At 41.6% G+C, this 121,896-nt stretch overlaps 1 protein-coding gene across 5 annotated transcripts; it reads left to right on the forward strand.

The window, feature by feature from the left end:
* The first annotated feature begins 48,625 nt into the window (after positions 1-48,625).
* Positions 48,626-121,655, forward strand: arhgef39 (Rho guanine nucleotide exchange factor (GEF) 39). 5 transcript variants are annotated; one of them, XM_060843223.1, is made up of 13 exons: positions 48,626-48,681; positions 67,617-67,928; positions 86,782-86,978; positions 87,086-87,180; positions 91,929-92,049; positions 93,248-93,366; positions 107,436-107,506; positions 107,982-108,110; positions 110,715-110,944; positions 112,796-112,884; positions 117,645-117,777; positions 117,919-118,022; positions 120,291-121,655. In XM_060843223.1, the coding sequence occupies exons 3-13, from the start codon at positions 86,814-86,816 to the stop codon at positions 120,346-120,348; spliced, it is 1,314 nt and encodes a 437-aa protein (XP_060699206.1). In that variant the 5' UTR covers positions 48,626-48,681; positions 67,617-67,928; positions 86,782-86,813; the 3' UTR covers positions 120,349-121,655. The 5 variants fall into 5 exon arrangements, with proteins under 5 accessions (XP_060699206.1, XP_060699203.1, XP_060699204.1 ...); XM_060843220.1 differs by lacking the exon at positions 67,617-67,928 and adding an exon at positions 56,404-56,497 and having other exon boundaries at positions 48,639-48,681; XM_060843221.1 differs by lacking the exons at positions 48,626-48,681; positions 67,617-67,928 and adding an exon at positions 56,560-56,642.
* Positions 121,656-121,896: the final 241 nt, after the last annotated feature.

Raw genomic sequence — 121,896 nt, forward strand, 5'->3', positions numbered from 1 at the left:
AGGTTCCTCAGTTTATTACAGTTCCAGGAAGGATACCCCAAAATGTCAAGCTTCTAGGTGAAGAGGGATGAGCCAACTCCCCTTCTTTATTCACCCACCCTCTCAGTTAGTTGCAATAAGGTTAACTTACAAAGTGTCCCTTGCTTGTGGATATCTTTCTCCCACATCAAATGAACTTAAGTTTTAAAAGGAATCAACTAATCCAGGTGTTCTTGAGTGCCATTTTTGTTACTAAATGTGAATAAAAAACACTGAAATCAAAAGTGAGTCTGAGAAAAAAAGTTGAACTCTGTGTTGTTCATGAAGAGCAGCTACTATGATATTGATAGTCAAGGGGTCGATTTTGTGAGTTGTGCCTTTTCAGGATGATTGAAATGATGAGATCCTGTTTTCTTTTGACTGGCTTGCTGGCTATCTGGCTTCTAACACTCAGAGTGACGTTTTCTTTACCTGAAATGCAGGGGTGCCTAATGGATGGTTCTTCAACACCAGGCACAGTGCAACAGCTGCAGGACTACAGCAATTGCATGGTAAACCCTCTGCATCAGACAAGCCAGTGTTTGGCTGCTCCTAGGACAGGAGTCTGCTGGGTGTGTAAAGGGATTTACCTTTAGTTACCCGAGTCATTGAATCCCAGTATCAATGTCAAGGTGAATGGGGGAAAAGGGAACCTTGACCTCACACCAAGAGCTCCTTCCGCACACGGAGACAGGGCAGTGTCAGTAGGCACCCAGACATAAATGGAAAGTACATTAAACAGTGGAATGATTTGGAACTGTAAAAATAGAATCTAAGAGGATTGAGTTGTTACTATCACAAAGCCTCATTATTTTTATATAAATCAGACAAACACATAATTAATATTTGATTATCAAGTTACACATTAGCTAAAGATGTCTCTATATTTCTCTAAATTTGCTATCCCATTGATAATTAATAATTTAAGATTGTGTTCATAAACTTTCCTCTACCTTCTGGACATGATTAGAACAAGATGTATTCTATACTCAAGGAATAATGTCAAAGATCATTTTTAAAATTTGATTATGATTTTATTTGAATACTCAGCTTGCTCAGCTCTTTCTTGTAGTTTACTTTGATTCTGGTCTTTTGTGCAACTCTAACTTTCTTTACTTTATTATTCATCTGTTGAGCCCTGAAGATCTAGATTTCTCTCTCTTCACTTTTCTGCATCTCTACGTCTCCTCCATTACTTTAAAGACCACCTTGATGCCAGTTCCAATTTTTCCTTAATTTTAACGAATAAAGCTTGAAGTGTCTTGAAATGTTTTACTACTTCAAGATACTTGCTATACTTGTTGCTGTCCTGATGAATGGACTAATAGATCTGTCAGGCCCCAACTGATGGTACTATTGGACAAGTCAGATCCCAGAATGAAACTATCTTGATAGATAATAAAGGTTTTTCAGTGAGTTATTCAATATGGTAGTTAGCTACAGAGTCATTCACACTGAAGATTTTGTTTAACAACGAAACAAAAGCTTATTACACAAAGAAAGAGTAAAAAGTATCAAGTTATCTAAATACGGACGATAGTTAGAATGATCATAAATTGCACACATAACAAAGTGTCAATCTGTTTCCCAATAGCCCATCAGTCTTAAGCTTCTGCTTAGCTGATTCCATGCAGTTTTTTTGCTATTGTCTGAGGAGATGATTGAATGAGATCTTTCCAAGTGTGCTGACATGAACTTTTCACAAATCTGAGAGCCTAAACCTCCTCACATTTGATAACCTTCAGATATGTAACAGACTCACCTGGTTTAGAATCTTTACAAGCTAAACCCTTGTGCTGAGCTAAGTATTATGCTGGACTGTCCTGGACTCTTCCAGGAAAGAAACAGAACAAAACTTCCTTTTTTTTCTGGGCTGAATTATAAATAAAACTTGCTTAATCTTAGTTTCTTCTGAGCTGAAAACAAAGTTAATGAGTTTAAATATTTCGCCCATGTATTATACATAATGTAAATAGTATAAATATATTTCTATTAACACTGCAGGGGTCTGCATTCACCTGCTCTATGACAAATGCTCCATTTTGTCACTGTCCTGAAAGACACTCTGACCTTTCCTTTTATTGGAACCCCTTGCCACAAGTAACCAAGACGTGGAGGTACCAGGATTGGACTGGGGTGGACAGGGTCAGAAGTCACATGACACCAGGTTATAGTCCGACAGGTTTACTTGAAATCATAAGTGTTTGGAGTGCTGCTCCTTCATCAGCTGAAGTGAGCAGTGCTCTGAAAGCTTGTGATTTCAAATAAACCTGTTGGACTTTAACCTGGTTTTGTGTGACTTCTGAACAAGTAACCAAGACCTATCTTCCTCTATTTTGAAATTTAGATTCAAAAATACGACTAATACATATGCATTTCAGTATGCAACAAACATTTTTCCTGAAATACTAGATATCTGCAGTCAACGTTATAAAACATGTTAAGTATTTATTTCTAAAATCTTTTGCAAAAAAGGTATGACCCCCAAGACCCCTCATCAAGCTTCAGATAGTTACACTACCATTCTATTCAATGGTGCTCAATAGTGCTGATTCAAGCAGAACTTGCAGATTGGTAGCAAGCCACCTTATTGGCTGATGAAAAGCCCATTTTGGGTGCTCCTCAGAAAGCCACCTGCCTCTAAAAGGTTGCCATTGACTCCAGGACCTTAACTAGACCAGAAAATAAATACGATAGATTCCATTTACAGATCACAGTCCAGCCATTTTGCAGCAAGTAACTAACAATTTGGCTCACCAAGGCTGCTCACTGTGGTGTAAGGGTGTGAAAGAGTTAATGCTGAAGATAGCCTGAAGCACCATCTCCAATGACAATGTTATATACACTCAGGAGGAACACCACTTGGGGTCTGGAAGGAGTAAGACCTAGTATCCACTCCTCATAGTCTCTGTAACAATATCTATCAATTTATTGAGACTTGTATCTAGATGTTATCATACTTAGGTTATTTCTTGTTAGTCAAGAGCATCTTCTTATTACATTACCAAATGGTTCTCCTCCATCACACTACAGTGTGAAGGCCCTGTTAATTCCTCCCAGGAAAGCGAATGAGAGCAACCAGCCTACCAGATAACAAGATGAGCATTGACGAGGATACTTCTCGCAATGTCAACCATTTAGAGGGCACAGGTCAGGAGTGTGATGGAACATTCTTGTCTTGCCTCGATGAGTATGGCTCCAAAAATGCATGATTAGCACCACCTCGACATTCACTCCCTTCACCCCAGATCCAAGGTGGCCTCATTACATTGCAACAATACATTAAGGCTTCTGAAACAGCCCCTTCCAAACCCATGCCCTATACCATTAAGAAGGTCAAGGTCAGCATCCTGACTTGGAACTCTCTCACCATTTTGTCACTGTTGCTGGGTCCGAATTCTGGAACTCTCTTCCTAGCAGCACAGTGGCTATTCCTGCACATGAAGATCTGCATCACTTCAGGAAGATAGCTCAGCTTCTCCAGGGCAAATACAGATGGGCAATCAAAGCTAGTCCAGCAGTGATGCCCACAGGAATGAATAGAAATGAAACCAAGTCATGTGTTCCACTGGTCTCCTCGCCCAAATTAAGGAAGAACGTGGGTAAATCCCCTTCAGGATTTCCATGCAGAAACATTTGCCAACCAATGACCATTCACAAATAATATATTCTCAGGGAATTCTAATAAAATATAATAAAAATAAAAGTGGATGTAAAATCGCAGTAAATGTCCATAAAGACAGAAAAGAATTCTATTAAAAATGATGCATACATTCTGTAGCTGATATTTTTATTCATATGCTTACGGCAGAGTTTTTTAATCAAATAGTATGATGTTCAACTGACAACTGCAGGCAGAGTCTTTCCAAGCCCAGAGCAGTGAGGGCTACAGTGGGAAATGTTGGGGGTATTGCGGGAGATGGGAGCGAGGCCTTTCTCAATATTGTTACTGACAAATTGCATTTGCCAAATAAGTCCTGAACTTCAAGATGAGGTTCTCGTCAGTGAGCGATGCAAGGCCTATTAACCAGATTTATCACTCATGCTCACCTCATCCCTAGCTAAACCCATCTCATTCTTATGCAAGCTCCTAATCTCCCAACTACTAGATAGAAACGAGATGCTGAGAATTTGCTACTTGGCCTCCCAACTTGTATTTATATGCACTTAGTATGAGAGCCCACTGCTAAATCTGGCCTGAAACTATGGCTGCCACTGCCTTGTCCTCTTTAAGTAGACCTAGTTGGGGGGGGGAGGGGAGGTAATTGTGATCCATTATTATTACCAATTTATACTCATAAAGATGGAATGTCCTGACTCCAAATATGACTGCCACACCTTCCTTCTCTAATTAGGTACATTAGCCAAAGTTCTGGGATGCATATAGAATATTGGGTGCTCCTGCCTGGAGTACACAATTTTCCCCTCTAAGGTGTATACCCACCTGGGAGAAACATGTAAGGGCTATGTCCAGATTCTTTGAGTGTTCCTTATTGGGCATCCCTGATGTGAGTATGTCATCTAGATAAATGGCGACTGGGATAGAGCTTGTAAAATGTTCTCCATTGTCCATTAAAAATTGCACAGGCTGATGATACCCCCAAACATCAGTCTTGTATATTGGTACAAAACCTTATGGGTATTAATTGTAGCATACTTATCTAACCAGAATTGCAGGTACATGTGGCTCATGCCCAACTTCATGAAGGACACCCTCCCTGCCAGCATTGCATAGAAATCTTATATACGAGGGATTGGGTATTTACCCTGATGAGAAAAACAGATTGCCATTTATTTATAATCTCCACAAAGGCAAACCGATCTGTTGGGCTTCTCGATCAGTATGACCGGTGCTTCCCATTCCACAAACCGGACTTGATTTGATGATTTCTTCGCTTTTCGGCTTTCTGATTTACACATCTTTTTTGCCTTACAGGCAAACATCACTGGGAGGGGTTTGCAGAATCCTGGTCAACATGCAAGGTGGGCCTGACTCTTCTGTTAGTCCCTAGATCTTCCTGAAAAACCTCTGGGTATTTAATTAGGACTTCATTTTCTAATTGAAAAATGTTGAGCCAATCAAGGTGAATTTTTCTCAACCAATTTCGCCCCACCAGCTTGAGTCTGAGTCTTTTAATTTTTATTGGTCAATGCATTGAGTGTAGGAGTTGGGAGGTCATGTTGCAGCTGTACAGGACACTGGTTGGACCACTATTTGAATACTGCGTGCAATTCTGGTTTCCCTGCTATAGGAAGAATGTTGTGGAACTTGAAAACGTTCAGAAAAGATTTACAAGGATGTTGCCAGGGTTGAAGGGTTTCAGCTATAGGGAGAGGCTGAATAGGTTGGGGCTATTTTTCCGAAGAGTTTGAGGCTGAGGTTTGTAAAGTCATGCGGGGCATAGATAGGGTAAATATACAAGGTATTTTCCCAGGGGTGAGAGAGTCCAGAACTAGAAAGCATAGATTTAAAGTGAGAGTGGAAAGATTTAGAAGTGACCTAAGGGGCAACTTTTTCATGCAGAGGGTGGTGTGTGAATGGAATGAGCTGCCAGAGGAAGTGGTGGAGGCTGGTACAATTACAGTATTTAAAAGGCATTTGGATGGAAACATGAACAGGAAGCGTTTAGAGGGATATGGGTCAAGTGCTGGTGAATAGGACTAGATTAATTTAGGATATCTGGTTGGCATGGACTAGTTCGACTGAAGGGTCTACTTTCATGCTGTGTATCTCTATGACTCTACAATCAATGGTAACCGAACCAACTGCTTCTCAGAATATACCAGAACCGAAGTTGAATTCTTAATCTGTAAAGACTCCCCAGTATAAGTTCTCAGTCTAGCTGAGGTCTTGGGTTGGAGACCAGAGTGAACTTTGTTAAAGACTGGTTCTGCAATTTCTGATACAGCCACACTAGTATTGACCTCCGTTAGAATCTGGATTATTTAACCAGATGTTTATTTTGATTGATTCTGATTTGGATGTTGCAAAGGAATTGAACTGTTCCCAACCCAAGTATAGGTGGACTTTCCAGGGTACGCAATCTCCTGGATACCTGCCTATGAGTTCTCTTATTCAGTTTAGCTCGAGCAGGATCCTTTTGCTGTCTCGAATCCAGCAGCAACTACAAAGGCCTGCCAGCCTGGATCCTGAAGAAAATTTAAACCATTTGACTGAGGCTTGACTTTGTTTTGGTGTTTGGCTGTGAACTGACTTGGAGTACCTCTGTTCAGGAGATATCCTGAGTGATGCTATGCAATTGCCTGCATTCAAGTGAAGTTCCCCAAGCTCAGTCAGACTGGCCAAGGTGCCCACTTCCATCAGAGTACCCTGTAACTCACATGCTCCACTTGCTGCATTTTCCAGTGACAAAGCTAGTTGTAATGTCTGTTTGAAATCCAGTTGGGCTTCAGCTAGTAGACATTTTTGCATAGTTACATCATTAATCCCACATACCATCTGGTCTCTCAGTATCTCATTAAAGGATAAACTAAAGTCACAAGCCTCTGCCAGCCATCTGGACATAGCCAAACATCCCTCCCCTGGTTCTCGAATTACCAAGTAAAACCAATAGTGTTTCAGAGTTAGAGGAGGCTTATTGTAATAAGCCTTATATTCCTTACATTCATAATACTACATAATATTCCTCCACTAAATCTGTCCACTCTTGAAAGGCTTTAGTACCTGGTGCCTCAGAGAAAGTTAGGCTCCTTATAGCTGATAAAACTGCGGCTCCAAAGGCCATCAGGAGAATTACTCGTTGTTTTTCATCTCCCCTAATGTCATTTGTCCTGGAAAATTGCCGCATTCTTTCTGCAAACTGGGCCTGGTCTTCGACGTTAGGATCAAATGAATCAATCTACCCAAATAACAACATGATGCCAAAAATGCTTACCCCAACTCAAACTCAACTGCTGCAAGTGAATTTCTTCAGGAGCGTGCTCTTTTCTCATTGCCACTGAAGTAATTCCAGAGGGGTTGGTATCCTGTCACCAGGTCACCCTTTATTTCCACATGGAAATATAAATCATCCAGCTTCCTAAGAGCCAGCTCTCAGTGAACGGAACCCCATCATTGCTGTTTATATCTGTCAGCCAGGACTCCCTTATTTGTGCTAGATTAACAGCCCCAAACAGGGAATTCATACTCTGCTAGGTCCATCTGGATGACCTCATTACTATCACGACAGTTTCTCACTCTCTTGTTCATAGCCCCAAACTGAAAACCAGTCACATGCTTATTGGTAGGTAGCAGGCCCTGGTCATCAGTAACTGGCCATTAGTGCACAGACCAATGGTTGGATCTCCATTTGTATGCACACTTAGATTCTGCTCAGTTGCACCTTCGCTTACTACTGCTGGAATAATATAGCTGTGCAAGCAGTGCTTACAACGAGAACCAAGATACTTGCTTTTAAAAAGATGCAGCAGTCCTTGTCTATTTTGTGAACAGTCACTTTCCCATTTCAGTCCACAATCAAGAATACAGGAAAAAAAATGGTCTTTACACTGATATATTTGGGCACCATAGCTTAATGAAAATCAGCACACGTATCGGGTTCTGGGTATAGAGAATAAATTAACCCTTTCTGTCTCATGAGTTTGTGCATGCTCTGACCAGATGTAGAAAAAAGTAAGATGGCTGAATTTGTGAAGGAAATTTCATGAGGCATGCCATCATGCATAGCTCTCACTTGCTGTCTACAAGGGTAAGGTGACTTATAAAACTTTTTGTGGATGCGTTGGTGATTATTTTCCAGATTTCAATAGATTTGGGATCAGTTCCTGCAGATTGGAGGGTGGCTAATGTTGTACCACTTTTTAAGAAAGGTGGGAGAGAGAAAACAGGAAATTATAGACCAGTTAGTCTGTCCTCAGTGGTGGGAAAGATGCTGGAGTCTATTATAAAGGATGAAATTATGACACATCTGGATAGTAGTAACAGGATAGGTCAGAGTCAGCATGGATTTATGAAGGGGAAATCATGCTTGACTAATCTTCTGGAATTTTTTGAGGATGTAACTCTGAAGATGGACGAGGGAGATCCAGTAGATGTAGTGTACCTGGACTTTCAGAAAGCTTTTGATAAAGTCCCACATAGGTTAGTGAGCAAAATTAGCAAAATTTGCCCCCTAGTATTGGGGGCAAAGTACTAACTTGGATTGAAAGTTGGTTGGCTGATAGGAAACAAAGAGTAGTGATAAACGGCTCCATTTCGGAATGGCATGCAGTGACCAGTGACCAGTGGGGTACCGCAGGGATCAGTACTGGGACCACAGGTTTTTACAATATATGTTAATGATATAGAAGATGGTATTAGCAATAACATTAGCAAATTTCCTGATGATCCTAAGCTGGGTGGCAGTGTGAAATGTGATGAGGATGTTAGGAGATTACAGGTTGACCTGGACAAGTTAGGTGAGTGGTCAGATGCATGGCAGATGCAGTTTAATGTGGATAAATGTATGGTTATCCACTTTGGTGGCAAGAACAGGAAGGCAGATTACTATCTAAATGGAATCAATTTAGGTAAAGGGGCAGTACAGAGAGATCTGGGTGTTCTTGTACACCAGTCAATGAAGGTAAGCATGCAGGTACAGCAGGTAGTGAAGAAGGCTAATAGCATGCTGGCCTTCATAACAAGAGGGATTGAGTATAGAAGCAAACAGGTTCTTCTGCAGCTGTACAGGGCCCTGGTGAGACCACACCTGGAGTACTGTGTGCAGTTCTGGTCTCCAAATTTGAGGAAAGACATTCTGGCTATTGAGGGAGTAGGTTCACGAGGTCAATTCCTGGAATGGCGGGATTACCTTACACTGAAAGACTGGAGTGACTGGGCTTGTATATCCTTGAGTTTAGAAGACTGAGAGGGGATCTGATTGAGACATATAAGGTTATTAAAGGATTTGACACTCTGGAGGCAGGAAACATGTTTCCACTGATGGGTGAGTGCCGAACCAGAGGACACAGCTTAAAAATACGGGGTAGACCATTTAGGACAGCGATGAGGAGAAACTTCTTCACCCAGAGAGTGGTGGCTGTGGGGAATGCTCTGTCCCAGAGGGCAGTGGAGGCCCAGTCTCTGGATTCATTTAAGAAAGAGTTAGATAGAGCTCTCAAGGATTGTGGAATCAAGATAAGGCAGGAACAGGATACTGATTAAGGATGATCAGCCATGATCATATTGAATGGTGGTGCAGGCTCGAAGGGCAGAATGGCCTACTCCTGCACCTATTGTCTATTGTCTATTATCACTATATTTTTCATGTAAAAGTACACATGGCAATAAATTTCTATTCTATTCAATTCTACTCTATTTTATTCTATTCTAAATGGTGAATCTCCTGCTGGCTAATGTCGATAATAGTCAGAGTGGAAAACCCAAGTCAGTTTGCTCAACCCCTGCACCAAGAAAGTAATCAGCCAGTTGTTGAGGTTAAACAAGGTGTGCCGCACTGTGCTAGAGTGCATTGCTTGCTCATTAGACACTGAAAATGATAGTATCACCGATAATGTGTTTGTGAAGTTGGAAAAAAGAGACAATTGACATTTCATGACAATAATTATTGGCCTCACTGCAATTGCAGAATGCTAAAATCCCTGCCTCTACTTTGCATCACTGTGGCACTATTCTGTATCTTCGTGTTCATTTTAAGGTCACACAGACATGACCTTTTACTAGTGGCAGTAAAAACCATGCTGTCCACGATTGTCCGATTTGCACTGCCTGTAAATGCTGGAAGCATGTGATCAGATCTACAGCACAAACTGTGTGCTTCTGTCTCTGATGCTCTAAATTGTTCGGCTTAAATGAGACTTTACTCTGGAAAAGAGGTGCCACATCAAAAAGTAATCAAAATGATAAACCAGCAAATAAAGCAACCTCCATTGACATAAATAATTGAAGAACTCTTTCACACTTTTGGGAATCTTATGAAAATTATAAATGCACCTGGCAGCATAACACTATCTGGTTACCTTAAAAATTTATATTATGCAAAAAATAAATCTATTCCATCTAAAATTGGATGAAGAATTATTCAATTGAAAAGCAATAAAAGCAGCAACTCCATGTAATATTAATTGTGCAGTGTTTATATCATTGTGGCTGCAAACACGGTGTACATCTAGCTTTTATTCTCTAAGTACTTCACTTTAAATTACAGCAGATTATCACTTAATTTGTGTAATAATAAAACACTGACAGAACTAATTGTTGCAGTCAAGATGTGACTGAATAAAATTCATTATTTCAAACATAAACATTCTCCTCCTTTCAGGATCGAAAATGTGACCACTTCTCAATATAACAAGGTGAAAGTGGCATTTATCTGTTTTTCAAGATCTCAAATATTCCAAAGCAGTTTACAATGGAAGGGTAGTCTCTTTTGTACTGCAATAAATGCAGCAATTGTCCAAAGCAAGGTTAAAAAAAACGTTGTCATAATGACCAGATATTCTGTTTTCAAATGATAAATATTGGCCAGAAAACTAAAGAGATTTTCCTTTCTGTTCTCCAACATATTGCATATGGTATCTTTCAAGCCCACCTGAGAGAACAGATGGGCCTCAATTTTACATCTTATCCAAAATACAGTGTTGCTGTGTAAAGGTTTTGGGACCTTGGAGCAATTTTGCAATGATCTCATGGTGCAGCTCCCCACTGGGTATAAATAGCACAGGAGCAGTGTTGATTAGGTTTGAAGAGAGAAGCATATGCAGAGAAATTCTTTCAATAATGTGACAGTCAGGTTAGAGCCTCAGGTTACAATGTATAAGAATATTTAGTCTTAACATGCAATAGGCAATGTATATCTGGAGACAAATTCTTCTCCTGTCCTTCTCCTTGACCAGTCTGAATTGAACCTAAATTCGTGGTTGTAGAGCATTAAAATACGCAACAAAAGATACCACCAGATCCCCCCACTCAGGGAAATGATAACAAAACCATGCGTATGATGATGACAAAGAGGAAAACATTTTGTGATCCCTAATGCTGCTGGTGTCATATTTGAACTATAGTTGCTGTGTATATTATTTATCTGATTTATCCCTGCACATGGAAAGATGTCTCTAGTTCTGAATACAAACATTTTATCCATCTGATTTAAAGTAGCTCCAAAGTTTCAACATACGCGCAGACTTTGCAGGAGCAGAATCCTGGATCTTTTCTAGAATTTTGTCTCTATTGAGTTGATCACTTGACTCACGCGCTCTATTCACAAAGGCAAACACCATTGAACAAAGATCATCCAACAGACAAACGTATTTGGACAAGCTTATAGTGAGGTGTCACATGCAATGGCTAGGCTCATAAGACTGTAGAAGTAGGAATAGCAACAGGCTATTTGGCATGTTACGCCTACTCTGCCTTTCAACAGGACCATGGCTGATCTGACATTCCTCATGTCCACTTTCCTACCTTTTTATTGTACCACTTGATTCCCCTACTGATCAAGAATCTACATCAGCCTAAAATATACACCAAGATTCTGCCCCCATTGCTCTCTGTGGCAAGGAGTTCCAAAGACTCCCAACCCTCTGGGAGAAGGAACTCCTTCTCGTCTCAGGTTTAAATTGGCACTCTGATCCTCCATTTTCCCATGAGGAAAAACATCCTCTCAGCACTTACTCTATCAAACCCCTTAACAATTCTGTAAGTTTTGATGAGATCACCTCTCATTCCTCTCAACTCCCGTGAGTAGAGTCTCAACCTCTCATAAGACAATCCCTTCATACCGGTTAGAACTTCTTTGAATTACCTCCAACAAAATATGTCTTTCACAAATAAGGAAACCAAAACTGCTCACAGTACTCCAGATATGGTCTCAGCAGCACCTTGTACAGTTGCAGTAAGACCCCCTATTCTTATACAGCAACTCCCTTGAAATAACAGACAATATTCCATTAGCCTTCCTGATTACCTGCTGCCCCCGTGTGCTAGCTTTCTGTGTTTTGTGCACAGGTACCCCCAAGTCCCTTTGTGTTGAAGCTTTCTGCACTTTCTTTCCATCTAAATAATATTTCTTTGTTTTGGTCTCCCTTCTAAAATGAACAACTTCACATTTCCCCACCATTCTATTATTCCCCATTCGATGTCAAAGCTTAAATGACAGCTTTGGGCTCTCGCGGAATTGCCTGTACAGAATGGACTACAAGAAGAAACTTTCATGTGGTAAATGTGTGCTCTCAATTCACATTGTTCTTGAGTTTATGACTTTGTACATAGCTGGAGGCTGAAGTGTATGACAGATAGCAAAGCTGCAGGTGTGAAGCAGATAACAGGTAACAAAGAAGTAAATATTGGAAGGTGTCAGACCTTTGGAGATTGCAGAACAGCAAAGAGCATGCAGCATACACAATATTACAACAATATTGTATGATATTAATGATCACGATAGCAACACATTTCAAACAAAAGTGCATCAAAGTCCACCATCATCCGGTCCAAAAATAACTATTTACCATGGTTCACTTTTTCTGATCTTGAGCCATATTGTAAAAAAAAATCCAGTTGAGCTTTGGCCTTGCTAGTTCATAGGTTCAACTTTGTTAACCAGCCTTTGTTGTGAAAGCTTGTTAAACACTTTGTTAGAATGCTTAAAGAGAACATGCACTGTATTTCCTTATTCAGCCTTCTTATTACTTTGTGGTTGCTGATGGTGATGAATTGGTAATGTCACTGAAACAGGCTAATTCTTTGGAGACATGGGTTCAAATAACAAAATCTTGAATGTAAGGCTAGTCTCAGTCATGTCACCATGACAACTATAATTGATTATTGTTAAAAAAAACCATCTGGTTCTGTAAAGTCCTTTCTAGATCACTAATGAAAACCCTCCATCTTTAACTAGTTTGGCTGAGCCCACATGTGATTTCAGGCTCACAGCAATGTGTTGATAATTTTTCCCACTCTGGTTGATTGCTACACCAATGATCTTCCATTTTTAACAAAAGCTGCAAAATTCTTCTGATGCACTTACAATAACGGTAAAATCAAGTGTTAATTTTAGACTTCTGTCATCTAATTTGAATACCTGGGACCTTTCATGGACTTAAATGTTTTCAGAAGGAAAAATACTGATTTAAGATGGCTACCAGTGGCCACCAGACCAAGTTGGGCAATGGTCACGAAGCCATCAAGAAACATTAATCTGTTTAAGTGAAATTAACATCATTATTAAGAAGGAATTTAAACATATATCTGTACCTCCTGGTTGACTTACATCTTTCTCAAAGTTTCACAGTTTGGGATGAAAGTTACCTGCAAGTTATTCAGCTTGAAAAATGCAATAAAGCCAAACATGGGTTAATATAGGGAAACTGTGTTTCAGATATCAGCTTTTGGAAAGAGAAAGAAGCAAATGGATTTGTAACAGCTGATTGAAAAGGCTTTCTCTCTCTCTCTCTCTCTGCGTTTATTCTCCGCATCTCAGAAGACAGTACCTGGTACCTCTACTGCTGAGGAAATAAGACATCAGTTAAACAATCGTGGTCTCAGAGTAAGACCTCTCACCTTAAGGATTCTGAAGACATTTTTAACTACCTATTTTTGACTTTCCTTCTTGTATTAAACACACTTCCCTAATACCTGCATTTGTATGTGTTTAATTAAAAAATGCTTCATTATTTTTCACGGAGCTAGTAAATAATAAAATTATCCTTTGACGCAAAAATTCCTTGAAATTAGCTCCTTTGTTTTAACCAGGACTAAATTTTAATTGAAGTGTGATATCGCCACATGCTCTCGAATGCTGTGTGACCTTCCCATTAATAGACTTAGCAATGTTCACAAGCACAAAATTGCATTTCTTTCCCTAACTTTTAATATTCATTAATCCGGAGGGAGAAGCTTGAGATATGGGCAGATGATCCATAATACGTTGTCTGATAGTGCAAGGCTGTCCAGTTTTCCCAAAACATGAGCCAAGAGAAGAAAATTGGGCCCGAAAGAAAATGAATGGAAATTTCCTCAGATATTCTCCTGCTCTGACGCTGTAACAAAATAGGCAGAAAAACTCAGCCGGAGTTATGGTGAAGTTATGGTGTTTGAACAGGAACAGCTTCAAGCAAGTTTCAAATCCTACACTCAGTTATCTGATGCGTAACACTCAATGGCTGTGACACATAATGAATATTACCCTTCCTTTCTTGCAAGAAATTGTGGATTGTAAATTAAAGTTGGGAATATTAGTAAATAAATGCCTCTTATGTTTATGTGACAATTTTTCAACTGGACACAGGCTTAACCTGCTTTGATGGAACTTCAGCTCATTTTGATGTTGTGCCATTACAGTAATTTTTTGAGGGATGGTATTACTGTGCAGTAATTTATATCACTTGCAGAGATATTTAAAGAATTATTAAGTAAAATAGTTGCAGGTATAGATGATGCAGAAAAGAAAATGGTCTCTCTGCAAGAATATCAGTCAGATTCCTGAGCAAGTCAAATATGGATTGCGTGGGCTGAATTTGAATAGTGTGGGTTTTAAGGTTGGCTGATTATCATGAAAGTTTGATTGGCTTGAGAGAAATTTGATCAGCTCAAAGATTTTCTTTATTAATTACTCCACCTCCAGTGAAATTGAGTGGATTGGGATATCCATGATTAGCCAGACTGGAAATGGCCTGAGGAGGAATGGGCCTTTGTAGTTTCATATTTACATTCTTATGTTCTTCGTACATTTCTCACTTGAGAAATTAGGAGTAAAAGAACACCTTTCAAACTGAGCAAACAATATCTAGGCCCTACTTATAATTGCAGAGGCTGGGCACCTTTGTTACCTTAGGGAACCCCAAACACTGCTGGAAGTTACTGAACTTTCAGTACCTGTAGCATTGCCACCTTCACAGCCCACATACTGGCCGCCGTACTAGAATATGCATGTTCTGTACTTGCAAACCCTTTATTATTTATTCCACTAAGAAAGACAAGCTCCCAATGTAACAGGAGAGGGAAAATTTCAAACAACTGGATTATACAGTTATTATGGGCACAGCATAGCTCATTGTGAGCACTTCGAATAATCATTAGGTTAGATACCATTTTAAATATCAAAATTTCAATAACGATTCAAGTGTTTATTAATTGACTGGACGAGTAACAAACAGAAACAAAGCACCAATAATCAGTAAACTTCTCACTAATGAGCCGTCAGAAAAGTCAACAGCTATCACACATTGTTCAATGATGGGAGCTTAAAAGAAGGGAAAACAACATGTATTTTACACTGGAATGACTGATGCTAAAATATTACATCCCTACTGTATTTTAGAAAGCAAATCAATGTCAGCTATTGTCCTTGGATAATTCTAATGTCTTAAATAAGGACAAACCAAATTTACGTTCTCCTGGAAGAGCAATATCTAAACTCAATACCAAATGGCAATTTGGCCTGAGTTTGTCTCCTTCACATGACTATTAATACCTGGCTTCTTTAAAATTGTGACCTGGCAAAAGGCTTTTTGAGCCCAAGTCTGGCCACAGGATTAATCAATTCAAATTATTAGACCATTCAATTTGTTTTTTACTACTGAGTTCCCACTTTGCTGTCTTATTTGCATTGCTTAATTCAATAGACAGATAAATCAATTTGATATTTGAACATAAAAGATGACTTTGATTTATCAGTAGTCTTTTCAATATCCCCGATTGTTCCTTATGTGTACACAAATTTACAAACGTGTTTGTTTTGTTTGTGCATGCCACTGACAATTAGATCAGCATTTATTGTCCATCCTTACTCATCCTTGCAAAGGTGATGAAGAGCAGCCTTCTTGAACTGTTGCAGTCCACGGAGCATAGATACACCCATGATGGGTTAGTTAGGGACTTCCAGGATTTGTATCCAGTGATGCTGAAGAATTGGTGTATATTTGTAAGTCAAGATGATGTATCACTTGGAGGGGTACTCATGGATAATGGTGATCTCATTATTAGCTGGACATACTCTAGATGGAAGAGATTGTAGGTATGGAAGTTGCTGTCAAATGAGCCTTGGTATGTTATTGCATTGCATTTTATAGATACAGTCCAATGATGTGCGGGTCAGGTAAATTGGCTATGCTAAATTGCCCGTAGTGTTAGATAAGGGGTAAATGTAGGGGTGTGGGTGGGTTGCGCTTCGGCGGGTCAGAGTGGACTTGTTGGGCCGAAGGGCCTGTTTCCATACTGTAAGTAATCCAATCTAATCTAATTTATGACACACACTGTTTACCCTTCACATGAAGTGAATGGATCTTTAATGTGGTGGAATGGGATGTCAATGGATGGTGTAGAGTTGTTTGAACATTGTTGGAGCTACACTTCTTCAATCAAGTGGAAAGTATTCCCATCACACTCGTGACCTGTGCCTTATAGATATCGACAGGCTCTGGATAGATGACTGGACAGACCCACTTCAAGATCACAACAAATCGCAGAGCCCAGGCCAAACAGTGAACACTGCTATCAAGTCCAGCAATTGTGGCCCATCTCTAATTGTCCTGGAGAAGGACAGTCCCTCTAAGTCTCAGTCGCTACTTGTTCATTGAAAATACAGTTGCCCTCTTTCATTCAAAACAACACATGCTGCTAATTTTACATCCGACATGTGCATGTGCCTTGCATGACATTGTTTGAAAACAAAGGACCTCTAATAAGCCTATGTGGTCAGGTTAAGTTTCATTCATGTGTTGGTGAAATGTTCACCAATTTGTTCCCCAATAACTACATCCACAACTGTAACTGGAAGTGAACACTGATTTTGTGTTTGCAATTTAATGGTCTCACAAACACTCGGTTTGCCTGAGGGTACTAGTTTTTATGGATTTCAACCACCACAGGTATCCAGTACATAGAGAATACTTGATAGAAACCGATGAGCCTTTGGTCTTTCAGACTTGTATGGATATCACGCAGAACTCATTTCAAGGTTATTTGTTCCCTTTTTGCCACAATCTTGCAGTTTAGTCATATTTTAACAATGACATTAGAGAAACAAAATGCACTTGTATTGCACTTTCATGACCACTGAACATTTCAAAATGATGTAAAGCCAAATAAGCTGAATCCATTGCTGAGGACATAATAGCAGGACATTTAGAGAATCATAACACAATGAAGTAGGCTTAACCTGGTTTTACCAAGGAAAATTATGTTTGACAAATTTCTATTTGTAATAAATAAGGTGGATGCAAAGAAACCTCTAGATGTACTGTATTCAGATTTCTAAAAGGTATTCAGTACATTGGCACAGAAAATATTGCCACATAATCTAGTCACAGCAATGCAACAAGACTACACCACTAGCTACTTGATGAAGGAGCAGCACTCCAAAAGCTTATACTTCCAAATAAACTGTTGGACTATGACCTGGTGTTGTGTGATTTTTAACTACATGAAATAAGAAAGGGTCATGGTAATAAGGGTCAGATGTTAGCTTGGACAGAGGATTAGTTAATCAATAAGAAATGGAAAGTCAGGATAAGTGAATCATTTCCATTACAGTAGATTTGACGGGTCAAATGGCCCTCTGCTGTTATCTTTTCATACACTTTTCTGAAGTGTAGCCACGATTGAAATGTAGACAGCCTAACCGCCCATTTGCATACAGTAAATGCCAATTAATGGCAATGTGACAGTGACTAGACAATCATTTTTTTTGTTATGTTGAAAATAATAATTCCTCTTCAAAATAATGCCTTTTCTTTTACAGCCAATTACACAGGCAGGTGAGGCCAGAATTTAATGTCTGACTGAAATTGTAGAGCCTCCAACAGTGCAGCACTCCCTCAGTACCACTGTGGAGTGTCAGTGTTGATTTTTGAGCTCCAGCCTTGGCGTGAGTCTTGAAACCAGAGCTTGTGAGTCAGAAATAAACATTTTTAAAAATGCTGGGGAAACTCAACAGGTCTAGCATATCTATAGAGAGAAACAGAGTTATTGATTGGAGTCCTGTACATCTTTCCTTCAGAATTCTGTGATTCATAGACAAACGTGCTATCAACTGAGTGACAGTATACAAGAACAGATATTTCCAGTTGGAGATGAGCATCTTCAATGGTTCGATATAAATGATATCATTTTAATGAATTCTCAATCTTTTCATATTCTTCAATTAGAAGGCAACACTTTTCTGAAGCCAGAACACTGTACATAGCATTGACTTCTGAATATTTTACACATAGCAAAGCCTATTACATCTTGCAGACTTGAAAGTTCATACTCAGCTCCTGTATTTCTGCTCAATGAGAGGTGACAATCCATTCAAGGAGTTGTGAACCAGATGCTGACTCTCAGAAGTATCATTTGCCTTTGAAAATTCCTCATGGAAAGTACAACTGTTAATACATTTATGCAAACATCAACACTTGCTTAAAGAAAACTTTGAAAATTCAATCAGCCGTTCCTTTTGAAGGTTTTTGATTAAAGTAACAAAGCCCTCAAATCCTCACGAGGTGAAGACGCTACACTTATAGCATTCAAGATCTGTTGACACACAAATTATGGTGTTGAAAAATGTCACTAATTCCTATGTTGAGAATGCATAGATGTAGCTTTCAGCTGTTATAGAGTAAATCAATCCTGTCAATGCTCATGCTCTTCACCTGGCCTTGAAATGAAAATATCAAGGTATTGAAAAATATCGAAGATTATCAATTGTGGAATGATGCAATTGTATGTAATTTACTTTGGTCAAAACCTGACGTAGGCCATTAGAAATTTCAGTTATTGAGGAAAAAAATATTATTTAAAAAATTCATAAAGTTTTTTGGTGATTTGTGAAGAAATAATAGGTAATACAGGGCCATCTAGTGGCATTAAAATCATAGTTACAGGTACATTTGACAGGTATGTATGGAGATTTTACCTCTGGAATTTGCAGAGGAAAATTTTCCATTGATTTCAATAGAACACATGGTAAAAGGAAGAATTTTACAATATTATGTCGATGTGTGATCATCATAACTGGAGCAGATAAGAGCTTAGAAACAGAAAGTCTGGCTATACCAGTGAATAGTCAGTTTGGTCAAACTGTGACATGGTGGCACAGTGGTTAGCACTGCTACCTCACAGCACCAGAGACCTGGGTTCAATTCCCACCTCAGGCAACTGTCTGTGTGGAGTTTGCACATTCTCCCCATGTCTGGGTGGGTTTCGTCTGGGTGCTCCGGTTTCCTCCCACAGTCCAAAAAAAAAATGTGCAGGTTAGGTGAATTGGCCATGCTAAATTGCTCGTAGTGTTAGGTGAAGGAGTAAATATAGGGGTCTGGGTGGGTTGCTCTTTGGAGGGTTGGTGTGGACTTGTTGGGCCAAAGGGCCTGTTTCCACACTGTAAGTAATCTAATTTAAAAAAATTACAAGATTTGTTCTTTAGGGATACACCTGCAATTTCTATGACAAAAAAATTGAAGAATTAAAGAAGGCAAGTTTAGAATAATTGTGCTTTTTTTGTAAAATGTAATTTCTGTTTTGAATATTTTCAAACTCAACATTGCACAAATAAGGAATCTTACATGTGAGAACTAGTAACACATGTACAGAATGTTCCCAATGAAAAGTTTTGTAAGGGAACTTGTGCATTAATTTTCCTCCATTTGAATTTACATCACAAATGCATACTTCATTATGTAAGCACTTCCAACTCCACATTCTCAAATACCAAGAAAAACACTGACAGCAGATTCATGAGTCATAAACCTGACTCTATGCATGTATTGCCATTTATTAACTTCCTCTGTGTCAAAATCCTGAAAGTTTCTACCCAATATTACAGCAGGAGTCCATTCACCATGTGAAATCATGCAATCTCTATAGTGTGGAAAACGGCTATTTGGTTTATCAAGTCCACACTGACCTTCTGAACAGCATCTCACACAGACCCATTCCCATCTCAGTAACCCTGCATTTCCCGTGGATAATCCACCTATCCTCACATCCCCTGGACTCTATGGGCAATTTAGCACAGCCAATCCACCTAGATTTTTAGATTGTGGGAGGAAACCAATAGACACCCAAGGGTGGAATTGAACCTGGGTCCCTGGTGCTGTAAGGCGACAGTGCTAACCACTGAGCCACTGCAGCTGGAACTGCAGTGATTCAAAAAGGCAGCTCACCCACCTCCTTGAAGTCGATTAGGGATTGACAATAAATACTAATCTACATATACTGAAAATCGATCTAATCCTTATTTAAAAGGAAGAATACCAATGAGGAAGCAGCTTAAGTGTCATAAGACCATAAGATATCGGAACAGAATTAGGCCATTCAGCCCATCAAGTCTGCTCCGCCAATTGATCATGGCTGATATATTTCTCAACACCATTCCCCTGCCTTCTTTCCATAACCCTTCAACAATGTCAAGAAAAGATTATAATTTGTGTCATATTTTCAATTTACTGCTCACGAGCAGGAACTATGATTCAATAAGGAGTACTATTCCATTGGTTTATACTGTCCAAAGATCACAAGAAATCTCCTTAAATTAGGACAAAAACAGATATTCAGTAAACTCCCATTCGCATTTCCCATTGATTCTCATTGGGTGACATTTTATTGGCCGGGTGAAAGTGTTAAGTACTTCTGATTGGAAAGAAATCTTTTTAAAATAAAGAAATCAGTATGCCAAAAGAGAAAATGCTGTAAAATCTCAGCAGGTCTGGCAGCATCTGTAAGGAGAGAAAAGAGCTGACATTTCGAGTCTAACTGACCCTTTGTCAGAGCTTTGACAAAGGGTCAGTTAGACTCGAAACATCAGCTCTTTTCTCTCCTTACAGATGCTGCCAGACCTGCTGAGATTTTCCAGCATTTTCTCTTTTGGTTTCAGATTCCAGCATCCGCAGTATTTTGCTTTTATCCATGAAATCAGTAAGCATTGACTAGATTGGGTTTTGCAAGTGGATATTTAATTGGTTAAATGGATATTTTTACTGCTGGTGGCCAGTAGTTTAAAACAAAAATGATAAGAAAGTCCGGGTGATTTTGATATGGGGAAAGTCACTCAGTTGTGTGTGATAACACTTCTGACTGGGAGAGCAAAAGAGAAATAAAGGAAGCAATCAACGTGGACTCTTGTGGCACAGTGGTAATGTCCCTGCCTTTGGAAAGGAGGAAGGGTCACTTGACCTGAAATGGTAACTCTGATTTCTCTCCACAGAAGCTGCCAGACCTGTTGAGACTTTCCAGCAATTTCTGTTCTTGTTTCTGATTTACAGCATCCACAATTCTTCTAGTTTTTATTTGAGAAAGGAGGTCTGGGTTCAAGTCTCAATTACTCCAGAGGTATCAAGTAACATTACTGAACACATTGATTCAAGATAAATATTGAGAAAAGAGAGAAATTAATGATAGAAGCAGGTGGCTCACAATCATCCCTATTATTTACCCATTGATTCACAAGAAGATAGGATGCACACCTGGACTTTTGGTCTTCTTCTTAATATAAAAGCCTAGCTGGCCTCCTCCTTAACTCCTTTCACCCTGCTTCCTGTAAAAACACCATCCTGTATTCCCAATTCCTCTCCTCCACCGCATCTGTTCCCAGGATGACCAAATCCACGGTAGAAAATCCCAGGTGGCCTCCTTCTTAAAGCGAAGCCACTTTCTTCAAATTACAAAACCTGGTAATTTCACCAGTTTCCTCATCTCCCATCTCCCCACCTCATCCCAGATCCAACCCTCCAACTCGGCACCGCCTTCTTGAACTGTCCTCCCTGTCCATCTTCCTTCCCACCTATCTGTTTCACCCTCTGCTCCATCACCCCCCAACCTGCATCTACCTATTGCTTTCCCAGCTACCTTCCACCCAGTCCCATGCCCGTGCTATTTATATCCCAGCCCCCTCCCACCCCCCAACATTTTCGATGAATGGCTTATGTCTGAAATGTTGACTTTCCTGCTCCTTGGATGCTGCCTGACCTGCTGTGCTTTTCCAGCGCCACACTTTTTGACTCTGATCTCCAGCATCTGCAGTCCTCACTTTCTCCCAAATTACAAGACCTCCCCTTGAGCGAATGAGAGCAGCTGGAGCAGTCCTCCCTTTCTCGGACAACTTATCCTCAAACAATCCCACTAAATTAGTGAACATTATGAAGGAGTTGCACCATCCCACACCGAGATATTGTTCAAACCAAGGTTACAGTCAATTATTGCAAACAGAGGGATAGGACTCAGGCTGGGGATAAATTCTTGCTTGCTATACCTAGAGCCACAGGGACCCGTGAGGGGTGGATGGGGCAGTACATTGTGGCATTTACACAACATGGTTACTGGAAAAAAGGTTTAAGACACAGAGTCTTTAATTGTAGTACATAGCTGAGAATCTCATTGAACAACCTGTAGCCTAGGCTGGAGTTGGTCAAAAATAATAAAATTTGAGATTAAAATAAGCAAGAAGGTTCTAAACTTGAAAATAATAACTATGCTCATTAGAGGGTAATAAAGAATGAACTTGGCACAGGGGTCTTGGGAAGAATTTTGTCATTTAAATCTTAATTAGAGCGATTTTAAATTGTCCAATTATCTGCAGTTCATTGCTAAAACTGATCACACAGATAATATTGAGTAAAACCAAGTTGCATTGGGCTGTTTAGAGCTAATAGTGTTTAGATATGTTGCATGTACATAGAGTCTAATCTGGATCCCATTCTTGTAGTGGGAAGCTACAGTTGTAGAGAACCCCTTTATTGTCCAATCATTCTGATTAAGTAAATGGAAAATCCAAGGCTTTTTGCACACCACAATCAGTGAGTGCACTTCAAAGTTAGAACAGTGTGCTCGCAGAATTGAGCCACGTAGCAATACCTACATGGGTTGACTGATTAGTTATGAATTGTAACAATAATCAGCTGTTCTCTGATGCCCTTTCTCAAGATTAAAGAGAAATCAAAGAAAAAAGAAACAATATTGTGGGCCCTGGACGTCCGCCTAGGCTTCAGGTTGTTCAATGAGATCCTCAGCTACATACTACAATTAAAGACTCTGTGTCTTAAATCTTTTTTCCAGTAACCATGTTGTGTAAGTGCCACAATGTACTGCCCCATCTACCCCTCACGGGTCCCTGTGGCTCTAGGTATAGCAAGCAAGAATTTATCCCCAGCCTGAGTCCTATCCCTATGTTTGCAATAATTGACTGTAACCTTGGTTCGAACAATATCTCGGTGTGTGGGATGGTGCAACTCCTTCATAATGTTCACTAATTTAGTGAGATTGTTTGTGGATAAGGTGTCTGAGAAAAATAACAGTGGATTTGTTAATGACAAAGTTAACTCTGTTCGTCATTTCATAGAAGGTGGATAGTTGTAGCATTTTCTGTTTTTACTCAAATAGATCGCTCATTTAAAGCAAACAGACATTTAAACTTGTGACCTCACTTCCAACAGTTACAAATATAAATAAATAAATAAAGTTCTGTGCCTTATTACGCAATTAGGAACAACAGAAAACATAGAAAATGTGGCAAACATACAGTATACTCATTGCCTATTCATATTAGAACTGCATACAATAGGTTAGCATTAAAAACATTGAATACACACAGAGACAAACACAGACACAAAGCTAACAGTGTCATATATACGAGAATACAAATTAGAAGCAGGCCATTCAGCCCTTTGAACTTGTTCTACTATTTGATGAGATTATGGCTGATCCACTAGCTGTCTGAACAAAATTTACTGCTCCTCGGATGCTGCCTGAACTGCTGTGCTCTTCCAGCACCACTAATCCAGAAAATGTTCCTTCTTAATCCTGAACCTTTTCAATCAAAACTCTATTAAAAATTTTACCTAATAATTGAATGGTTTTAATTAACCTCTCTTTCTAACCAAACTGATCAGGGATGTTATTAAACACTTCTGGAGCAGGTGCTCCAAGGGTATGAATATTACCACTGTGTCACAAGAGAACCCTTCATGGAACATGAAATAGCCTTGCGAGAGGCCGGTATCCTGTCACCAAGTCATCCTTTATTTACATGTGCATAGTACTTGACACTGATCCAGTTCCCTTAGAGCCAGCTGTCAGAGTGAGCAGGACCTCTGACACTTCTCTTTAGATCTGTCAGCCAGGGCTCCCTGATGGAACCAGGTTAAGAGCCCCAATCGGGGAACACCTCCTCCAGAATTTCCATCTGGCTGACCTCATTACAATCATGACAGAAGGTGGCACGAATTTGCATGTCATCCTTGCAGAGATTAGGCCATGCTAATCTCTGCATTGTTCTCATTTTAATATTTGTACTGCTGAAGCAAGCACAAATTCTTTAATGCAAGCAACTACATTAGGAGGATTAGAAACTAAGGTTAATGCACAAAAATAGATAACCTTTGTAATATAAGTGCAGTTTCAGAAGCCTAGCCAGCTGACTGGGGTTCAAGAGAACTAGCAGGTATGATTTTCTTTGAACCTGGCAATGAACAACAATGCTGACAATTTTCGCAGCCTCCAACTACTTACTCGAGAGATGACATTAGCCTGTGTGCCATGATCAGGGAAGTAGAATTTAGTAAGCAAGATACTTGAATAGGGATTTTTTTTTTAAATTTGGCAATCTGATAGGACAATAATAAGTCAACTGTATTCCAGACTTTCTTAGAGAGGGGGTGGTGCCCAGAGGATTGGAGCAAAACAAATCCCCTGTGTTTTTGTGAAGTGAGAGGCCAGACAGCTGGAGGGAAGACTTTAGATATCAAGATGAGATTCTTGCTAGTGAGGGGCGAGAGGCATATTAACATGGATTATTGCATACTATCATGGAATTCCCACAGTGCAGAAAGAGGCTATTCGGCCTATCGACCCTCCGAATGGTATCCCACCCAGACCCAACATCCCACCCCATCCCCGTATTTACCAAGACTAACCCACACATCCCAAGACGCTACGGGGAATTTTTGTAGCGTGGCCAATCCCTGCACAACTTCGGGCTGTGGAAGGTACCTGGCAGAAACCCAAGCAGACACAGGGAGAATGTGCAGACTCCAAACAGAGAGTTGCCCGAGGCAGGAATCGAACCTGAGTCCCTGGCGCTGTGAGGCAGCAGGGCTAATCACTGTGCTGCCCGAGGAAGAGTGTGGCCAGAACAGAAGGAAAGGAGGACCATACATTCGCTGGGAATCGAATCCGGGCCTCCCGTGTGGCAGGTGAGAATTCTACCACTGAACCACCAATCACCTCACGATTACTTCACCTTGCCTCACTAACATTCATGCTCCTATACTTCCATCCATTGGAATAGAGTGCCGGGAAATTGGATTAGCTTTGGATAAGTGGGGCAATAAAAGGGGCACGGTTGGTAGTTCACAAGGCAAGTTTGGGTTGACTGTGTGAGAAAGCTCACTAGAACCTGAGTGGAGGAACCATCCCTGAAAGTCAAACCACCTGACACTTAGCCCAATTCTGCTGAGACTCAACCCAATAATTTGAGATAAAATTAGTTGCTACTAGTTGTTAAAGGCAAACTGAATTTGATTGACTTCATCAAATTCATTGACATATTATCAGAGGGTTAACAATGTGGATATGGCCCTTCGCAAGGTATTTAACACGGAGCTAAACAGTACACTTGAAATAAAAGTAAAGCTGATAGGAATAAAGAGAGAATGGTAGCATGGTTACAAAACCAACTCAGGAATAGAAAATAGGGAGCAGCATTGAATGGCTTGTTGTCCAGGTGGGAGGAAGGTATACAGTCAGTGTTTGCTAAGTAACAATGCAGGAGTTTTCAGGTAAGTAGTCAAAACACTGCTGCTTTTGATTATTGTAAATAAACCTTGTTTGGTATAGAAAGCATAATTTCAAAGTTTACAGATGACATAAAACACATAAAAGCATAAAAACGTTGAAATGATCATATTCAGATTTCAAGAAAATGTGGTTAGATTTGTGAAGGGGGACAGACATTTGAAGAAATGAAATGTAGAAAGTTTGCTGACAACACTACCATTGTAGGATGAATCTCAAAGAATGATGAGACAGAGTACAGGAATGAGATTGAGTGTTTCACGGCATGGTGTAAAATGTCAGCAAAATGAGTGAGCTGCTCTTCAAGAAGTGCAATGGAGGGCACACCCCTAGCTGTATCACTGATACTGAGGTGGAAATGGGCGAGACCATCAAGTTACTAGGAGGGATCACTGCCAATCTGTCCTGGTCCACCCGCATCAACACAACGGTCAAGAAAGCACAGCAGCCTCTCTACTTCCTTAAGAGGCTAAGAAAATTCGGCACATCCACAAGGACTCTTACCAATTTTTATAGATACACCACAGAACACATCCTATCTGAATGAATCACAGTGTGGTATGCCAACTGCTCTGCCCAGGAACTTACAGAGAGTAGTGAACACAGCCCAGTCCATCACATAAACCAGCCTCCCATCCACTGACACCATCTATATTTCCCGATCCCTCGGAAAATGCAACCAAAATAATCAAAGGCCCCTCCCACCCCAGTTGTACTCTTCTCCACCCTCTTCCATTTGACAGAAGATATAAATGTTTGAATACACGTACAGTTTAAGAACAGCTTCTTCCCTGCTGTTACCAAACTTTCTTGAATGTTAATTCTGATCTCTCTCTTTGCTTCTCTACAGCTGTCAGACTGTATTCTGCACTCTCCTCTGCTACACTGATGCACTTTGTATGGTACGATCTTCCTGTATAGCACACAAAACAACACTTTTCACTGTATCCCGGTAAGTGACAATAAATTAATCAATCAAAACTGATCAGAAGAATGGGGAGAGTCGGTGTAAGATAAAATATATAATTTTAAGGGAGGTGAAGTGACAGGAAGACCTGAGGATATTGTATGCAAATTTTTGAAGGTGTCAGAACAAGTTGAGGAGGCTGTTTAAAAATCTTTGGAATCACTGGATTTGTTACCAGAGGAGTAGGCTATAAAAGCACAGAAGTTATGCTGAGTCTTCATAAAACAACATTTATGCCACCACTGAAGTGTTGTGTTAAATTGTAGTCATCTCATCTCGGGAAAGGACAGTAAGCCCTTGGAGCAGGTATTTTGGAGATTTATGACAATGGTTCCAGGGTTCAGGGATTTCAGTCTCGTGGAGAAGCAGGAACGGTTCTCCTTGGAGCAGAGAAAAGTTAAGAGGATATTTGATAGAGGTGTTCAAAAGCATAAACAGTTTTCAACGAGTAAATAAAAGTAAACTGTTTTCAGTGACAGAAGATGTGGTGACAAGGGAACGCTGTTTCAGGTGATTGGCCAAAGTACCAGAGGCACCATTGGGAAACATTGTTTTTAAAAAATGCATTAAGTTGTTGTGATCTAAAATAGAGTGCCTGCAAGGAGGCTGAAAGCAGCTCCAACAGTGATGTAAAAAAACCGAATTGAATAAATCCTTGAAAGGAAATAATGAAAGGGCTATGGGAAACGTGTAGGAGAGTAGTATTAATTAGATAGGGATATCAATGAGGAGCATTGATGTGAATGGGCTCTTTTGCAATGTACATTTGGACAATTGTAATATTTTTATAACTGGTTTCTGCCGAGAACTGTTTAATAAGCTCCTGAACTAAGCATCTTCTACAATAATCTTCCATCAGTGTTGTTTACGTTTGAACAGTGTGATTGAGAGCAGTAACTTGTTTGTTCCTATTTTTTGTGTCAATCAGTCGTCAAAAGCTCTGGAACAGGGTAAACCAAAGAGAAAAAACCAGATCAGATGCCACTGAGTGCAGTTGTAAAGAAACTTTCAAGTAAGAGTTTAAAAGTCATTCACACAATGTCTGGGTTTCTTTGGCAGAATTTACGAATGGATAGTTCCTGTGAAGATTACAATGTGGAAACAGGTCCTTCAGCCCAACAAGTCCACACCGACCCGCCGAAGAGCAACCCACCCAGACCCATTCCCCTACATTTACCCCTTTACCTAACACTACGGACAATATAGTATGGCCAATTCACCTAACCTGTACATTTTCAGACTGTGGGAGGAAACCAGAGCACCCGGAGGAAACCCACGCATACACGGGGAGAATGTGCAAACTCCACACAGACAGTTGACTGAGGCAGGAATTGAACTCAGGTCTCTGGCGCTGTGAGGCAGCAGTGCTAACCACTGTGCCACCATGCCGCCCAAAGGATAGAGTTTTGTCAGATTGTGGGCTACACATTAATTGTAAGGCCCACCTCAACTAAAAATTGACTCTTGAAAAACCCAATCTAAATGTTTACTCATCTTGATGACTAACATTAACTATTCTAGGTACAATCATGTTTTTTAAGGTTTTAAGACTTTGTAACATTAAGCAGAAAAGAGATGATACTTGATTTGACCAGGTTTGACTAGGCACAGTTCTCTTGTCTGTTCACCGAAGTCCTTGTTCTGTTTTCAATCTTCCTTCCCGAATGAACCACTAAAACCCAAGCCTTAATAACACTTACTAGCCACTATACCTGCATGGTCAAATGTGCTGAGGTCTAATTGGCTATTCAGAGTATGAACAGTGTGAAAGTCTTTGTAGTGCAATGGTAGTGTCCCTACCCCTGAGCCAAGAGGCCTGAGTTCAAGACAACTTTCTCTAGAGGTGTGTAATAACATCTCTGAACAGGTTAATTAGCGAAATAGCTGCATGAACATTTCAAATAATATTTGGCTAAACAATATTTGCCTTACTCCTGATTACTTTTAAAGAAATCAATGGACTTTTCAATGGTATCACTTCCTATTGTTTCCTGGATCATTAGTTCATATGCCAATCATTTAATAAGATTGTCCCCCTTATAACAGCTTGTCTCACTTAGCTTAACAATTTCACAGATCCTTCTTCAGATAAGGTGGCACTAATAACAATTAATTCATCCGCTTAGAATATGTCATATCATTTCCCTAAATATCCCAAATGATAAGTTTACAATTCTCTAAAGTCTATCAATATTATTTAGGGCAGCACAGTGGCTAGCACTGCTGCCTCACATCACCAGGGTCCCAGGTTCAATTCCAGCCTCAGATGATTATCTATGTGGAGTTTGCACATTCTCCCTGTGTCTGTGGGGGTTTCCTCCCACAGTTCAAAGATGTGCAGGTCACGTGAATTGTCCATGCTAAATTGCCCATAGTGTTAGGTGCATTAGTCAGAGGGAAATGGGTCTGGGTGGGTTACTCTTCAGAGGGTCAGTGTGGACTGGTTGGGCTGAAAAGTCTGTTTCCACACTGTAGGGAAAAAGAAAAGGGAAAAAAACTAACTATGTGACTCCACAATACCTGCTATTACCGAAAACAAATGAAAATTCAATAATACCATACAAATCAACACACAGAAGCTATCACATACTTTAAATTACAAAACATGGCTGTGTCTTTGAATAAAAGTTGTGTCCACTTCAAAGATATTTTTACATGTGGAAGCCTACATTTGCATTAGGCGAAAGTGAGGTCTGCAGATGCTGAAGATTAGAGTCAAGACTGTGGTGCTGGAAAAGCACAGCAGGTGAGGCACACATCCAAGGAGCAGGAGAATCGGAGTTTTGGGCAAAAGCCCTTCATCAGGAATATGATTTGGAGATGCCGATGTTGGACTGGTGTGTACAAACTTAAAAATCAAACAACACCAAGTTATAGTACAACAGGTTTATTTGGAAGCACTAGCTTTCGGAGTGCTGCTCCTTCAGGTGGTTGTCAACCCTCGAAGGAGCAGTGCTCCAAAAGCTAGTGCTTCCAAATAAACCTGTTGGACTTTAACCTGGTGTTGTCTGATTTTTAACTTTGTCAATCAGGAATATGTTAGTATTAGTCTGAGCCATAAAATAACTATGTAACCAATGCCTTTACTTTTTGTTTAACCGTTGCACTTCTTCACAACTAACCACAACTAAACATATAACGTAATCCCTCCTTTGCTTAGTCATGTCAAAATGATTAACTATTGAAAAACAAGCTAACTCTGCAGTTTGACCGAGCGACAGTACAGTAGTGACAATACCATGGCTTGAAGAGGTGATTTTGTCCTTGCTTTTTTGTGTGAAGAGAGGTTGAGAAGGAGGTACGGGGGTGGTTTGCTCGAAGCCAATAAACAGCTTGTGAGGCCTTGGTTGTTTTTTTACAATTGGAACAAAAGAAGCAACCTCAATGGGAGGGGTCAAGCTCCCACAGAACCAGGATTTTAGTTTGAGTTTTCAGTAACAGCCGCAGGGAACTTGAAGCTGGATGTGGAAGCTCTTATTTCTCTCTCTGTTACAGCTAAAAGCTAGGGTTCTCTTCCTGTTGCTAGAATTGCATGTGAGATAATCTGTTTCACTGAATTTACCTTTACCGAGGGTGAGTTATGAGGTGTTACCTTTTTTTGGAACAGTCAATGAGTACTTCATTATTTTGTTAAGTATTTTGATAAAGTTAAAGTTAAGCAGATTCTTTTCTTTTTGTCTGTATTTTAACAATAATGTATGAATAAAGTGTGGAGAAAGTGAGGACTGCAGATGCTGGAGATCAGAGTCAAGAGTGTGGTGCTGGATAAGCACAGCAGGTCAGGCTATACTAGATTATAGTCCAACAGGTTTATTTGGAAGCACTAGTTTTTGGAGCACTGCTCCTTCGTCAGATGGTTGTCACCAAATGGCTTCCAAATAAACGTATTGGATTATAACTTGGTATTGTTTGATTTTTAACTTTGTCAATCATGAATATGCTTGTATTAGTGTGAGCCATAAAGTAACTAGGTTATAGTCCAATAGGTTTATTTGGGAGCATCCAGGTAGCAGGAGAATCGATGTTTCAGGCTTTCCTGATGAAAGGCTGATGTACGAAACGTTGACTCTCCTGCTCCTCAGATGCTGCCTGACCTGTTGGGATTTTCCAACACCACACTCTCGAATATGAATTAAAGTGTGGTTTGCTTCCAGTCTGATTGTTCAATCCATCAATTGCATCCTGAGCACAATGCCTGGCACTTGCCTTTAAAATAAGAAAAGGTTAGAGTCTAGGCCAACTCATTGACATGCTTTGAGGGGGTTTAGACTGATCCATTACACAGTAACATAATTCCAAGTCAGGATGATGCGTGATCTGCAGCAGACCTGCAGCTGGTAGAGTTCCAATGTAACTGCTGCTGCTATTCTTCGAAGTTGTGGAGGTCAAAGTGCAGCAGTAAGAAACCTTGCATCGTGCATCCTATAGATGTGCTGCCACTGGCTGCTAGTGCTAGAGAGAGTAATTGTCTTAAGGTTGTGAATGCTCTACCATAACAAATGGATTGCATTGTCCTGGAAATCATCTTAATTGTTATTTAAGTTGCACTCTTCCAGGTTAGTGAAGAGGATTCCATCTCACTCCTGATTTGTGTTTTATATGTGGTGGACAAGCTCTGAGGAGTCAGGCAGAAATTCACACCCTCTTACCTACTTTGTATGTGGATTGTTAGTTTGGTTTCTGAACAATGATAACTCCCGGTATATTATGGCAAGATATTCAGCAACGACAATGCCGTTGAATGTTAAAGGGAAGTGGGTGGATTTTTGTTTTTCTTGTTGGATATGGCCATTGCTGATGTCACAGCTGGGAGGAGGAGGTACACACTGGTCTTCAAATCCTCACTACTCTTCCAGGCGCACCATTACAATCAAGGTGTTGATTTAATAATCAGAATGACCAATTGCTTCCTTTTTATGCTCCCATCCAAAGTTAAACAGATTTTCACCAGCTCCTTCCTTGAAAATAAAATAATTGCTTAGCAATACAGCACTTCAGCATTGCTAAAAGAAAGGCAAGAAGTTGAAGTGTTTCATCTTGCAAGAAAGAATAACCTTAATAAAGGTGCATGGTGGCTTAGTGGCTCTGTGGTTAGCACTGCTGCCTTACAGCACTAGGGTCCCAGGTTCAATTCTAGCCTCAGGTAACTATCTGTGTGGAGTTTGCACATTCTCCCTGTGTGTGTGGGTTTCCTCCCACAGTCCAAAGATGTGCAGGTCAGGTGAATTGGCCATGCTAAATAGTGTTAGGTGCATCATTCAGGTGGAAATGGCTCTGGGTGGGTTGTGCTTCAAATGGTTGGTGTGGACTGGTTGGGCTGCTTCCACACTGTAGGAAATCTAATCTAAAAGCAACCCCATTTTATTTTTTAAAAAATTTTTTTTCCTGTTTATATATTTTTTTATTTCCCCCACATTACCGCCTAACTGCGGTAGTGCTTATTATTTTTTTTCCCCAGCACCCATAGTGCGTGTGTGCAGGTGTGAGACACAAAGTGCACAAATCTTTATTCAATTTCCACCACCAGGAAAAATAGGAAAGCACCCGAGTGGCCAGTGAGAAGCAATGCCCTTCACATCAAAGAGGGCAATGCTGTGTGATCAAACAGTGAAGGGGAGGGCAGGGACTAAATCAAATTAGCGTTGGATCAAAATAGTGTTGGAGCAACCCCATTTTATGAGAAGAGGGTACTGCTTGCTAATGGTGGTCCAACCATCAGGATGCTGTAGTTAATTAGCTGTCTCCATGACCCCATTTTTATGAAAATTTTGCAATGCATGCACAAATTTGTTTTGTCTGTATAAAACATAACAATGCAAAATAAACCATTTATTATAAACGTATGTCTTTTTCCTAATGGGAGAGCTGCATGCCAACAAATAAATGGATTGATACAACTGCCAAAGAAGGACTCATTTTGCACTGAAAAGGGATTTTATTTAGGTGAAGGTGTAGGCTGTGTCTGATTCCCTGGCAGATGGCAATGAGATGGTGTCAGTCTCCATGGTCTTATCAGTCATAAGACAGCATGAACTTTATTGAATTTATGCTGAACAGGGGTATTGAGCAAGTGAACCAAAGTCACCTCTGCAGAAGGAATCTCCAATGTCTCATTAGCCATCCTGACCCCAAACTTCACAGGTTGCTTGCATTATGTGCACTGACCAGTATCACCCGTTGAGTAGACCCTGAGCTTGTGATGGTCATTTCTGTTCACTAAAAAGGTGGTGTTCTCAAAAGGGGCACAAATAATGACAGCGCAAATAAAATTGTGCAGTACCCAGTAAAATGCTGTAGCAGGATAAATGTGACAAAAACCACCAAAAATTGTAAACAGGCTTCAGCAATATTTTACAGTTTACATTGTTAAGATAATGAGCTACAGTTTATTAAAATTCTTCTCATTGTTTGCAAAACCCTCTATCTCTATTTCTCTAACCTCAAACTCTACAACCTTCAGGTCACTGTATCCTTACCTTATCGCCTCTTGTATATTTGAATCATTTCACCACTGCCCTCACCTGACTAAGCTCTAAGCTAATTTCCTTCTGAGATCTCTTTGCCTCTGTTAACTTGTACATCCCCTGTTAAGATACTCATTAAGACCTACTTTCAAACAAATTTATGGTTATCTGTTTGAATATCTTCTTGAGCTGAATTTTGTTTGGTAAGGCTGGAATATTTTACTATGTTTAGAATGCTACATAAATCAAAGTTGTTAGTTGATGCTCGATCCTGATTGTTCATTGCCTCAGGATATCAACAAGTTCCAAGAGCAAATATTTTAAAGTCTATTGCTATAATGAGAATACAATGGTATTGATATTGTGATATTCTGAATAGTCTATTAACACTGCAACATGAAAACTAAATTCCCTATTCAAATCTACACGTAGTATGTAAATGATTGAAAATTCAATGAACTTCAAATATGACCAATGCACATTAACAAAATGCAGGGTGCTGAACAGCATAATTTCTATTCTGCCAGTTGAGGAGTTCTGTAATCATTTGTATGCTAAGATGATCATAATTGTACAAATCTTCCATTTTTTATTTTGTTTTAATGATTATCCATAACGATGTCACGAATTATGATTACTTGATTTATTTATATTCTCACTACAATTTAGTACATGAATATTTTCAATAAACCAATTATTTACCTAAAGGAACAATACTATGATGCGATGCTGCTATGAAGAGAGACAGTCTTCAAATCCTCCATCAAGTGTTCTTGTAAATTGCAGTTTGTCCACATGAATTCATACTTTTTTTCCTTTCTTACTGCATTTGGGTCAAAATAAATTCTTTGCTGAATATCAAATGGAAGTCTAGCTCCCTCAATAATGAAGTCAGTAAATACACCACATTATGTCAGGCTGAGCCAAACAGCAGAACACTGTAGATTTGATATGCAGATAGCATTAAGTTCACTGACCTCAGTCAGACTTATGTAGCTCCAGTTGGCTTCAAGTTTCCTGAGATGGTGGAGCAGTAAGATTGGTGACAACACAATTTTTAAAATATTTCATTTTCAAATATAAATTACAATCTAGCTAATTCAAGCACCGGAACACAAGCAGAAGCATGCATTGTTTCAACTCACTCTGTGGTTTCACTTTTGATATTAAGATGAATGGGGACCTATCGAATAAGTCATTCAAAGCCTGTGACAAGATCAATGAATCAAGCCATTCCTATCAATTTAATTTGGTCAGTTTGACATTGGACACAGAGAGACTGAAGGATAACTTTGAACTTTACAGTAAATGGCATTTGTACTTGTGTGGCCAAACATCCTCGATAACTGACAATCTGTGAATGGCTACTCATCTAATTTAATCATGAGAGATACCATTCCCTAATGCAATCTTCTTTCATTATATCTTCAAAGGATGGAGAATGAAATGTCTGTCTTACTTGTATTAGCTTTACCCCAGCAGAGAGAGAGTGAGCTAAATTTTAGCCTATTCCTCATGTGTCAATTTTGTATTTTGGTAGTATGGGAGGAAAAGAAATTTTGAGCTTTCAATATTTTGAGGAAGACCAGTAATGCTATTGTTGATACACAGTTTTTAATAAGTACTGGTCACTGATATGCATGTAATTATATAGTGACATTTCTTAGATAGCCACATGAAAAATTAACACTGGACTAGGGTTGGGGTGGGGCAGGACTGGGAGGTCGTGAGAGGTGGCTGGAAAGATAATATTTGCAAACGTTTTTAAAACTGGAAGGAGAGTTACATTAAAGTAGGCATTAAGGTAAATAGCTTTCAGGAGGCAATGGTGGGAGGTTAGCAGTGTTATCTTTGGGACAATCTATCACAGTAGTGGAGGTGGTGGATGTATTAGAATGTCTGAAAGTGGTTAAATCGCCTGGTTCTGACCGGGTATATCCAAGCACATTGCAAGAGGCTGGAGACAAAATTGTGGGGGCCCTGGATGATATTTTTGCATCATCGTTAGCCACTGGTTAAGGTCCCAGAAGACTGGAGGGTAGCGAATGTTGTGCTCTATTCAAGAAGGGCTACAAAGAAAAGTCTGGGAACCACAGACCAGTAAGCTTAACATCTGTATTGGATGTTACTTGTGAAGATTCTGAGGGGTAAGATACATGTGCATTTGAAAAGAGAGGGTTTGATTATATTATTACAGTGTGGAAACAGGCCCTTCAGCCCAACAAGTCCACGCCGACCCTCTGAAGCGCAACCCACCCAGACTCATTCCCCTACATTTACCCCTTCACCTAACACTACAGGCAATTTAGCATGGCCAATTCACTTAACCTGCACATCTTTGGACTGTGGGAGGAAACCCACGCAGACACGGGGTGAATGTAAAAACTCCACACAGACTGTTGCCTGAGGCAGGAACTGAACCCAGGTCTCTGGTGCTGTGAGGCAGCAGTGCTAACCACTGTGCTACAGTGCCGCCCCAAATTAGGGGTAATCAACATGGCTTCTTAAGTGGGAGATCATGCCTCACAAATTTGTTAGAGTTCTTTGATGAAGTGATTAGGAAAGTTGACGAGGGCAGGGTGGTAGACATATGTCTACATGGATTTCAGTAAGGCCTTTGATAAGGTTCAACGTGGTCGGCTGTTCTGGAAGGTTAGATCACATTGAATCCAGGACGAGCTGGGCAAATTGGATATAAAATTGGTTTGATGGTAGGAAGCAGAGGGGAATAGTGGAAGGATGCTTGTCGGACTGAAGGCCTGTGACTAGTGGAGTGCCTCAGGGATTGGTGCTGGGCCCATTACTGTTTTCTATCTATATCAATGATTTGGATGAGAATGCACACGACATGATTAGTAAGTTTGCAGATGATACTAAAATAGGCGGTATAATGGACAGTGAGAACAGTTATCAGAAATTGCAGCAGGACTTTGATCAGTTGGGGAAGTGAACCAAGAAATGGCAAATGGAATTTAATATAGATAAATGTGAGGTCTTGCAGTTAGAAAGTCAAATCAAGCTAAGAGTTTCATGGTGAATGGTAGGGCCTTAAGGAGTGTAGTGGCACAGAGGGACCTTGGAGTTCAGGTGCCCGGTTCTCTGAAAGTGGAGGGTAGTGAAGAAGGCTTCATCAGTCAAGGCATTGAGTATAGAAGTTATGTTGCAGTTGTAAAGGATGCTGGTGAGACCACACTTGGAGTATTGTATTCAGTTTTGACACCTTGTTTGGGAAGGATGTTATTAAACTGGGAAGAGTGCATAAGAAATTTACAAGGATGTTGCCAGGACTGAGATATAGGGAGAGCGTAGGAGACCGAGGGGTGACCTTATAGAAGTGTATAGGATCATGAGAGGCACAGGCAGGGTGAATGTACTCAGTCTTTTTCCCAGGGATGGGGAGGTGAGAACTAGAGGGCATTAGTTTTAATTGGAGGGGAAAGAATAAGAGGGAACTTTTTTACACAGAGGTTGGTACGCATATGGAATGAGCTGCCAATGGAAGTGGTTGAGGCAGGTACATTAACAACATTTAAATGGCATTTGGACAAATACATGAATAGGAAAGGTTTAGAAGTTTATGGGCCGAGTGCGGAGAAGTGGGGTTAGTGTGGATGGACATTTTGGTCGGCATGGACCAGTTTGGGCCAAAGGGCTTGTCTCTATGCTATAGGACTCTATAACTCTGAAAGGGTGAAGATGCAAATAATGGACAGCAATGGGAGAGGGGAAGACTGTAGCACAGGATGACATAAAGAACTTAAAGAAATAATGAATTCAAGGTTGAATTTCAGACCAAGGATACATTTTAAGTGTTGAGCATTGGAGAATGGAGACCCATGTTACCACTGGGGAAGAAATGGGGAAAGATTGGGGAAAGTAACTGTCTGAATTTTGGACAAGTTGTAGGTGATGTTGTAAGACATGAATGATTACTTGACGAAAAGGTTTATAGGGGTTTCAGTAGTAGATTCAATAAGGTACGGAATTGAGGTGGATAATGTTGTGGAGGTGGAAGAAAGCAGTCTCTTCAATGCATAAAATAATCAAGGCAGGATTGCAAACTGTTTGGGCTCAAACAGAGGACATGCTTAGGTTGGAGATTGGCATCAGTGACTAATTTCTAACAGGGACTGATGGCTTCAGCATTTCCAATGTGCTGAAGGAACAGCATTCGCCCATGGTTAGACAAGCAGTGTGCGAGCAAATGGGCAATCAGAATTTTACCAATTCAGTACCCTCAGGGAAAGATCCAGTTAACAAAAAAAGACACTTCAAAACAAATGTACTGGTTAAGCTGGTCCTCTGTTTTAGACAAGACCAGTTGGACCACGGAGTCACATTTTGCTGTTTTACTAACTTTTCCTTTTGGGTAGCCATTCCTCTCGGTTGGAAAGTTGCATTCACCATTTAAGGTGAGAGGTGGAGTCTGAAGTAGAGAAACTATTAGAATCTATAATAAAGGATAAGGTGACTGACCATCTTGGATGTTTCAAAGACAGCATACATTTATAAAGGATGGGTGATGCCTGACAAACCAGATTACATTTTTTGAAGAAATAACTAGGATGGTGGGGAGGAAATATCCATGGATATTATATAGGCTTGCAGTACACGTTCAACAGACTACTTCATAAAATGAAGGCCATGGAATCAAATGCAAATGACTGACCAGGTTAGGAAATGAGCTGTGAGTAAGATGGAGTTGAAATAATGTACAGATATTCTAATTGCCAGGATGTAACTAGTTGTTCTCATGTGGAACTGTGTTGGAGACATTCTACTTGGTATATTTATTAATAACTGAGAGAAGGAGATAGAAAGCCATGTATCTAAATTAGCTGATAGGTAGGTATAAGCTGTGTAGATAGTAGTGTAAAATTGGGGAGAGTTTAATTGAATGACTGGGAAAAATTGTGACAAATGGATTTCAATAAAATGCAAGGTCATTCAGTACAGACTGGAGAATAGATAGATAGAACACTTTTAAATGGTCAAAAGCTAGAATTATTGGAGTTCCTCAGAAGCCAAGGAGTCCATAAAGTATTCCAATAAATAATCAATTGGTTTAGATTAGATTAGATTCCCTACAGTGTGGAAACAGGCCCTTCGGCCCACCAAGTCCACACCGACCCTCCAAAGAGTAACCCATCCAGACCCATTTCCCTCTGACTAATTCCCGCCTCAGGCGACTGTGTGGAGTTTGCACATTCTCCCAGTGTCTGCGTGGGTTTCCTCCGGGTGCTCCGGTTTCCTCCCACAATCCAAAGATGTGCAGGTCAGGTGAATTGGCCATGCTAAATTGCCCATAGTGTTAGGTAAGGGGCAAATGTAGAGGTATGGGTGTTGGGCTGAAGGGCCTGTTTCCACACTGTAAGTAATCTAACACTATGGGCAATTTAGCATGGCCAATTCACCTGACCTGCACATGTTTGGACTCTGGGAGGAAGCCGAGCACCCAGAGGAAACCCACACAGACACAGGGAGAATGTGCAAACTCCACACAGTCAGTATATTTGGTGAACTGAAGCACAAAATGATACAAGATCTGCTAGAGCTACACTGAAGTCTAAATATAAATATTGTCTTCAGTTTTAGGTACTCTGTCGTAGCGAGCAAGTAATTGCTTTGGAAAGAATGCTTTGTAGATTTATCCAGAATGGCACCTGGGTACCAAGGGTTAAATTACAAGGAGAAATTACACAATCTGGGGTTAACTTACTTGGAATTGAGGAGGACAGGGGGTGATTTGTTATTGTTATAGGGTCAAAATAAAGCTGTTTTCATGGTTTTGAAGCTAGGAATAGAGAACATACTTTAATATTTTAAAAATGGATCTTTCAGGAAAATGGTTAGGAGACACTTATTACCTTTAATAGTGGTAGATATTTGAAACTCGCTTCTAAAAACAGCAATTAATGCTTGGTTAATTGTTAATTTTGATCGACTTTTGGTGAGCTTATTGGGCAAAGGGAGTGAGTAACAGCTCCCAGGGCAGCACAATTTTGTTAAATTGCAGAATAGACATAAGGGGCTAAGCAGTCAATACCTGTTAGTCTGCTGGAGACAATGGAGTACAGAACCAAGCGTTTCAGTATATACATGCAGAAACTGATGCCATGCTATAGATGAAATTGCTGTGTGATGTAATGCATTCTTTTTATATTTTATCCATTCGACATATACCATAGAGACAGGGTTCTTGTTGATTCAGTTGTCTTTCAGATTTTTAACAACATTTTGTATATTGATGTGATATTTCAGACTTGCCTCTATTTTCTGGGAACTTTCAATAAATTATTATGACATTATATACATACCTTACTAATTGTACTGTTTCAACTGACTGCTACAGATTGGTTCACCGACTGCTATAAGAAGGAGATCTTTTATACTGGAGTGTTACATACCATGATGTATTTCAGTTGCCTCAAAGGTATAGTGCCTTGATGCCACAGAAGTGCCAGAATACAACACTAAGAAGCAATGCATGCATTAGGAAGGATGGGACCGATGGCAGCTGCTGTGGAGACTTGAGCTGGTATTGTGGGGGTGCTGGAACCTTTTCGTTGAATGCATTTACTGTATAGTCCAAACCTTTTTCGGCAAATGAGTACTGAATGCAAGGACACCAGGTACAGTGAGCTGAGATATTCTAACAAATCACAGTGCCGAGATCAGGGTTCCTGGTGGATGTCAGGTCTCAGTCTATATACATGGATAAGATACAGTTACAGCATCCCCACAGTGTGGGAGCAGGACACTCAGCATGAGTCCATACCACCCCTCTGAACAGCCTCCCACTCAGACTCTTCCTGCCAACACTATCCATGACCCTGCATTTCCCCATGGCTAATCCACCTAGTCTGCACATCCCTGGACATTATGAGCAAGTTCGCATTGCCAGTCCACCTAATCTGCATATCTTTGGACTGTGGGAGGAAACCAGAGCACCTGGAGGAAACCCATGTAGACACAGGGAAAACATGCAAACTCCACACAGTTACCCAAGGCTGGAATCAAAGCAGGGTTCCTGGCACTGTGAGGCAGCAGTGCTAACCACTGAGTCACCGTGTTACCCCAGTAAGAGTAACTCCCTGGTTGGAAGGGGCTATGAAGTGTGCCTATAGGAATGCTTACTGACAGTGTGTTTAACTTGGTAAAAACAATGACTGCAGATGCTGGAAACCAGATTCTGGATCAGTGGTGCTGGAAGAGCACAGCAGTTCAGGCAGAATCCAAAGTGCAGCGAAATCGACGTTTCGGGCAAAAGCCCTTCATCAGGAATAAAGGCAGTGAATCTGAAGCGTGGAGAGATAAGCTAGAGGAAGGTGGGGGTGGGGAGAAAGTAGCACAGAGCACAATAGGTGAGTGGGGAAGGGGATGAAGGTGATAGGTCAGGGAGGAGAGGGCGGGAGTGGATAGGTGGAAAAGGAGCTAGGCGGGTAGGACAAGTCCGGACAAGTCATGGGGACAGTGCTGAGCTGGAAGAAGGGGAAATGAGGAAACTGTTAAGTCCACATTGATGCCCTGGGGTTGAAGTGTTCCGAGGCGGAAGATGAGGCGTTCTTCTTCCAGGCATCTGGTGGTGAGGGAGCGGCGGTGAAGGAGGCCCAGGACTTCCATGTCCTCGGCAGAGTGGGAGGGGGAGTTGAAATGTTGGGCCGGTGTGGTTGATTGGTGCGGGTGTCCCGGAGATGTTCCCTAAAGCGCTCTGCTAGGAGGCGCCCAGTCTCCCCAATGTAGAGGAGACCGCATCGGGAGCAAGGGATACAATAAATGATATTAGTGGATGTGCAGGTAAAACTTTGATGGATGTGGAAGGCTCCTTTGGGGCCTTGGATAGAGGTGAGGGAGGAGGTGTCGGCACAGGTTTTACAGTTCCTGCTGTGGCAGGGGAAAGTGCCAGGATGGAAGGGTGGGTTGTAGGGAGGCGTGGACTGACCAGGTAGTCACGGAGGGAACGGTCTTTGCAGAAGGCGGAAAGGGGTGGGGAGGGAAATGGATCCCTGGTGGTGGGGTCTTTTTGGAGGTGGCGGAAATGTTGGCGGATAATTTGGTTTATGCGAAGGTTTGTAGGGTGGAAGGTGAGCACCGGGGCATCCTGTCCTTGTTACGGTTGGAGGGGTGGGGTCTGAGGACGGAGGTGCGGGATGTGGACGAGATGCACTTTGGGTGCTGCCTGAACTGCTGTGCTCTTCCAACACCACTAATCCAGTGTGTTTAACTAGTTTATTTAGTGAAAGTACTGACAACAGAGTCTGATGCCATGCTTCCTGCTGGAGAGTAGAGGTCCGTTGAGCGGGGACAGAATCTGGTTTTGTTGCAATGCCTTCAATGAACAAACAGCCTGCAGATTCCCAGAATTTAGGCTCAAAACATAAAACCTGATACATTATTGGTCTAATCTTCAGCACTCTGCTCAAAAGCCAACACCAATAAAGACAAAATTGAGATACAAAAGATGGAAGCCCATGAAGGTATAATAGTACAGATTTGCCGATCAACGTCATTTCTGTGCTGGCAGCAATTCATTTATATTAAATGATATAACACCAAATGGATTTTTCTGATATCTTCCTAACTTTCTCTCCCCATCAACTAATGCGTAAAGGTTCAACACAAATTAAGACTAACCTTATTCAGCAGCTAGTTAATTGCAATTTTCCCTTTTACTTATCTGCTTTTTCTCACGGGTAACTTTTTATTGAAGTATTTCCATAGTCTTAACAGGAAACAAACTCATTCCCGCAGAGAAGACAGATTTTCTCACATTCCAAGTGCAGCTGTCAGATGCAGAATTTGTAGTGCAAACAATATGTTAAATTAAAAAGTGTAATTTTAATGCCTCACAGATCACTAATAATGATTAGTGTCAACCCTACATTTCACACTTTCTTTAAAGGTGTTCTAAGGCACAGTCCTGTTACTGTAAATAAAAGACTGGGTCTCTTTTTACTCATTTAGTTCTAGACAATGACACTGCTCATATGAAGCATTCAGCAGGACTTCTCAAAAAAAATTAATAAGGCTATACTTTTGCAATGTATGTTGCTTTCAAACAGAACGGCTAATTTGGTCTGTACTGCTTGGGGGAACTGTCTGTATTGGAAACACGGTTGCAACAATGCATTTTCAAAGAGGAAACAGGAACTGTTGGAAGCACTCGGAATCAGCCACTATCTATGAAGAAAAGGTGCAGTTTCACATTTTAGATCTAAGACCATTCGTTATAATGGAGGCCTGAGGAACAGACCTGCAACCTTTTAGCCTTTGCTTTCTCTAATCAGATATCAGCTTGCATCTCCAACATCGGGTGTCAGGGGTTCAAGTCCACTTATTTAAGAAAGCCCGGCACAAAATCCTTGCTGACAGTCCAGTGCGATACTGAGGGAATACAACTCTGATGGAAGTGATCTGCCCTTTCAGGCGGATGTGAACAATTCCACTTCAGAGGAGTTTACTCTTGTGTTCTCATCCAACATCACTAGAATAGGTTATCTGCCATTATTGGGACCTTTCTGAGCACCAAGTAGGTGCTGCATTTCCTTTACCGCAATAATTATTTGCTGTAAAAAGGCTTTAGGATGTTTGTACTTATGAAAGGCCCTATGTAAAAGCAGGATGCTAACTACATAGAATCCCAACAGTGGCCCACTCAGTCCATGCTGACCCTCCAAACAACATCCTACCCAGACCCATCATCCCATCTTATCCTGTCACCTTGCATTTCCCACAGCTAATCCACCTATCCTACACATTCCTGGATACTTTGGGCAACTTGGCTTGGCCAATCCACCTAAGCTGCATATCTTTGTACTGTGGGAGGAAAACAGAGCACCCAGAGGAATCCCACGCAGACACGGGGAGAACATGCAAACTCCACACATTCACCTGAGGGTGGGATCAAACTCAGGTCCCTGGCCCTGTGAGGCAGTAGTGCTAACCACTGAGCTACTGTCCTGCCCCATGTGTGGTAAACAAATTTTCAGACTCAACAATCTTCCCACACTGTGATACTCACATCTTCCGTGGCATCCACCTCACAAATCTCAAATTTATCAAGAACTCTGCTATCCATGAATTGTTCTGCACCAAGTCCCACATGCTCAATACACTAGCTTCGTACAGTTAATGAACTCCTGATTCTGGTAATCCAAATTTAAGATCCTGATCCTTATATTCTTCATGGTTTCACTCAATCCTATCTCTACTAAAAATACCTTCAGCCCCATGTGCCTATTCTTAAACACTTTGCTTCTTGGACTCACCTCTGCCCACTACTGGTGGCAGAACCATAAGACATTGCCTGGGGCTCCAATGCCTGCATCAACCACACTAAACCTTTCCATCTATCCTTCAAAAAAAAGACTTCCTCAAAATACCTTGCTTCATCAAAGCTTTCAGTCATACTGTCTAATCTTAATGTAATAATTTATCAATCTCAAACATTTCAATCCAGGTTTCTATAGCAACAGATATCTGCACTGTATTAAATAGTCAATTTCTTTCCTGACCATTTGCCAAAGGTAAACATATTTAAAATGGAATTTTCGCAATGGACAGCATCATAGATCTGATGTGAGAGACCCATGGATAGATTATACTGGAGTATAAATCACGTCTTTACTCTACAGGCCTTGAGTAACTTGCATTTATAATTTTAAATTGTCACCGCTGAGTATTAATCATCTGTTAAGCAATGGACTACCAATGCGGTAAACCAATTTTAGGTTTAGCTGGGTATCAATATTCATACTAAGTAAGCTATATTGACAAGTTGCAGCAGCAACTTCAGGGCCTGTTAAAAGTCTATCCAACAATGGCCTACAGCAGCCAACAGCAGGAATGCTAATCCAGAGAAGCCCCCATTAAATCAATTTCAATTTACTGAAGAAAAATTGATCTTCAGGGAATTTTCTTTTAACAGAAGGCCACGGTTCAATGTTATAAGGGCACAAATCTACATACAAAAATATCAATGACGAGGCTATGAATGTGGGGTTCAGAATCAGGAATTTAAAGCTCTATCTATGACACCTCCCAAGGAGAGTCTGCCAAGACCCCCAAGTTGCTGCACTGTCATCATACATTATCTGCCTCTAGGAACAAATTACTGCCGATGCTGGAATCTGAATTGAAAACAAAAAATGCTGGAGATCACAGCAGGCCAAGGCAGCATCCACAGAGAGAACGTAAGCTAATGTTTTGAGTCTAGATGACTCTTCATCATTGGTTCAAGGTAGCTTGAAGAGAATGATGCCAATATGTAGTGACACTTTTTGACTCCACTGAAGTCCACCCAGAATGTTCATTTCCAGGCAGTCAATCACCATGACGGTGGATGTATGGACACTAGTAATCACTGACGATGATAACAGATAAGCACGGTGCAAATGTGAGCAAAGATCTTGTGACAGTCTCTATCACGAGAGACAAAATGTTTAACAAGTAACAGGATTGAATGCAGCGAAGTCACCAGGACTTGATGGTCTGCTTGCATCTTAGAGTTTTAAAGGAAGGGGTTGTGGAGATAGCAGAAACATTGGTCGAAATGTTCCTGAACTTGCTGGATTCCAGGAGAACTCCAGGACATTAGAAAACTGTTAATGTCACACCCATGTTCAAGAAGAGGAGGAGTTGGAAAGCAAAAAGAAAACAGGCTAGTTAACCTAATATTTGACATTTGGAAATGCTACAGTCCGCTACAGAAAAAAAAAGGGGAATTTGAAAAGCTGGACAGAATCAGTCATCATGGTTTTGTGAAAAGGAAATCATTTTTGACAAATTTGCTAGTGTGCTTTGAAGATATAACAAGAGGTGATAAAGGGGAACTGGCGGATGTAATATATTTGGATTGTCAGAAGCTTTAAATGTGATGCAACATCAAAGGTTACTACATAAGATAGGAGCTCACAGTATGGGTGTAATGTGTTCGTAAGGATTGAGGATCGGTTAAAATACAGAAAACAGATTTGGAATTAAGGGGGATTTTCAGGTTGGAAATATGTAATAGTGGATTGCTACAAGGATCAGTTCTAGGGCTTCAATTAGTTATCAGCAATTTTAATGATTGGGCGAATGGGACAGAATGTAATATGTTTAAATCTGTCAACAATACAAAATTAGGTGGGAGAACATGTTGTGGTGGGGACATAAGGAAGCTGCAGGAATATATAAATAGGTTAAGTGAGTGGGTAAAAATCTGGTCGATTGAGAAAAGTGAGAAATGGTGCATTTTTGCAGGAAGAATCAAAAGGGAGGGAAAAAAGCACAATGCAGAGGGAATTGGGTTGTCTTGTGCATGAAACATAAAACGTTAGCTTTCAGGTAATCCTAACCCAATCGTAGCCAGTAATTACAAAGGCAAATGGAATGTTGGCTTTTATTGCTAGGATGTTGGAGTTTAAAAGCAGAAAGCCTTGTACAAATATACAGGGTGTTGGTGAGGCTGTATCTGGAGTACTGGATACAGTTTTGGTCCCATTACTTAAAGAAGCACACACTGGCATTGGAGGCAATTCACTAGGCTTAATCCGAGGAAGAACGGGCTGATTTATCAAGAATTGTTAACCAGGATAACCCTTTCTTCTACTGGACTTCTTATTTCTTTAATTCTGTATTTTTGTTCCCTAGGAATTTGCACTTAAGAATCTGTACCTAGGTACCTGTGTACCTAAGATGGCGCTGTAAGTGGCTACTTGTAAATTTTTCACTGTAGTCCTTTGAGTACATGCAACAATACAGCTAATTCAATTTAGTCAGTCACTTGAGGTTAGATATAAGACTCTAAGAGAGCTTGACAGTCGTGGTGCTGAGATATTTCCACTTATGGGTGAATCTCAAACCAGGGGACAATAACAAAACAAGGGAGCACTGATTTTAAACTTATATCCAAAGGGATTTCTTTGCCTGAGGGTAATAAATGTCTGGAATTCTCTACTCCAGAGACATCTGGAGGCTAAATCACTGGAAGTATTTAAAGGAAGAGGTAGAGTTTTGAAACACCAGGAAGATAATGGCTATGTTGAGCTGGCATGGAAGAGGAATTGAGGCATTGGGCAGGATCAGTCATGACCTTGTTGAATAGCAAGGCAGGTTTGAGGGCCCTAATCGTGGAGTCACGTAGGGAGAGGTACGTGTCGAGAGGGGACAACAAGAGGTGATGGAAGAAAATTGCATAATCAACATTTTTAAAAAAAGGACACCTTTAGGAAGGTTATGATACGCTCAAAGGCAATTAAGAAAGAAAGGCTCCAGATGGGACAGGAGTTCGAAAGACTGGGGGGGGGTAATTTTTCTGAGGAATGGAGGTTAATGAGTACAATTTTGCAAGCTAGAATAATAATGCTTGAGGAAAGCAAACCATCCACTCTCTCCACTAGCAAGGGTGAGAGGAGTTGAGTCAGTAAGAATATAATAGTCAAAGACTGAAGCTGGCAGGAGATATCCAGAGGACAAAACAGTAAAATTTGTGAATGACATACTGGGTTGACTTATCTTATATACTTCAAAAAGGAGGACTGGTAGGCTCAATTCCATGTATGACATTTTTTTTGTAGCTTTGGCTTTCTCTCTCGATACTTATTACAGAAATTAAGTTGAAAGAATAGGAAAAGATGGACGTCAAACGGAAATGCTGAGTAGCAGTGGGGGATTGTAGTAATTAGGTAGGAACAAATTGAAGGTAATATCAGAAACTGCATGGATAAATGAATGTGCTTGTAAATATTTATTAAATGTATTCGGAAAGTCAAAAATATGTAATTATACAAATGGTTTTATCAAAAAGAAAGTGGATATGTGGAACTCAGGCTTTTGGATAGATGTTGAGGTAAATGAAATGCGCATGTGTGAACTTAACCAATGTAGAGCATTCATGCACTGGTTTTAGCAAACACAACTTGAACAAAACAAATAATACTCAGATTGGGAGGAGTGTGCAGTGGGTCAGCGTCAGTGAAACAGATTGGGTGGAGTGTGCAGCAAATCAGTATTAACTGTGTAGGTTGAAATTCATTAAAAAGACCACAGGATCGGATTCTATGCTGTGCATCTCAGTGACTCTATGTTCATGTTTAAAAGACAGTCCATATGAGACTTGCTCTGCAAACACAACGGTTAACTGCTCATACTAGGAACAAGTTCTGTTTAATAGTGTTTATTACAGGCCAATGCTTTCATCATGAAAGTCTCATGCTTTGTGAAACTCTGGGACCATCAAGTGCAAATATCAAAGGGTTGATAGTTATGTGGAGAATGTCTGTGGATAGCATCATATTTACCTGCCTCTGTCCTTCAAGTAGTTATTTTTACTTCCCTTTTGGAATGCTTCAGTAATTAGTTCTTGAAGTGGTCTGCTGTATAGGCCCAAAGAGATCCATTTCATTTAGTAAAACAGCTGCACTCTGTTTCCATCAGCCAAGCTCAGCAATGCGCACTGTACTTAGGAATTTAGTTGGTTCATTTCCAGATGGACGAGGAGTTACAAATTATTGAAAGGAATGTGCACTTTACAGATCCCAGAATCAAACTTAAATAACTGGCTTTCCAGGTTTGTATACATGACATTATCCCCACCCAACCACCCCTCCCAAAACTATTTGGGGGGGGGGGGAAGAAAAGGAGGAGTAAGGGTAAGGAAGTGGAGTAAGGGTAAGGAGGTGGGTTAAGGGGAGGTGGGGTAAGGAGGGTGTTGGGGGAGATGGGATAAAGGGGGATGATGGGCGTAAGGTTGGGTAAGGGGGTTGGAGGGGAGGTGAGGTGGGGTTAAGGTGGGTTGGGGGTAAGATGGGGTTGGGGGTAAGATGGGGTTGGGTGGGTATGGGGGGTAAGGTGGGAGTTGGGGTGGGGATGAGGAGGGTAAGATGGGGTTGGGGGTAAGGTGGGGTGATAGGATAAGGTGAAGTTGGGGGATATGGGGATGTGGGGGGGTAAGATGGGGGGTTGATGTGAGGGGGATGGGGTAAAGGGAGGATGAGGAGGTAAGGTGGGGTTGGGGGATATGGGGGGTAAGGGGGTGTGTGGGGTAAGGGGGGGCGAGGAGGGTAAGGTGGGGTGATAGGATAAGGTGGGGTTGGGAGGTGTAGGAGGTAAGATGGGGGTTGGTGTGAGGGGGGTGTGGGGGGTAAGGGGGCGAGGAGGGTAAGGTGGGGTGACGGTGTAGATTGGGGGAAGGTTGGTCGAGAGGGTTGTGGAGGGGAATGGGGCAAAGGGGGTGAGGTAGGGTGTGGGGATGGATGGGGAGAGGACGTGACGTCATTGGCGATTGCGTAGTGAATCTCCGTCACTGCCCTCACCCCCGAGAGGGGGAGGGGAATCCAGGAGCCTACACCCTCCGTGTGTGTGTGTGTGTGTGTGTGTAGTGGGGGGAGGGGGTGTGTGAGCGTTATTTTCAGAAAGAGGAGCCGCTGCAGCGCGGGGTTTCATGGGCAGGGTTTCTCTCCGCCAATCAGGAGCGAGAACAACCCGGAAGCGGGAAATTTGAAAAAATATTCACGGAAACAGGTTCTCAGGTAAGAGGGAGAATGAGAAAATCTCCGAGAGTGAGTGAGTGAGTGAGTGAGTGAGTGAGTGAGTGAGAGAGAAAGAGAAAACCCCTGGGGTAGATAGATAGAATGAGAAAACCGCGGGAGGAGAGGGGGAAAGAGAGAGAGAGAGAATGAGGAAACCTTCGGGGGTGAAAGACAATGAGAAAACCCCTGAGTAACAACGAGAGAGAGAGAGAGAGAGGGAGAATAGGAAAATCCACAGGATAGAGGGAAAGAGAGAGAATGAGAAAAACAACGGGCTAGAGGGATGGAGACAATGAGAAAAAAATCTGTGGGACAGAGAGAAAATGAGAGAAAACCGTGGGATGGAGGTTGTGTGTATGTGATAGAGAGAGAGAGAGAGAGAGAATGAATGAGAACATGCCCGGGATGAATTGAGAGAGGGATGGGGAATGAGAAAACCACTGGGTTAGAGGGAGGGAGAGAAAATGGAGGGTGGGGGAGAGAGAGAGAGAGAAAATCCCCAGATAAAAAGGGGGCGGAGGGAATGAGAAAACTCCTGGGATAGAGGGAGAGTTATGGAGTCATAGAGATGTACAGTACAGACTCTTCAGTCCATGCCGACCAGATATCCCAATCCAATCTAGTTCCCATGCCAGCACCTGGCCCATATCCCTCCAAACCCTTCCTACTCATATACCCATCCAGCTGCTGTTTAAATGTTGAAATTGTACCAGCCTCCACCACTTCCTCTGGCAGCTCATTCCATACACGCGCCACCCTCTGTGTGAAAAAGTTGCTCCTTTGGTCCCTTTTATGTCTTGCCCCTCTCACCCTAAACCTACGCCCTCTAGTTCCGGACTCCCCCACTCCAGGGAAAAGACTTTGTCTATTTACACCTTATCCACGCCACTCATGATTTTATAAACCTCTATCAGGTCACTCCTCAGCCTCTGACGCTCTAGGGAAAAGAGCCCCAGCCTATTCAGCTCAAATCCTCCAAACCTATCAATATCCCTGTAAATACTTTCTAAACATCAAGTTTCACAACATCCTTCCTACAGGTGAATCGGCCATGCTAAATTGCCCGTAGTGTGAGGTAAGGGGTATATGTAGAGGTATGGGTGGGTTGCGCTTCGGCGGGTCAGTGTGGACTTGTTGGGCCGAAGGGCCTGTTTTTACACTGTAAGTAATCTAATCTAATCTACAGGAAGGAGACCAGAATTGCACACAATATTCCAAAAGTGGCTTTACCAATGTCCTGTACAATACCTCCCAACTCCTGTACTCAATACTCTGACCAATAAAGGAAAGCATACCAAACATTATCTTCACTATCCTATCCACCTGCGATCTACTTTCAAGGAGCTATGAACCTGCACTCCAAGGTCTCTTTGATCAACACTTTACCATTAAGTGTATAAGTCCTGCTAAGATTTGCTTTCCCAAAATGCTGTACTTCACATTTACCTAAATTAAACTCCATCTGCCAGTTCTCAGCCCATCGGCCCATCTGATCAAGATCCCGTTGTAATCCAAGGTAACCCTCTTCGCTGTCCACTACACCTCCAATTTTGGTGTCATCTGCAAACTTACTAACTATACCTCTTAAGTTCACATCCAAATATCACGTATAAATGATGAAAAGTAGTGGACCCAGCACCGATCCTTGTGGCACACCACTGGTCCCAGGCCTCCAATCTGAAAAACTAACCTCCACTACCACCCTATGTCTTCTACCTTTGAGCTAGTTCTGTATCCAAACGGCTAGTTATCCCTGTATTCCATGTGATCTAACCTTGCTAAGTAGTTTCCCACCTCACTGAAATCCATATCGATCATGTCCACTGCTCTGCCCTCATCATTCCTCATTGTTACTTCAAAAAGCTCAATCAAGTTTGTGAGACATGATTTCCCATGCACAAAGCCATGTTGACTATCCCTGATCACTCCTTGCCTTTCCAAATACATGTACATCCTGTCCCTCAGGATTCCCTTCAACAACTTGCTCACCACTATAGTCTATAGTTCCCTGGCTTGTCCTTACCACCTTTCTTAAATAGTGGCACCACATAAGCCAACCTCCACTCTAGGGACAGAGAATGAGTAAAATCCTGGGATAGAGAGAATGAGAAAAACCTGGGAGAGAGGTGGGGCGGCAATGGGAAGAGAGAGAAAATGAGAAAAATGCCTGGATAGAGAGGCAGGGAGCAAGAAAATGAGAAAAACCCTGGGATAGTGCAAGGGAGAGTGAGGGAATGACAAAATCCCTGGATGAGAGTGGGGGGGGTTGGAGAGGGAGAGAGAGCATGAGAAAAATCCTTGGATAGAGGGATGGAGCAAGAGGGAGGGAGAGAGAGAAAATCCCTGTGTTAAAGTGAGGGAGAGAGGTAATGCGAAAAGCCCATGTGAGAGGGGAGAGAGAGAATGAGAAAACCCGGGATAGAGGGAAAGACAGAATGAGAAACTCCCCAGGAGGGAAAGAGAATGAGAAAACCCTGGGATAGAGGGAGGGAGAGAGAGAATGAGAAAACCCCCGGAATAGAGAGAGAGTGAGAAATTAGAAAATCCCGCGATAGAGGGAGAGAGAGAATGAGAAAATCCCCAGGAGGGAAGGAGAGAGAGAGAGAGAGAGAGAATGGGAAATCCGCAGGGTTTAGACGGAGGGAGAAAGAGAATGAGAAAGCCCCCACGTTGGAGAGACAGAGAGAAAACCCCCAGCTTCATGGGTGCAAGGGAAAATAAGAAAACCTCCGGGATAGAGGGAGAGAGAGAGAATAAGAAAACCCCTGGGATAGAGGGAGAGAGAGAGAATGAGAAAACCCCCAGGATAGAGGGAGGGAGGGAGTGTGTGTGTGTGTGTGAGTGAGAGAGAGAGAGAGAGAGAGAGAGAAAGAAAAAAATAAGAAAACCACGGGGTAGGGAATGAGAATACCCCAGTATTTGAGAGACAGGGAGAGAGAATGAGAAAACTCCAGGATTGGAGAGAGAGAGAGAAAATGAGAAAGCTTCAGGCTTCCCTAATCTTACACTCCAACCCTCTTGAAGTAAAGAGCAATATTCCATTAGTCTTCCTGATTATCTGCTGGCCCTGTATGTTTGTGTTTTGTGCACAAGTCCCCCTAAGTTCCTTTGTGTTGTAGCTTTCTGCAGATTGTCTCCATTCAAATAATATTCTGTACTTTTGTTCTCACTTCCAAAATGAACAATTTGATATTGCAGTCCAGCACAGATGGAGAGACTGGGATAGACAGGGTAGGGGTGATAGCAAGCGTGACAGGGTTGTGGGAGCAGAGGTGCAACTCCAGGATTGATGGAGAGAGAGTACTTGAGGTAGATAGGGGGAGAAAATTGGGGTGAGAGAGAGAACCTAGGATAGACAGGGCAAGAGAGAGAGAGTGAGTGAGCCTGGGACAGAGAGAGAGAGAGAGACAGACACACACTGGATGGACAAGTGGAGAGAGAGAAAAGCATGAGAGAGAGAGTGCAAGAGAAAGAAATCAAAACCAAGATGAGAGAGTGAGTGAGTGTGAGAATAACTAACCTGGGACAGAAACATGAGTGAGTGAAATTTAAAAAAAAAATAGCATTCAGAGAGAAAATCCAGACTGAACCCAAGACAGTATCTGAGAAAGAGTTTTTAAAGGATATGGGTGTTGCTGGTATGGCCAGCTCTTATTGTCTGCCTTTAATTGTCTTGGTGAAAGTGATGGCGAGCTACCTTCTAGAGCCACCCCAGTTGGCACACTGGGGTTGTGACCAAGAAAGCTCCTGGAGTTTGACCCAATGCCAGTGCAGCAGCAGTGAAAATAGTTCTAAGTCAGGATTGCATGTGGCTTCGAGGGAAACTGCAGATGCTATTAATTCCATATCCTTCGGAAGGTGCTGTTTGACTTTGGGGAATTTGTGCAGTACATCTTGTAGATGGTACCCTCTTCTGCCAGTCTGGGAATGAATATAAATCTGGTGGAAAGGGTGCCATCAAGTGGACTGCCTTGGGCTGATAGAGCCAACCTTCCTCAGTGTTCTTGGAGCTGCACTCACCCAGGCATGTAGAGAGTATTGTGCCGTGTAGATGGTGTCCATATTTTTGGGGGGGGGGGGGGTTAGGTGAGCTATTTGCCACGTAATGCCCAGCTTCTGACCTGTTGTTGCAGCCAAAGTATTTACTTGGCTGGCCCAGTTCATTTTCTGGTCAATGGTAAATCCCAGAGTATTGATCCGTGAGGGTTAAATGATGGTGTTGGGATAGAATCACAGAATTCTTGCAATGCAGAAAGAGGCCAGTTGGCCCATTGACTCAGCTTCAGCCTTCCAAAGAGCATTCAACCCAGAGCCATCCCTGTATCCTCACATTTCCCGCGGCTAACCCACCTAACTTGCATATCCCTGGACACTATGGGCAATTTAGCATAGCCAATCCACCTAACCTGCATACCTTTTGGACTGTGGGAGGAAACTGGAGCAACCAGGGGAAACTCACGCAGGCAACGGGAGAACATGCAAAGTCCACATAGACTGGAATTGAATCAGCTGTGCTAACCACTGAGCCACCATGCCACCCCAAGGATGTGGGAAGTGAAAGGAAAAGTGACTTGCTTCCATTTCAGACAATTGGCTCCATATTATAATTAACATTGGTTGATGTTAAGTGGTTTGTCAAAGATATATTCCAGTTTTTTTGCAGGAATTTGATGTTAGTGAGTGGGTTCCCAGGAAATTTCAGAGGGCAGTTAGAGTTGATCATATTGCTATAGGTCAGGAACTATGGGCAAGATCAGATAATAAGTAAAGTTCAGTTGTGAATCGATGTTTTCTTTGTGACAATTTTGGCAGTTTCACAATTACCATTATTGATGCAAATGTTCAATTCCACAGTTATTTAATTAACTGAATTTTCTCAAGTTCCATAGCAGGACTTAAAATCCTGTCTCTAGGCCGTGAGTGCAGGAGCATCATCACTATGCTTCGATAACCTTCAGTGTAATAAACTATTTCCAATGTGCTTCACAGAGGTTTTGTAAAACAAATTTTGACATCAGGCCTCATAAGAATATTAGCTCAGACGACCAAAAGATATTGTTTGGTTTAAAGGAGTATCTTAAAGGAAGAAGAGTGGTAAGAGATTTGGTGAGAAATTTCTGTACTTAGAGCCCAGGCATCTGAAGGCTCCAGCACTTATTGTGGACTAATTAAACCTGAACCTGTCCCCAAGTTGCGGGTCCTAATTTCTTCTCTTTTTGCTTTATGTCATTGCGTTTTTTTTGTCATTTAACTTTGCTTGCCTTGTAACTTATTGGAGGCCTTCTGTTCTGTCCTTCCCTTCTCCCCTTTCCTGTACTTTCTCAAAGCTGTTACATCTCTCTAACCTTTTCTACTATTGACGGATGGTCATCGACATGGAACGTTGACTAGGTTTTTGTGTCTCAAGTGCCACCCAACTTAAGCATGTTTTGTGAAGATTTGTAGCTCAGGTTGAGGCTCTGGATGTAAGTTTGCTCACTGAGATGGAAGGTTTGTTTTCAGACATTTCATCACCCTACTAGGTAACATAACCAGTGAGCCTCTGGCGAAGCATTCGTAGTATGGCCCGCCTTCTATGCGTGTTTAGGTTTCCTTGGGTTTGTTACATCATTTCCTGTGGTGATGTCATTTCCTGTTCTTTTTCTCAGGGGGTGGTAAATGGGATCCAAGTCAATGTGTTTGTTGATTCAGTTCTGGTTCGAATGTCATGCTTCTAGGAATTCTTGCGTGTGTCTCTGTTTGGCTTGTCTTAAGATGGATGTGTTATCCCAGTCAAAGTGGTGTTCTTCCTCGTCTGTATGTATAATTTAAGCATTTCCAACATTTTCTTTTGTTTTCACTAGAATTCCTTGTGGCAGCTAGAAATACAAATGCAAACAAATAGAGTCAGACAGCAAGAAAACAGACGCTTCGTTCTAACTAATCCATGCTAACCATGTTCCTAAACCAAACTGTTCCCACTTGCCTCTGTTTGACCCATGTCCCTCCAAACCTTTACTGTTAACGCACTTATCAATATTTTAAATGTTGTAGCTGTACCTTTTAAATGTAATTGGGGAGCTGGGGAGAATTGAGTTATGTGTCATGCCAGTGCAGATTAGGGAACAGAGTTGAAAGTGTGGTGCTGGAAAAACACAGCTGGCCAGGCAACATCCGAGGAGCAGGAGAGCCGACATTTCGGGCCTAGGACTTCATTCCTGATGAAGGGCTTATGCCCAAAACATCGATTCTTCTGCTTCTCGGATGCTCCCTGACCTGCTGTGCTTTTCTAGCACCACGCTGTCTGATCTCCAGCATCTGCAGTCCTCACTTCCTCCAGGTTATGGAACAATCTGTTAGAAGTGAACTCTGGAGAGTTCAGAGCAGAGTGCCTTCCAATAGTTCAAGAGTTAAAGTAATTTAAAACAGAACAACAAAATGTCTTTTAAATAGTGAGCTGTGAGATTCAACTGCAAGGTTCATAGTAAGGCAGAAACTATGCCAAGATTAAATATTATGTTAAATACATAGGTCAAAGAAACAGGGTCAAAGTCATATAGCTCAGTCTAGATACATGTAATTAGAAGTATAACTTGATTGAAAGTAAACACTAACTGGTGTTTGCTAAATTTTCTGTCACCATTTGTATCATTACCTAAAACAATTGGCGTAGATGAATGGCATGTTTAAGTGAATTGCAGATTGGTTGAGTTTCTTCCCTCTAATATCTCTAATATATTAACGCATTTTCTCCTTCATATATTTATTGTGCCCAGGCCTGACTATTCCATTGCTTGAATCCCTTACCTTCTCTCAACTTCATCTTCCATAGATCTGAATGAATACATCCTGTCCAACACACAGACATGCTTGTCTGTCACCCCTGACCTCGTTATCAGGCTTCAATCATTTCCCAAACTGCAAAATTAAAACTTTTCATTGTTGTGGTTAAATCCCTTCATGGCTTCTCCTCTTTTTTTTAAAATTAATATTTGCGGCATTCTCTGATCCTCAAGTCTTCATTCTTTCTCTGATCTCTTGTTCACAGTCATTCCAGCGCACTCCCTTGTTGGTTGGGCTTTCTGCTGCTTGGGCCTTGTGTTCTAGCATTTCCGTGACCACCATTGGTGTCCATGCCCTCTATTGCCTTGGTTCAAATGGCTGGAATTACCTCACTCCCCCAACTTGCCAGATCGCCATAGTTACCATTTTCCTTCTTAATTTTTTTTCTGAATGTACTGTCTGAGTATTTATGAATTTCCATTTGCATTCAGTTCTCTTTATTTCTTTATTCTTTTGTGGGCTGGTAAGGTTAGCACTTGTTGCTCATTCCAAACTGCCTACGAATTCAGGTTTTTTTTTTAAGGTCATCTTGGAGAGTGGTTTTGAGCTGAGCACGTTTGGGTTCCGAGTCATGTGTAAGGAATACAAGTTTCCCTCCCAAGATGATGAGTGAAATAGATAGGTTGTTTATAACAATCAATGACAGTTTCACTGGCATTATATAAAATCCAATTCTATTCCAGGTTTATTTGCAGAATTCAAAATCCATTAGGTGTCATGGTGGGCTTTCAACTCCAAGCAAATAACCTAGGCCTCTGGATTACCAGTCTACTAACATCACCACTGTCTATACCATCTCGCCTACTGTCCTGGTTCCTATACAGGACTTTCACAATAAATGGAATAAGGGATAAGATGAACCTTGATTTCACTTGGAATTTATCCTCTTCCCTTTTCTAGGTTTCTTTTCCTTTACCAGCAAATTTTACCGGAAAGTATCTCTACGTCACCATGTCTGTATTATCATCTTGGACTCTAACAAAAACGCATCTGAGTAAGTGTTTCTCCTGTTGGTCTACAAGGTAAACTGGAGCTCTTTCTCATGAGGATTTGTATTATTGCTTGGATTCCAATCCAGACAGGCAGTGTACCTTTATGACAATAGATGACATCATGGAATGTGACATTCAACTATAAAGGTAACCATCTAACTTCAAGGGTGGTAATAGTCGTAGCCTGCAAGTTACTGTATCTTTGCTGTATGTCGTCAGGGTAAGTACAGAGCCCAGACCATATGTACATCAGAGATATTGCAGCCGAGTGAGTAGTGAGTGTTACTAGTAAACTTCAGTACACCTGTTTCAATGAGAACTTCGTCTTTGCAGCATATATTATGAGGGCTAATATTTGGTGAATACTGAGAGAATATCATACTAGTCAATGGCTACTGTTAAGAATCTATTATCATATTCTGGATCGCCTAAATTCTCAGTGGCTCCAATGATTTTGGTTTTGAGCAAGTGAGACTGTTGAATGTTTGGGCCTTCTTTGGATACCACTGATGACACAAACGTGTCAGTTCCACGGTTCCATAAGAAACTGAGTAACTGACCTTTGTAGGAGTTGGTATGTGCTACCCCTATGTATTTGTATGGTAGTCAGTCCCATAGTAGTAACAATGGAATTTCCTTGTAATCTGAACCTGGATTATTTTACCAATTGCCTCATAAGCGGACTGAGTTAATGCTAAACGAGGTCAGGTCCAGTTTAAATCACATGCTACTTTATTCCAAGGCCTATATAAAAAGTCAAAGGAATGCTCAGAGCTGATTGATTTAACTTTACTTGTGCTCACAACAGTTATGAGAGTTACAACTCTAGTGGACCATCTAACCTGGATAGCATGTTGACATCTGGCACTGGTGTGGTACAGCTCTCAGGTCAGTGCTTTTTCTCTTAACCTCCTGTGGAGCTCTGTTTCCGAGCAGCAGCCTGCCTTCCTCTGTGCATGGGCTCAGCTTTATCCCTGACTGCTGGCAGCATGAGATCAAAAGCCTTCCATCACCAAGGTTGCAAAGTTTTTATTTCTCAAGGGGCCATACCACCAAATTACCCATTGTTTGACCTCCAAAAAATCACTTCATGATCATCATAACAACATTGTTCCTCCTGAGTGTGAATTCTCGAGCAGCATGCTGCAATTCTGAGGAGCTAAGCCCTTTGAAGAAAGCTTTAACTCAAAGTGCATTTTAAAGTAACTCCCAGCTAGATAAATGGCCACAGAACTCTCAAATTCAACATAAAGCTCTCTGTAACATCCATAGAGTTGCTTATTGTGCCACTAAGTGATTGAAAAAACTGTTTTACAAACATAATTTTTGCACCAAGAGGCTGCCTTGTTAAGTTAAACTAAACACGCTTTTGACTGAACTGAAATTTGTGAGGTTCGTTTGTGATGTTCAGGATCAAAGGGTTAAATACTTGGGAGGTCTTTTGCATCTCCCTGTTGAAACGACCAAGATAAATGTTTAGGGATTCTGAAGATTAGTGCTCCGGGATTCTACTCTCCAAATGGATTCACTGCGAATTTACATTTCTTTTGGTCTTATTACCAGCTGGTTATGCTGATAACTATAATTTATATTTTGCTGAGTGCCCCATTAGTCCCCTACTAATCCACAAGCCTGCTCTTCTGGACTAATAGAAAAGTAATTTTTCCAAAAAATTGCCTCGTTTTGTCCTCCAGCGAAAATAAGGATGTGACAGATGGAGCCAATATCATGCCATGCTGTTTCTGCAATTAAACTGAGAAATGAAGAGCAATCAAAAATGGACTGAAGGAAAGCAATACTGGCTTGGTCTTCTGGCATGTCACTTCCTGCCCTGAGTTAACCGAGGTCTTGTTCTTTGCTGCTGTGCGGAGCTGACACTTCAGTGTCAGCCACGATTCATGTCATCACTTCGCTAAGGTGAATGTGCCCAGTTTTCCAAATCTACTACGCCATTTGTGTGGTTCCCATTAAAACATCCTGGCACAGTTAGTGGGTACTCCGAGCAACTGCTGTTGCGTTTGGCCTTTCCACCAGCGTAAATGAAAATCGGTCGTCTCTCATCCTAGCTCCCCCCTTCGCAACTTGCTTGAGTGGAGTTTTCAGATCCATGGGAGTGAGATACTTTTGGATCGTGATGTCGGACACTAAATTTATCATCTTCTGGCTGCTCGCATTGGCACTGTTAATGTTAGCATTCTGTCTCTTTTAGAAACCATTTGGGGTTGACAGTCAAGAGTCAGGGGTATTGCTTGGGATTGACCGAGATAAAAATTCTCTGCTCTTGGCCATTGCTGCTTCTGGTGTGAAACTGGAATTACATTTTTTAATTTATTAGCTGACAGAATTTGAGATGGCAAACCTTTAGTGCCTAGAATTTCCAAAGTTATCACTGTAAGCACTTTGGTTCATTGTACATGATTTTAGTGTAGGAAAAAGACTGTTATCTGGCCAAATAAAATACTTGTGACATGCCCACATTAATAGTCATCTTACAGTACCTATATTCAGAAAAGCATCTGGATATATTCTGTTCAAATCTTTTATTCTAATCTTTAGTCGCATTTATAAATTGAAAAACAGATTTTTCTACTTCCAGCGCACTTATTTCTGTAGATAATGTCACATTTGAATCATTAGTTGTGCGGGTTTAAACATGTAGAAATTGCTTGCATTATTACTGTGCTCTTGAGCCACCAGTCTCCATTGATCAGAGGCTGCTTGTTTACAGTGTTTTGGCAAGTTGCTGATGTACTGCTCCCTGGGGATAGTGCAGGGGTTAATTACTGTTAAACTCTTAGTGCCAACTAACAACACAGGCTTACTGCTACATTAAAAATGACACAACTAAGGAAAGCATGAGGTGAATGGCACTTGGCGAAACTGGAATTAAAGTGACAGAGTCTTGGAGTGGAACTGACGTTTGTATTATAGAGGCTATCACATAATTAAGATGACTAGATGTTGGCTTTGTTAGCCTCTATTGGGCATTATGAATCAGAGAATATTTGATGCTTGCTTCACCTGTTTAATGGTGTCCTCTCAAGGTCATCTGATCCTTGATCCATCTAATTGTTGTCTGTGTGTGAAATAGTGCAACTCGTGGGTCTCCTCTGGCATTGCTCGTTTTTAGCTAGCAGTTAGTGACACCATTGCTTTTCCTAGTCCCTGTGATGTGGTTACAGAGGAGGAGGCACTAACTGTGTCATTTCAAAGATTTGAACTTTGTGTTGGGGAATTTTTTTAAATAATAATGCATTATTTCTAAATGAATTTTTGCCCACTGTGGGCAAGGAAAATGTATTTTGTTCCTTCACATGGTACATGCAAATGTCAGGCATCACACTGGAGATCTTTGCTTTACCCTAAACTTCAGAAAAATACAAGTTGTTTTGTTTGCATCTTTCTTTTGCAAGTATCTTTGTCAGTACTTAGTATTATCAAAAGTTTGATTTTGATAAATAGATTAAAGTTTGAGCTTTTATTCAGAATGTTCCCTCAAACTTCAATGAGGTATAGTCTCCACTACTTAACTGTTTGTCCTGTCAGCTGCTGCTTGTTTGAGTTAACGATGTCAAGCAGGTGCTCTGAAATAGCAGACGAGCCCCAGGTGGGAAGAGGAAGTACTTCAGGAATTCTCTCACAGTCTCCCTGGTGATGTGCAGCATTTCTGACACCTGGGGACCATTGGTCCGTGACCGTCCAAAGTGGAGAAGGAGCATCCGAGAAGGCGTCCAGCACCTCAAGACTCACAGTCAGGAGGAGAAAGTGGAAGTCGAGCAGAAACAGGGAAAGGGGCGCGCTGGCATACCAATGCCTCGCCCATCCCTTCCTGTGACCACCTTTTGCCCCAAGTGTAACAGAGCCTGCGGAAACAGCATCAGTCTGTACAACTATCTACTCACCCTGAGAGCGGAAGAGAGTCTGCGAGGGATTGCCAGTGATGAATAATTTGAAACATATAGCATTTTTCACCAATATAGTTGGCATTTACTTAGGTCGGTGCTGGGGCACTGACTTGGGATGTGGGACACCAATGTGGGAGGGTCTGAACAGGCTTAGGTTGAAACCTGAGGTCAAATTCTTTGGTTCTGAATTATTTTATTCATTTAAAGAGCGGTGCTGCATCTATCTTGTTGAGTTTGCCTGCCTTTTTCAGTTATTGTGTCTTGTTGCATGTTGTGTGAGCAAATTGCATTGATGTCAACAGGCCTGCTCCAGGTAATTGGAACAGGACAGACCTTTGAGATTTCCCCATTGTTTTAGGTGGTGATTGTTTCTCTGGGGTATGATGAGGGTGGCTGTTGTAACTATTCAAAGTATGGAGTGCAGCTGAAATGTCATACAACCTTGAGAGTTTGGGGAGTGAGGGAGCGGGGTGACGAGAGCAGGGAGGTGCTCCTTCCTTGTTCTAATTCTGTCAGTCTATCAAAATAGCATAACCGCGAGAAGGGAGATGAGTGGAGTCAGCTCTGTGAATATCCCCATTCAAAAGAGCATTTGCATAAAATTAAAAGATAACTTCACAGGCAAATGGATGAGTAATTTGTTGCTCATTTATGGTTTTTTTTTAAAGCTTTGGAAAGTTATTGTAATTGATATGTTTCATGAGTATTAGTAAAGATTGCAAGCATTCCTGATGACTGGTTTTGTCCAAAAAGTTGATTCTCCTGCTCCCCAGATGCTGCCTGACCCACTGTGCTTTTTCAGCACTATACTCTCGACAAAGATTGTGTGCAGTAAGAAATCCTATAGGGTGTGTTCGGATTTATTCATTGTAAATGAATCAGAACATTTGTGTGATGTGCAGGAGGATGAAGGAGCTCTTCGATGCCGGTGATCCAGAGCAAATCCGTCTGCCTGCTGCTTGAGGCTGTTTGACTCAGTTCAGAAGAGATTTACCAGGATGTTGCCAGGTATAGAAGGTTTCAGTTATAAAGAAAGGCTGGAACTTTCTTCTTTAGACCGTAGGAGGTTGAGAGATGACCTTCTTCGGTGAGAATTGATGGGGTTAGTGGTACAAGTCATTCTGCTACAAGTCATCAATATGAATTGGTTGTAACAAGATTGACAAATTGTGGATGATATTTAATTTACGTGAACTTTCTACAGAACAGGTATAGCAATTTTCTACTGTACAAGGTCACAGAGGGACGCAACTGTGGTGTTGTAGCAGACAAACCTATAGGTGTCATTTCCCTCAGATGAGAGATTCCAAGTATATTTTCAAGATGAGAGGAGGGATTTAAAAAAATGAGGGGCAAACATTTTATAAAGAGTAGTTTGTGTGTGGAATGAACTTCCTGAGGGTGTGTTGGTGCAGGTGCAGTCACAACGTTTAAAAGACATTTGGATAAGTACATGAATAGGAAAGGTTAGGAGGGATATGGGCCAGGAGCAGGCAGGTGGGACTAGTTTGGTTTGGGATTAAGGTTAGCATGGACTGGTTGGACCGAAGGGTTTGTTTTCATGCTGTATGATTCTATGACTCTGAGTTTGAGCCGTATGGTCAAGCTGTAGAATCTGCATTGTGTCAAGAAGGGGCAATGTCACCTCAGTACCTCTCCAGAAGGCAGTCACATCTCTTGAGATCTTCTGATTTGGTCAGGGACAAAAGAGTGAGGCAGTTATGGGAACTCAAGGTGTTGTGGTAAATGTCAAACAGGTTTGAGATACTAGGATACAGTGAGGACTCCAGATGCTGGAGATAAAATTCGAGTGTGTGTGCTGGAAAAGCACAGCAGGTCAAGCAGAATCCGAGGAGCAGGAAGTTTGAGGTACCTTTTTAGCTTTTTTGGATGAGAATGACGGCTGCAGGGTGAGATTGAGCTGACAAGTCCCAGCACACTGGGCCAGAAAGCCATTTGAGTTGGGAAAGTGACAATCAAGTAGTGACAGTAGGGAACATGACAGCGAGGGCAATTGACGCCAGTAGAACAAACAGCAAGATCATTGAAAGCTGTGTTGCCTGCCTGGTGTTAGGGTTCAGGACATTGGCTCAGGCTGGAAAAGAACTTGCAGTGAGAGAGAGAAGATAAAAGTACTAATGATACACAAAAGTACTAATGACATGCAGGACAAGAAGAAGGCAATGTGAGATGCAAGACACTAAATCAAAAAAAAAACCTCGAGAGTTTTAATCCCTGGTAAAAACTGATGTGAGAAAGTGGATTCCGTTTTGTGTGAGACTGGGGAAAGTGGGATCTGTACCACTGGGACTGCCTCCACTTTTGAACTATGTTGGAGCCAGTATTCTAGCAAGCTTTTTAATGAGGGAAGTAAAGGAATTTTGAAACAAATAATGGGAGCAAAGAATCAAATTTAGAAAGAGGTGGTAAGTCAATGTATGAAAAAGAAAGGCGAAAATGATACTACTGTAATATAGCCAGACAAGAAGAGATTGAGTGGACTAATCTAAGAGTAATTTTGGGTTGGAGTTTGGGGGCTAGAAAGAAAATCGTAGGACTAGACTAAAAGGTCTGCTTCTGACTGCCCATAATGTAGGAATAAACATATGAACAAAAAGCATGAATAGAAATACGTAACTTCAGTCAAACATAAATTGAGACTTGAATATTGAAGGATACAAGACATTTAGAAATTGTAGGAAGCTCGGAAAAGATGGCAAGTTTGATTTGTTAATTAATCATTGCATAGTAGAGACAGATGTCATAAGTTGAAGAAACCACGGTACAGATTCTGTTTGAATAGAGATGAGAAATATTCACACTAAGACATGGTCCAACAGTAACCACCCAGTAGACTGGATTATCAAAGAAGAAATACATTAGACCTGGTGCAATGAGATGGGATTAATATCTGGCCTCACAGTGAAGCTGTCCTTAGATAGCAGTGACTGTGATATGACTGAATTTTGGGTTCAGTTTGAGGGAGAATCAAGTGGTTTTAAAATGATTATTTTAATCTTAAATAGGGCAACTTTAAGAGCTTGAAAACAAAGATAGCTGAAATGAGCTGGCACAATAGATTGAAGGATAAATCAATAGAAATGCAATGACAGATATGTGAGAGGATATTTCACAATACGCAGAATAAATACATTGCAATGAGAGAAGGAAAAATGCAAGCAGAGCACTCATCATTTGCTATTAACTAAAAATAATTAAAGATAACTTCAAGCTTAAAGGAAAGGGGTATAATTATGCAAGGATGGGTGTCAGAGCAGAAGATCAGTCTGAATATATTAAAAAGACAAAAAATAAGCAGAAGCAAAGTAAGGAAGGGAAAATTTGAGTGCGCGAGAAAGCTAGCTAAAAATGTAATACGAGACAGGAGTTTCAACAGATATTTAATAAAGGAAAGAGTTAATTAAGTGAATGTTGGTCCGAAAGAAAGTGTGTCTGGGGAATTAATATGAAATGATGACAGATGAATTGAAAAAGTGCTTTGCATCGATTGTTACTGTAGAGGATTTAAAAACATTCCAAAACTCGCTAATTCAAGAAATAGAAAGGAGGGAAGAGTTGAATCAATTATAAAACCGTACTATGATTGTAAGCAAATGTTTTGGAACTGTAGAATGGCAAGTCGCTGGGTCTTGATGGACTTCATCCGAAGCTCATCAAAGGAGTAGCTTGTGAGACAGTTAATGCACTGGTTCTAATTTCCCCAAACCCCCTTGATTCGGGGAAGGCCTATCAGATTGGAAAGTAGTGAATGAAATTTCTTTATTCATAAAGGGAGGGAGACAGAAAGCTGTGAACTAAAGGCCAGTTAGCTTAATGTTCTGTCATAGGGAAAATGTTAGATAGTCATAGAGTCAGAATCATACAGCATGGAAACAAACCCTTCGGTCCAACCAGTCCATGCCGGCCATAATCCCAAACTAAACTAGTCCCGCTTACTTGCTCCTGGCCCATATTCCTCCTAACCTTTTCCTATTCATATACTTATCTTTTAAACATTGTGACTGCACCTGCACTAACACACCCTCAGGAAGTTCATTCCACACACAAACTACTCTTTATATAATGTTTGCCCCTCTTTTTTTAAATCTCTCCTCTCATCTTGAAAATATACTTGAAATCTCTCATCCGAGGGAAATGCCTCCTATAAATTTGTCTGCTACAACACCATAGTTGCGTCCCTCTGTTACCTTGTACAGTAGAAAATTGCTATACCTGTTCTGTAGAAAGTTCACGTAAATTAAATATCATCCACAATTCATCAAACTCGTTATAGCCGATTCATGTTGGCGAAACGCACGTTATAGCAGAATGACTTGTACCACTAACCCTATCAATACCCACCATTATTTTATAAACTCTATAAGGTCATCTCTCAACCTCCTACGTTCCAAAGAAGAAAGTCCCAGCTTTTCTTTATAACTGAAACCTTCCATACTTGTTGAAGAAGTTATTTCGGGAAACCCTGAAGAGTTCAGAGTAACTGGCCAGTCAACACTGGTGTTTCACACTGGTGGTGATTATGGCTGATGAAGACAAAGGGGACCTTCCAAGAAGGGTGCCAGAAAATCCATGAAGAGGCCGCTAGGGGAGAGCAGTGAACATTTTGCGAAGGCAATGGAGGAGCGTCAGTTCATCTGCATCTAAAAAATGATGAAGCAGATCCACTCCCATATCTCCTCCAAGGCTGAGAGTTTGTTAATGATATTTTCAAATGCATCATGGCTGAAGCTTCGGGTCTGGCTTAGTACAAGAAGCCTCAAACCTTCAGCTCCTGGGGAAACACAGACCACTGCCACCTGGGGAGCACACCATATTGGAAGGAGTACAGTAATTGATCAAGTGCAGTACTTCCAAAGGAATTTGCAAAGAGAATTTATGAAAAAATACCATGATCTTGTGAAAGAGATTTCACGTTTAATAAATTTCTTGGAGTTCTTTGAGGAAGTAACATGTGCAGTACATAAAGGGGAAACTTTGGATTTTGTATGTGGATTTTCAGTAGACATTAAATAAGTTGCTACATCAAAGGTTATTGCTGAAAATAACAATTCATGGTGTTGTGGGAAGTTAGGGAGGAAATTGTGGGGCACCTAGCAGAAATATTTTTATCGTCTATAGCCATGAATGAAGTGCCAGAGGACTGGAGAGTAGCTTGTATTTATTTAAGAACGGTTGTAAGATGAAACCTGGGAACTATAGACCTGTAAGTCTGACATTAATGGTGGGTAAGTTGTTGGAGGTGATTTTGATAGGATTTGCATGCGTTTGGTGAGCTAAGGAATGATTAGGGATAGTCAGCATGATTTTGTGTGAGGGAAATTGTGTCTCTCAAAATGGGTTGAGTTTTATTTTGAGAAAGTAACCAAAAAGATTAATGAGGACAGAGTGATAGATGTTTTGTACATGGCCTTCAGTAAAGTCTTTGATAAGGTTCCACATGGTGGACTCAATAGTGAAGTTCGATCATATGGGATTCTGAGTGAGCTTGTGGCTTGATGGTAGGAGACCGAGGGTGGTGGTTGAGGGTTTATTTCAGACTGGAGGCCTGTGACCAGCAGTGTTCCACAGGGATCAGTACTGGATCCACTTTCATTTGTCATTTATATAAATGACAACTTTAATGAGAATATAGAAGGCATGGTTAGTAGGTTTACAGATGACATCGAAATTGGTGCTGTAATGGACAATGAAGAAAGTTATCTAAGATTACAAAGAGATCTTGATCAATTGGATCAGTGAGCTGAAGGGTAGAGTTTAATTTGGATAAATGCGAGGTATTTTGCATTTTGGTAAAACAAACAAGTTTGAAATTTGCATTATAGGTTGACACGGTGATTAGGAAGGGGTTTAGCATGTTTACCTTCATTGCTCAGACCTTTTGAGTATGTTAAGATTGTACAGGACGTTGGTGAAGTCTTTTCACCCTTTTATAAAAAGGATATTATTAAACTGGAGAGGGTTCAGCAAAGGTTTACCAGAATGTTACTGGGAATGGAGGCTTTGAATTCTAAAAGTAGGCTGGGGCTTGTTTTCACTGAAGCATTGGCGGTTTGAGGAGTGACCTTAGAGGTTTATAAAAGCACAGGGAGCATAGATGAGGTGAATAGCAAATGTATTTTTCCTAGTGTAGGGGGAGTTCAAAACTAGGTGGTACATTTTTATGGTGGTCTGAGCAAATTTTCAAAAAAATATGAAGGGAAGCGTTTTTAGGAAGTGACTATTGTGTGAAATGAGCTGTCAGAAAGTGGTGGATGTAGGTAGAGTAACAACATTGAAAAGATATTTGGATAAGTACATGAATAGGAAATGTTTGGAGGGATATGGGCTAATTTAGTTTGGGAACAGGAAATGCAGACGAGCCATTTTCTGGTTGGCAAGATATCATCAATGATATCCCACAGGGATCAGTACTGGGGTCTCACATTTTCACAATTTGAATAAATGACTTTGAAGAGGTGTAGGGTATGATTGCTAAATTTGCTGATGACACAAAGGTAAGTAGGAAGTTAAGTTGTGAAGCTGAGTGGGCAAAGATCTGACAAATGGATTATGACATGGGAAAATATAAAAATGTCCATTTTGGCAGGGAGAATAAAAAAGAAGTGCATCTAATTGTTGAGTTTGTAAAGCTATGCGCAGAGATCTGGGTATCCTGATGCATGAATCACAAGAAACACTGATTACTATATTTGTCTCTTTATTTAAGGGAGGATAAGTGTGTTGGCAGTAGTTCAGAAAAAGCTTGCCAGACTAATGTCTAATGTGGAAAGGTTGGACAGTTTAGGCTTGGAGCTTGAGTTAAGAGGTGACTTGGTTGAAAAATAAGTTTCTGAGGGGTCTAGGCAGGATGGATGTGGAGATGATGTTTCTTCTTGTTGGTCATTTCACAATTAGGGGTGACTTTAAAAATAAGCGATCATCAGTTTAACGGATGAAAAAGTTATAGTTGATGAGTCATTACAACTCTGGTTGAAGCAGAGTCTTTGCGTATTGTTAAGGCAGAGTTAGATTCTTGACAAGCAAGGAGGTAAAAGGTTATCGGGGGTAGGGAAAATGTGAAGTAATCAGATCAGCCATGATCTTATTGAATGGTGGAGCAGTCTTGAGGGGCAGATTGACTTACTTCTCATTTGTATGCAAGCAGGTGGAATTTGTGTTCAGAAAGTCATTACTCATTGTTTTTTTTCCTTCTCAGGTCTGCCTTTGATCAATGCTGATTTGAAAAGTGCTGCAGGATTTGAAATGAGCTCACTGTTGTACTTAGGGGTCTTGGCTACTGCAGTCCATTTTGAGTAGGTTTCAGCCACTGGGAGAAGCTGGAATTGTTTGAAAGGGGTCCCATCTCCTTGGTTGCAACTGGATCTTAAGGCCTGATGTCTCCTTTCCAGCCTAGCCTAGGATGCCCTTGTACTCCTGAGAGAAGCAGGCAATAATACTACAGAAGGGGATGATATGGATCACTTAAATAGCTATCACTGGCTGGAGGATGGAGTGAACTTTATTTGAAGTAAGTGTTTAAACAATGTTTAAGATGCCCAATTGTTGTCTCCTCCAAAAGCCCCTTTTCAGCCCTGTCTGTCTGTCTCTCTCATGTGCGTGTGCACGCGCGCACACACACACCACCACCCACCCAACCTCCAGCCAAGTGTAGGTTACATTATTTAATATGTCGTGGTTTACATATATCTATATAAAACCAAAATTGCCCTTGTATAGATCTCCTGACTGTAAAACATATTTCCTTTTGTCACGCAGATAATTCCTGTCAATTATCAATATAAAAGCTATGTCTTACATTGGAGCAAAGACATAGCATGACGTTCAATGAGGTTTGGCCCAAATGTTTCCCTCCATCTAAACTCCAAGATACTGAGGCTTCCCATGCACATTACCAAAGAACATTGACTCCCAGCATTAGGCTAAAAGCAAGCAGTTTATGAACTGGATTTGAATTACAATTTTTAGGTCACACCTTTTATGCCAATGTGTTAACAATTTCTAATAAACAACCCCTCAACATTTTGGACCAGTCTAAATGCTTGTTGGACTGTAGTTGCAGGTCTCCAATCACAAGGTGGCACTGTGAAACATCATGTTTGTTTCTTGTCCAATGTGGCTGCCCTTTCAGTATTTTCTGGTGTTTAGACTAGGTCAATGTGACTCTACGGTGATCTACCTGAATCACTTCAGGCTGACCAAGCTTGGGACCTGGCCAATGCCTTCTCACCTTTAGCCTCATATCGAGTGTGTGATTGGCTGTGCAGCTGTCTTTGATACCCTTGTGCTGTATCTTTCATCATGGTCAAGATTTGGGGATTTAGAGAATTACAACATTATGACAACATCTGTGCAGGTATCCCAAACATTAATCATCTATTTTTGTTGGAACGTTTAATCCAGAGAGCATGGATCTGACTGCAAATAGCCAATGTTTAACCGTCTGACTTTCACTGCATGTTATAAAGCTGTACAGAATGGAACCAAACCCTTGGCTCAGTGGTTAGCACTGTTGCGTTGTTCAATTCCACCTTCAGGACTGTCTGTGTGGAGTTTGAACATTCCCCTGGTGTCTGTGTGGGTTTCCTCCAGGTGCTCTGGTTTCCTCCCATGGTCCAAAAATGTGCAGTTTAGGTAAATTGGCCATGCTAAATTGCTCATAGTGTTTCAGGGATGTGTAGGTTATGTCCATTAATCAGGGAAAATGTAAAAGTAATAGGGTACGGGAATGGTCTGCGTGGAATACTCTTCAGAGGGTCAGTGTGGATTTGTTGGGCCAAATGGTTAGTTTCCATGCTGTAGGGATTCTGTGATTTAAACTTGTCCATGCCACCCAGGTATTCAAAATAAGTGTAGTCTCATTTTGCCAGCTTGGGCACTACATTTAATGGGATTTGTTATCATGTCATATTATTAATAAAGAAATAAGAACTTATTCTTGTGAGAATGTATATATGGGGTACCACATTCACTTTGCAGTTATGTGCCGAGTAACAGTGCATTAGTCATATGGAGAATGGAAAGAAGTATAGTCAGTGAATCTCCATCATTTGGAGTCTAAATTGTGATTGTTATTTCGAATTTGAGAACTAGCAGATATAACTGGATTGTGATGTCTTTAGGTAGCTACTTCTTCAGAACATTTATAAAATGTCAGCTTTTCAGCAAAGTAGTGTAAGGGTTAATTCCACTCTCATACTGAATAGAGACACTGTGCATAGGGCAATGTGTCTGAGATCCAAGTTTTGAATCAATCTGTCTGTCTCTGTCTTTCAATGTCTCTTGTGAGAGTTCTTAATGCAGTCATTTTCAGCTGTCTCAGTTGAGTTCCCAATGATTGTGGGTCTTTGAAAGCTGACGATTTGCTGCTAATTAACAGGCTTATTCTGAGGTAGTGTTGTAAAGTGCCCAGCAGAAGATACTTGCTTGAGAGGTGGATATACACTTTCTAAATCACTCTTCAGAAAATGTTTGTTACTGATACTTGATACCATTATAAACCTCAAGCACAACTGTTGTGGCTCCAAATTTCCTGGAAAGCTTTGACACATCTTCACTGTAAGATTCCACAGTTGTAAGGATAGTTTGTTTGAAATAATTTGAATGTAATTTGATTTGTACTTTTACGCCAAAAAATAGCACAAATATTTCTCTCATTTGCTGCAATCTTAAATTACAACCCCCTTTCCACTTTCCATGCATGTTACCAAAGAATTTGAACTTTCCTCTGTATACTTTAATCCTGACATTTTACAAACTTTTCTCAGTGATTTATTTTGTTAAAAATCATTTTGCTGAGACCAGCTCTGATTTCTGTATCTTTGAATGCATTGTGTCAAATCTATAATGGAAAACTTTCCACAATCGTTTTCAGAATGATGCTGGGGAAGAGTTTTCACTTTAGATGCAGTCGATAAAGCCGATTTGAGGTAAAATTGCTCCACCTTTGAAAAGGATTTATTTCTTTCATATTTCTGCTCAAAATCATGAGCGAGTCTTCAAATCAAAAATGTATCATGAGTCAGCGCAATTATTTAATGGTATTTGGTAACTGCTGCAGTTTTTTTTTAAGGCAACTCCATGTGGGTTTACCACGAAACACCCAAAGTATTTTGAATAGGTATTAGTCTGTTATTCCACTTGGAACTGCATCAGCGTTTGACTCAGTGACACTGAACAAAGTTGTGGAACTGTCTTTCTTGCACCACTGTGGGAGAGTCTGTAATCGCCAAGGACTAGTCATTCACACAGGCAACTCACACCACCACGTCCATGGCAATTAGAATGGCAAGCGAATGAGGACAACGTCTGTAAATTTTTCAAACCATGCCTACAAATGTGTGACCAACTGTTTAATTTGGAGCCATAACAATTGTTGGAAGTAGAGCTTGCTTCTAATGTGAGGTGTTGCTAAATTATGTGAAAAATCACAGAAACTAGATTGGTACTGAACATGATCGGTGCTTAAAGTCCTGCCTTACGTGCTTAACTTGACCAAATTATGCTTGGGGGAGAAAAGTCAACACAACTAAATGAAAGCTCCAGGCTACGGCATTTAATATGGCTTATTATTTTCACAGTACATAATAAGAGAAAATGGGACTGATAATAAGGGTGTAGGTGGAAATTCCAAGTCCGGGGCGGCACGGTGGCTCAGTGGTTAGTACTGTTGCCTCACAGCACCAGGGTTCGATTCCCACCTCAGGCGGCTGTGTGTAGTTTGCGTGCCTGCATGGGTTTCCTCCCATATTCCCAAAAAGATGTGCAGGTTAGGTGAATTGGCCAAGCTAAATTGCCCATAATGTTAGGTGCAGTAATCAGAGGTAAATGTAGGGAAATAAGTCTTGGTGGTTACTCTGGTAGGGAATCTAGTCAAAGTTGGCTGGATGTCGTGCAGAAGAGTAATTGGGCTCACAGGTAATTGTATTTCTCTCTCTGCAGATATTGCAAGATCTGCTGAGTTTCTCCAGCCTTTTGTTTGTTTTTATTTCAGGATGATGTGTAAATTAGAGGAAAATTTGGTATCCAGTGGTGTTCCTATGTGTCTACTACCCTTGATAGAAGTCAAAGATTTGGGAGGTGCCTTTTTTTATAAAACCTTGGTTGATAGATAGCAGAGAAAACACTCAAGGAGCCAAATGGCCCATTGCTGTTCCTAATTCATATAGATTGGAGCCTCTCTGGAATAGCGTGCCATGGTATTGAAGCCTCTTCTGCCTCTGGAGAGAGCCCAGTTGGAGACCAATGAGCAAATTACCTCTTTTTGGTTAGCTTAATCGAGTTAATTTGACAGGGAAAATATTCCACATTACATTGCAATTAGCGGGAGTGGAAACAGCCTGAATCCCCCTCGGTTCCATGTAATTATTTCATTTTGATGAAGGCACGCAGCAATCGTGATGCAAGCTAACTCCAGGATGTCAGGTAAAATCGAAGTGTCTTCCTGATGGTTTCAGGTCTTACAACCAGACCACATGCAGGGCTCCCAATTCATTCCAGTTCCGGACAGGAAATCCCCAAACTAATAAGCTCCTGGGGGAAGGAAGAATGACTGGCTCCCCTTTATTCACTCCTGTCCTTGTTTGGTTGCAAGAAGGTTTACTTGTAAAAGATCCTTTCCCAGCAGAACCAAATCAACTTCTCTTTTAGAAGGAGCTAGTTTAACCAAGCTGCTTGAATTAACAAGGAGTTTATTAATTAATAAGCCTGAGAAGAATTAGTAATACAACGTACGCACCTGCTCAGACTAGATTAGATTCCCTGCAGTGTTGAAGCAGGCCCTTCAGCCCAACAGGTCCATACCAACCCTCCAAAGAGTAACCCATCCAGACCCATTTCCCTCTGACTAATGCACCTAACTCTATGGGCAATTTTAGCATGGTCATTTCACCTAACGTGCACATCTTTGTGATGAGTGGGAGGAAACCGGAGCACCTGGAGGGAACCCACGCAGACACTGGGAGAATGTGCAAACTCCACACAGTTGCCCAAGACTGGAATTGAACCCAGGTCCCTGGAGCTATGAGGCAGCAGTGCTAACCACCGTGCCACCCATTAGAAACAAGGCTAGTCCAAAATGATAAAAGTTTTTCAAACCAAAGATATATTTGGGCTGGACAGATTTGATACAGGGAGGATGCTTTCCCCAGTTTGAGAGTCTAAGACCGGAAGACACTACCTCAGAATGCAGAGCAGATTATTTAAGATTGAGATGAAGACAAATTTCTTCACTCGAAGGGTAATGAACCTGTAGAATTCTCTCCCACAGAAGACAATGGTCACTAGATATATTCAAGATAAAGTTTTAGATTTTAAAGGCAAGAAGGGGTATGTGGATTAAGTACAAATATAGCATTGAGATATACGATCAGCTGTGATCATATTGAAAGGCGGAGCAGGCTTGAAGGACAGATTGGCCTGTTCCTGCTCCTGGTTTTTAAAGTATGTAACTCTCTGATTAGTTTGTAAAGATGTTGAGCCTGTTACAGTGGAAATTATCTGAAGTGACATTGGCAGTTGACCGGAAGATTTTTAAGATCCTTGGTTTTGCAGGTTGATTGAAATTCTTGATTCTGGTTTAAACTGGTTTTTGCAATGCTCTGTGAGTGATTCCTCCTTTCCCTGCAAAACAAGGTGGTTCAATGGCGGTTCTTCGCAAATACTGCATGTGAGAACTTGCTGTCCCACAAGTCCACTTCAGTAGAGTTGAAACTGGCTTTTCAATCCCTGTCCTTGTGTATTATTCAAAAGGGAAAATGAGTGTTTGGGAATATAATCCAGAGAGGGGGGTGACTTGCTATTTAGTAGGCTGTTCTCAGCCCCTTGTATTCTTAACATTCACAAGGAATCATGTGTTTAAAGTTTCTTTGACACCTTTGCAGGTAACATCTCATCAGTCCCACATGTGACTTTGGCAGACAATCACTGAATTTAAATCTGCATTTTTTACAGAGCAGTTCTCCTTTCAAGAAAGAAATGTATCATTAGAAGTAAAAGAAATGTTACTAAATACTCTGAAGTTATGATCCATGGTCATGACATGGGCTTGTGGTGCATCCTGTGGTGTGAGCGAGCTTCGTTGAGCTCTGTGAATCCGGTTCCTGGGGGGAATGCTGTCTCATTTCAGCAGGTCATTGCCAGCCAGAATCAACAAGCCAAGTTTATGTTGTGCTTCTAAAGCTGGCGAGGAACGCTGACAAGTTTTGTCACAGTAGTGCACAGTGCTGCAGACATGCTACAATAAGATATCTGGAATTCCAAGGAAACACATTAGCAAGCCAAGAACATGGGGACTCAAAGAACACAAGATTTCACATTTACGGGAAGAAGTACTATCAAAGAGTCCTGAAAAAGAATGTGGTGTAATGAAGAGATGATTTAATCAGAACATGGATTAAATTATCATGGTCATGTTGGCTCTAGGAAGGCAAACATAATTTTTCATGCTCAAGGCCTTTTTACATCAGAAATTGTTTTGAGTTGTATGGTGCAGCACAATATCTGTGGAATACATTTCTTCACCCAGAATCAGAGCACTTGGTATTTGTTTAACTAAGGGTAAAAAATGAGGTCTGCAGATGCTGGAGATCACAGTTGAAAATGCGTTGCTGGTTAAAGCACAGCAGGCCAGGCAGCATCCAAGGAATAGGAAATTCGATGTTTCGGGCATAAGCCCTTCATCAGGAATGAGGAGAGGGTGGCAGGCAGGTTAAGATAAAAGGTAGGGAGGAGGGACTTGGGGGAGGGGCGATGGAGATGTGATAGGTGGAAGGAGGTCAAGGTGAGGGTGATAGGCTGGAGTGGAGTGGGGGCGGAGAGGTTAGGAAGAAGATTGCAGGTTAGGAGGGCTGTGCTGAGTTGAGGGAACCGACTGAGACAGGGAGGGGAAATGAGGAAGCTGGAGAAATCCGAGTTCATCCCTTGTGGTTGGAGGGTTCCCAGGCGGAAGATGAGGCGTTCTTCCTCCAACCGTCGTGTTGTTATGTTTTGCCGGTGGAGGAGTCCAAGGACCTGCATGTCCTCGGTGGAGTGGAAGGGAGAGTTAAAGTATTGAGCCACAGGGTGGTTGGGTTGGTTGGTCCGGGCGTCCCTGAGGTGTTCTCTGAAGCGTTCCGCAAGTAAGCGGCCCGTCTCCCCAATGTAGAGGAGGCCACTTCGGGTGCAGCGGATGCAATAGATGATGTGTGTGGAGGTACAGGTGAACTTGTGGCGGATATGGAAGGATCCCTTGGGGCCTTGGAGGGATGTGAGTGTGGAGGTGTGGGCGCAAGTTTTACATTTCCTGCGGTTGCAGGGGAAGGTGCCGGGAGTGGAGGTTGGGTTGGTGGTGGGGGGGGGTGGACCTGACGAGGGAGTCACGAAGGGAGTGGTCTTTGCGGAACGCTGATAGGGGAGGGGAGGGAAATATATCCCTGGTGGTGGGGTCTGTTTGGAGGTGGCGGAAATGACGGCGGATGATACGCTGTATACGGAGGTTGGTGGGGTGGTAGGTGAGAACCAGTGGGGTTCTGTCTTGGTGGCGGTTGGAGGGGCGGGGCTCAAGGGCGGAGGAGCGGGAAGTGGAGGAGATGCGGTGGAGGGCATCGTCGACCACGTTTGGGGGGAATCTGTGGTCCTTGAAGAAGGAGGCCATCTGGGCTGTGCGGTGTTGGAACTGGTCCTCCTGGGAGCAGATGCGGCGGAGACAAAGGAATTGGGAATATGGGATGGAGTTTTTACAGGGGGCAGGGTGGGAGGAGGTGTAGTCCAGATAGCTGTGGGAGTCAGTCGGTTTATAGTAGATGTCTGTGTTGAGTCGGTCGCCTGAGATAGAAATGGAAAGGTCTAGGAAGGGGAGGGAGGAGTCTGAGACAGTCCAGGTGAATTTGAGGTTGGGATGGAAGGTGTTAGTAAAGTTGATGAACTGTTCAACCTCCTCGTGGGAGCACGAGGCAGCGCTGATACAGTCATCGATGTAGCGGAGGAAAAGGTGGGGGGTGGTGCCAGTGTAGTTGCGGAAAATGGACTGTTCCACATCAGACACTTCAGACTGTTCCGCAAAGACCACTCCCTTCGTGACTCCCTCGTCAAGTCCACAGCCCCAACCAACCCAACCTCCACTCCCGGCACCTTCCCCTGCAACCGCAGGAAATGTAAAACTTGCGCCCACACCTCCTCCCTCACATCCCTCCAAGGCCCCAAGGGATCCTTCCATATCCGCCACAAGTTCACCTGTACCTCCACACACATCATCTATTGCATCCGCTGCACCCGATGTGGCCTCCTCTACATTGGGGAGACGGGCCGCTTACTTACGGAACTCTTCAGAGAACACCTCAGGGACGCCCGGACCAACCAACCAACCCAACCACCCCGTGGCTCAACACTTTAACTCTCCCTCCCACTCCACCGAGGACATGCAGGTCCTTGGACTCCTCCACCGGCAAAACATAACAATACGACGGTTGGAGGAAAGGCGCCTCATCTTCCGCCTGGGAACCCTCCAACCACAAGGGATGAACTCGGATTTCTCCAGTTTCCTCACTTCCCCTCCCCCACCTTGTCTCAGTCGGTTCCCTCAATTCAGCACCGCCCTCCTAACCTGCAATCTTCTTCCTAACCTCTCCGCCCCCACCCCACTCCGACCTATCACCCTCACCTTGACCTCCTTCCACCTATCACATCTCCATCGCCCCTCCCCCAAGTCCCTCCTCCCTACCTTTTATCTTAACCTGCCTGCCACCCTCTCCTCATTCCTGATGAAGGGCCTATGCCCGAAACGTCGGATTTCCTATTCCTTGGATGCTGCCTGACCTGCTGTGCTTTAACCAGCAATGCATTTTCATTTGTTTAACTAATGCAATTGAGACTAGAATTTTATTTTTATTTGCTCATGAGATGTGAACGTCACTGTCAGCATTTGTTGCCTGTCTCCAATTACTCTTGCGTAGACTGCTAGGCCAGTTCAGAGAGCCGTTGAATCATGCACCGATTGCGTAGGGATGTCAGAATTCCTTCCCGACAGGGTGTCAGTATCCCTAGAGCGTCATCATGGATCTCTGGATTGCTAAACCAGTGACATTATCACTACACCACCACCTAGTCAATATAGACCATATGTAGTAAAGTTATAAAGAGAAAAGGAATGTTGTGATTTCTAGTGGTTATTGTCAAATTTCTTGAAAGGAATTGGGGTATTTTGCAAGAATGAAGGTACTGTAGATGCTGAGAAACTGAAATTAAAAAGCAGGAAATGCTGGAAACAACTTGGCTAGTCTGGCAGTATCCATGGAGGATCAACCTGTTGGGTCAATGACATCTCACCAAACAGAATATACCTTATCCAAACTGGCACTCATGCAACTGATGATGAATCATGGGAGATTGCATGTTCCCAGGTCCTTATTAAGAAGATGTAAACAAGGAAACTGATCAGGAGGCGTTAATGGATTAAAAGTACATGTGAAATTAATTGAAGTACAGAGAACACTTGATGTGACACTGATGAGTCTCATTTAGAAATAAATCGAATGTATACATACAATAAGCAAGGGTTAAAATGTGGGCATATTGAAACGTGGTCAGATGGTGTGATCCAAGGTCGAAGAAATGTTGTGCTATTAAAAAAAATTGCCTTTAATTTATCTTCAAACAGATGATGAAAAGCTGTCCAAAAATTAAATATTAAATTTTCATAAAGGCTGAGAAGGGAAGGAGAGAAAATATACTGATTAAATGAATGTGGATGGTACAGTGGCTCAGTGGTTAGCACTGCTGCCTTACAGTGCCAGGGACTTGGGTTCAATTCCAGCCTCAGGTGAATGTCACCGTGAAGTTTGCTCGTATCTGAATGAGCTTCCTCCGTGTGTTCCAGTTTCTTGCCAAGGTCGAAAGACGTGCAGATTAGGTGGATCAGCCATGCTGACCTACCCATAGTGTTCAGGGATGTGCAGGCTGCGTGGATTAGCTGTGGGAAATTCAGTGTCACAGGCTAGGGTAAGGGATTGGATCTGGGTGGGATGCTCTTTGGAGAATTGGTGTGGACTCGAGCCAATTGGCCTGCTTCCACTGCCGGAATCCTATATTTATGAAAAGAATTGGACCAGACAGACTGTTGTACCTTATTTTGATTGACAGTTTATGACCTAATCATCCTCCCAGACTCCAGGTGAGGTTCCTCAATTTTTTGTGGTTCCAAATGGGAACACCTCTAATCTTTTCGTTCCTGGGAAGGAAGGATGAATGACTTCTCCTGTTTATTGGATTGCACTGTCAGTTGGTTGCACCAATGCTAATTTAAAAGGGACCCTTCCCTGGCCTTTCAGGCTACATGAATATATATGTTTTCAAAGCACTAATTAAATCAGGTTTTTTTGGGTTAAGAGAAAAGTATTAAACGTGAGAAGGAAAAATAATGCCCCACATGCAGGTTATAAATGAGAAGAGATTCGAGAATGAAAGTCAGGAGATCTGTGTTCAGATTTTGGACAGTTCCTGAAGAGTAGACTGTGACTGTTGATAGTCGAGCAGTCAGTTTTAGGATTCTTGGCTTTGTGAGTTGGTTGAAATTCTTTCATCCTGTTTCCTTTTGGCAGTGACTGGCTGATGGCACTCCAGTGATAGTCCTTGGTTCTTCACTTGGAACCTTCACAGCACGCTAACATGTGAATGTACGCTAGCACATGAGTACCTCTGCTCACTAACTGCTTGTTCCACGAGCACACGGACCAGGTTTGAACTGGTTTTAAACCCCTGTATTTGTGTATTCTTGAAGGAACAAGAAACAAACATGCCTTTTGCCCAGATTTCTCCAATCGCATTCACACTCTGGAATAGCACTCGGGGTTGCAGTACAGTCTGTAGTGAACTGTTCTCCTTCTAAGTCAATCCTTTTGAAGCTCCTTTAAGATGTCATCAGGGTGTGAAATTCCAGGGTCTGTCTCCAGAAATCTGCTCAATTTACATCTCCATTCATATTTTACCTGAATGTCCTTATTGTTTTTTTTAATTTGATAAGTGATCCAGGATCATGACGAGTTGAGGGAATTGGTAAAGTGGAATATTCCACAACTCTTACAATTAGCCTATAGAACCCAGTATGTCATTAACAAAATGCTCTTTCCTAATTGGTTAACACGCTTCTGCACTTTTAAAATAATCCATATTTTGTTGTTCATAAAGACATTACAGGAGAGAAATTAGTAAGAATTGGGAAGAAATTTCAGGTTATTATTTGTAAGTATTTAGTGGATTTCTGTATGTGTATTGTACACTGGCACTCAACTCTGCAAAAACAGTCTCAGTTGTAAATTGTTTGAGTTGTTTGGCTCTCTAGTACAGTTTTTATAATTGGATGAGATAGTATAACAGAGCTTTTCTTTAAACTGTTAGTTACGGAAACCCTGATCTTTTCATTTGTAGGGTACAAGCAGCCTCGATATGTATATTATTCTAAGGTGTGTTACTGTGGCTGGCCCTTGTGATTCTCTTGCAATCGACAGTGAATTTGGATTCATTTACCACAGGATGCTGTTAATAATGCTGCCGCTAAGCTTTCCATGAAGTGTAAAATATAAAGGGGCAAAAATGTACAATAATATGAAAACTTCATTCAGCATTTGCAAGAGATTCAGCAATGTGCTTGTTTAAAATTTAAAATGTGTTATATTTATTGACATTTATTTAACAAAATGTACACCAGTCTGGCCCTACATATTGAAGGGGAAATGTTTAAGGTATGTTTCATAGGACATTGATACCTGAACTATTCTCATTTCTTCACAGAAGTATGGTGTTTTTATTATTTGTTTGCATCCATCTGTTCTAGTGATCATGTATATGTAGCGAAGTGTTTTAAAGTTTGTGAACTGGATATTCAGCAGTGAATGAATAAGAATAATAATAAGCAAAAAAGTCTGTAGAGTTTTGCATTATCCAATTTGTATTCAGCTCAAAATTTATTCCAATAATTTTTTTTTAAACTATCAACTCAAATGGGTATGTTATGGCTTTGTATTCATTTATTAGATTTGTGGTTACCAAGGTAAATTTGCTGAAACTTTCAAGGCTGCACACTGTGATTTGTCACAGTCTTGATGTCTGTACAACGAGTGACAATCTTCGAAAAATCTATATTAGTGATGTATTTAATTACAGAGCAGATTGAAATTGACAGTCTTGGTGACCTATTTGTGGACTTGGGCTGATGGATGCTTTCATCAAGTCCTTTTCCCTTAGAATCACTTATTTCTCAAAGCAAATAGAATTGCTGTTTTATCTTAAAAGATCTGATCCCTGAAATATCTGGAATGTTGGATCAAAATAAATTTTAAAAAGGCAAATTTATATTATATCACAAAGAAGAAACTAATCTTTAGGTTGCACTTATAAAGGGCAGCTCAAGTACTGTGCTTTAACTGAGTTAGAAGCTAAATATTTGTTTTAGCTAGAATCAGTTAATTTGGCAGGCACGGGAAATAAACTATATGTTGTGATTTTGGAGGATTGCATTTCATTGAGTTTTCACTCAGTCACCAAGATGTATTTGCTGACAATCTTTCAAGTTTAAAATTGTCAAATCATTTAGTTTGGAGGAAGGTGATGTCCGTGGAGGGAAGAAGAACACCATTGTCTTGCTTTGGGTAAAACAACGTAAATGATTAAATGGCACAATCTGAAGAAGAAAATTCTGTTGGAACCTCGATCGAAATTTAACCATCGGTATCAAATTGGTTCATTTGGTATCTTATCTTGGTGCGGGCGAGGAATAAAAGAAATATGTAGTCAAAGCATTACATTTTGCATTCATCAGGACAGATGCAAGAGTGCAAACTTTGAAAGGAAACAACATTTGGTACTCTTGCATCTGTTCTGATGAACACAAAATAAAAAGTTTAGACAGCATGCGTCTACTTTCAGCAATATTCAAGTTTTATCCTGTAAGTGACTATCTCATTGTCGTTTATGAGGTCCCACTGTGTAAAAATAGACTTAACTGCAGTCGCTATGATTCGAAAGACTCCGTGTTGTGATAGGAGGGCATGGAGGATTGAGGAAGGAAGAACAGTACCTAGTAGTAGAGATCAGTGGTTACAACAAGGGAACTGGTTGATGTCTGAATGAAGTATTAAATCCCACTACAAGTCTGGAATCCCTTATTTGAAAGCTTCAGAACCAAATGGTTTTCAGATGACGAATATTTTTGGTTTCTGATGGCACCCCCCCCTCCCCCACCCATATATCCGTGCAGGTCTGTTCAAGCCCTCTGGTTACACAAAGAACTTTGCTGGCTCAAATCGATCTAGAAGTGAAGATTTTTTTCCAAAGTACCTAAACAGTCCCAAACAGTCATACAGGCACACTGAGTTTGTGCTTTTGGAAAAAACTTTGCTTTCAGATCCATCAGTGTGCCTGCAGGGCTGTTCAAGACCTTTTTCAAAAGACCTTAGGTTTCGATCTGTAGTATATCAGCACAGTCAGTGCCCCGTAAGAAGTCTTTGTAAATGTCTTGTTTTCCTTCATCTCTACATCTGGTATGCAATGTATCCCCCCACCTCAAAACAGTTTGCTGGAGGTTGGCGGATGGTTCATCAGTTCCACTCTGGAATTGCCTTGGATTGATCTAAAGCAAACTCTGTCTCTGAATGTCAGTTTCTGAACCTTTTCTTTTGATGTTACAAATGAAATTATTCTTCCTTGAAGTTACATCCAAGTTTTTCTCCTTGTGTTTATCACTCCATTTGTTTGACACTAAATGGAACCCTGCCCCCTCACTTGCTTCCCAACTTCAGTTTCTTAATTGGCAATAAACCATGGTTTGTACGCTGCTTGTTAGCTACAGTTTCAACAGGGCAATGAGTTTATGTCGTGTCTGGTTACAGTTCAGTTTCAGTCTGGCTATGTCCTTGACTGCGTAAACTAGCAGTTGACTAGATGAAACCTCCAATAGCAGAGCCATGTTTCTGTCAGTGGAAATCTGTTTCCAGTGGGGTTCCTTTATGCTTGCTGCTGATGCTCTTTCCGTTTGTGACATGGACTTAAATGTAGTGGGTATGATAAAGAAGTTTATGGAAATGTGGTAAACCGTGAATAGGATGGCTAAGGAAATGTGTCTGAAGAAGAGGCATATCAGATTCGAAATATTAACTCTGTTTCTCTCTCAGATACTGCCAGGCTTGCTGGGATTCTCCAATATTTTCTCAGTTTGTCTCAGCTGCAATGCTGGAAATCTGAAACAATCTGTTTTACCGAACTTGCCTTTGCCAAAGGTGTGTTTATGGGGTATTACTATATTGGAATAGTTGCTCTTTAGTAGTTTAATAATAATCTATTATTCTGTTAAGTTTTTCAATTGGGTTAAAGTTAAACCAATTCTTTTTTCTTTTCTTTGTATTTAGTGGCCGTTAAATGTATAATATGTTTTGCGTAAAGCCAAGTTGTGTGACCAATTGAATTACATGTGGAACAACAATATCTTACACTTGTCTTTAAATTAGGCTAGACGCTAACCTTTACCTATCTTCTTGATATATTGGTCTGGTCAATAACACAATCTCTAAAAAGGGCAATGGTTTCAGAAGCTGAGAGGAGTAACAGCTGAAAGGACTGACCTTGAAAGTGCATAATTCACCCAGTGCCAGGTGGGTTGTATCCTGCAACATAAGAAGACAGCAGCTCAAAGCTGGAGGCAATTCAGCCCCTCAAGCCTGCTCTGTCCTTTAATACAATCACTGCTGACCTCATCTCAACTTCCATTCCCAATTTCCTGTTCCACTCCCACGACTGATTAAAAATCTGTCTATCTGGTCTTTAAATTTATTCAGTGTGTTGACATCCACCACACTCTGGAGTAGTGAATTCCACAGAGTCATAACCCTTCAAGAGAAGGTAATTTCTAATCATCTCTGATTTAAGACGTGACCTAAAACTATGACCTCTTATTTTAGATTGTCCCACACAGGGAAACATCCACCTTCTGGGTACTTTGTCAATCCCATTTAGCATTTTCTATACCTCAACTAGAGCATCTCTCACCTTTCTCTAAACTGGAGTGAGTATTGACCTAAACTGGTCAATCTCTCCTCATAAGACAAGCCTTCCATCACTGGAATTAATCTTTCAACCTTCTCAAAAGCAAGTATATCCTTGAATTGAATTGAATCTATTGTCACGTGAAAAGCTTGCAAGCAATACAGGCAGATCACAGAGCTAAGTAGCACAGATAGTAACTAATAGGTAAACAGCAGCAAAAACAAAAACACAGGTACAGGCGAATGTTAAGAGTTTGTGAGTCCATTCAATATTCTAACAACATTAGGGTAGAAACTTTCGAAACCAGCTGGTGCATATGTTCAGGCTTCTACACCTTCTCCCGGATGGTAGAGGTTGGAGAAAAACATTGCCAGGGTGGGATGGATCTTTGAGAATGCTGCTGGCCTTTCCTTGACAGTGGGCCTGGCAGATGGATTCTATAGATGGGAGGTTGTGATTGTCCGGGCCGAGTTCACCACTCTCTGTAACCAGCTCCGATCTTGAATGGTACAGTTGTCATACGAGGTGGTGATACATCCAGACAGAATGTTCTCGATGGCGCACCTGTAAAAGTTGGCAAGGGTATTCACAGTCATGCCAAATATCCTCAGCAGCCTCAGGAAGAATAGACGTTGTTAGGCCTTTGTAATCTGTGCGTCCACATGAAGATTCCAAGAAAGCTTGTTGTGGATGACCACTCCCAGGAGTTTGACACTCTCCACTTGTTCCACCTCCGCATTATTAATGCATAGGGGGATATGAGTAACATCCAACGCAAGTCAATAATGAGTTCCTTTGGTTTTGCCAGCATTGAGAACTAGGTTGTCCTCAGTGCATCATTTTTCCAGGACTTCCACCATCGTCTGTATTCTGTTTCGTTGTCATCTGAGATTCGACCAACTATGGTGGTGTCATCAGTGAACTTGTAAATGGCATTAGTCTGGTATTTGGTGAAGCAGTCATGGGTATATAATGAGTACAGTAGGGTGCTGAGTACGCACCCCTGGGGGGTGCTCCAGTGTGGAGTGCTAGTGAGGATGGAATATTGTCCCCAATCTTCACTGATTGTGGCCTGTGGGTCAGGAAACTGAGGATCCAGTTGCAGAGATGGGTCTTAGTCCGAGATCACTAAATTTTGTAATCAGTCTCGAGGGGGTATAGTGTTGTAAGCTGAACTGTAGTCAATGAGTATGATTTTTACGTAGCTGTTCTTGGTGTCAAGCTGTTCTAGGGAAAAGTGAAGGGCAAGTGAAATGACATCTGACGTGGATCTGTTTGTCCAATAGGCAGATTGGAGTGGGTCAAGAGTAGTGGGGAGGCTGAAGTTGATTAATGCCAGGACCAGCCTTTCAAAACACTTCATGACCACTGAAGTTAGGGACGCTGGGTGGTAGTCATTGAGACATGCTGCATGAGCCTTGTTAGGCACAGGGATGATGTTGGCCCCCTTGAAACAGCCAGGGACAGGGGCCTGCTGCAGGGAGAAGTTGAAGATGTCCAAGAAGACCTCTGCCTGTTGATCTGCACATGCTCTGAGTGCACAGCCTGGTACTCCGTCTGGTCCCATCGCTTTCCTTGGACTCACACAAAGGAAAACTGGTCTGAGCTCTGATGCAGCGACTGTTGGGATATGTTGTGGTTCTGTTCGCCGAGCTGGAAGTTTTTGCTGCAAACGTTTCGTTCCCTGGCTAGGGAACATCATCAGTGCTATTGGAGCCTCCTGTGAAGCGCTGCTTTGATGTTTCTTCCGGTATTATAGCGGTTTGTTCTTGCCGCTTCCGGGTGTCAGTTTCAGCTGTAGTAGTTTGTATGTGGGGTCCAGGTCGATGTGTCTGTTGATGGATGTTCTTGCCGCTTCCGGGTGTCAGTTTCAGCTGTAGTGGTTTGTATATGGGGTCCAGATCCAGGTGTCTGTTAATGGAGTTTAACTCCATTAACAGACACCTGGACCTGGACCCCATATACAAACCACTACAGCTGAAACTGACACCCGGAAGCGGCAAGAACATCCATCAACAGACACATCGACCTGGACCCCACATACAAACTACTACAGCTGAAACTGACACCCGGAAGCGGCAAGAACAAACCGCTATAAATACCGGAAGAAACATCAAAGCAGCGCTTTACAGGAGGCTCCAATAGCACTGATGATGTTCCCTAGCCAGGGAATGAAACGTTTGCAGCAAAAACTTCCAGCTCGGCGAACAGAACCACAACAACAGACACCCGAGCTACAAATCTTCAACCAGACTTTAAACTGTTGGGATAGGTTTGTCAGGACTTGTCGAAATAAGTGTTGCCTCTCCACCGAAATTCTGCTCAAAGCGAACATAGGCGTTGAGACGATCTGGGAGGGATACATCATCGTCTGCTATCTTGCACTGTCTCTTGTTAGAACCTGTGATGTCATTCAGTCGCTGGGTGTCTATCTGGGTCTCTGGTTTGGATCAGTATTGGTCCTTAGCTGTCATAATGGCTCTGCGAAGGTCATACTTGGATTCCTTATATTTGAGTGGATCTCCTGATCTGAAGGCTTCATGCCTGTTTTTTAGCAGGTTCTGTATGTCCTGATCCTTCCAGGGTTTCCTGCTGTGCAACACCTGGATTGACTTCCTCGGTATGCAGTCCTCCACACACTTGCTGATAAAGTCTGTGACAGTAGTGGCGTACTCGTCCAAGGTACCTGCGAACTGTTTGAACATGTCCCAATCAGCCGATTCCAGATAGCACTGGAGTTGATCATCTACTTCCTCTGACCAGCACTGGACCTGTATCCGTGAGGGGGTCTCCTGCTTAAGTATTTGCCTGTAAGCCAGGAGAAAAACACAGCATTGTGGTCGGTGATCCTGAAATGAGAGTGGGGGATGGAGCAGTAGGCATCTTTCACAGTGCTGTAGCAGTGGTCTAAAATGTTCGAGCCACTGGTGGGGCAGGTAATATTGTGGTGGTACTTGGGCAACACCTTGGTCAAGTAAGGGGGCCAAAACCTGTATGCAACACTCAAGAAGTGGTCTCACCAATTTGTTGCACAATTGCAACAACATTTCCTTACATTCCTATTGACTCAAAGACTGTTAAAAGAAGTCAGGGAGGTATAGCAGGTGATTGAAGGATCATTTTCAAATCCTCACTAGTTACAGTGGAGATGCCGGAGGATTGGGGTCTGTGAATTTTGCACCATGATTCCAAAAGGTTGTGGGGATGGGCCAAATAAGTAAATCCTTGTCAGTCTGATCTCGGTGCTGGGTAATATTGGGAAACGGGCTTTCATGAAGAGGGCCCAGTTTTATTGGGAATTGTCAGCATGCTTTTGTTCTGGGAAGGGCATGTATTGTACTTTTTTGAGGAAGTAGCTAGGAAGATTAGTGAGAATGTTCTTTACATGGATTGGAGTAAGGTATTTGACAAGGTCTCATGTGGCAGGTCTTTCTGGTTTAAGCAAACAAAAAAAGAATCCCGAATCTCAATCAGCTTGGAATTGTTTTGGATTCAATTGCTTAAACTCTGACAGGCCAAAGGAAAGGTGGTGGCCAAATGAGATCATCACTGGGCTGTTACTCTAGAAACCCAGGTGTTGCTCTCAGGATCTGAGTTGGAATCCCACCCTGGCAGATGGTGGAATTTGAAATCAGTAAAAAATCTGGAATTAAGACTCCAGTGATGACTATGTATCCATTGTCGACTGTCAGGAAAAACCCATCTGGTTCACTAATATGCTCTAGAGAAGGAAACTGCCATCCTAACCTGGTCTGGTTTACACGTGACTCTAGACACAGAAATATGGTTGACTTTTAACTCTAACAATTGAGGATTGGCAATAAATATTGGCTTATGCAGTGACACCCCATCCTGAATGAATAAAAGTTAGAAAGGGGTACCTTGTGTCCTTTTATTTTGGTGCAGTGGTAGCGTCCCTAGCTCTGGACCAGGAAGTCTGTAGCAAGTAGGACTTGAACCCAGAAGTATGTGATAACATCTCTGACCAGTTGATTAGGAAATACCTGAAGGGATATCTTTGTTGTAAACAGCTGTTCGCAACACCTCGAGCTTTTAATTGCTACCACATTGCTAAATTCCACTGTTTTACTTTGAAATGGCAGATTTGTCCTTATTGCATGTCTGAATTTTGGGACCACAACTTATGGTCTTAATTATATGCAGTAGTAACTGAACCATCTTACTTGGAGTATTTATTTTAAATTTAGTTTCATAACTGGAAAGTGAAAAGGTAACAAGGAATACCCACAACCATCATATTTTGTAATGAGTGAAAATGAAATTTAGACCTGGTTTTTAAGTAATCTTTTCATCTCATTCATAGTGATCTGTATCCCCTGTAATTAATTTTCCAGAACCAGCTGCCAGTGATCAACTCTACACCTCAATGGCTCGAGAGTTTCAGCGAAAGCACACAACAGGAGGCAACACCATAGGAGGCAACACCATAGAAGAGCAGAGGGCGCGTTGGGAAAGGAAGAGGATTCGAACTGCTAAAGAGTTGATTGAGACTGAGCAGAGGTACTTCGAACAGCTGGAACTAGTTGTGGTGGTAAGGATGCGATCGAGAACACTACAGTGAGGGATACGGCTATGTGACTTGAATACAGATTTTTGTTCAAATAGCCTTTTCATCTAAACAGGCTTTTCTTCCCTTAGTATTTTATAGAAATTTTAAAAGCAAAGGGGACCCTGCAGCCAGGTGTTCGAGATGCCATATTTTGCACTTTAAAGGCCATCCATTCAGTAAATAGGTATGATTTTATTGTCAACGTGTTTCAATTTGTCTCTCTTAGCTTGTTGTTCGACAGTTGGTTCTGCTATAATGCGTGTTTCTTCAACCCGAATTGGCTTTAATGTAATTGAAGAATTTGGACCATTGTTTGTAGAATGCTAACTTTTCTCACCTGTACTGGCTATAACATGATTCCAATCCCATTAGTTTAAATGGCATGGCTATTGTGTGACTTTTTTTTAATGACGTGAGATGGCATGAGAACAGAGCTGTTCGCATTATATCAGAACCGACTGTACTTGTTTTCCCGCATTCTGTTTCCCTTGATGGGATCTTATATTTTCACTTGAGCAAGAAGCCGAAGCCTCCGTTTAAAAGTCTTGATCAATAAAAGACAGCATTAGAAACATGCCACCTGGGCTGGTACAATTACAACATTTAAAAAGGGGGCATATGAATAGAAAGGTTTGGAGGGATATGGGCCAAGTGCTTGCAAATGAGACTAGATTAATTTTGGAAATCTGCCCGGCATGGACGAGTTGGACCGAAGGGTCTGTTTCCGTGCTGTACATCTCTATGACTCTGTACTGCATGGAGGTATCAATCCAGATTAAGCGCTCACTGTTGGAGCACCATCTGCTGCCTGTGATAGAGTACTACCAATTTGTTTCTGAGCTGAGCCTCCTGTTGGTTATTTATCAAATTTTATTAAGATAGGCATTCAACAAGGTTCCCCACGGGAGATGGTGAGCAAGGTTAGATCTCACGGAATACAGGGAGAACTAGCCGTTTGGACGGTTGTTTTTCAGACTGGAGGCCTGTGACCAGTGGAGTGCCACAAGGATCGGTGCTGGGTCCTCTACTTTTTGTCATTTATATAAATGATTTGGATGTGAACATAAAAGGCACTGTTAGTAAGTTTGCAGATGACACCAAAATTGGAGGTGTGGTGGACAGCGAAAAAGGTTACAAGATCTTGATCAGATGAGCCAATGCGCTGAGAAGTGGCAGATGGAGTTTAATTCAGATAAATGCAAGATGCTGCATTTTGGGAAAGCAAATCTGAGCAGGACTGATACACTTTAATGGTAAGGTCTAGGGAGTATTGCTGAACAAAGAGACCTTGGAGTTCAGGTTCATAGCTCCTTGAAAATGGAGTCGCAGGTAGATAGGATAGTGAAGAAGGTGTTTGGTATGCTTTCCTTTATTGGTCAGAGTGTTGAGTACAGGAGTTTGGAGGTCATGTTGCGGCTGTATAGGTCATTGTTTAGGCCACTGTTGGAATATTGCATGCAGTTCTAGTCTCCTTCCTATCGGAAGGACATTGTGAAACTTGAAAGGGTTCCGAAAAGATTTATAAGAATGTTGCCAGGGTTGGAGGAGTTGAGCTACGAGGAAAAGCTGAACAGGATGGGGCTGTTTTCCCTGGAGCGTTGGAGGCTGAGGGGTGACTTTATAGAGGTTTATAAAATTATGAGGGGCATGGATAGGATAAATCAACAAAGTCTTTTTGCTGGGGTGGGGGAGTCCAGAACTAGAGGGCATAGGTTTAGGGTGAGACGGGAAAGATATAAAAGAGACCTAAGGGGCAACTTTTTCAGACATAGGGTAGTATGTGTATAGAATAAGCTGCCAGAGGAAGTGGTGGAGGCTGGTACAATTGCAACATTTAAAAGGCATTTGGATGGGTATGTGAATAGGAAGGGTTTGGAGGGATATGGGCCAGGTGCTGGCAGGTTGGACTAGATTGGGTTGGGATATCTGGTTGGCATGGATGGGTTGGATCGAAGGGTCTGTTTCCATGCTGTACATCTCTATGACTTTATATTTTCTGTGGGCTGACGGGGGACAGAAGATCTATTACTTTATTTCCTGATGGCCATTTCATAAAATCTAGAATGATAAAAGTGCCGAAGGAGGCTATTCAAGACCAATATCACTGCAACACTAACTCAACTTTGAAAAAGGACATGAGGGGCAATTTTCTTTTACACGCAACATGGTTAGTATGTGGAATGGACTTCCAGAGGAAGTGGTGGATGCAGGTACAGTTACAATGTGAAAAAGACATTTGGATAAGTACATGAATAAAAAAATGTTTAAAGTGATGAGGGCCAGGAACAGGCAGATGGGACTAGTTTATTTTGGGATTCTGGTCGGCATGGACTGGTTGAACTGAAGGGCCTGTTTGCATGCTGTACGACTCTCTGACTGTGTAAACTGGTCCCAACTTCTTTTCCCAACTGCAAATCACTTCTTTTCAGGTGCTTTATCAATTCCTGTTTGAAAGCCACGACTGAATCTGTCTTCAGCATGTTACCAGGCACTGCATTCTACTTGTGTGAAGAATATTTTTCCTGGTGTCACTGTGGGTTTCTTCTCCTAAGAGCAGCAAGTCTTCAATATATTCACATAAATGCAACCTCTCAACCCTGGAGCCAGTTTTGTAAGATCTTTCTGCACACTCATTAATATCTCCAGATCTTTCCTAAAGGGTGATGTCCAGCAGTGAATATGGTATTTCAAATGGGACTGTAACTGTGCTTTGTAAAGGTTCATTGTAACCTCCTTGGTTTACTTGCTCTATATATAAAGCCCTGGATCTTGGTTGCTCTTTTACCACCTTTCTTAACCTGCATTGCAATTTTCAATGCTTTGAGCGTATGTACCTTTCCTTGCATTCCCATTAGAATGATCCCCTTTATGTTGCATTGCCTATCCTCGTTGTTCTTGACTAAATATTCCATTTTATATATCTCTTTGCCTGAAATTTTACCTCTGACATTGCTGCTCATTCCACTAGCCTATCTATACATTCTCTTGAAATCTGTCATTTTCCTGCGCACGGTTAATGAGGCTTCCAAGTTTTGAAAGCTGAAAATTATGCCTGGTGCACCCAGGTCTTGGTCGTTAATAGTTTTCAAGAAAAGTATGGGACAGATCCTTGGAGAATCCCACTGCACACTTCTCCCCTGTCTGACAAGCAGCTGTATATTTCTCTTTATTTCCTGCAACTCCACCAACTTTATGTCTGTGCAGCCACTGTCCCTAGTAATCCAGTGACTTTATCTTTGATGGCGAGTCTTTTTATGTAATGTGTTTTCAAATGCCCTTGGGAAATTCAGGTACACCACACTAACTCCATCATTCTCATTGATCCTCTCTGTTACTCATTTTTACAACTCAAACAAGTTGGATAAGCATGGCTTGCCCTTAACGTCTATTCTGGTTTTCCTTTATTCACCTACTCTTATCAATTTGGGGCTCTTATAGTGTCATGGTAGTGTCCCCACCTCTGGATGAGAAGGTTCGGTTCAAGTCCCAACTGCTCCAAGGTGGATCAATAGCATCTCTGAGCAGGTTGATTTGAAGTTATCTTTACTCATGCTAATTTTTGCCCTAGTATTGACTGTAATCCTTTTCTCACCACTGTTATTAAACTGTTGGGCCTGAAGCTACTCTGTATACCCCTGCATCTTATTCTCATAGATGTTGTAAACTTTTCACTTCTCTAATCCTCCAGCACTACCCTGTTTCTAAGAAGGGTTGCAAGACTGTGGCCTGTAACACTGCGCTTTCTACACTTAGTTTCTCCAGCAACTTTGGATACATCCCATCTGATCCTGCTGACTTTATCAACTTTTAAGTCCAACTCTTCTAATCCCCGCTCCTTAATTTTAGCCCAGCCAGTATTTCAAAGGTGTTTTGACTGTGATTTTCATGGCAACACTTCCCTTAGCAATGACGGATTCAGTTCTCCTGGTCTAGGCCTGTTCCCATTCCTTTTGAAATTAGCCCCATTACCAATTGATCACCTTCTATTCCACTTTGTTCCTTGTCTTTTTCTAAGGCTCATCTAAACATTGTTGTTTTGATCTCTGCTTCCTATCTATTCCCCTACTGGCATTCCTTCTGCCTTGCACAGACATCAGCCCATACGTTGATCTTTTGTAACACAAAAAGTGAACCACTGGAGGGTGTGTTCATGATCATCACCTTTATCATTCACAGCAGTGAGCCTGTTGTGTGTGGGCATGCTTTGCATTTCCACATGTCTTTACAATACAGCCTGTGATGCCTACTTGAGCCCAGTTATAAGGTATCAGTAAATAAATCATCCATTTGTGGGGTGCAAAACTGAAGCTGCCTCCTACTGCAAACATGAGTTGTGAAAAATGGGTTGATATTGACATGCTGAGCATGTGCAAAAAAACATGACTTTTGGAGCTTGAGAAATGGGTATGACTTATATGCTGGGTTAACTGATACAACATGATCCAAGGCAGAAGTGCAATGCATGGTGAAAACAAAAATGTTGGAAATCACAGGGAGTCAGGCAGTATCCATGGAGAGTGAGCAAGCTAATGTTTCAAGCCTAGATGACTCTTCAGACTGACTTGAAATGTTATCTTGCTCTCTCTCCATGGATGCTGTCTGGCCCTCTGTGATCTCCAAGATTTTTTGTTTTCAGTACAGATTCCAGCATCTGTTGATCCAATTCTGCAGCATTTGGAGTCTAGCTGTCTGACTTAGAGTTGTAAAGACACAGGTGGTCTGGGCTAAATGCGAATTAATATATGGCTTTCATTGTGTCTTCGATTATTAACGTGTCTCCCACTTGAGTTCAGTATCTATGAAGTTTTCCTACATGTGTTACTTTTAAGAAAATGTGCTTTGTTGTGGGGCATGAAGCACTGGTTTGATTAGCTTGGGGAAAAAAATGAGAGAAATGTCACTGGATAAGCAACATTTTTATATCCTACACAGGACGTTACTGAGTAATCTTGAAAATGGCAAGTTTGGATTGGCCTTTGACCTCTTCTGCTCTCACCTTCATCTTTATATCACTTACACAGACAATATGGAGCAGGCTGTCAAAGTCCTACAGGTAATGCAGCAATTTTTATGAGTCATTGAAAGTGTATTTGTAATGACAGATTTACATTCAGCAACATCTTCAATAGATTAATCCAGCATTTTGCTGTTCTGATGATGAGAGTGAGGTGACACCGTATAGAAATGGACTATATGTAAAAACAAAGGCTAATTGTCCAATGAGGTTGCCACACTGTCTAATTAAATTTGGCACCAGTGGCAGAAGCATCATCATTTGGACTTTGATTATGAAGGATATTCACATTGAAAGCATTCTTTATTAATTGCAGTTTTTGTTATCAGTTTTTTGTTTTATGCAACCTGCTCTTTCCCTAAGGAATTTGAATTTGAGGAGATGTTGGCCTAGTGGTATTATCACTAGGCTGTTAATCCAGAGACTCGGGTAATGTTCTGGGCACCCAGGTTCAAATCCCGCAACTGTAGATGGTGTAATTTGAATTCAGTAAAATCTGGATGTGCGAGTCTAATGATAACTGGGAATCCATTGTCAATTGCAGATTCACTAATGTCCTTCAGGGAAGGAAACTGCCATCCTTACCTGGTCTGGCCTACATGTGACTCCAGACCTAGAGCCATGGGATTGATTCTTAACTGCTCTCTGTGCAATTAGGATGGGCAGTAAAAAGGCTGGCCTACTGACTGATGCCCTCATACCAGGAATTAATTTAAAAAAAGTTGGTGCTTTGAAAAAATGCTCAGCTTTTTCTCATCCCCTTCATTCTTAGGATATTGTCGTCCTCCTTCAAAGTTTGTCGGAGTAAACTCATGGAGTCACCTCTTTGACATTTCCCACTCTGTGTACTTATTTATCTCATTGAGATCCTGAGCTAGAGAGATATCACTGTCTTAATTAAGAAGAAGGATGTGACCATAGTAAATTGACTGATTCCATTGATTAAGGACTAGCTGTGCAAGTAACATTGATTTTAACAGTGGGTCTACATAAATGTAATTGTTGGAACATGGGACTGCATAATTAGGATGATCTGACAGAGAATAGTTGGTTTGTCCTTTTCAACCTTCAGTACCATCCCTGTGCATAATAATGCGCCCCTGCGCAATTAGTTTCAATCGGGAAATGTTATGAAACGTCTTCGCAGTGAGTGCAAAGAGATCGTTAAGATTAATATTGTCTGCCAACATCTGCAACACACTGTTAATTAATATGCATCTTGTGTGGTCTATTTTAGGAACAAATTAGGAAAAATAAGCAATTTGTACGTTTTAAGAGGCTCCAAGAATCTAGACCAGAATTCCAAGGGTTGAAACTGGAGGATTTGCTCCCACTGCCGCGTAAGCGGGTTTATCAGTAAGTAGGCATTGGTTCCTATAGTCTCTTCTCCAATGCACGCAACTCAGCACAGACGTGAGGGGTCATGTGACCTCCTGTTTTATAAATTGTCCCTTCTAATGCAGTAGGATGCTATTTGATAATATTTAAAAACATAGAAGTTTACAAGCTTAACCTTCTGCTGGAAAACGAATGAGGAGCCCGCCCTTCTTTTGTGCATATGAAATCATCGCTGGCCTGGATGGGTCTGGTGGATTGATTTTGTATGAATCACTCTGCTGCTAATAAACTGCCCTATTTGTTGCCCATGTTTTGTCCCATTAAGTCAGAAATGGTATACGACTTTGAATTATTGCATAATTACCAATTTCATGACTCAAAAGGATCTCAATAAAGACCAATCTTTTAAAATAGATGAACTTCCAAAATGACCAACTGAAAGAACCAAAGGATGTGAGTTCACTATCTTAAGTCTTTTACTGTAACAAACTAAAATCAGTTTACTCTAGTTCAAACATAAATTCACAGACAACAGAACTAACAGTGCATCAACTGAAAAAAATCTAAGTTTAGCATTCAGTTACTAATGCAAACAAAATATTTGTAGGAACCACATTTTCTCAGTGTCTTACTTCTGCAACAATGTAGCATTAAAGGAGCTATCCCAAAGTGACTCCAAACTCTCCAGCACACACATGTTGACAATTGTTTCTCTCTCTAGCCAGGTTTTCCCAGATCAACTATCACTAGCAAAGCATAACCCAACCTTCCTTAAATCTTTAAGAACCCTTTCTGTCTCTTCCACTTCTTTTGAATGGAAACCATAAGTATTCGATGGTCTTTAACACAAAACAGTTCTCTCTACTTTGCACAGTAGCTTTTCTTCTGCATCTCAGTTGCCACTGTCTTATTTTTGTGGGATACTGTGGAAGCTGATAAAATTCCATTTGACACCTCCAATGAGTTTCTGTTTGTTTCTCCACCTCCTCACCAAACCCTCCATCTCACCCCATGGTAACTGGGTCACACAGGTATTTCTCTAAACAGGGGTATATCAGGAATTCTAATTTTCTTGAATTTGGTGTTTTACTTTAACTTGGAAACAAGTAACTTGTCAAGTATTTGTATACGAGCAAATGTGTACATCAAAGTCTAATTAACTATTTCATTACAAATGTTGTAAACATCAAGCCTCAACTATATGCCTGACAATTCAAAGCCAAAGATTGTGTGTTTTACAGCTGATAAGAATTTCAAAAATATACATTTGGAGACAGTACTGGGTGGAGGTGCTTCATTCCTATTTTATTATTGCATCGTTGACGTAACTAGTATGTAGGCAACCAATGCTTTGTAACTAACTGGTTCAGTAAGACCAGCATTTATTGGCCGTTCCCAGTCTCCATTATAGTGGCGAGGGACAATTGTCTTTTGAATCACTGCAGTCTGCCTAGAGAAGGTATTCCAATAATGCTGTGTTAGGCCGATCCCCAATGTTTTTATCCATGACAGGTAGAAAAAGTAGATTCTACTTTTGAAAAAGTAGAATCGCATTGGGTTGAGTGCCAACCACTGGTACCTTGTCATTTTCATTAAGTTGCTTTGAATGACCATTAGCAGCCCCAAATGGCATTCCTTGTCTCTCTTAGTGATTAATGTCTCAAAATATATTTTTCAGACAGCTGGAAAATTTCATCTCCATCATTAACACTATAAATTGATGATGACTTTATTTTGAGTAATTGGAGGAAATATCCAATTGGTGTATTAACTATCTGATATTGATTCTCAACTTCAGCCCTTTTCATATTGAGTAAAATTCTCACCAATCCTTTATCTGCTTACTTAAACACAATTGAAGCAATTTCTTATTGTTGTTTTACATCATGCCAGGTCAATACACCAATAAATCCAGATAAGACACTTTTTGTTGGCTATTCAGTCTTGTCTTAACAGATTTTATGTTTTCACCTCATACGCCATATGGGGTTGAAATATTCACATTTAAGACTATCTCGCCATGAATTTTCTGTCCTCCTCTGACCTTCGTCTCTGCTTAAATCAGTCATCACAAATCTGAAGTTCCTTAGGCCTTCACTACAGCGAGTTAAAGAGGCAATGGCCTAGTGGTAGTATCGCTAGACAATTAATCCACAAACTTAGCTCATGTTGTGGGGGCACGGGTTCCAAGCCTGCCGTGATACATAGTGGAATTTGAATTCAATAAAGGATCTGCAATTAAAGAGTCTAATGATCATCACGAGACCATCGTCAATTGTTGATAGAAGCTCATCTGATTCACTGATGGGCTTTAGGGAAGAAAATTTGGCCTACATGAGACCCCAGCCCCATAGCAATGCGGTTGACTCTTAACTGACCTGTGGGCTATTAGAGATGGACAATAAATGCTGTTAGAGATGCCCACATTCCATCTCAAAATAAATCTTCAATATCTTTGCCTCCACAACTGCACTTTTGGCGAGAAATCTTCACCTCATATAGCAGGTCCTTTCTCCCATCTTCCAAATTTTTATTCCACCTGGATCCTCCCATTCGCCTCTTACTCTGTCCAGATCTTTTCATTAGAATCTGCTGGTGTGATGCATCATCTCAGTTTTTCTCCTCCAGTCACTTGATGTAACATTCTTTCCTCTGAACCTGCAGCACCAGTCCTCAGACCCAGCATAGCATTGTCATTAATGCCACTGACAAGCATAATGCAGTTGCAAGTAAGTGAACCAACTAACCTTGAGGCAGCGGACGGCTAGTTCTCTAATGGTTTCTCCTGACAGTCACAACCTCAACCTGTAGTTTCCCAGTTTGTCACTTATCCCGTCTCATCCTTAGTGATCTTTTCCTCCAGTCTCATGAGTTCCCCACTTCCCCTCCCAAATACACGGAGTCTTCTGCCCGTTCCCAATATCCACAGGAAGGTTTGCCCTGGAAAGTCCCATTTATTCAGCCTGCACCTGTCACACACAAATGATTTGTTCATTTCTAGACCTTATTTTTCTACTATAGTCAGGGGTCTCTTTTTCAAAACTTGCTCTCGTTTCTCAATTCCTGGCATTCCCTTTGCACCCAGGACATCTGGTCCCTCTCTGTTACCACACTGTACACACATTGATGAGAGATCTCATGGCCTCTCCTTTGACTAAGGCCAAGTCTAACTTCATTTCCCACCCCCCACCGACCACCACCACCCTCTTCCAACATCTCCTTTGATTAAACTTGCATCCTACCAAACAAAATCTTTTGCTATGGAACTTCTAACTGAACCTACCTTTTTCATGGAATACGTGGTACATTCTTTGTTCTGGTCCTACTTGTGTTCTCTCTGTCTCTGTCTCTGTTTCTGTCTCTCGGTATCTTTCTCTGATATATTGCTGTTTGTTTCCTCAAACTGGAACATTTCAAAAATATTGTTTCCATTTTCCATTTCATTCCTAGGGTCCAATCTCCAAATCTTTCCTCGTCATTGACATCTCTAGACCCATCCTTTGTTTCTATACTTGTCCCTACATCTTTTCTTAGGGTCTAGCATCATCGTTCATTTAGTCATTCAATCCCTCCTGCCTTCCCCTCTCTTACACACCTTCCTGCTTTTCCTGTTTCTGTACTCACTCAAAATACTGTTCCATCTCTAACCTTTTTAGTCAAGTTAGATGAAAGGTCATGACGCTGACTCGTTAACTTACTATTTATTGTCACAGATGTTGCTTGGTCTACTTGAGATATTTCCGGCTTGTTCTGCCGCCTTGATTTTCAAATAGAAATGCTAAAGCTTAATGCCAGTTAAAGTAAATTTGTTCAAAAGCTGTTCCTGGCTGTTTGTTCCATTTCAGGGGATTATATTTTTTAAAAGATAAAAACACTTACACTTTTGAGATAAATTGAGCAATAAAAGAAGGACATTTTAATCATTATTATCAGCGTGACTGTAACATTGCTGGGAATTGCACTTAAAGTTAGATCCTGCATTTTCAGACTGTTTTTTTTCCCCTTAGACCACTATCATAAAAATAGGTCAACCAGCCCATTGAGTCCACACCGATCCTCCAAAGAGCATCCCATCCTATAACCCTGCATTTCCCATTGCTAATCTGGGCAATTTAGTATGGCCACTCTACCTAACCTAGACTGTGGGAGGAAGCTGGAACACCTTGAGGAAACCTATGCGGACATGGGCAGAATATGCAAACTCCGTGCAGTTGCCTTTCATTTCTGGGTCATTGGCCATTTGCTGAAATGAAACTGAAATAGTCAGCATTACTATTGCCATCTTGAGATAAATTAATCTAATGCTTTCCTTATTAGTTTCTTCCTCTGTTTCTCACATACTCCAGCTCAGTTAAAGCTCTCCTACTTGAAGTTGATCCTGTACCATGTTCCACTCGCCCATTACATGCTAATCCTCACTGACTTTGTTCCCCATCTCCTCACTTCAAATTAAAAATACATGTTGGCCTTGAAATCCTTCAGTACTCCTATCCTTTAATGACTTCACGAGTCCTGTAATAACTTTCCATCCTCAGGCTCACCATGTATCTCAATGACTCCACCAATCCTGTAATAACTTTCTATCCTCAAGCTCTCTACACCTGTAGCCCATCTCTTTCCCCCCCCCCATTGGTCCAGCATTGCAAATTCTTCCTTTGTCTGAGAGTCTGAGACTTGTTTCCTTAAAATCCTCCAATCCCCATCTCATTGCTCAAGCTTCCTGCCTCTGCAGATGCCAATAGGGCGATGGCCATCATCAAATTTGACTTAATTTGGCAAATAGAAACACGCTGTGTGAGGAGCTGACTCACATTTGAAGCAGCGCCTTTTTGTGGAACTCTGCACGTTTGACCGAATGCAGTGTTTACAATGGGGAGACATTTCTGTTCTAAAGCTGGCTATCACTTGAGGGATCTTTCGATAGGTTCCAGGCTGGTTTGGATGGCTTGTCAGAGAGCAACATTTTATATCCTCCAAAGTGACCTTGAGTGGCTCCATCCAACAGCTGTGAAGATGGAGCTTGCTGCTTTCGCCCCTCCGCTTGCCAAGTGCAAGTGGGCAAAATTACTTCAAATAATGCCATGTTGCCACCTTGGTCTCCATCTGCACATTGCCAATTGTCAGCAGATATTAGAGCTTGCCACCCTCCTGCATGCTCTGGGCATGAGGCCAGGGTGATGATGTGCCAGCACGTGCCCCCTGCCCAAGATGTGCTGGATGAATCTTAGGCAGTGAAGTTGTGGCTGATTTGTTCTGCCTCCTCTCGAACGAGCTCGCTGGTTTTTATGGTGCAATCTGTCAATCTGGGAAGATCCAGCCAAGGGCACCGGACACTTGCCAGCACAGTTCATGAAGGCGGTCTCTCAGTCGCTGTCCTGAAATCCCTGGGTGTGTAGCCTTTGCCAATTGTGTCTTCACTGCCTATCTTTTCCAAACAGATGGCATTTCCCACTGTCAGCTACAATAGTCTGGATGTAGGAAGATGTATGAAGGCTGAGTGTTTAATAATTGACTCCCGTTGGTAATGTCTTTGTGATGCAGCTGTTAATTCCATGAGGAAGACCTGTTTATGGCTCTTCAACATTCTCAATTTGATGAAACTTTTGTTGGGTCCTGTTGACAAACCTCTATAGAATTATGATGCAGCTATGGAGCTCGGTTGACTGTTTGCTTGGCATTAAAAAAAAAGGAGATTTGATAGCGGAATTCAAATCCATGCAGAGTTTGGACAGAGTAGATGGGGTCGAAACTGTTCCCACTTGCGAAAGGCTTGAGAACCAAGAGGCACAGATTTAAAAGGATTGGCAAAAGAAGCAAAAGCAACATTTACCAAAAACATATTCACGCAGCGAATGGTTGAGGGTCTGTAAGGCACTGCGAGAGTCTGTGTGGCAGAGGCAGCTTCAATTGAGCCATTCAAAGGGGAATTAGACAGTTATTTGAAAAGAAACAGCTTTGTAAGCTATGGGATAAAAAGCAGGATAATAATCCGAAGTGAAATGTGTATTTAAAGAGCCAGAGTAGACACAATGAGCTGAATAGCCTTCCCATACTCTTTCAATTCTGTGACATTACTTATCCACTGGTTAAAAAATTATCATGCACAGTCTGTTATTCCGTTTTATTGATCTCTCCCTCGCTCTGTCTCCCTCTTCTCTCCCCCGCCCCTGTCTCTCTCTCTCTCTCTCTGTCTCTCTCTCTGTCTCTCTCTCTCTCTCTCTCTCTCTCTCTCTCTCTGTCTCTCTCTCTCTCTGTCTCTCTCTCTCTCTCTCTCTGTCTCTCTCTCTGTCTCTCTCTCTGTCTCTCTCTCTGTCTTTCACTCTCCTGAGCTATCAAGAGAGGCTAAGAAATATCTGGAGAATTGAAACAATAAGGCTGGTTCCCTTGAATTTGTTCAGCTTGCTCGTAAATGGATTTTTTGCAGGTCACTGCAAAATTAAACAAGTGAGACCCAAAAAAAATAAAAGTCATCACCGGGGTCATAACATTGAGCTTTACCTTGCCCTTTTCGGGAGAGAAAATACCCAAAAATGTCACCTTTATTTGTGCAGCTCCTCTCTCTGCATTTTCTTTTCTTCATCTTTTGTTGGGTTTCTGGTAGTTACTTGTTGCTTTTCTTCTTTGTTGTACTTTATTTCATTTGTGATGTTTTCCCATTTTTCAGAGCTGAAATCAGGAAAAACTGATTTGTCTTTGCGTTGCGTGAAGTAATGAATGATAAGAGGATGAGTTTCAAGTACGTTTTCAAGTACAAGTCAAATATCAAGTTCTGTCCTTGATATTTCTGTAAGCTGTTGTGAATTCCTCTGTCCAATTCTGTGAAAGTCAAATTCATGTCATTGCTCTGATGAGCCATTGTGTATAATCAATACATTTATTAATTTAATGTCACAAACATCTTTTTAAACATTTTTCACTTTGGCCCTGTATATGTTTTAGTAACGCTGTCAAGCTGCTATTTTCACCTTACTCGGATTACATTATTGATCTTGTAACTCTAAGCACGTGATTGTGGACTTTAAGTTTCAACTGCGTGTTGGGCCCTAACATTTCTGCAAAAAAGTAAAACTGTGGAATTTCTCGCTTGGCTTTCAAATAAATGTATTTTCAAACTAGGAAGGAGAGAGAAGAAAGTGCTGGCTTCCAGATGACAGGACACATTATGTCTGCTGTCACAGTAGATAGTGTGGGAATCTCCCCTAGGCCTGGCCTGCTTGCAACTGACACCAGTCTGCAGTAATTAATCTCCGCAGTGATGAAAGCAGCAGGTCTTGGGAAGCTCCTACTCGTGAAAGCATATGCTGGAGCCAGCTGCTGCCACTGTTCGGAGAGGGCCTGCACAGTGGAACACTCCACATTTGACAGACTCCCACAGTGACAGTCGTGCATCATTGGCATATTAGGCCCAGAGGAGGTGGAATTTGCCTTCTGCTGCCCTTTATTACCAGAAAATATCCATCAGACAGTAACAAAATACACTAATTATATGAGAAGCAAATTGTGGACCAGTTACTGTTAAGCAGACCTGTATGTCAAGACTGTTATGTTTTCATTACACTGTTCCTCCAGGAATGCTGACAACAGGGATTGTTTGGTCTGGTTGAATGTGTACTAATTAGATTCCCATTGTGCACATGCTGAAGAGAGCAGATTGTCAGTAATTGTTTAGTAACTCCGAAATAGTTTGAGTATTTTACCGAAGATATTTCAGACCGAATGGTGTGTGGCTTAACTGGAGAATATCCAGGATGCGTTGAAATTTTTAAGGTAATACGTTGACACGAAGGTACAGCCTGTTGTCAGCTTGCTTCAGCTGGTAAAGGCTGCACCATCAACTCTACTCCAAGAATAGGGCTTATGTTCTCTAGTGCAGTGTAAAACAGGTGGGGGAGGGAGGCATTGCACCTTCAAAAATGCCATCTGAGGAGATGTTAAACTGAGACGCACCTACCTTATTGAGCTGGTACTGATCAGAAAAGAATAGGAGGAACCTTGATATCGTGTGCAATATGGGCGCCACCAAATCATCCTATGGTCACCCATCAATGCCAGGGACTCTACATTCATGCCAATTAGCAAAATCCTCAGAAACTACTGTTTAATCTTGTGGATTCACACGAGGAAAAAAATATGAAAGTTCTCACGACTCTGTTCAATCCGGCTCTTCTGTCATTCTCTTGAAACAATTGATGGAAATGTCTGTCAGAATTTTGGTGCATGTGCGGTGACTTTTATCCCATATTTTCTTCTCCAGCAGTTTAACCAGATACCTCCCTAGAATCTTCAATTCAGATCTTTTGAAGGATACCACAAGCTCAACTGACAACTCTCACTTTCTCATCAGAACTCCTTCACATCACCTTCAAAGACTGATCATCTTTAGTCCTGCTGTATGACCGTCTCAACGTAGAAACATAAAAGATAGGAGGGGAGGGGGGAAGCCATTTGGCCCTTTAAGCCTGCTCCACCACTCTCTCAATCATGGCTGATTGTCCAACTCAGTAGTCTAATCCTGCTTTCTCCCCATAACCTTTGATCCCATTTGCCCCAAGTGTTATATCTAGCTGCCTCTTGAATACATTCAATGTTTTGGCATCAACTACATCCTGTGGTAATGAATTCTACAGGCTCACCACACTTTGGGTGAAGAAATGTCTCTTTATCTCCATCCTATAAATGGTCTGTCCTGAGTCCTCAGTCTGAAACTTCTGGTTCTGGACACACCCACCATCGGGAACATCCTCCCTGTATCTACCCTGTCTCTTCCCATTAGAATTTTAATAAGTCTCTATGAGATCCTCCTCATTCATCTAAACTCCAGCGAAAACAATCCTAACCCAGTCAATCTCTCTTTATACGTCAGTCCTGCCATTCCCAGAATCAGCTTGGTAAATCTTCTTATCTTGTCCATTGTTAATTTGTATGTGCAACATGTTTTTTAATGAATGGAGGCCAATCCATCTCATCATTCTGAGTTCATCAGGGTCCTCTGTGTTCAACCCCAATAGGTTCCTTGTACAATGCATTCCAAAATTGTCCAGGTCTTTGTAACGCACTTGGCATCCTGGATTGTATAACTCTTCTTTAAAGTGATGGCATTAACGAAAATAATTCCAACTGTAGCAAGGAACCTTTTTCCCACATCTCTCCCTTTATTGGATGTAGACAAGCTGAGAGATGAACTGATCTTATTTCTTTTTGTCATCTGCCAAGCTTATAGGTGTGTATGGCAGAAAAGTATTGTTTGCCTGTAGTCTGTGACTTCTCTTAGAAAACATAGAACAGTACAGGCCCTTCGGCCCTCGATGTTGTGCTGGCCTTTTATCGTCCTCTACAATCAAACTAACCTACACACCCTTCATTGTACTATCTTCCATGTACCGATCCAAGAGTTGCTTAAATGTCCCTAATGTATCTGACTCTACCACCAACGCTGGCAGTGCATTCCAAGCACCCACCAGTCTCAGTATAAAGAACCTACCTCTGACATCTCCCCTAAACCTTTCTCCAGTCACTTTAATATTGTGCCCTCTCATGATAGCCATTTCCACCATGGGAAACAGTCTCTGGCTATCCACTCTATCTATGCCACTCTATATCTCTTAAAGAATGATCTGAAAACATAGTGCAGCTTGGACACTCCACATCTAAAAGACTCTGAGAGCCCAATGAGATGGGATGTTTGAAGCAGCCTGCCAACATTGGAGAGCTGAAAGTAAGGTGGAAAGTGAAGGAAATGACTGTGTTAAAAAAACCGAGGTTCAAGGAAACAGCTCACCACCACCCTCGGAAACGTACTTTGCAGATGAAGAAGGCCCATGTCTCTGCCCACCTTGTCCTTCGAGATGGAAGTGGTCATAGTTTTGGAAGGTCTTATCTAAGCAAGCAAGGTGAAGTTTTGCAGTGCATCTTGTAAATGGTATACATTGCTTTCTCTATATAGTGTAGACAGTGCCTTAGTACCTGTGCATCAGAACTCTGAAGTTGCCTGTAGACTTTGAAAAAGGAAGCATCTATGGTTATATTCTGCCGTGTGCAAAGCTTTTATTTTCAGATTTGTTTGTGCAGCAGACATTCAACAATTGAGGAAGATGAAAACTTAACATATTGATTTTTTACTCTTCTGAAGCACTGTGTCCAGTTCTGGTCGCCCTGCTATTGGAAGGATATTATTAAGCTGGGAGGCTTCAGAAGAGATTTACCAAGGTGTTGCCAACAATGGAAGGTTTGAGTTATGAGAGGCTGGATAGGCTGGGACATTTTTCACTGGAGCTTAGGAGGTTGAACAGTGACCTTATAGAGTTTTATAAAACCATGAGGGGTGTAGATACGGTGAGTGGCAGTGCCTTTTTCCCTGGGATGAGGATTTCGGGACTAGGAAGCATATTTTTAAGATGAGCACAAAAAAATTTACAAAGACATGAGAGGCAATTTTTTTTTTAACACAGTCATTCATGTGTGAGCTTCCAAAAAAAGTGGTAGATGCAGGTATAGTTACAACATTTAAAAGACATTTTGGATAAGTACATGAATAAGCATTGTTTGCAGGGCTATGGGCCAACAGCAGGCAAGTGGACTGAATATTTGTGGATGGGGTGCTGTTGAAGCTGGCTGCTTTGTCCTACATGTGTCAAGTTTCTTGAGTGTTGGTGCTGCACTCATCCAAGCAAGTATTCCAGTCCAGCTCCTGACTTGTGCCTTGTAGACAGTGGACAGACTTTGAGTTATGGAATGAGCTACTCACCACATAATTCTCAGCCTATGGCCTATTCTTGTATTTATATGGTTAGTCCAGTTGAGTTTCTGGTCAGTGGTAACCCCCAGGATGTTGATAGTTGAGGATTCAGTGATAAATATTTGACATGAATATATGTTTTCATTCAATCATTAATGGATGATGACCACAAATTAAAGATTCATCATGATTAGCATATCATTGTGTTTCATTTAATTTTAAAAAAGTGAAAATTGATGAATAACCTGTTGCTAGCTGGACGTCACATCTTAAAACTGTGAGCACATTTCTGTCTCATTACTGTCATTTAGGTTTATTGTGGATTCCCCTGGTAATATATTTTCAAACCATTACTACTGCCTGGACAGAGGTGTTCAAAGCTTGGATAACCTTTCTGCTTGCAAGTTTATCCTGTGAATGGTGTTGGAAGGTCTAAGGATGAAGCTGAATGAGGCAATGGAGACACAACATCCAAACTGTACAGTGATCAGCAAATAACTTCCATGTTAAATAACACAAACACAAGCCAGCAGTGCTCCTGATCTGACCACACCGCACTCTTGTCCAGCCATAAATTCACTAAGACAACTGATTCACACAGGTCAGATCATCCAGGAAAAGCACCGAACAATCACAAGGTTAAGCGCATGTCAAAGATCTGTTACAAGGGAAGATAGAGGCTAGACTTAGGCCTTTTAAGCCTGGAAAGAAAATATCTGAAAGATGTTGTCAGAAGATGCTGAAAAGATGGTTATTTAGATTTAAATAGTTTTGACTCTCAGACCAGTTAAGGCAAGGCAAAGTGCATTCAAACTAGAATTGATATTGGGAAAATACTTTGCATCTACTGTACTCTAGTCTCGAAATGATGCAGTCAACAATATAGTGGAAATCGACAGGACTGGATGCAGAAACCCTTTAAGCAACGATTGGTTATGAAATACCATGGGCAGACTGACCTTCATAGCACAGGCAGATTGACCTTTATCTGTAGCTATCGAGTGATCGGTAATACTGTTGAAATGTTTACATATCCAGTGCCTTGTATTTTTAAAAGATTCATTTATAGACAGTGTCTTAGTACCTGTGCACCAAAACTCTGAAGTTGCCTGTAGACTTGAAAAAGGAAGCACCTATGGTTATGTTCTGCATGTGCAAAGCTTTTATTTTCAGATTTGTTTGTGCAGCAGACATTCAACAATTGAGGAAGATGAAAACCTAACATATTGATTTTTACTCTTCTGAAGCACTGTCCAGTTCTGGTCGCCCTGCTATCGGAAGGATATTATTAAGCTGGGAGGCTTCAGAGGAGATTTACCAAGGTGTTGCCAACAATGGAAGGTTTGAGTTATGAGAGGCTGGATAGACTTGGACACTTTTCACTGGAGCGTAGGAGGTTGAGCAGTGACCTTAGAGTTTTATAAAATCATGAGGGGTGTAGATATGGTGAGTGGTAGGTGCCTTTTCCGTGGGTTGGGGCTTTGAGCACTAGGGAGCATATTTTTAAGATGAGAAGAGAAAGATTTAAAAAGACATGAGGGGCAATTTTTTTCTACTCAGTCATTCGTGTGTGGAATGAACTTCCAGAGGAAGTGGTGGATGCAACATTTAAAAGACATTTGGATAAGTACATGAATAAGAAATGTTTGCACGGATATGGGCCAACCGCAGGCAGGTGGGGCTAGTTTAGTTTGATATTATGGTTGACCTGGACTGGTTGGACCGAAGAGTCTGTTTCCATGCTATATGACTATAAAGTGTCTAAACGCAAGAAATATATGCCATCTTTGGCAAATATGCCATATCCAATGTCCACCTCCCTTGTCCTTCTTTCCCCTTTAGGTAGAATCCTACTTGGATGTGACACCTCCACAGCTGTCAACATTTGTAAATCTTTATCTTTTTCACAGGATGTAGCCATTGCCATTCTGAATTGCCCTCAGGCTGAAGGCAGTTAAGAATCAATCACATTGCTGTGGGTTTGGGTTCATATGTAGCTTCAAGTTCAACCCACCACCCCATCCCTGTAACCCTACATTTCCCAATTCAGCTGCACATCGTTGGACTGTGGGAGGAAACCAGAGAAAACCCACAGATAGGGAGAACATGTAAACTCCACATAGCCAGTCGCCTGAGGCCAGAATCAGTTAACCACTGAACTCCCATAAGATGGGTTTTTATGACAAATCAATAATTATTTAATGGTCACTATTGAATTCTCGCTCTATGAATTGAACTGACATTCAGCCAATGGCCATGGTGGGATTTTAATCCATGTTTCCAATGTAATAGCCTGGGGTTCCAGGTTACCAGCCCCAGTGGCATTCACACTAGGCTGCCTTTTCTTTGTAACTGTCGAGACCTGTGCCAGTGTCAGTGGGGACATTTGTGGTAGGAGCGAAGGATCAGTCCTGCTGAATTTCTAGCCTTGTTTTCAGAAGGATAGTTCTGCTTACAGCTGTTGATCCCCCTGCTATGAGCTCATTCCTATTTGACCTCAAGCAAAAGCAGTTTCCCATTGACATTGAGACCGAGTGCCAGGGTTAATGAGAGGCACCTTACGCTCCCTTTTACCTGGCCTGCCAGCTCAAGGCAAGTGAAATAAAGTTGAGAAATAATTAGAGCCTTTGGTTTTTACAATTACTTTCTGTGAAGCAGCAAAGCAGGTTAGAGTGTAACTGGAATTGTTTCAACAGGTCTGAAGTAACGTGGAAGATACTGAGTTGGTGGTGGTGGGAGGGGAGGGTGACAGGAAAAACGCAGGAAATAAATTGTTCCCCATTCTCTAAGCGTTACACTCACTGAAAAGAAATTCAAGCATCTATCTGAAATCCTCAAGGAAATGTTATACAAAACGGATAGGGTGCGTAAACCAGAGCTGGAGGTTTATGCGAGCAAATGTTGATTGTCAAGTGGGCCCAGAATAGGTAGTGAGAGGGGGGGGGAGGACTGGGAGCAGCTTTTTGGCATTTCTTTTTCAGGTTGACCCAGGCTTGTGTTGCTGTTCACTCTTCAGTGCTCTCTTCAGACTCTTACTCGAGTACCAGATTCTTTGGTAAGGAGTACAGAGGATTCTTTCACTCTTGCCAGCTCGCGCTCTGTCTCTCCTACCATATGTCACGTTGCAAGGCCACAGGAAGGTCAAGCTGTACCCCCACAGCTCAAAACTGGCTTGCTCCTCGCTGCTCTTTCTACTTAAAAACCTTTTCAACATCTGCTTTACTAGCAACATAAGTGTGCACCTAGTTCCATGATGTTTTAGTCATTTTGCCAACAAATCATTTACATTTCTATAGTTTGCAGCTGAAAGTAGTGTTTCCTCATTAAAAGAAGACATCAAATTTCATTTCAGGTACAAGCATTTGTTGCGAGATCTAATCGAAAACACCAGCCCTGACAGTCCTGAATTTCAACAGCTCACAAGTAAGATTCACTATTCTTTCCCTGTATTCTGAAATCATAGCAGTTAAATGTTATCAGAGATCTGCTTTTCCGTAAATCTGATAGTGTGTGGCTTTTATGCACATCAGATTTAAAAGTGGATATACATAAAGTTATCAATCAGCTTTTACAGTGAGGAGCTCTATATGCCACACTCGCTACCAGAGGAAGGCTGTGTACAATACTTATCAAGTAAATGATTAAAAATGCTCAAAAGCTCACATATAAGGGGAAATCACAGACTGCGCTTTCCAAGCTTGTCCTGCCTCCTCTCTAGGGTGCTGAATTGCACCTACTGCACAGCAACACTTTTTTTTTGTTTCATTATTTGCACAGCAATAACAATCTCACCCTGTACTCAATGAATCCAAAGCTTGCGTGTGGTGTCTATTTCTTTTTTTCTGGAAGCCAATGTCCTCTTTTTAAAATACCTACACTGCTCCTTTGTGAACATCAGATGCGGTAAAAGCAGTTTCTGAAGTTTCTCGGCACGTTGAAGACCGGGCCCGGAGCCACGAGAACCACCTGCAGATGCTGAGAGTGCAGAAAGTGCTAAAAGGAAGGTGGAGCAAGGTGTTAGCTCCAGGTTAGTTCTTGTGATCAATTATTCCTTTTAATAGTTCTGGGGGAATAACCTTGAATGTTGCAGGAATGCAGGAGAAGGCAATCCGCAGTGACTAGAATGATTACAAGATCCCTAATGACGTGGTGGAGTGCAAAATGGTTGCAGGTTTCAAGGAATTGATTTAACTTAATTTGTTGGCTTGCTGGTGAACACTGAAGGCTTTTGGGCCTAGATTATCGAAGATACTTTTTTTTTGGCCTTTTATGTCTTCACCAGCTCCCCCTGCCCCCCCACTCTCTAGACTTTCTCCTTTTGTTTTTCTCTTCAGAGATACCCACTTGTGTAAAAAGCACAAAGAACCCAGTCATGAAAGCAGAGGCCTGTCAACTTCCCTGAGGACCAATTAATGGTGCTCCAAATCTTGTGGGCAGGCAGATAAAAAGACGAGAGAGAGCGTGAGAGAGAGATGAATACCCGGCATGCAGAAGGCAGCTTTTATTAGATGTTAGTAGGCAGTTCTTAAGTATTCTTAACCAACTTCTCTGGGATTTCTCAATATCAATCTTCTCATCTGATTTAATATTAAGAGACGACTATACTTATTTTTTTCACAAAGAAAATCCTCACCCTCTCTTCCCACTGCCCCCTCCAAAAAAATATAGAAAATATTGAGCAAAGGCAAGTGCTTTATCTGTGACAGCAGTTCAATATTGTTTATTTTTTTAATTTTTATAGTTTTTACCTTTTTCTGTAAGGTATGACTGCTGGGAAGTTCTAAGACTTGGCAACGCAGCCCTTTGCTCTGTCCTTGCCCCCTGCAAGCCCACAGCCTTTTGAACAGCTGCTGAGTTTGACTTTGATACCACAAGTTGAAAGTGTCTGACATGGAAAGGGAAGCATGAAAGTCTTGCTCTTTGAACTTTCTCTTTTCAAAGTCCTGCATAAAGTACCAGGGAGGGCAATAATGGACAGGCTCACCACTCTTTGAGTATGCAATGAATCATTGATAATGAGCATCTGGGTTTTCATTGCATTCAGATCTCGAAACACTTTTTTTTAAAAAAGGGAACTTTGGCTAAAACTTTGCAGCTGTGCATGTTAATTTCTGGGTTGCAACATAACACTGCGGTTGAGTCCAGAGAAATTTCATATTCTGTAGTATTACATTTGAAAGCTCTGTTTCGTTTTTGTTTAATTTTGTTCATTTCATTCAAAAATGGTCATTTAACCTCAAACTTGTATTTTAGGTCAGCTTCAAATGTTTGCTAGCAATCTTCAATGTTCTTCAAAGCTCACAACCTAGCTTTTGCACGAAGCTTTCTAAAATGGACATGGGAATGTTGTGCTAAATCAAGGCAGCATCAGCCCAAGTGTAACTTGTGTGTGATCTTTATTTTCACGGATTCGGTTTGGTCCTTAGCTGCTGCTTATGCTTTTACACAAATCTTTTAGTTCATGACAACAGGATTGTTGATGTCTACTGCACAGAACTGATGCCATCTCTAGATATTCTCAGAGTGTACTAGAGGAGGTGCAAGTGCTTGAACAGAACAGCAGTCACACAGTGTTAATATCCTTGCTATGCAGTAACCTTTCTCTGACTGTCATAACACAACAGTCATGTTCCACCGGGGATAGCTCTACCTTGTGAAAGCTGCAGTTTGGAGAATCTGAGCTCATGTATTATACCTGTACCTCTGCTTAGCACTCTCTGAAAGTGCATGCTTCATTCTATAAGCACAGGATATCTTTTATCGACCTACAAAAATTGTTAAACGAAAACCTAACACTTGGAGTCCACGTTAGCTTCATTTTTACCTGAGTGAGGTTATGGGCTCACCACCCATTTCAGTTCACAATCTAGACTAATTGTGCAGTACTGAGACCGTGCTGCACTGTCAGAGGTACCATTTTTGTAATGAATATTAATCTGAACGCCAATCTACATTTGCAGATAAGTATGGAAGATCCCAGATCGTTATTTTGAAGAATAGAGTATTCTCCTTTATGTCCTGATCAATGTCTTTCTCTCAACGAATGTTACTAACACACTGTCACTGTTCATGATCACACTGCAGTGTGTGGGCTCTTGCTGGGTTTTGTACTTTGCTATCTTACAAAACTTCATGCAAAAGTTAGATTGTGAGTGTTGAAGAACATTTAAAATTGTTACCAAATATTTGAAGCTGACCTAAAATAAAACTACATCGTTGTGATTTGGGATTTGGAATGTCCTCTGGTTGTGAAAAATGTTATGTAAATGCAATTTATTGTTATGGGAAAGGATCAGTTCTGAAATTTTTGGCACCGTTGCAGAATCTAATAGTGGGAAGCTAGAGATCTTTTGGCAATATGTTTCACAGAAGCAAGTTTCACTGTTCTTGTTTTGACAGTGGTTAACAATACTCAAAAGTATGATCTGATGCAATCAACTGTATTGGTTGATGAGAATTTGCCTGTTGATTGCTGAACTTGAGAAGTCTCTTTTAATAAGAAAGGGGGTCATACAGTGGTTGTCCTGAATTCTCCAATGAAATTACAGATGGAGAGCCCAAAGATCCTTCTGCTTCCTGCATATGGCACAGAGCTTGTTTTTAACAACTTTCCTCCCTTCTGCTGCTACAGGAAGGAAATATATTCGAGAGGGCTGGCTGACAATTGTGCCTTCTAAGGGTGAGGATTTAAAGCACAAAATGTTCTTCCTGTTTTCTGACATCCTCCTGATGGCCAAGCCTTGTCACCCACTCCACCCAGTGCATTCTGACAAATTTGCCTGGCAGAAGACCTATCCCTTGATCGAGGGCACCGTAGAGAAAGTCTTTGGACACACCAAGAGTCAGGGGGGGCTTATTAACGTAAGTCTTCATTTTTAACATGTGCACTTAATATTGACCCACACTGCACATGGATAAAATTCAGTTGTCGTTGTAGATTTCGAGACCAATGACTGCCTACTCAAAAACAGTCGAACTCGTTCCCACGTTGCCATTCTCCTTCCTTGCATACGTTAAATTAAATCTGTCTGTTTGGTGACTTTGCAATCCATTTACTATTAATTCTCTTTGATTTTATCACCAATCATCTTACAGAAATTTCCATGAGTATGCTTGCTCTTCTACATACGAGATAAAAATAAAGTCATGTGATTATATTAAACACTCTTTGTTCTATTATAAGATAGCTCCAAATGGTCAAATTCAATCAACTCTGGGAATTAACTAGCTGTAATAACTCTGCATGTCTCTGTCGAAGTAGCTTTTAGCCACTTAATTCACTAAACCATCATTAGATACTAATTTTAATAGATGAAATCTTGAAGTGTAGACAGCATGAAGTTACAAATAGATTGGAGTAATTTTATTGATTTTATCAAAGGTATATATTGACAATAAAATGCATTTAAGTTTCAGATTTTCACCTGTAGGAAATCTTAAACATTTGGAGCTGGTTATGTGTTCAAGTGTGCCACTGCCAATTCCATCAAGCACTTCATTTGAGTAGTTAGCTTTTTCTAATAACTCTGGCCTTTCATCATCCTATTATGCTGTAAAGCAAAATTCATTTACGGTAATAGTGCAATGATATTCGATGTTCATTTCTTTTCCCCCTCTCTCAAAGGCGGATTATCAATCTGGAAGCTACCTGTAAGCATTGAAAATTGCAGCTAGCACTGTGAGCCACTTGCATCTTAGCTTGAAGAATTAAAGAGAAATTAAATTTGACAGCAGTAAATTCAGACGTACAATGTTCGCTCCAATTTATATGCAAAATGAAATGCCTCATGAAAGTATCTCCCAGTTTCTGTCTCAGATTTGAAAGAGAATTCAGTAGCTTCTGCAATCCGTAATGTGCTGGTTCGTTCATTTTAGATTGCAGCTTGCAGACACCTTTTGATGTATAAATAATCAACTTGAATTATGCCCAGTACAAATGCTGGTGCACTACTGTTTGTGTCTTACAATGTAATTTCTGTCCCAGAGAGTCAAATTTCCTTGACAAATTCTTAATTACTGTGTTTGCGCAGAGGCTGGATCTATTTGTGCATAAATCTTAAGTATTCCCAGAAGGGAAGGAACTAATATTATCAACAGTTACACTTGGCCTATTCAGTGAACTTCATAATTAGATAATGCATTTGATGACAATGCATTTGAAATCTTTATTCATTTTGAATTCTGCATTGCAAATTGTTTTGCACCAAAAATACTTCCTCATTTCAAGCTGGCCATGTCCTTACCTTCGTTTTAGGTGTCACCTTTTGTTGTGTTTTAATGAAGTCTGTGGCCAGGAAATCCAAGCATCTATCAGTCAAAAGTCAACGTTCCTATAGATTTGTTGGCTTCTTAAGCCAGCCGCATAAGTTGCAAAGTTGCTGTTTGATTTTTTTTAATGAAGAAACGTTGTTGCCTTTCGAAAGAGAGAGAGGTGATTTTATTTGATGGAACTAATCTTAGCTACACGTTTAAAACGTCAATGATGGTTATTGATGATAACGTGCTATTGCATTCTTAAATGGTTTTGAATATTTCATGATGGAGGATCTACAGAAGGAATAAATTGAAGGACTTTGCGTTTATTGACAGACATAATTTCTGTTGGGTTCTTTGTAAAAGTTTCTTTTTTTTTTAAACAGAAAGCTTGCTTTGAAGTGGAAGAAGTGAAATCTAAATCAGCCTTTTTGTTTTTTTTTGAAATCTGCCCTTTAGCTAACTTTTCCTGAGGAGAAGCTCCTTGTGATGTCGAATGACCAGGAGGACATCAATGACTGGTACCGGTGCCTGTCTGCTGCCATCGGGTACGTTACTTTGGCAAGTTGGCCGTCCTTGCTGCTGCCACTGACCTTGTGGAGTGCTCCCGACGAAAGGTCGGAATGGATTCATTGATCAGCCAGACCGAGCGTATGACAGTCTCTCCCTTAATTGAATCCCAAAAGGGGCCAGACGTAGGTTATTATTACAGAAGCCAGCCGATAGTGCTCATTAAAAGCTCCACAGACTGTGTGGTTTACTAATTAGTTTATTATACAGACACATTGACGATGGGGAAATGTTGTCATTTTGCCCTTTATCGTGCAGGGGATGCTGCTAAAAGTTTAATCAGCTGGCACTGACCAGCTTCGTGGTGGATGCGCACTGGTCATTACTGAGGTCACCCCTGCTGTATCACTGCTGGCAGGGTCACAGTTTGAACCCTGAGCAGATCCACTCTCAGGCTGCATAACCCTTCCACCTGAATGAGGCCTGCTATAAAATGCACACTACAGGGCGTCAAGCAGCAGATTGGCTACATGAGTGAGAGCATCTTGTTAAAAGTTTCCCTTTACTTGCCTTGTTAAAGATGGTATTGTCAGAACATCTGTTAGCCACGGTTAGCAAGACCTTGGAAGTTTTGCTTAAGGCTTAGAACAGTTACAGTTAATTAATGTTTTATTTAATACAGTCTTGCTGAGTGACAGAAATATTTTTAACCTCTGGAGTGCCAAATGCTTTTGTTCCTGCTGATGCATAGTTGACTGTGAGTAGTATTTTATTGTTTAATTTGGGAGCAGTATTATTTTGATTTGAACAGCCTCTCGTTTCTGATTATCACAAACATGCTTGCTCCATGGACAAAAGGCAAGTAACGGGATAGCTTTAATTCGATCAGCATGAAAGACGCTGTAGTCCTTTTGTTAACTTCCTCTCTGTGCACAGGATGAGTGGTCACGATCTTCAAAAAGGAAATCGCCTCGTGATCCTGCACCCTTCAGAGCTTCGCTGAATTAGAAGCTGCCAGCAACTTCCACCCCTCCATCCCCCACAAAAGGAGCTGCCCTGAATATGCACAATGAGAATGAAGTACCAGTTCCCCAGTCCGTGCTCTCCTTTTCAGAGTGATGCTTGAATGGGCATGTGGGATCGATGGCTTAATCCACACCTCACCCTCCCGAGAGCCCTCGCTTGGCCCAATTCAATCCTTTTCTTAAATAAAACTCTTCCCTGTTTAAGGTCAGAAAGCATCGTTTCTGAAATAAATTGTGACGTAATGGTTATGAAAGATTTTCTTGGCATCCCTGAAGTTGTGAGAAAAACCAGAGAAACCAACTCTTCTTGTAAATTGGGGTTTTATAGAATGCTGGCTGCTGTGTTTAGCAAGAAATTATTGGTTTTTTTCCCCATTTATAACTACATTATAAAATTATTATTTGGTCTAAATGCTGTTTAACAGCTGCAACATGCAAGCTGTGGCAGCTTATCTTAATTGGGCTGACTCCCCTCTAGAGTACCTAGAATTTGGGTTTGAGATCCACATCAAGGAAGTTGTAATGATCAGCTGATCATTCACAGCCTTGCTGCTCTTGGATGGTTACTCGCGTACAATGGCTGATGCCTTTCCCTACACTAATCTGCTCCCCACCCCCCTCAAATCCTGAAAGGAATTCATCGTGTGCTAAGTGGAGCAATACTATTCGGCACATTTCAGCTGCCGCTGTCTTTCCCATGAGATAGTTGTAGTGACCGTCTCTTCCACTATGAGGTGCCTTTTTAAGTCTCTTTTATTGGCTGTGAATTTGAATCCATCATTTTTCCAAGTTATCATCTTCCTCTCTGCATGCCAGAGTTAAATTTTGGAAGAGTAGGTGATGAACAATGTTTATTAATGAAGGGAAGGAGGTCAAGTATGTCCCAAGATGTTGCTTATTGACAATTAGCAATCATCTTCAGCAGGAGTTGTGTGGTATGTACAAAATGAGTCACTTGTTGGGAAAGCAGCTGCTGTGATCAACTTTGGTGGATCATTTTGTTTCTTGTTTGTTCTCTGCATCATTCCAGGTATTTCTGTATAGGAGCAATTTTCATTGAGCACCATGCAACCACCAGCTATCCTATAAACTCCTCCCATCACTCCCACACTTGTTACTTCCTTCTGCTTATCTGAAAAACTGCAGGTCTAGTTTAGGCCAAAGATTGTCAGAGATAGTGCCAGTGACCCACCACTACGTGTAAACTTTGACTTTTCAGGAGCAATGTGAAGATCTTGTGTTCAGTGCTTGGTTACAGCCTTGGACTTTGGGTTTCTCTAAACCCAGGGCTTTGCTCCTATTAGCCTTAATAGGCCAGTCTGAGCCACATTGGTGACTGCAATGCAGCTCTCCCCAGCAGGGGGTGATATTGACAAGACCAGCCCACTGATACTTGCAGATGATGCTCCATGGTTTCCTCGAGATCTGCTTGCTCTGTGCATTGCTGCCCGCCCCTCCGTCACAAGACCCCAGTCATGTGTCAGCAAGGACTGCAGCCCAGGATTCAAAACTGATAAAACAGATTTAAAAACTGGGCAGCTGATTACAGTTTCATTATCTCTTCATTCTCAGGATACAGTGGCCACAGCATAGCTGGCAAATTATCGTCATGGAAACAGAAAATGGAGCAGGAGGAGGCCATTCAGCCCTAGGAGCCTGCTCCCTTATTCAGTATGATCATCGTTGATCATCCAACTCTGTACTCTGTTACTGCTTTCTTCCCATTTCCTAAGAACTATATCTTAACTCCTCCTTGAAAACATTCCAAGTTTTGGCCTCGACCACATTCTGTGGCAGAGAATTCCGCATGCTCCCCACTCTCTGGATGAAGGAATTTCTCCTCATCTCAATCCTAAATGGCCTACCCCATATCCTTAAGACTGTGACCCCCGGTCCTTGGGAACACCCATCCTGCATTTATCCTGTCCAATCCTGTTAGAAATTTATAAATATCTATGAGATCCCTCATGATTCTAAACTCCAGTGACTCTCATCCTAACTGATCCAGTCTCTCTTCAAATGTCAGTCCTGCCCTCCCACAAATCAGTCTCACAAAAGCCCTGGACAATTGCAGTGGGATATCCCCGCTCCTACACTTGAATCCTCTCTCGACGAAGGCCAACATACAGTTTACCACCTTCACTGCCTGCTACACTTGTGTGCATGTTTTCAGTGACAGATGTGTAAGGAGGCCTTGAGATAATATGATGGAGTCGCAAATTTGAATTCCACCATGACAGATGTCGACTATGTCTTATGGTGACAATGAATTTATTGTCAATTGCTGCAAAAACTCGCTAACAACTCACTGATGTCCTTCAAGTAAGAAAACTGCCATCCTTCCCTTGTCTGGCTAACATGTGACTCCAGACTCATGTGGTTGACCAGTAATTGCCCTTTGACATAATGGAGCATGTCATCCAGTTGCAGCGATCACTAGAAAGTGGTTTGCGAAGGCAGCTGACCGCCATCATCTTGAGGCAACTATGGACTGGCAATAAAATGCTGGTTCAGTGAGCGATGCCCACAAGTGAGGTTTTTAAAAACCCGTAGTTGCAAGTGCTCACAAACAGCAATGACCAAGTATCCTGTTTTTGTGATATTGATGGAGGGACAGATATTGACCCAACAGCTCCTCTCTTAAACAATGCCATGAGATCTTTGCTCAAGTCGGCGGATGGGACCTCAGTTTAGCCTCTCACCTGACTAGCAACATTTCATGCAAAGCAGTGACATCCTTCCAGTCCCAATCATCATCCAACCAATATCACAACATCTGACTAACTGATCATTCACCTTAATAACTGGCTGGAATTACTGCACTTACCTGCAAAACCAAGTGACTGCACTTCAAAAAATCATCGTGATTGCATAGCACTTAGTGAGATCCTGGCAGTGTGCAGACCGACAATTCCCATGACAATGTCCTATCATAAGGAAGTACAGATTGAACAATACAATATTTCCATTGCATTGTATTCAACAGAGGAGTCACTCCAATATTGTAATAGATTCAGTCATAAGGGAAGGGTGACTGCCTTTCAGAGTGGACACCCAGTTCAGGAGTCAAATTTGAAGCATGTTTACTTGGACCTTCGGCCTATATAGGCTTTGTAATGGTGGGGATGGCCACAGCTGCTCACCATGTTGTATGAGCTAGCTGGACTCTTGGTAGTCACCAGGCAATCATCTGTTGCTAAGGTTGAGCCTGTTTTGTCTTATGTCGCAGAGAAAGCCCACAACGTAGTCAAGTAGGAAGAGGCTTTTGTCTTAAAAAGATGTCATTGACTGCATGATAGTAACTAGGTACAAGTCATGTTATTAAGGTAGCTGAAAATGTGTTGCTGGAAAAGCCCAACACACCTCCAGCATGTGCACTCCTCACTTTCTCCCCTTGTTATTAAGGTAGCCATAGTTACAAAGACCATGAGGGGGTTTTGATGCGTGTATCTCCTTCAAGAGCCAACTGTGCCTTTCCCCACCCAAGTCCTTACTCCATTTTCAGATTGGATGGAGCTTAATGCAGTCTTCAGCATTAACCCTTTCAGAGCCATTACCTTACTCGGTCATCTCATCGCCTTGTGTGATTTGACCTTTCAAATTAAAGGTTCATGAACTGACGATGGCATCTAAAACTGAATATGGTGACATGCTATCTGAAACTTGCAGCTAAAATTGTCCTCAGCAGCCTATCGTGTGTTTGGCAGGATTCAGTAGGCAGAGCCGAAGTATTATTTACTGACTGGACTTTTCTGCTCCTTGTCATCTCACAGACAGTTGAGGTCCCGGTCTGCCTTCGTACTGAGGAAGGATAATCTAGCAAGGAGGCCCTTACGGTCGGACAGAAATACAACACCAGAGGAAACCTACCTGACCCCCTCACAAAGTGGAAACAAGAGAAGCTTGGTAAGAAGTCATATCGGAGGTTGGAAGATACTAAAAGCTGCCGGTGCATTCATTGTCACCGAAGGGAGGTTGTGAGTAACTGAGTGGCACAGGCAGTGCAATATTAAAATTAATCTCCTCTTCCTCCTCCTCTCGTGACAGGACCATGACCAACACCAGGTAAAGAACATGAATGCAAACAGCCAGCCGATACATGAAGGGACAGCTGTGAAGCGAATCCGACTGGAGACAAACTCCACGATGAGGTAGTGTATTGGAAATCCAAGCTTTGTTTGAAAGTTTGTGTATCACTGCATCGTATGCTGCTTTGCCCTTTCTCTGAACATACTCTGACTGTTGTATCGATCCGACATCCCACTCATGAATTCTTGGTGCTCTTTTCAACTTGAAACAAATTCTTTGGATGAAAGGCTTTCTGAATTTTTAAGCATTTCAAGGCAATGCTGCGCTTTGTCAATATATCCACCAGATGTCTCCAAAATGCACAGATACACTATTTCATCCATTATTAAGGTCCACAACACCGTCCCCACCCTGTCACCCCCTCGCCGTCCCCACCCTGTCACCCCTCACCGGCCCGACACTGCCAGCCCCTCGCCGTCCCCACCCTGTCACTCCTCGCCGTCCGACGCTGCCAGTCCTCACCAGCCCAGCACTGTCACTCGTAACTGCCCCCCCGTTCCCATGTATACCTATATCTGGACACATTAGCATACTTTCAGACATGGATAGGGTGAATGCACTGAGTCATTTTCCCATGTGTAGGGAATCATGGACTACAGGGCATCGGTTTAATGTTTGAGGTGAAAAATAAATGCAAATCTGTGGGGCAACGTTTTTATGCAGAGGGTGGTACGCATATGGAATGAGCTGCCAGTGGAAATGGTTGAGTTGGCTTCATTAACAACAATTAAAAGACATTTGGACAAATACATAGTTAGGAAAGATTTAGAAGCATGTGGGACAATTGCAGAGAAAAGGGGTAAGCGTGGATGGATATTTTGGTCGGCCTGGACCAATTTGGGTCCAAGGGTTTGTCTCCATGCTGTGAGATTGAGTCGATGTCCAATCATTCCCTGCACCCAGTCGTTCCGCTGGTTTTTGTTCTAGCAGCTTTAAGATGAGATCCTCTTTGTGAGGCTAAGTGCATTGCTTCCATCCGGCCCAGAATTCCCCTCACTGACTTCTGCAACCCCACGGCTTGAGCTAACCCAGAGAGAGGCTGAGCCATTCTCTACCCAAAGACCCACACAAAGTTGATCTCTCTCACCATCAGGGTGGTCTTAATGTGACTGCATTGGGATGGCAGGGGAAGGCTGTAATGTTGGACTCCTCAATGTTAGCAGTGGTGGAAGTTCACGTGAATGGATGTGATGTGAGGCTGAGGTGATACCTTCCCCTACCCAGCACTCAATCAAAGCCCACGGGTGAGAAATGGGAGATGGAGTGCAATGTGTGAAGGTGATCAGTCCTTTGGAGCCACTGGACACTGAATAACCAATAACTGGTAAACCAGACTAGATTAGATTAGATTAGATTCCTTACAATGTGGAAACAGGCCCTTTGGCCCAACCAGTCCACGCCAACCCTCCGAAGAGTAACCCACCCAGACCCATTTCCCTCTGACTAATGCACCCAACGCTCTGGGCAATTTAGCATGGCCAATCCACCTGACCCGCACATCTTTGGACTGTAGGAGGAAACCGGAGCACCCCGAAGAAGCCCACGCAGACACTGGGAGAATGTGCAGATTCCACACACAGTCGCTCGAGGTTGGAATTAAACCTAGGACCCTGGTGCTGTGAGGCAGCAGTGCTAACTACTGTGCCGCCCAGATGAATCTCATTCCCTTGAGCCTCTCCTATTCCAAGTGCACCCTGTTTTCGACTGGAATGTTGGCCCTTATTTCGAGGGGTGACTGAAGTATCAGAGTTGGGAAGTCTTACTGCACGAGGTGCTGGTGGAACCACAGCTGGAGCAGTTTTGATTCCCGTTATTGAAGGCAAGTTTTCATTTCGTTGGAAACAAATCTGCGAAGGTTCGTTGGAATAATCCCTGGTGATGAAGGAATTATCTCATCAGCAAAGATCAAATAGTCTGAGGCTCAGTTCGCTGTCTAAAGGAGTTGAAAAGAAAGTGAAGTGATCTCATTGAAACATTTAGGATTGGTCAGGGGATTGACAGGGTGAATGCTGAGAGGACATTTCCCTTTACTGGACAGAATAATTTAAAAGGAGGAATTCCTTCCCTCAGGGGGCAGCATGCCTTTGGGACTCCTTGCCGCAGAGGCCTTGCGAATAGTTACGGCTGAGGTTTCGATCAGTCGGAGAAATCACAGATTTATGAGGAAGGTGGATGTGAGGAATGTCAGATTGCCCATGATCGTGTTGAAGAGCAGAGCAGGCTCGAGGGGCCGAATGTTCCTCCTTCCTGAGGTCTGATGTATTTTTAACAGTTTGCCTCACGGTTTTCTGAGTAATGTTTGCTAAGGAACGCCTCTTTGACTTTTCTAGGCACGAGGATGCTGGCCCCAGCGTGGAGCAGACGGGCACCAACTGTACCATTCTGTAACGTGATTGTGGAGCAGCAAGAACTGGCCTCCATCACGTGTGAGGAGGGCTTCTGTTTATTTTTGGAATTATAAGCATGCAATGGGTTCCTCACAATCATGATCACATGACCAGTTTGAAATAATAACGCAGACGTTGAAAGCTGAATAGATGGCTTGAAAGGAACTGAAAAATTTGACCTGAGTCAAGAGGAATCTGCTGATTCCGATGCTTTTGTTTCTGGGACTCGGTACCCGATCCATGCCGGAAGGCTGAGAGGGAGTGAGGGGTAACCAGGCAGCTGGTCTTAATATCCATGCTGTCTCCCTGTTCATTCCTGGTTGACCTGTCAGACTGGCCTTGAGCACTGAGCATTTCAGGGCTCTCTGATGTTTGTTTCGTTGCTGCCTGGTTGAATCTCTCCTGCCCGGATATCTGGGAGGAGCTGTGGACTTTGCTGCTGGTTACACCCAAAAAAGGGAAAGAAGAACGTTTCTGTCACCCATTTAAGCAATGACCCAATTAACAGGAATTTGGATGGCTGGGCTGCATTTCCCACGCACCCTCCCAGTTACAAGCGTGAACCAATTTGATTATGAAAGGGTATAAGGTGTATAGCATCCCATTGAACTTGGAGATGAGTAGTCTGGAAATCGGGGGGGGGGCGCATTTGGGGTGAGTGGTGGTCTTGAAATCAGGTCAAACATGCTCCACATGGAGAATGATGTGCTAAGACTATAATCAGAAGTCAGTGTGGTATTACTTGTCTATTTTATGTCAATAAGCTGTTGTTGAACATTACACTTTTGCTCCTACCTTTGCAGAATTGGAGTCAAACCATTAACAATAGTTTTGAAGAGAAAGTCAAGTGAGGTATTGACTAGCTTCAATTTGCTGTCATATCACGGGGTCATATGCTCATCCCACACCGAGCTTTTCGGGTTTCCTGACCTGCATTTACAGCACTTCAACAGTACCATTTGCTCAATTATTGGAAGCTTTTTCAAGTGAAACTTTTGATTAATTACTTGACATTGTCATCGTGTAGCCTCTGACTGTTCTGTTGAGGAACTAATTCAAAGATTTTGGAAAAAAAGAGTTTGGTTTGTCCCATTGAAAATGCCAAATGTACTTGTATTTAATAAGCATTCTCTAAGTGTCCATTCTGAGAGCCAGAGTAAATACTCGTCAATCGCCACACGCAAGTCTTAATTAATGGAGTAATTGCTTTATGTGCTCTCAATTTTCGCACCGATTTTATTCATCCTAATTGTATAATGATCCTGCCTCAGTGATTGGCAGAATAATGAATAATTTGCAAAGCATAATAATGGCTAATAAATTTATATTAAATGTTTAATAATCTTTTGGCTAAGAATTTTTGCAACAGGAGAACCCTTTACATTCAGCATGATTTTATTGAGTCTTTTGCGACTTGTTCAAACCATATTTTGGGAAGTGTAATTCCATCTCCTGCCTTTGTTCTTATAAACTGAACAGGTAAAATGGATCAAGCCTTGAGAAAGTTCAATGCTGAATAGCTGGTTTTGTTGTAATTACTTGATCAACA

The sequence above is a fragment of the Hemiscyllium ocellatum genome, chromosome 23, assembly GCF_020745735.1.
Source record: "Hemiscyllium ocellatum isolate sHemOce1 chromosome 23, sHemOce1.pat.X.cur, whole genome shotgun sequence".
Taxonomy (NCBI): Eukaryota; Metazoa; Chordata; class Chondrichthyes; order Orectolobiformes; family Hemiscylliidae; genus Hemiscyllium; species Hemiscyllium ocellatum.

Excerpts from the sequence above, each read along its gene's own strand:
- arhgef39 (XM_060843219.1), top strand. The coding sequence starts at position 68,720 with ATGGTCAAGATTTGGGGATTTAGAGAATTACAACATTATGACAACATC. Across the intron at positions 86,979-87,085 it reads AGCTGGAACTAGTTGTGGTG|TATTTTATAGAAATTTTAAA; the intron begins GTAAGGATGCGA and ends TTCTTCCCTTAG. Across the intron at positions 112,885-117,644 it reads TGCCTGTCTGCTGCCATCGG|ACAGTTGAGGTCCCGGTCTG; the intron begins GTACGTTACTTT and ends GTCATCTCACAG.